Raw genomic sequence first — 138,156 nt, forward strand, 5'->3', positions numbered from 1 at the left:
GAGCAGTCTTATTATTTTACTAGCAGTGATGAAGATATCTCCAATGAGTGCATCTCTCATGATGATGAACAATTTGAGATGTGTGAAATGGAGGTCTCAATTACAAAAAAGACAACACCTACGACTAAAGGAAGAATGAATCGAAAAAACCATGTCAAAACAGGTAATATGAGAGATTATTGATAATGCTAATAATTGGAGCTATTTAATATAATCCGATTAAATCAAATGGTTCATGTTTGCAGAATATTTAGATCATGGTGACCCAGACTATACGTGTCAGTATTGTGGTGCATTCTTGTGGTATGATGAGAGGCTTAACAAGAGGAGTAATACCAATAATCCTATATTCTCCCTCTGTTGTCTACAAGGAACTGTAAAACTCCCCATTTTCAAAAAATCTCCAGATATTATTAATAAACTTCTTATTGGTACATATAGAATAAGCAGGCATTTCCAAAACAATAGTAGGGGTTATGCATTGGTTTTTGCAATGACTTCTCTAGGAGGAAAAGTAGATAGAACTGTACATCAAGGAAAGGGACCAAACATGTTCCAGCTTCAAGGAGCGAATTACCATCTTATTGGTAGTATGAAGCCAAAAGAAAATGATTATGCAAAGTTCTCTCAGCTTTTTGAAAAAAATAATCGACTGTTTATTCAATCGTTTGTAACATTTTCATCCTTCCATGCAGCAAATCAAAGAACAACAGTACAACAGGTGGCAAAAAAAACTTGAGAAAGGATATAATTGAGCCATTAATCAAGATGTTGGATGCAGTTAATCCTTACGTAGCACATTTTAGGGCAGCTAGAGATAGATTTGCAAGTGATGCCGACCAAACATTTCATATGAGGATAGTCAGTGATCGTGTTGGGTTGGATGGCCAGAATTACACTAATCCAACAGTTTCAGAGATAGCTGCGCTTATACCAGGAGATTTTGTTAAGGAAATGCCAGAGCGTGATATTATTCTTCAGGAAAAAAGCACAGGGCTGTTACAGAGAATCAGCAAAATTCATCCTTCCTATTTGGCGTTGCAGTATCCTTTTATTCATATTTATGGGGAAGATGGTTTCAGACCGGGAATACAAAAGGGATGCACAGACAAAACCAAGACTAAGAAGATAAAATGTATTAGTATACGACAATGGTTTGCATACCGGATTCAAGATAGAGCTTCTAAGTCTCATACACTACTATTATTTAGGAGATTGTTCCAACAGTATGTAGTTGATGAGTACTCAGCAATAGAGTCAAACAGATTGAAATATATTAAGGTCAATCAGTCTAAGCTAAGATGTCAGAATTACACCGCTGTAAAAAAAGCAGCTGATTCAGAGGTGAAAAACATGGGTGAGCAAGGGAATCCAATTTCAATTCCTACTTCTTTCACTGGGGGTCCTAGATATATGGTTCAAAGCTACTATGATGCTATGGCTATATGCAAACATTATGGGTTTCCTGACCTCTTTATTACATTTACATGTAATCCAAAGTGGCCAGAGATTACAAGGTATGTAAAAGCCCGTGGCCTCACAGCGAATGATAGACCTGATATAATATGCCGAATATTCAAGATCAAGCTTGATTCTCTGATGTTTGATTTGACACAAAAAGGCTACTTGGGAAAACTGTTGCAGGTAATTTCAATTTATTAATAGCATCTTACATGGTTCAAGCTTATGTTAATTGTTTGACATCTAACTAATTTTTCGATTTGGGACAGCTATGTATACGGTGGAGTTTCAGAAAAGAGGGTTGCCACATGTTCATATACTTTTGTTTATGGACAAAAAAAGTAAACTACCTACGGCAGATGATATCAATAAGATTATTTGTGCAGAAATTCCAGATAAGGATTCAAAGCCTGAGCTCTATGAAATCATAAAAGATTCCATGATTCATGGACCTTGTGGAGCCGCAAACACGAATTCACCATGTATGGTCGATGGTAAATGTTCAAAAATGTATCCAAAAGCACATGCGGAGATTACAAAAGTTGGGAAAGATGGTTATCCAATATATAGGAGACGTCGTGGAACAAATTTTGTTGAAAAGGGTCGTTTCAAGTGTGATAACAGATATGTAGTTCCCTATAATGAGAAGTTGTGTCTAAGATACAATGCTCACATCAATGTTGAATGGTGCAACCAGACAGGCTCTATCAAATATTTGTTCAAGTACATTAGCAAGGGATCAGATCGTGTAGCTGTGGTGGTGGAACCAGTTAATAAAAGAGCATCATCCTCTACAGGGAATGTTGCTAAATCCACTCAGACTCAGAAGAAGAAAAATGAAGTTAAAGACTACTTTGACTGCAGGTATTCGAAGAATTGAAAATTTAATTTGCATTTTTTTGAAAGATCTTTTTAAAAAATATGGTTTCTTAATAACATAAATATTTTGATAGGTATGTGTCAGCATCTGAAGCTATTTGGTGAATCTTCAAGTTTCCAATCCAGTACAGGACAACTCCAGTTCAAAGACTTTCATTCCACGTAGAAGGGAAAAAACCATGTTATTTTAAGGTGAACGCTGACATAGACGAAGTATTGGAAAAGTCGGTTAATGAGGATTCACAATTGACAGCTTGGTTCTACTTGAATACTGTCAATCCTTCTGCAAATCAGTATCTTTATGCAGAGATACCAGCTCACTTTACTTGGCAGGGTAAGAAGAAGCAATGGAATGATAGGAAGAGAGGTTTCTCACTTGGTAGGATTGACTATGTTCCCAGAAAGATGGAACCTGAGTATTTCATGAGAATCCTCCTAAATATAGTACGTGGTCCTAAATCGTTTGAAGATTTAAAAACATACAAAGGTGTGGTTTATAAAACGTACAAAGAAGCATGTTTTGCTCGTGGTATTCTAGATGATGATCATATCTTCATAGATAGTATTGTAGATGCAGCGCAATGGTGTTTTGGTCCTCAACTACGAAATCTTTTTGCAAACATGATATTGTCAGAATGTCTATCACAACCAGAACATGTTTGGGAACAGACATGGATACATCTTTCTGAAGACATTGAAATGATGAAAAGAGAAGAATATAACAATCCAGGTTTGTTTTTATTTTTTCTTATAGGGTTAATTTCCAGAACTAAAATTTGAGAAAACTGACTATTAATTTTGTGGATTAGTAATTCTAACTATTAATAAATTTTCCACTGTGCATATTTAAACTTAACAGATGCAGATAAAAGGAACTATACTTTGATTGAAATAGAGAAGCTAATGTTGATGAAAATGGTGGGTCACTATCTACTATTGAAAAGATGCCGCAGCCGTCAAGAGAAACTATTGACAATTCCAATCATTTGATTGTGGAAGAAATGAAATACAACCGAGAGGATGAGAAAAGAAAACATGATGAATGGGTCCGGATGTTAACTTTGGAGCAAAAAGGAATTTGCGATGAGATTCTGAATGCGGTGTTGAATGATAAAGGTGGAGTGTTTTTCGTGTATGGATCTGGTGGTACATGTAAAACATTCATCTGGAAGACTTTATCTTCAGCTGTTAGGTCTAGGGGAATGATTGTGATTAATACAGCATCAAGTGGGATTGCCTCGCTTTTACTTCATGGTGGTAAGACTGCACATTCCAGGTTTCGGATGAAGATTACTCCTGATGATAGTACATCATGTAACATGTCTCCAAATGATGAGGTTGCAAATCTAATGGATGCCGCTTCCCTTATTATATGGGATGAAGCTCCAATGATGAGCAAGTATTGTTTTGAGAATTTGGACAGGAGTCTGAATGATGTTATTGGTAAATGGCTGAAGAAACCGTTTGGTGGTAAAGTTGTCGTTTTTGGAGGAGATTTCAGACAAATACTGCTTGTTATTAATGGTGCAGGACGAGCTGAAATAGTTATGTCATCCCTGAATGCATCTTATCTATGGGAACATTCCAAGGTGTTAAAACTAACGAAGAACATGCATCTTCTAAGCAACAATCTAACTGCTGATGAAGCAAAGGATATTGAGGAGTTTTCAAACTGGATCTTGGATATGGGTGACGGGAAAGTTGGAGAAGTCAATGATGGAGAGGCTCTAATTTATATCCCGGCAGAATTTTTAATTACAGATGTTGATGATCCTATAGAAGCAATCAGCAGAGCTGTATATGGGGATCTTGATTTGTTGCAAACGAAGAAGGATCCAAAGTTATTTCAGGAGAGAGCTATTTTAGCACCCAGAAATGATGACGTAAATACCATAAATCAAATCATGCTTGAGAAGTTACCAGGTTTTATTTTACGACCCTTTCAATTTTCATAGCACAGAAAGTAATTAGATCAACTAAAGCAAACTTAAACTTAAGGAAATTTGAAACAACTAATTATTACTTTCGTTTACTGTTTCAGGTGAAGAAAAAAGCTATATGAGTTGTGATAGTATTGATCCAACTGATTTAGACTCAGCAGACAATCCAATATTCACTCCTGACTTCTTAAACAATATTAAGATTTCAGGACTACCACATCATAATTTGCGTTTAAAGGTCGGGGCTCCAATTATGTTGCTGAGAAATCTAGACCCTAAAGGTGGATTATGTAATGGAACAAGATTTCAGATAACACAAATGGCTGATCATGTTATAGAGGCGATGGTTATCACAGGAGACAGAAGTGGTGATTTAGTCTTGATTTCGCAGACATTTATCGAGCCATTTGATACCAAGCTACCATTCAAGATGCGGCGTAGGCAATTCCCTATAGCTCTTGCTTTTGCTATGACAATCAATAAAATTCAGGGACAATCATTGAACGAAGTTGGTTTATTTCTGCCAAGATCTGTTTTCTCACATGGGCAGTTGTATGTGGCACTATCTAGGGTGACTTCTAAGAAAGGTTTGAAAGTTCAAATTGTTGACAAGGAATGTGAGATTCAGAGGCAGACAATGAACGTCGTCTTCAAGGAGGTTTTCCAGAATTTATAAAATTTATGATATTGTTTACTGTGTTTGACATTTAATTTTCTTTCGTTTTTGGTTTTCAATCAAACAATCAATTTTGCAACGATGGTATTGCTTAATATACAAATATTACACAAAAGAAAACAAATTTTGTTTATAAACATACAAACTTTAGTAGAACAAAAGAAACAAGTTTACTTTTCAAAATTTTATGTTTTAAACGTCCAATATTTAAAACAATCTCAAAACAAGTTTACGAAAAAAAATTATGTTATTAAATTTTCATAAAATGGTTACTTTCTCTCGAATAATTTAAATTTGTACAGTCTAATAATATTACACGTTGAAAACTATTTTTAAAAGGTTAACATTATAATATGTACGTACTATAAGTATAATATTTAACCAAATCAGTTTTCCAAAAAACAAGAAAAAAGTATTGATTTTGAAGATTTACCAGTTCCCATGAATGACCTATATTAGTTATTTGAGAATATTATGGACTAAGATATATGAAAGATAATAAATAAGTATAATATTTAACCAAATCACTTTTCCAAAAAAAAAGAAAAAAGCATTGATTTTGAAGATATTACCAGTTCCCATGAATGACCTATATTAGTTATTTGAGAATATTCTGGACTACGATATAGGAAAGATAACAAATCAGATCACATAAGAAACGATAACAATCTCAAAAACCCTAAATTTCACCACCTATATATTTAGCTTACTTCATAGTTAACTCATTGAGCACAAACGTCGTATTTACAAAAAAAATATCAAATTACCAATTCTCTCTCAATATGACTACGCCGGAAACGGGAAAAAATTTGGAAGATCCTATACTAAAGGCTTGGTTTGATCAAAACCTTAATTGTGAAGTTGCAAGACAATTTACTTTCGAGGAGCTACCTGCATTTTACATTTGGGATCCTAGAGGAGAATGCTTCCAAAGGAGGAAGAGAATAGTGACCAGTCAAAGAACTACTTCTATTTCAAGTAAGTTTAATGGAAATTTATCCCTTAAACTTCGTTTCCGTTTTCTGAAAGGACCAAAAAGTGATGAAGATTTAAGGACTTATGGAGTTTTATATCCATCATACAAGGAAGCATGTTTGGCAAGAGGATTAATACAAGATTGAAGTATTGGTGTTTTAGTTTTTTAATATTTTCTGTTCGTTTCAATTTATTTCTCTATTCCTTTGTTTCCTTATCATGTTCAAGTTATAATAAATTAGAAAAAAAAACTTTTATTTATTGTTCATATAATTAGTTTTTAGCTACCTATACAAATAATGAGTAGTCATCACAGAGCATAAGTTTCAGTATATGTTTTCTAATCTATGATTATCAAGCAACGAAAGGAAGAATATTAAGTGAAAAAGTAAGATTAATTCAAATTATTAGGACATACCTTCATGTATGAAAACAGCTAGATAACTGTATCTCTCTGATTACTAAGTGATCCTCCAATATACGTTAAACCCTGTCCTGGTATTGAACTGATAAAAAAACAAAATCTGCTCAGTATATTTCAAATTGTTCCAACTTTACGTATTCTAACACTGAAGCTTACAAACTAACCTTCCAGTTTCTCCCTTCGAAACATATACTCTATTGTAATAAACTGGTGTACAATCAAATGACATCTCATTGGATATCCTGCAGTTCAATGAGATGCAAAATTAAACAAGAACGTTTATATTCTTCAAAATAAAAGAATCTAATATGTTTTATGTAAATCACAACTTATCTGACTGATAATATGATGTCTTGATATATATGCTTCGGTTGCGCTATTAGATTTTTTGCACTACGTCTCATTACATATCCTGCAGTTCATTTGAAACCAAATTAAATACTAACGTTTACATTCCTCAAAATAAAAGAAACTCACATATTTTTTGGTAAACCACAACTTATCTCACTGAAACTATGATGTCTTGATATATATGCTTCGGTCTCATTCTAATTTCTGGCACATGTACTGCATAAAATGTAAAGGACAACAAATTAATCATAAACGAAATACTGGAAATATATAGAGTGGGTGGCTGTGCTCAAACATGGACTGAAACTTTCCAAATCTGAATGGGGTACATATATAACAGTAGAGAAAGAGTATAGATCTATGAAATCGAAACTATATAATCAGAAGCAACCCGGATTAAAAATCAACTTACCCACGCAATTCAATTGATTAATTGAACAATGAAAACCGATTGGGCGAAACTGAATCAATCCGATTGAAACATTAGACAACCCCATAAACCCAAAGAATTGCTTCGACTAATTGGTTGTGTAAACATTTAGGATTTGACAGATTTAGGAAAAGGATTTGAGAAATTGAATAAGTAGCGATTTTTTCGAAACCCTGTAACTTAGGTATCTAAGGTTGATGAAATGGAGATGAAGGGGTGAAGTTGAAGTCGTGTATTTTGTTTGTTGGATCGAAGATTTTTATTAAAAACGGCAAATTGACCAGCTAACGAGATTTGATATTAAAAATTACAAAATTTTACAAAAAGGCCAAAGAAGCCCAAATCTAGAAATATCTTGAAAATTAGACCCAAACCCAATTTTAAAGAGTTTAGAGAACAATTGATTACCCAAATTATGATACTTAAAATTTAAAAGACATTTTCAATAACGGATGATTATAAGTCATATACATATATATTACACTATTTTTTTTTGTTTGAACGAAGTATATATTACACTATTAAAAACCAATATTGTACTTAAAATTATGGGTATACAATATGGTAAGCACATTCATGGTATACAACTACGTATTCTTAAATTTATTAATTCATTACTATTTTTTTTTTTGTCAAAACAACCCCATATATTAAGTTACCGGAAGAGATTCTCTTCGTGAGAGAGCCAAGAAGGTACCGATGTGCTTATATGGGAAAAACAGAAATCTCGTGCTCTTGCACATTTCGCAAGTTTATCAGCAGGGATATTGTCCTCTCTAGGAATATATCTAATGCTAAAATTGACAAATCGCTCTCTGAAGTGAATAAAATTCTTCAATTCTGATGAAAAATTCGGTCAATCTTCTATATTGGATGTCATTGTTAGTAGGTCCAAGCAATCCGTCGCAAATAGTGCTCTATAAAAATCCAAGGTCAACAGACACTCCATAGCCCAAATGAGAGTATCTAACTCTGCATGTAAAGGGGAGAGACTTCTCTTCGATCCTTCTAACCCCAAATTCATTGTCTTATCCCCAATGGATGCAATCCAGCCATGTCCGCTCCAATCCATGTTTGAGTGCCAAGATCCATCAATAAAGCAAACAAGGGCGTCCTGTGGGAGTGGAGGCGGAGATATCTTTGCTTCCTCTAGCCCAGGCAAAGGTCTTTAGTGTTGGCTTTTCTCCATGCACTTTCTTCTTTGATAGCTTTTTCCAGTGTGTCTTGCGGAGGCTCAGAAATATTTTCAAACACTTTCTTGTTTCGTGCCTTCCATATGTACCACATCATCCAAGAAAATGGCCTCAAGTGTTCTTCGAGATTACCAAAATCTTTATCTCTCCCATATAGAAAGTCAAGGTTACTATATAGGGAAGGTGAAGGGAACACCAAAGGATGGGAGGGGATGGTCGATAAGGCCCACACTTGGCATGCTGGAGGGCATTCGAATAACATATGATTGATGGTTTCCTCCTCTGCTCCACATCTAGGGCAACCCTTATCTCTGCCAATATGACGATAATGTAAGCGTTGGCATACAGCCAAGCATCCAGACACACATTGCCACACGAAGTGCTTCAGATTTCGTGATATTTTTAACTTCCATGCTTGCGCCTTAAGTGTTGTAACACTAGGACCCTGAACAGGGAGGTCGCCAGTAGGGCGAGAGATAGCTCTCGCGGCTTCATATCCAGACTTAACGGTATAATTCCCTGACTTTGTCAAGGTCCAGGAATATCCGTCTCTCGAGGCTTTTAAACTCGGTTTGATCCCCAAGATAAGGGTAATTTCTTTAGGGGGGAAGAGTTCCCGAAGACGCTCCAATTTCCACGTTTTTGTGTTAAAATCAATCAAAGTGTTAACACAAATCAAGGGGTTTCTCTCATTTGTAAGCCCTTCTGGTGGTCGAGCCGGTGAATCTGGGATCCATGGCTCAGTCCAAATGCACGTGTTGAATCCCGAACTAATAGTCTTCCGAATGCCATACGATAGAACCTGTTTTGCCGCCAACATACTCCTCCAACCGTAAGATGGTCTATTTGAAACTTGTATCTCTAATGGTCTACAATAGCGGTAGTATCTCCCTTTGAGGACTCGACTAAGGAGGGAATCTGGGTAATGTAGTAGCCTCCATAGCTGCTTTGCCAACAAGGCAAGATTGAACTCTTCTAGTGTTCGGAATCCTAGCCCGCCTTCCGAAGTATCATTACACATCTGTTCCCATGATATCCAATGTAATCCTTTAGTTTCAGCTTTGTTGCTCCACCAGAAATTGGCAATCGCACTACTTAATTTTGAGCATATAGCTTTTGGTAAGAGAAAACATGACATCACATATGTCGGAATTGCTTGTGCCACTGATTTTATCAGTCCTTGCCCTCCTTAGATAGGGATTTTGAGGTCCATAAGTTTACCTTCTTATGGAGTCTATCCCTCACAAAAGAGAAGACTTGTGCCTTCGACCCATGGATCTTCTCCGGGAGGCCCAAATAAGTTCCCATGCCTCCTTCTTGGGATATCCCTACAATAGATTTGATCTCTTGTCGTATGAGAGGTGGAACCTCGGTTCCAAACATAATCGAGGATTTGGAGAAATTGATTTCCTGTCCTGATGCCTCGCCATAAAAGCGGATTATGTCAATAATTGCCTTACATTGATCAGGTTCAACTTTGCAGAAGAATAAACTATCATTGGCAAAAAGTAGATGGGAAACCCGAGGACTTGCATTTGAGATGCGTAATCCTTGGATCTTTCCCTCTTGTTCTGCATTCCTAATATGTGCTATTAGGGCCTTTGTACAAAGAATGAACAGGTACGGAGAGATTGGGTCCCCTTGACGTATCCCACAAGTTGGCCTGATCCATCCTTTCGGGTCCCCATTGATCAAAATTCTGTAGGATACAGAGGTGATGCATTGCATTATCCATCCCACCCACATTTGATCAAATCCCATTTTTTCCATAGTGCTCTCAGAAAGTTCCATTCCACCCTATCATAAGCTTTGCTCATGTCTGTCTTAATTGCCAGAAACTTTTTGCGGTTGGCCTCGTTGGAACGAAGGGCGTGGAAATTTTCTTGAGCGATAAGGATTTTATCTGTGATTAACCCTCCTGCCACAAAGGCAGATTGAGTCTCGGATATAAGGTCCGGTAAAAACCTCTTTAGACGTAAGCTCAGAATTTTTGAAATCACCTTATAGCTTACTTTACAGAGGCTAATAGGGCGAAATTTTGACATTTCGCGAGGTCGTTCTCCTTTCGGGATCAAACATATATTTATTTCATTTAATTTGCCATCAAATATACCAGAGCTAAAGAAATTCTTCACCATATTGATGAGATCACCCTTTATAGTTTCCCAGAATTTTTGAAAGAATAAGGCTGTCATCCCATCCAGACCTGGAGCTTTTCCGGGTTCAGGGAGAACAAGGCTCTTCTGACTTCCTCTTCTGAAACTTCTCTCGTCAAATACTCATTCATTGTGGGTGTGACTAGTGTCGGTACATCCTTGATGGCCAAAGTAGGGTCACTCGCATTCGAGGAAGAGAAGAGATGCTGAAATACTCCACCGCTACTTTTTCTATTCCCTCTTCTGTATCAATCCAAACTCCCAATTGATTAAGGATGCATGTGATCTTGTTCCTTGCTCTCCTTTGTTTTGTGGAGGCATGGAAAAATTTTGTATTTCTATCTCCTTCAGCAAGCCAAAGTTCTCTGCTTTTTTGGTGCCAGAATGCTTCCTCCTCCCTATAAGCCTCATAGAGTTGCCATTTAAGGTTCAGGAGTGTTTCCGACAATGCTTGATCATCTTCGAAGGTCTTATCAATCTTATCTTGGAGATCCTTGATCAGTTTTTCTGAGTTAGTTTGATTATTTTTCTTCCACAAGGAGATAGCCCTTTTGCAATTTTGGATTTTTTCCTGATGGTTCGCTCCCTCGAGGCATCATCGTCTCCCCATCCATCTAGCACCGCTTCTTTAAAGCCAGGCTTATCAATCCATCTCTTATCGAACATGAATTTTTTCACAAACTTTTTTGGACGTGATTGAATTGACGCAAGGAGGGGACGATGATCCGAACCCCACATCTTCATATACTCCACATTAGTGTGGGAAAAATATTGTGCCATTCCTCGTTTCCCATGGCTCTGTCCAAGCGACATCGAATCTTACCATTTGACAGTTGGCCAATCCATGAAAATTGATTTCCTTGATAAGGAAAATCTATGAAACCACATGAAATCGATCATAGCACGGAAAGGTAGAAAGGAGGACTCCGATCTTTTTTTACCCCCTCGTTTTTCATGATTCCCTGTTATTTCGTTAAAATCTACAATGATGAACCAAGGTTCGGATCTAGAAACTCCGATACGCATTAGTCTTTCCCACACATATCCACGGTTTGCAGGGACAAGGTCATCATAGATAAAAGTCATAAAAACTCGGTTTCCATTAATGATTGTTTCGATGTCGATCAATCGATCATCTAACAACAAGAACCTAACCGGATAGTCTTTCGAATAGAAAAGGGCTAACCCTCCACTTGTACCTTCAGGCTCAACAGTTGGAGGTTGTCAAAACCTAAATCAACTTGCAAAGATTGCAGAAACGTCTTATCGTTCTTGGTCTCAGATAAAAACATGAAACCTGGTGAGTACATACGATACATCTCTCCCAGTCGACGAGAAGTCTCTTTAGCTCTCGCTCCTTGACAATTCCATGCTATTGTTCTCATAAGTTGGTTCCGGAGGGAGAAAAAAACCCCACCGTACTAAAATTGCAACTAAGAAATGTAGCCTTTACTGCTAGATACACTTCACTAAGAAGAAAATATGAAGACCTTTTCAATAGGTCCATTAGCAAAGAAACACCACACTGTCCCAATAACGTGGAAGACAAAATTTGGCCTATATTCACCGTGATCAAATACTGGTCCATCTTCCAAAAATCATTTGTTAGGCCCAATAACCTAAACAATACTCTCTGGCCCACTTCGAATAGGGTTTCATTTGTTAAACGACTCGGCTTCTTGACACCGGAGCAAAGGTGACAGTTAACCGGAGGGACAAGCGGAAGCGCGGAGTAGTTTCCCGGGATGTTGGAGTCAATCTCACCCTCGACTGGTAGGGGACTCGTTTGATTATTTTCTGGGTCCATGGCAACAGATCTGGGAGGAATATTTCACAGGCACCAGAACTAGGAGATATTGGTCTGTACCAAATAATAAGATCTAGTGAGTGAAATATATAATAAAACAATTGAAAGGACCTAGTGAGATTAATTCATTATTTTTATATGTTGTTTTATTATATATTTCACTCACTAGGTCCTTTCAATTGTATACAACCGGTTTCAAACAATTATGTACCAAATAATAAGATCTCACAATGTAAAGTGAGTTTGCTCTATTTTATTGTGATTTTGGCATCAGTAGTAAATAGAATGAACCTAAATTATAATAGTAAAGAGATACCATAACATCTTACATATTATTATCCGCTAAAACATAACCAAATATTCCCCCGCGCTGTACCGTGGATGAGTCCCTGGTACTCTATTATAGAGTAACTTTTGCTTCAATGGTACTCTATTTTCATCTTTATAATAGAGATTGCTATTTTTCTCTATTTTTAGAGGAACTTTATTTTTTCCTCTATAAATAAAGATGAACTGGGGAAGTGTCTTTAGTCAAGTGATTACAGCACCTCCTCTGCGACCGATTCCACTGGAGTTCGACTCCACTAAGTCGCGTTATCCCGCGTAGTAGGGCTTGGCTATGAATCGGGCCTTGTCAATTAAATGATGACAAAAAAAAAAATAATAAAGACGAACTATTTTATTTACGAAGTAGTCCTCTTAATCTTTAACTTCTTTTATTTATGACTAAAATAAATAAAATATGTATTTTTAAGAACTAATAATATAAATTTAAATATAAATATTTATTCTAAAATATTGAGACTACGATTTGTAAAAGATAATTTTATAAAAGTGTTACAAAATTTAAAGTAAGATTGATTAGTTTGTAATTTTTATAAATAAAAGGTGTTAATTGTAAAATAAAAATAATATATATTTAGAGTATTCTTTTATAGAAGATTAAATAGAGAAAACTATTGGGGTAAAACTCATCTTTATTATAGTGATTCTCTATTATAAAAGAAAAAATAGGGAAACTCATTGGAAATGGTGTAAAAGACGAGTTAATTTAAGGGAAATTACCTAGAATATTACGTATAAGTAGGTTTATTACTAGACTAACATGTTTAGATTTTTGACTTACTCAAACAACACATAAAAGTTTTCAAATCACACATGAACCAGGGTTGTGTGTTTTATTACGGTGTATGCCATTTTCTTTTCAAACCAAGATCTTAAAAGGGGAAAATAAATAGAGAATTCCACTAAAAGCAGGAATCGATCCCTTGAATCTTTGTGTTGTTTGTCTTACGGAATTTGGGTTGAGATCGGCTATTTTTTGAAACTATTTGGAAAGCGTGCGGCGTGGACAGAATCTGTGTGGAGTACGTTTGGCTGGTGGACCACGGGCGGACGCCGAGTTAACGGCGAGGTGGTTTGAAGTTGAGGAGGAGGGAAATATAGCGATCTGCTGTGAAGTAAATTTCTATATCGTGGTTTAGTCTCGATTGTTTACTGTTTAGAAAGAGTTTGAGTATTTCATAGTAGGCGTTGTATTTTGTGAAAGGTTACTTATGACGATATTCATGTTCGTTTTCTGTATTCTTTTGAACTCTCTTTTCTGAAAGATTTTTGTGAGACTTCATGTTGTTTTGTTTCTAATCTAAGCAACAGATGTTTTGTGATATTTGAATTAATAACCAAACTAATGATTTTGTATTCTCTCGTAGTTATGGTGTCAAGCAATGATGCGAAGAGATATCCAAGAAGGCTGTATCCGGATGGTAATTTTCCTCTGGCGATGAGAAGCATGCACCACGATTGTAGTTTGTCTAATCTAGCTGGTTTGAAAGGCTTCGTTGGTGATGAGGTGTACGACAAAATAAGAAAGAATTCACAGGTGGGAGTGTTATTGGATCTAGCGGAATCCAACTACCTTGTGGGAAGACCATTCATTATCTATTGTCCAATCAATTGGCAACAGACATTCCATCGGAGATATGGTTTTTGGTTGGAGGAAAGCCGCTAAGGTTCTCTCTATGTTAATATGAAGAAATTAGTGGTTTGAATTGTGAGAAGATTGATGAAACAGAGTGTGAAGTCGATCATACACCTTTATGGGCGGCTTTAAAGGTGAAAGCTTTTAATGGACCCAACTGGCAGGAGCTAGTTGACGGTTTGAGAAGCTGCCGTGGGTGGTCTGATAAAATGAAGACGCAGATTGTTCGGTTGTATCTTGTGCATGTTGGAGTGCTTGGTTTATCAAGGAACAGTAGGATACCTCTAGAATACGCAAAAAGGGCGTTGAATGAAAAAGCATTTGATAGTTTTCAATGGGGTAGGGTTGGATTCAAGAGTTTAGTTGATTCCATCAAAGTCCTTGGGTTACGTAACAATGCTTATACCCTACATGGATGTGTCCATGTATTGCTGATATGGACATTTGAGAGCGTGAAGGTGTTGGGGGCTAGCTATGGGCATGTAAGAGAAGGTGTAGTTTTGCCTCTATTAAGGTGGAGAGGAGGGAGGCCAATGAAGGATTTGAAGCCTTCATATCCGGGAGCAAACTCCTTAATAATGGGGAGGTATGCCTTCAATTTACGTATACATTATTTGTCTGCATTTTTCCTTTTAGATAGCATATTAAAAGTTATGGTATCTGAAATGCAGTTTCAGGTGAAGCATTTAGTACCTAAACCTTTGGAGTTCATATATCCAGATTGGCCAGGACAGTATTCTGTGTATGGTGTAGGGGAAGGTTTGAAGAAAAAACTGGATAATCTGCTGTTAGACGTGATCAATGGCGAAGTGGACGAAAGAGAATGGGATTGTGTAAAAAAAAGGAAGGGGGAACATACGAAGAAGAGGGAGAGGAGGTAACCTGTTGCAGGGGTAAGTGACGATGATTTCGTTGAAACAGCCCCAACCAGCATCAGTAATGTCCCCAAAAATGCGAAGGAGCAGAAAGAAAGTGTTGGGGACAAATGTTCAGCAGAGAAGGCGTCTGGAGATAAGCAGTCAGGTGTGTAGGGTGAAGATGGTAGTGGAAGGTTATTTACTATGGTTGAAACACTAGGGGCGAAAATGGATAATATTCAGATACCGTTTTCTAGAGCAATAGCGGAAGTTGTGTACAAACTTCAAGGTATAAAGAGTAGGATGGGTAACTTTGAGAGTGACGTTCAACTATTGAAGAAAGTTGTTATCAACTCAACGGATGGAGGAGCGCATACGCAAGGACCTCGTACAATAAGAAATGACGAACCAAAAATAGAGGAGGTATGATCTGCGTACCGTATTGATGAAATTGTTACTATATATCAATTTTCAGTATGAAGTCTTTGTATTTATCTATTCGAGGAAACAATATTAATTTCAGTATTGTGAAGTTGTATAATTCTGTAATTATTTTAATATATGATTTTTTCCGTACACACAAATTTTGTATACTTTGTCTCTAGTTTTAACAGCGTCATATTATATATCAAATGTCTTGTATATAACGTCAAATACATGTCTTTTTTTTCAAGTCACGGCTATATCAGATAAAGCATTCGGACCAGGATGGTTATAAAGTTGCTAGTTGTGTTAGGAATCCGTTAGCCATTAAGGATAAGGTCATGTGGTCTGGGAGTATTAAAATCGAACCAGAGGACAACACAGCCGCGAGTGTAGAGCGAATTCCAAAGCAGATGGTAAACAGTTTACAGCGTGGCAAAAGAGTTCAGAGTTGGGAGACAGAGGAAGGTGATAAAAGAGCAAAGTATAATGACAAAGTAGATGGAGCAGGTGCTCAACCCGTTCCTATTAAATGTTATCCATTCGGTAAGTGGTGGTAATCCTGTATGGTCGGATCGAAAGTGCGAATCTGTTGTGGATTTAACCGAGGGGACCAGTACTCCTGCATCATCTCATACACTGAAAGATAAGGAGAAAGCCAGGTATTTTGCACATTTGTTACAAAAGGTGTTTCCTCCCTCAAGAGAGCTTGATCTTCTATTAGTAGATCCTGTGGGCACTAACATAGGGTTAAGCCCTAATGACGAATCAATGGGAGCTGCATTAATTCCCCGACGTGAAAGCCACACTGTAGTCCTATCTCCCGCAGTGTACGATCCTTTTATTAAGGCAAGACCTGAGAAAATTGCAAAGCTGATGTCCTTCCTAACTGATGATTTGTATGTGTTCATTTAGAGTTGTATATAATTAGTGTTTATATTCGGATATCATCTACGATTTATAACTGATTTGTTAATTTTGGTATTCAGGGCTAAAGTACCTTGCACTGGAAATGCCGAATTTTATTTTCGCCTCCTGACCCCTAAACAATTGTGGCCAACTACAACATTCGGCTGGTTATGGGATGCGGTAAGCTTCGTTGTTTTGTTCCATAATATCTGACGCAATTAACTATGGTATACTAATGCCTGATAGATGTCACTAATGTTGCAGCACATGGTTACATGTATGCATATGTTCCGTATTAGGGGGACGCAAACGCCATCCCCATATAAAACAGATCGTATTGCTTTCCTCGATCCGTTGTTTGTTAGTATGTGGGCATTTGAATTCCCTCAAATGGAAGCCTCTAATAAATGGGTTTTTGGAGAAGGTTGTGTTGAGACATACGTGGAGAGGCTGCCAAAATACGGAATGACACACAAGGTGTGGGTTGACGATGTAGACACCCTGCTCTTCCCATACAACCTCGATAACAACCATTGGGTAGCCATCGAAGTTGACTTAGTCCAGCGAAGGCTACGAGTTTACGATAGCATAAACAGCGGTAGAACCGACGAGAGTCTACAAAAGAAGTGTAAGCCGTTCGCAAAAATGATCTCACGCTTGATACAAGCATATCACCGGAGGTACAAAGATGAGAATATCGGGGCGGCGACATTTAGTTACTACCGGGTGAAAACACTCCCACAGAACTATCAACAAGGTGACTGTGGTGTGTACACGTAGAAGTGCTTAGAGTGTATAGCTCTTGGACTAAATTACACAGGCCTATGTGATGCGGCCATGCCTGTGTAATTTACGCGTGTTGCTAATAGAAGATGCGTGTTTGGTCATTTTTTTGGTAACATGTGGGATTTGAGGATGTCGTTCTTATATTATCTGACGTCTGGTCACTCACATAGCTCCCATCGGTTTAAACACTCTTTAGGTGTAGTGTATTTTTTAAATTGCAGGGTCTAGATATATATCATTATGACGTCTTTCTAGCCAGTATTAGTATATGTTGGGCCTTTATCAGATGTGTACGTATCATCAACTAAGTAACGGCCTTATTATGGTCTGTGTACACATGTACGTATATTCATCTGTGTACATACAATCGATTCTCTAACGTTGTAGACGTTATTTTTAGGTGCATGGATGGTGCTTAGTTTCTCTCCATTTTGAGCACACGAAATTGTCCCTACTGGCAATCCTACGTACATTGGCAACATGTAGGTAGAGGTATGATATGATTAGCGAGGCAATTAAATTGTATTCCAAGTCATCGAACTAGAATCATCCTAACAAACGGTTACGGATCAGATGGACCACCTGCATGAATGTAATAAGTACAACCAGGAAGAATGTTTATTCGCTAGTTAATATATCGGGCCGATACCAGCTTCGTAGACGTCCATTGCGAACTTCTTTCGGATATTGTCAATATTGTTGTCGGTGATCTCCAAGCAATCAGCCATCGGTTTTCCCATGCTCAACAGTTCTAAAAACTTCATAGCAAAAGGTCCACAATCTCCCGTCCTAAAATTTTGTCCTACAGGGCTGACCCTTTCAGCGGTAAATGGGTCGACAGGGTAATTGACATCGATAACCCTCTGAAGTAGGTACGGTATCATCTTAATCACCGGCTCGATCCGGGACTTCACAAGAGGTTCTCTGGCGGAGGTCATCAAAGGATCGTAAATGGAAACATTTCTCGTTTTAAGATTTATGCCCACTCCTACCTAAAGCTTAGATCTCCAGTTCATTCGACGGTTGTTTACATACCAGGTGGCACTTCAAAACACATTCATAGATAAATGTGTCTATCCATCTACTCACCTGATCCCTAACCCGGACTGTACTGCCATATGTTGTATCCAATCCGGTTTCTTCTCTCTAAACTTTCGAGATTACGACAACTTGTGTACTAATTGCAGACTTTGGTGGTTGGCGAAATCTATATGTGAAATCCTTTAGTTCTATAATCTACTCTGTGTCTTTAAAGTTTTTAGTTTTTTGTTGTAATGTACGGTTGTATACGTCTGGTACGTACATGTGAACTTATATTAGCGGTGGTACGTACATTGATAATTTGTAGGGTATGTTATTATGAAGTATGTATAAGTAATACGAACGACGGAGAAGGTCATGGTTATCTCATATTATGGTTGTCATTAATTTGATTCTCGTTCGATAACAGATAATTTATATTAATTTGACATCGTCAGCACGAACCGTCGCACAATCTTTCCGACTATGCAGCATGTATGGTAATTAAATAAAACAAAACGATATGTACGGGACTAGTCCATGTGTACGTACACATCCCACACAATACAACTAGTTTGGCACCGTGTACAACTATGTATTTATGTACGATGCCCTGTTTCGGTGTACATACATAAATACATAGTTGTGGGAAGGTGGTTGATGCCATACGTCTATATACGATGGCGGATAACACTAAACAGAATACATTCGTTGATTATAAAATAAACTCCAGCATACACCGGATAACACTTTGAGGTTCCAAAAAGAAAAAAACAACCATCAGGTACATAATATTTCAACATTAACCTAGTTGGGGACGGGAGTCACTAAGGTTAAGCCGCAAAAAACATGACTAGAGGATCTTAAAAGAACGAGCACAACTCCTGTGCATACAAGTAGAAAAAATAGGACTTACACCCGGTAAGGTAGCTACTGCAAGTACACCTACGGTGGTGGAGGACAGAAGCCGACGATCTCACTTCAAAAAGGGGACCACGAAGATGGAGGTTCGCAACATGGAACATAACCAGGCCAGCGACTTCAACGGCGGTGTTCATGTGAGGGAACATGCACCAGAAAATATTGCCAAACGCCTCGGCCTCCATCACTTGGCCGGTACACGTTGCGAACAGCACATAAGCAAAGTTCGCATACGGATCAGTTGGTGCAAAAAAACGTAGCAACGCCATACCTTCAGCAACGGTCGGGGAGTTTGAAGCTAGCCTGACGTCCTCAAGATAGTTCACTACGATGTGGCCCCTCTGGAGGAGAAGCTCAAAGTAGGACCTGAACTTATACTCCATAGTGATGAACTGTGGCCATGACACAAACGGACGAAGTTGAACAGTTTGGATGTCGACAGTGTTTAGTGCTTCGACCAAGGCGGGGATTGGGTTGACAGATACGGGGATGAAATTGACAAGGAGGCTTGTAGGGTTTGGCAGCTTGATGGCCAGGAATATCTCGTTTGAAGGGGTGTTCATGATTTTCTTTTTGGAGACGATATGGGCTGTGGATGGTATTTGCTATGTGTAGGGAAGAAAACATCTTCTTACGTACACACCTCTATATATAGAGAGAATAGTGGTAAATTTTTTTTACTATAACAGGTAATTAATTCGATGGTATTCAACAGTAAAATATAATGATTGTATAGGAGTATATTTATATAAAATGTAATGATTTAAGTCTGTTTAGCCACGCTAACAGTATTCAACAAGCTCTGTTGGTTCTTTGGTACTCGTGTACGTATATAAGTAAAATTCCATAACTGATATTTGACATCTACAACCCTGCAAGTCATAACGATTTAAATTGACTTACATGGATGTCAAATCAGCTGGCCATTGCATTAAATTGGCAACATGTCATTGCATTAAATACGACTACTAATAGATACAAACCCATGGAATTTCCCTATATTATATATTAAATATAGTGGTTTCAATTTTAAGTATAAAAGGGTACAATTCCATACAAGCTACAAGGCATGTCACTGTTGATGTAGGTCTTAGCCATTTGTCCTCACTAGATTGGTAAGGGTACAGTTAAATATGAATCGTACAGAGTAAGATATTTGGAAATATTAGTTTGCATCAGACTAAACATTTTACTATGTTCAGCTTGTGGGGAATCGTAGAGCAACCTTAAGTAACACTAAAAATCTAGCTTATTGCTTCACTCCTTTGCTTTGCATGTGTTGTCATGAGACGTTAAATATATTTGTGCTTCAAAATTAAATCAATTATCCAGTTCTCATGTCTGACAAAGTTCGTGGTTAGCTTTATTATCTTGTCTTACTCGGCAAAGGTGCATCGCTGACAAAATACTTCGTTTAATATGAAGATTATAAAGGAAAGGATAGGAAATACAAATAAACATAGCTACGGTAACTACCAAAGCATTTGACTAATTTGGCGAGCGCACCACTAGAGTGTGCATTTCTTGCAACGATGCTTGTAAGGGGGCTCCATAGTGTCCACGTCTTCCTCCGTCATTGAGAGCACGCATTTTATTGCGCACGAAGGAGTTGTTATTTCCCCATCATCGGGGTAGTCAAAAAACACACCATAAGTTGTATTGTGTGATGTTCCATAGTGAATAAGCTCGGTGATGAGTTCTTCACACATCTCTCCAACCTCTTGAGAGTCAAGTGGGTAGTGTTTTATAGAAAACAGCCGAAGCAAATGACCCGCCTGGACTCCGGACCCTTTACAGATGCACAACATGGCAGACGCAAGAGTAGTGTCGACATATGTTGGTACGTGACGCTGGAGTAACTTTAGAGCCCCTTCAATGTCCCCAACTTTTGTTGCAAGACGAAGGCCTTCATAATATATGGCCGTTGGATTTTCCGCATCAAGGCACCTTTCAAAAAACTTCCTGTGTCGTCCACCATCAATGATATCCTCGACGTCACTGCGCATGTTGAAGATGTTTGCCTCTTTCAAGACGTCGGGACGGTAAACTATAGTTTTGCCTCTATTTCCGGCACGTAGGAGTGATTGCATGTACCACTCGTGTTTGGCTGCCATAAGTTTAGCTATTCGCGCCAACAGATCGTCAGGAAGATCTGGGTTGGTCATCTTTGTAACGAACGTATTATGTGCACATAGGAAGGCAAACTTAAATAATACGAACTTGTTCATATGGTTGGGGAATTATTTGGTTTGATATAAATGATACTTGATATAACTGCGTGACAAGATGGCGAGGTGACATCAAACCACTAAAATTATTATATTTTACGACATCCACTAACATAGAGATGGAGTGTCGTTTTGAGGATCTTAATGGGCCGTTAATATTTTAGGCCTTTTTACATCATAAACCGTTGCTAGGTTTACATCTTAAACGACGTATACGCGGCCATTATGTTGATGCAACGTGCCAAGAACAGTAAAACTTTCAGAAGTTAGTCGATTTACTCCAGCTTCGATAAATACTTTCACCTAGGTAATTTTACTTGGGGAAGATCTGGTGGAGGAATGAAAACAGAGTTCTTTAAGAAAGTTGACATACTATACGTCTAGATGAAGTGGATAAATCCTCCATTTCCTATTAGTATACACGTGTCATAACCATATTACGGATTTGAACTCTTTTATAATCTACTATGTCAATCTCAATTATTCAATACCCGCTCAACTTAACGTAGTGGCAGACATGACACCAGTTGGTAACTGCGATGTGACAACTGACACCCGCAAAAGTCGTACAAACGAAGACGTATAAGAGTTGTTTATTTTTAAGTAGAGGGATGTGACTTATATGCCATAGTTGTGTCTTGCTGAGTAAGTTTAATATGATGTGTTTGTAATCATTAATAAGCTACAAATCTGGTCACAATTGTACTAAACGACCACAGTGTGAACTAAATAAGTTTCTGGTTAGCATTCTATATATATAATAATTAAAAAACCTGTAACTCCCACCTACAACTCTCCCTTTATTTTTGTATGTAGGTGTTGAACACCCTCCACAAGTTGCAACACATACAAAATATTGTTTTAGAAAAATCAAGTGAAAATGCCGCATGCAACTCGAAATATGCCTGATATACCCGATGAAATATTGATTAAAATCCTTGGCTTTCTCGCAGTTGATGGTTTGGAGTACCTCGCTCCAATCTTGAAGGCAGGTCATCGAGGTGTAGAAACGGCGCTCTCCCCTGAAGTTTTAAAGGATGCTAACATCTTCAACTTATGCTGGCATCCGCCGATGTTCAAACACCACGGAACCCAAATGGTAGAGTCCAAAATGAAGGGATCCATAGGCGTATCTTCGAAAAATGCCTAGATGCTGGCAACAAAATGGCAATTTTTTTCGAAGGTTTATGGGTTGTTGCCGAGGTGGAAGACATTAAGCAAGGTATCGCACTTCTAACTCGTAACGTTCCCGCGGAACCTATATCGACACTAGCTTGTGGGTTTTTTTCTATGTTAGTTGGGAACTACAAGATGGCTACTCATTTTCTTGAACTGTTTGATTCACATCACTACCCACTTAAATCGGAACGAGCAAGGTTTCTGGCCAAGGGGTTGTTCCGGTTGCTGGGTAGATATCAGACGGCGCGAGTAAACACATACAGGGACACATTCGTCAATCCTATTGCTCCCTTGATCCCTTCTCCGGAATGTGCTCGATTGTGTTTATTGGAACATGGTTTCTACTCTCTCAACTATCAAGATTATGACATTGTCTGCACAAATTGCGGCCTCTGGTGGTTAGCGAAAGCTATATCCGAGATCCTGTAGTTATATTTTCTCATAAGATGTTTCGCCCTAAACGTACTATCTAACGAATATCTTGTTATCAACGCAGTTCTTATATCTTCTAGAATCCATGTAAGTACTATAAATCTGGCCTTTAGTTTAGAATGTCTCCTGGTGTACTAAACTTGGTTCATGTAACACCTAATGTTGTATCCTTTATAAGAACGCGGTATCTATCGCTACTTATTATGTTGTTTAAGAATGGTAAGTGGTTGGGTGCCTAAACGTGACCAAGGCATCGGAGATGAATTATGAATATAAAACTATATAACTCGTTCTTCCCATTGCAAGACCACTTAAATATAATACTAAGACGTACACAACCTGAAAGATGTTAGTGTGATAACAAATTTTATAATTTCAGTGTACGTTCAAGAGTATGTACGTTTAGTGTACGTACAATAGTTTATAATTTAACACATTGTACGTATTAGAGTTTGTAAATTGAGTGTAAGTACAATGTTAAGAAAGAGTTCGGTCATTATCTCCCTTTATGCAAATTAAATATAAATAAGTTCTTACGCAGATTCTTCTATTTCGTATTAGTATATATGTGGCGCCACCATAATAACGGATGTCAAATGCATTATACACTACTTAGACAATTATTTCTCTTAAATTCCGCTAGGCTCTAGGTAGGGTAGACATGACAGCAGTAGGTTGGACAAAGTGACAACTCCTATCCCCAAAAGTCGTGTTAAAATAAACATGATGTGATTTATATCTCAGCGAGTTTTAATTAAATAGTAGTAAGTGACGTATGTCTCGTCACATTTGTCCAATAAACGGGTAGATGGGCTGGCTAAATAAGTATCTCGTTAGCGTTCTATAAATTATATGTACCAGTCCCACTGAGTACAACCTGAACTTTGAGTTCTTCAAACACCCTTCTGTACAAGTAGCAGTTCCTACTAATAAATCACAGCAAGTTGGCGTCTGCGTCACAAAAATACCTCATCTACCAGATGAGATGTTGGTTATCATCTTCGGTTTTCTCGCAGTTGATGGTTTGAAGTTCCTTGCTCCAATAGTCAAGGCAGGACCTCGAGGAGTGAAAACGGCGTTTACGCCTCAAGTTCTCAAAGATGCTAACATCTCCAACATTACTTGTCATCCTTCTTGGTTTCAAAAATTACATCACCGAAATCGTAGAATAAAAGAGGAAGGGATGCACCAGCATATCTTCGAAAGATGCCTTGGCACTGGGAACAAAAAGGCAATCTATTACAAAGGTCTCCAGGTTGTTGCCGAGGAAAGCGACATTGAGGGAGGTATTGCACTTCTAACTCGTAACGTTCCCGCAGAAGATGATGCCACACTAGCATGTGGGTTTTTTCTATGTTACATGGGAACCTCGACATGGCAGGTCATTATCTTTACCTATTTTTTGCATACCACTACCAACTAAATACAGCTCAAACAAGGATTTTGTCCAGGGAGTTGTTCATGTTGCTGGGTAGATATCATACGGCGCGACAAAACACGTACAGGGATTCATTCGTCTATCCTATTGCCCCTTTGATCCCTTCTCCGGAATGTGCTAAATTGTGTTTATTGGAGCATGGTTTGTACTCTCTCAACTATCTAGACTATGACATGGTGTGCACAAATTGCGGCCTTTGGTGGTTGGCGAAATCTATATCCGAGATCCTTTAGTTATATTATCTCTTTAGATGTTTTGCCCTAAACGTTCCATCTAAAGGTCTTCTGTTATAAACGCCGTACTAATATCTTCGTCATAGGGTGTACGCGCACTGAATGCGGCCTTTTGTTTCCATGGTTTTCTCTTCTAGTTCTTTTGAATCATGTACCACATAATGTTGTATCCTTTCTTTTTTTGCTGTTCTATCTTGCAAAACAACTATACACAATTGATAAATCTGCATATTGTGTATGTACAACAAAATGTGTTTGGGTACATGGGTGCTTACGTTTGGTACGAGTAATGTATTGTTTTGTTACAACTGTGCATACGGTTGTCAAACTCGTTTGTGATTGGGTTGTTTCAACCAAATTGTGACTAAGATAAGTCCATTTTCAACCATTGAATGAATTTTGTCGAAGTGGTTGGGCGCGATAACGTAATTAAGAAAGTAGAAGGGGGAAAAAGCATACATCAACAAGATAATAAAATAATACCACGTACACAACGTAAATTAGTTGTATGTACGTACATTACGAATTAAAGTATGACTGAACGTACACAAGATTGTAACTTGTCAGTGTACGTGTACCTATACAGTATACAGTACATAACGATTAACTGGCGTCCAACACAAGATTGCATTTACGATATAATAACGTATCCAATACCATGTTACATGTAAGTACATAACGTTATTGATATAATATAACATACGTAACCTGATCGATCGACCCGTAATTAAGAAAATTTTAAATATACACCCGAAGATAAACAAAGAAATCGAAGAGTCGCACTTATTAGAGAAGGAGAGACGGGGAGTCGGTAGAAAGACGCAACTACCAGTGGCGACGCTTTGTTTTATTTAAATAGCATCTCCCTATCTCCTTTCCAAACCCAGCATAGAAACGAGTAACAGGAAATTATCAGAAAAAACCATGGAATTTAGAGTTGATGCCATCGCTGATCTTAGACCAGGAAGAACGAATTGGATTATCCAAGCGAAGGTCTTGAATTCGTGGTATGTTACTGAGTTCTTTCAAAAGCGGGTTCTGCTCCTTGCTGATACACGGGTTAGTCCACTTTACTTTGTAAAATATTTGCACGAAGTTGTTAACCAACGCAGTGGTCTTATACACGATTGATATGCAATTTATAGGGTGACACAATCGAGGTGGCGTTTTTACCAGCGACCTACAAGAAAATGAGGAAGTATATCTATGATGGTGATTGGTATGAAATTAGGACTTTCAAGGTCATCCAGCCAATGCTTAAGGAGATAAATACACATCATCCTTTCCAAATCAAATTTACTGATGATTCGACGATGGGTCTGCTCGAACCGGTGAATCAAAAACTCTACTTCTGTTTCGAGGATTTGGGTGATATATCTCGAGGGAGAATTACCCATCCCATATCATTCGGTACGTTTATCTTCAATTTTCAATTACACAAATCGTTTGGAACAACGTTAAAAAATGTTTGCTTTAACTATATGATATATTTGTGCACATTACTAGTTTTTAGGCCTGATATTAAATAAGAAGGTTAGTAGACAATTTCATATCAAAATACATAGGTCGTAACGTTTAAAGTATGTGTCTACCCCGAATCAGATGTCTGTGGGTGTGTAGTTGGAGTGGAAGATAGAAGATTGCTCGAGGGGGCAAATGCGGCCAATGAAGTTGTCCTCACCCTACTGAATGGGAGGTAAAGGAGATTTGTGCTAATACATTTTAATATAAAGTTTTTTCCTATTCCCGTTCTATATTAAAATGAGAAAATTGTAGGAATGAAACCCTCAAGGGTCATGCCCTAGATGACTATGCTGCTCACTTCATAAATGCTTGGGAAGCACTCGAGTGTCATCTTACTTTTACATCCGAACCCGTCTTTTGTATTTTGCGGTTCTGGAGGTTGGAAGCTACGAAGGTACGTTCGATTTGATAGATCAGATAAGGAAACTAGCCTTGTGAAATCATATGCATCTAATTTTGTAAATGTTCTGTAGGTGCTCCATGTCTCGTCAACACAGCTGCCTCTTCGCAAATCTATATAAAACCAGATTTCGAGGGAATGGAACATCACAAGGCGATGTAAGCTGTTTGTTTTCCTATTAAAAACCATAATTTTGTATATGTTGCTACTGTCAAATACGTTATACACCTCCAATATTACCGCAGATCTGAATTCACTGGACGTTACTATATAGAACATATAATGGAGCACGTTGGGGAGAATGCAGGACCTTAAGAAAAAAAGGAACTAGATTGGCGAAAGGGAGAGTTCAGAGAGTTACTTATATTGAAAGAACCATCTACAGAACTATGCAATTTATAAACTATTTTTTTTTGTTTTTTTTCCTGGTGTGTGTGTTTGTACTTTTGAATAAACCGAATGTTACGCTGATTCTGGATAATTTATGGTTGTATTTTGTCAACAAAATCTAAAATTTGCTACTTCGTAATATATGTACGTACACAACCGTTCATAAAAAAAAAACGGATGAAGGAACCATACTTCTTTGGTCCGTTGACATGGGTACAGTGAATGTGGTTAACACATTTGCAACACTATCCTTCCATCGCATTATGTCCTCTCTAATGAACCACATAAAATACACAAACAGATATATTTCGCTTTTGTAAGTATCTTATTCAAACAGTAAACCGTTTGCTTGACATTTCTAAAAGGCCCACACGAGTATGAGGCCCAACTAGGGCAGTCGGAACAAATTTCGACAACAATTATAGTTAAACAAAAGGTGGGCTTACAAATTAAAAAGGTCCATCATAAACATGTTACGAAAAGCTATGGTGGCACTTAGGAAAAAAAGAGTATTATCCTCCATGAAAAAATAACACGTCTATTGTCGCCCCTGCACTACGTATTAGCTGGACATGTTTTACGGTTGTGGCCAACCTGTTGACACTGAGAACAAGCATGCTGTTTGCAGGGCCGCTTCGTCTCCAATGCAACCTCGACAAAAGACTTCATCCTCGACATCTTTGGCCTTCCTGGAGGATTCCTAACAAAAGGCGGTTTACATTTGGACGGTGTAATATCAGTAGGGACGATACAGGATGTATCTATCGGCATTATCGCCTCCGCATACCCACTGTTGTACGCATGGCATCCTCTCTAGATCAAAACGCCTACATGAACACCTCTTATACCTCAGATTGACAACATGCGTTGAGGTACCACCACTTACTTGAAATCGATCTTCATCAATTTCTTGAACCTTTAGACGCCTTGAATGTTCAATACGTGCCTATGAGTAAATGAATGCGTAAGTTCATATAACCAAAGCAACACAACATATCCACTAACATTTTCCAGGCCTTTCGTTAACATATATATATTGATGGATATGTTAATGAATCTCATACCTGTAACAGGTTCTCCACTCCTTTGGTGAGTAAAGTTGGCATTGCGGCAGCTTGTTTTTTCCTTGTAGCAAACCAACGTGTCAACATATTCCGAACAGCTTCTAATAACTCTACAATGGGATAGGCTCTCGCAGGATTCAGTACTTTGTTTAGCGATTCTGCAATGTTGCTCGTGGCGAAGTTGTACCTATCACCAGGAAAGTGCACCCTGATCCACTTGGATACATCTGCACGCACCAAGTAAGCCTGCAGTTGCGGATTCGCTTCTTGAATTTGCTGGAAGATTTCTTCGAAATCAACTACACGGTACGCTGCAGCTGCTTTTTTTACCAGCCGGAATGTTTCGCTCCCACTAAATCTCAGGATAATATACTTGTGAAGATGATACGTGCAGATTCCTCAACTTGCCAGGGGGTACACTTTAGCGATAGCTTTACCAATAAATTTATGCCGGTCAGATATCAGTGCAAGCTCTTCATCATCAGGAATTACACTACTTAATTGCGTAAAGAACCATTCCCACGACACGTCGTTCTCTGTATCAACAACCGCATACGCCAGAGGGAAAATATTAAAATTTTCATCTTGTGTTGACGCTATCAGAAGAGTCACCTTTCAAAAAGGTTCCATCTACAACTACAAATTTCCGCATATACCTGAAACCCTTAATGCATCCAGCAAGCGCAATGAAAACATACTTGAATCTGTTTTCTGCATCAACGACCAGTCTAGTAAGGGTCCCCGGATTAGAGGACCTCGGCCTGTATAAATATGCAGGTAATTCAGCGTATCCACTTTCAGGTGTATCCCTAACATACTCCCGCGCCTTTATAAGTGTACGATGTGCCTTCCAGTAGCCAAGCTATTATATGAAAATGGTCAGTAAAAGACATCAGCACTCAACAATATCAACTAGGTCGAATTATATATATGTGCAGTGCAGGCCATAGAATCAACTAATTTCTGAGAAAACCAACAAACTAAAGCTACGATCTGTTTGTTATTGTTTCCACTACGTCTTCACGTACAAAAAGCCCCCTAGCAACATAAGAAATTTCTCCGTTTACACCCTATATACCATCACATACACAAAGCCAACCAAAAAACAAACATGTTAAAAAGACTGGATTTAGAGTATTTCAGTAGCCCACCTGTACACCATATCGTAGGTTGAGCCCTTCCCCAACAAGATTTGGCACAACAGAACCTCCCACACCACCAACATAATCCTTGTATAATTGAGCTAGGATTGGTGGTTTAGCATTACGGCTACGGCCAAATCGTTCCGTAATAGAGCAAGTATGTTCACGACAATATATGCGAATATGAAACACCGGCGAATCATCCATGGTTGAAGCCCGTATTCCCCACTTACAACGATTTACCCAACACTCAACGATTAACAAACTGGGCGTTGAATATCGAACATTGTAATCATATTTATCTAATACACTCAGCACCCTCAACCTTGCCACCAAGGTTTCTTTGCTATCAAACTTATCCCCCACAGCAATATCACCACCTCCGTTTTCTATTTTGCGAACCTCCTTCTCAAGTGCTTCAGCTGCAGAGTTAGTCTTGCGGGTACGGATATTTGACTCTTTGTTACACACGTTTTCCTCTATACAAGACCCACCCCCAGGTCCGTCGTCCAATGATTCCTCTGGTCCATCCGGGGCGAAGTTGGAGTAAAGGAAATAGTCTTCATCCCCTGAACTTGCACCATCGCTGTCGTCACAGTAATCAAATCTACCGTTCTCCTCATCATCTGCTTCATCTTCATCTGCTTCATCTTCATCTACATCCTTTCCTACATTATCTTCACCGTCTACCTTCCGACTCTCGTACTCTTCACCGTCTACAACGACTTCAGGGGTCTTGGGTGTTGGTTCTGGTGTTTTCGGCTTAACTTCCTCGAACAAGGTTTCACCAGATTTATCTTCAATCTCAACGCATAGCCGGATGAGTTCACCCCTGCACTGTTTGAGAAAGTTTTGAAACTGCCGACCATTCGAAACAATCACTGGTGGCATAGAACATCCGCTTTTTTATATCTATCTAACATATAGCTCAACTTTATGCCGGAAGTTCCTTCACAGAAACCAAAGTCATCGAACACCATAGCAGTAAAGTCTTCAAACTTCGTTTTTTTATCGGCAACTATAATCCTGCACCCTTTGCTGGTATCAACATCAAACAACCATCGCTTTTTGTCTACCCTCCACCTCCCACATGCCAAAACGATATCTTGCTCTTCCATGGATGCACCCAGAGGAAAGATTTAGGGAAGAACAGCAAACCTGTTTAGATCTTCCTCCAATAAGTCTATCGCAACGCTAGACTGTCTTTGCCAGCTCAAACAAATTCGTGTTATTCTGGTAAGACTTTACAGCTGTCAATCTTGCTTACTAAATCTACCACGGACAAGAAGCCTACCACAACACTACGAAAACTATTTCTAAAAACTAACAAAGTATACCAAAAATATCTGTAACGAGAGAAGGCTGTCGCATAAATCTGTCGCAACAGACCATTAGTCTACCATAAATATCTTCCCACCCTTTTACGTTTGCCGCTACACGCGCTAAAAACATAAGTCTATCATCAAAGGGAAATTCCTCTATCAACTTAATCTAACGAATCGATTTCATATACGTGGACCGATAAGTGTACCAACACTACAACTAAGTGTATCATCTACGTCGAGGGATAAGTGTACCAGCACTACAACTAAGTGTACCAAAAATATCTGACGTACACTTTTAATCAGTCCACCTGTATAAATCTACCATCAAAGGATCGGTAGACTTAGTCCCAGTTTCCAATATTTTTTTTTTTTACTAATGTCATTAGCCATAATTACGTTTTTTCCCAATTCAGGAGTAGTATAAGTACAGAGTTTATTCTAGTAATTACAAACAATTGTGTGTTACTTTTGTAATAAGGAAGCTTTTATGTAATATTCTAGTAACTCTCCCTTGATTTAATGTTAAAGAGTGATTATGTTGCTGTAGGGAAACAGCTTCAATCGAAATTTCAAGCTCCTGGCGGTGGTGGCCGCGGCTCGCGTCCCTCTTCTCAGTCGCAGATCCGAAGCAGTGGTGGTGGTGGTCGTTCGCTTCTCTACATAGACGCCGTCTGTTCCGCTTCCTCCAGTTCAATTAGCGGCGGTGAATGGGTCATTGTCTACATCGACACCGCCTATTCTAGTTAAGTTGTGTTCGTTTTTTTTTTTGTCTCGGATTCATGGACAGTGGTTAGAGGATTTTCACCTATAAAGAGCTAATTGGATTGTTTAAATTCTTCAGTTATCAAGGATTAAGGTGAGTTTAAGGTAGAGATTGAATTCATGGACGGTGGTTTAAATCATTATCCATGTTGTTGTTAAGTAGCTTAAGGTGAGTTTAAGGTAGAGATTGAATTCATTAGCCGTGTTCACCACCACCATTTTGTTGCTCTGGTTGGCTACTATATTTCAGATTCATACACACATTATTTTTTCTTACATGGGTTCTGGTTTCTTATAGGGAAGAGACCAAAGATTAATATCAGCCTTAGTAATTGTACTCTCATGTGCCTCGATTCATTGAGAAAGCAGAGAGGAGCTGAAGTCAAAGGGTGTTGAAGAGTCATTTGCTTTAGCGATGGAAGTCTTTTAATTGGGTTTTTGAAGGATGTTTCGTGATGATGAACCTTGCTGTGGAGATGAAGTTAATGATGACACCTTCTAGTTATAGACCAACAACAACACGCAAGAGAGGTCGAAACGCTTGTGGTGATGCAATTGTTGAAGCAATGCTAGAAATTGCAGCAGCTTCCAGAATGAGGGAGATGGGTGTATCGAAGGAGCAAGTCGAAGCTTCCTTGACTTCAAAACTCAATCCTGTTTATCTGGTAAGTCAATTTTATCCCCTTACCTGCAATCTTTTTTCTGTTCTTGGCTACTGAATCGGTCCAAAGTAAGACAAAACTTAGAATTTTGATTGAAGAAAGATAAAGTTGCAGATCAATGACAGTTTGAAATCTTTTGCGTCTCTTGTTGAAATATAGAACTTTACCAAACTGTATCGTACTCATGCTATAAGTATAAGTGGAATCTTGTGATTATTTTATTCTAAGTCTCAAAATCATACACTCACTTACGTAGGTTCGTGTGTACGTGATTATTGAAGCAACAAGTTTGCTTTGTGATCTTGCTCTGTATACATCACTAATTTGGCTTCATTTATATGTAAAACTAGGATGTCATCGACACATCTGGAGGGTAAAATCTTATGATCACTAAACCATCATCACTTTTGATATATAAAGTTATAAACTCCGGTTCTCTAATTATCGAATCTGCATCGCTTGAGCCCAAATTTGTCAACAAAATCGTTGCTGGTGGAGAAGATATGTGGGTTAGACTATGTAATTTCCACACCAGAGAGGAGATTGGTGAGTGACTGGAAACTAAAAACACTTGCATAACCTTAGTTTTAAGCAGATTGATTGTGTCTTATGGTATAGCTTCTTATCTGAACTTTAAGGATGCAACAAGGGACATCATGGTCCTAATCCTATACTGCAGGTGAGTTTGGTATTCGTTTTGTTTGGTATGGTGGAGAATCTGTCTCCCCATTGTGATCAATCATATACCACAACCAAAGCTCTGCATCGTTCTGTTCTTGGTTTTGGTTTCTAGATTAGTTAGTGATTGGAGTAACTTCATTGGGGATTAGGAGCACAATGAGCAGCTGAAAAGACTGAATTCACTACAAGTGAGAAAGACTTGACTTAGTATCTGAAGAACACAAGGAGAACCACAAGTTGGTTGTTTTCAGGTAAACTAAAAACCTTGTTATAAGACTCAACTTGTATATTCTACTTCTCTATGTTGGGTCTAATTTTCCTCTAATTAAAATTGATTAATATAACACAAGAGATGTCCCCTGATGCTACTTCTGGATTTTTATTTCTTTTGAGTTTCCAATATGAGTTATGGTTACGGCACCATCAAAACGTGTGAGTGACTTCTCACTTCTTTTTTTTTTACTTAGTTTTGATAATTGAATAAAAACGGTTTACTTAAACGGTTTCATGCGTATATTTGTTGAAGCAATGTGGACAGAGTTATTTTCCTTGGAGTAATTGGATATCTTCTGCAAACCATACTAAACTTCTATTTTTTACTCTGTTTGCAGTCTGTTTGCAGAAGCTAACAAAAAGTCTTGAAGAACTAAGGCATTCAACCTCAAACAAAGATGATGAAGTGATCGTTGAGCAAGAACCTAAAAGAGAGCGCTGAAGAGAATAGAGAAAAGTAGTTGATGTTTTTGTATACATTGGAAAATAAATTTTTTATTTAAATTATAAAGATTTTTGTTTATAGTTTTTTGTCACTTTTTAATAACAATTAGCTACAGCACTATACACACTAAATTAGACATATTTTTCTAATTTGTAACAAGTTTATGACAACTAACTGTATAGCTAACTGTCACAAATTAATGATGGTTTTTTGAAGATAATTGTTACGCATGTGTCTGACGCATTGTGTAACAAATAGCTACAACAAAAATATATCAAGTTGCTTTGATTTCTGGTTTGGTTCAGCCTTAGTTCAGCCTTTGGTTTCCATCTGGTTTGCTCCAGTTGCTTTGATTTGTCTGAAGTTGATGCTAGTTTCAAAGTTTACAGATCTTCATATTCGGGGTGGAGATTGCAGTGAATGGTAGCTGGCTCGTTTTGATGGTGTTTTTGTTTGCAAGAAGGGTTATTTCGGGTGGTTAGGTTTGGCTCATTGTCTTTGCTTTGTAGATCGGATAGAAATCTGAAAATGTTTTGTAGAGTTCTATCTAGGCATAAATGGGTGGCGCATGGGTCGTTATCGTCGTCGTATCCGGGAGTGGTTGAGGTTCCTCTAAAGTCTCACTTGCAGGGTTATGAAGGTCTTGGTTCGGTTTGGAGAGGTCGGCTCTCATCTTGATAGGAGGAATCGGTTGTTATCTTTGGATTGCCGAGGACATCAAAGATAAATCTCATTCTTAGAATTTTCAGAAGAAGAAGTTGATTTGGTGAACTTTGAGCTAGCGTCTCTGAAGATTGAAGTCCTGTTTGTTTTTTGTTTTAAAACTTTAGTTGCAATTTCTTTTGAGTTGAGGCTTATAATTCCTGCTTTGTATGTTTAATGGTTCTTGCTTTCAGTTTTAGTTTCGGGGGACTTTTCTTTCGTCCGTCAGTTTAGCTTCCCTTGTTTGGGTTTTAGACTCCGAGGATATTTATGTTTTCCGCCGGCTTAAGTTTGTATTTTATGTATCCTTCAAGTTTATTATCAATAACAACATCAGATGACAAAAAAAAAATTATCAAATAGTAGCAATTTGTTACTTTTCAATTAGTATCTAAATTGTAGCAAATTGCGACAATTAGCTATGAAGGAAAAATTTGCTATAACCAAATAGTTATTAATTAATTTTGTAAAAAATCTGTAACAAAAAATTTTTGGCTAAAAAAAACATGTTATACCTACAACCCCAATTTGACCAAACGAGGTGAGTGCGGCTCCGTTCACAAATTGTTACTAATTATGGTTTACACCACAACCAATATCACTAAAACACCTACTACAGTATCCAACTTAACATCAATCGTCCGATATAATTTGGAGAATTCTCGTAAACACTATGCTAATAACGATTTAATAATCATTGGTTATTAGCATTTTTTTCGTTTATGTTTGTTTTTTAGTAATCTTAAATCTCATTCTTATGAAAAGATTACTATGCTCAAGAAATAAAAAAAAAGCAATTATCAACTATATTATGCCTTGTATGAATCAGAGCCTCTGTTTGACTCTGTCTCCGGGCAATCTCCAACCTATAAACTACCAAACTGTAAAATTACAATCCATATGCCTCTGGCAACTTATTCATGTCTAGTTTCTCCACCATAGTATTCTCTGACCGGAGCTCCGCGTCAACTCTAGCTCCCACCTCAGCCGCCTTCTGCCGTATCAACGTCGCAGATATGTCTCCTCCAACGCCTTCACCGCCGTTTCTGTCCTGAAAGACATGTTCGGGGAAATTGAGTCTTGCAGAAGGACCACGTAAGTAAAACACGGCAGTGTCGTAAGCGCGTGCGGCAGCAACCGCGGTTTTGTAGGAACCAAGCCAGATCCGTGATCGTTTGTTAGGCTCCCTTATCTCAGCCACCCACTTCCCCCACTTCCTCATCCTTATCCCTTTATATCGCTTCTCCTTGGGGCTCATTGGATTCCTCTTCGGCTTCTCGTTCATGACGAGTCCTTCTTTCACCATAGGAAAGTCTTGTTTTCGTTTGTATTCAATCTCAATCATACCCTCAATTTAACCAAACGTGACATGTCTACGTGTGTAATATATAAAGAGAGAAGATTACAATTACATAGGCGGCTAAAGATATATATATGCCTTATGTGGCAGCGCCGCCACTCTTTTTCTTCCTCAAATATTTAAGTAAGCCGACATGAACCATAACCCTCTTTTATTAACTTAACGAAAGAATTATTGTTTGACTTTTAGTGTTTGGTTAAAAGGATTATGCATTGAATGTTTGAATTGGAGTTTTATTAAGCGGCTGAGAAACGGCTGTGTGGCGGAAATAAGGTATTTCCATGAAGCAGCTTGTCGACATTTGGCCCACCAACGTGGCAGCCTACGCTTACGACACTATGCGACACAATTTCTTTCTATCATCACTTTTGTTTTGTCTTTGCTTTCTTTTTCTTCTCATTATTTTTTAGTGCGTCAAACATATTCGCTCCTCGGTCTAGTGTAATTTTTATTGAAAAACCTAGATGAACTACGTTGTTAGGTCTACCAAGGTTAAGGTAACACACCTATAGGGTGTGATTGGTGACAAAAATAAAGTGGTATAAATAGTACCATTTTGAATTTTTATCAATCATAAAAGTTTTACTAAAAACTTTATTAAAAATTTTACTCTCAGTTTTTTACAGTTTTTATGTACAGTTCTTTCTTACAGCTTTGCACTATTCCGTAAAAACTTACAGCTCTAACTTACAGTTTTTCTGTATAACTTTAGATACGTTACCAATCAGACTTATAGTCTCCTAATGTTTCTCTGCATAACTCATTTTCTTTTTTTCTTTTCTCTGCATAACTCTTTCTGCAGAATTATTTAAAGATCGTCTTCGGACTTCGGCAAAGGTCTTCGAGAAAGATCTATAACAAATAGAGTTAATTTTTGAAGTAATATAGCCAACTCATATTGGATCTTTAACAACTTTTTCTATCTCTATCCCTTTATCTCCATATCTCCTATATATTAAAAGAGAAACATTTCGGAGAAAAAGCTGATGTGTCGTCGCTAAAGAGCTATATATCCAATTTATTATTCACCCTTAGTATTCCATAAAATTACATAAATCTGCCACTACTATATATACATTGTTTTGTCAACTGCCAATGATATTCAATTTATTTATATACACAATATATTTGCTCCTATAAATTCTAAAATTGGTAAATATTATTCAAAAATTGATAAATATTATCCCCTACATATTTTTGAAATTAAATTAATTTCACTATGTATTTGTAATATGTTATATGAGATGTAAAAAATATATATTTAAAATCATATCTTCAAAAATGTAAATAATGTTACCTTTCTAATAATTTTCTAAAGCTCTAATGGTAAATAATCAAAGATCATTCAATATATAGGGAATTTACATTAAATTGTCATTAGTAGAACTAGGGAATATTTCATTCAATAATTGAAGGAAATCTATACTATTAATTGGGGAATACACTTAAGGGTTAAAAAAATCATATCAAATATCGATGTTGTCAAACTGACACAATTTACATATTAAGAAGAAAACTAAACAACAGATTTATTATATTTTAGGAATCGTTCAAATTAGTTCCATAAAAATCAGGTTATGAAAATTTTGTGTGGGTATAATCATGTATGACAAAATACGGGACGAGAATTTTGGGAACAAGAATTCAAGCAGAACATATGCGAACATACTATTTACTCATGTAAATTACGAGGAATGAGGTTTTTTTGGGTCAAAACAATATAAATGTTGCAATCAGACATATTAGATGGGTTTGATCGCAGACATATTAGACAGGTTTGATCGCTTGACAGTTATATTTAGGTCATCTGGAAATTCTATGATATGCAACAGGATTGGTATCGATAAGTAGGCATGAATACGGGTATGGTTACAGTTTATTAACTATCAGTTATGGTTATATACGGTTGTGGTTATATAACTAAATTAAATACGTGAAATGAATGAAACTGAAACCGAATCCAAATTTGATTTAACACCCCTAAACAAACAGTTGGAAATGTTTGGATTAGTTTAGAATAATATACACATAATATCTCTTATCTATATTATATCTTAATTTTTTCTTATATACATCACTCAAGCAGGTCTGAGTAGAGGGTTACATGAAAATTTTCTATTTTTTTTTTAAAATATGCAAAAGTAACTCCGCACGTATGTGCAGGTTCGAACTTAGTGTATTGTATACGCGGTTTAGTTGCTACCAATATTAAGGTAACACATAATCCCTTTTACTATTTTTAGTGCAGTCTCTAAAATCATGTTTTGTTGTAGCATTTAATTATCATTAATTATATCATCCATGATTTTGTCCAATACAACATTTTTCAAGAGAGAGATGGTATCATGATATTCTAAGTTTCTCGTGAATATAGAGAATTCCAATTTATCATCCATGATTGTATTTGAGTTTCTCTATGTATATAGAGAAATGTTACTATTCTGTGAGATTTCACAAAAAAAAAAAAAGCTCCTTTTCTCTCTCGGGCACGGGTCTTGATGCTTCTCCGAAACAGAAAGAACTTTTCAAAAAACCAAATCTCGCCAACTACTTTTTAGCAGTTAAAAGTATTATCCTCTGGTTTCTTTGGGACACAAGGAAAACATGCTGGTCCACGCAATGTCTCCGATGAAATTAGGCTGTGTTCTCCCCTTCTCCGGCGACCTCCACCACCAAAGCTACCATCGGAACCACTCAACTTTCTGGTACATATCCTGCTGTTAACTGGTTATAACCCTTTTCACCCTTGATAACCCTTGTAAACTGTATAACCCTGCAACATTCACCTTTTCCCGAAAGTTTCATTTACCTCAGTCCCTATAAACCCTTCAACCTCCATCACATAAGATATCATGGAGAACAAAATCCCGCATTACCTAAAAGGAAAGGAGATCGCTCCAAGCTTTTTTCCCCCACCTCGAAAGAGAATCAAAGCCCCGGATCTCGATACCTCTGCTCTGATAGAGGAAAACTCTCTCACTCTGATGGGACGGCTAACAAATCCTGCTGCTCAAAGGCTATGGTCTCTTTTTCCTTTTCTCGCTAATAGATGGAACCTGAAAGGTAAAGCTACTGGGTCAGATCTAGGCCGTGGCTACTTCCAGTTCAGATTCGACTTTGAAGAAGATATGCAACAGGTATTGGACAACCGACCTTACCATTATGGCCAATGGATGGTAATCTTTCAAAAATGGGAACCAGTGATTTCTGAAACTTTCCCCTCCAAGATCCCTTTCTGGATCGAACTACAAGGTTTACCAAAACACTACTGGCAGACAGAAATGTTGGAAACGATAGGTAAAAAGTTAGGTGAACTCGAAGAAGTGGAGATTCCCTGTGACTCTGCCAAGATCCGAGTCCCTATCGATGGCTTGCAACCTTTGACAAAAGAAACCATTGTCGATTTCCCGGATGGTAAGGAAGCCATAGTAACCCTAGACTACAAAAACTTGAAGAACCACTCTCTCACTGTTTCAGACTCACACATGAGACAAGGTTCTGCCCTGGACTTACAAAAGAAAAACGTGTCCCTACCCCAAGTGCTCCAACCCCAAGTTCCACTAACCAGGAATCCAGAGGAACTACTATACTCCAGAGAATAATTCAGAGCCCCTAGCACTCTCTCAGGCCAGTCAGACCCAAAGAACTATGTCTCTGCAACGGCTAAGTACACAAATCGGGCAACTCCATCGGTGGATAGCAGAAGCGACTACAGGTCAAGAAGCCAAAATCAAGAACGTAATGCATACACGGCTAGAAGGCATTTCGAGAGAGAAAGATCCCACCCTTACCAAAGGAGAGAGTACAGCAGGGATTCTTATTAACCCCCTACCTCTCAAGGGATCATAGGCGAGATCCTTACCAAAATCTCCAATGGAAAGAAAAAATGGCCCTGGAAATACAGAGACGGGTGAGAGATCAGATTCATCGAGACCAAGACGCCCTCCCCTGGAAAGGAACATGGAAGAACTTCGCCACAACTCACCCCCATGATTGTACCCCCTAACTCCTCACCACGGGGTCCCTGTGTACCGGATCAATCTTCCCCTCCTATGGTAATCCCTACGAAAGAACAGGTCATGGATGAGCGTAGAGATGTTACTATCCAATATTTGGCGGTTCCAGACCCAACAGAGAAAGCGGCTAGAAAACAGAGAGTAATCCTGGGAAAAGCAAAAAAACTAATGGCCAAAACAGCGGACAAAATTGTTCAGGCTGCATCTGCCTCTGTCCTGTCTGGTTCTCTAATTCCTCAAACTGAAGGATCTCTTTCTGAAGCCAGACCAACAACTAGTGTTCGGAACTCTCCCACCATGGAGATATCAGGCCCTGTTTCAAAGCAAGGACGGGGTCGACCACCCTTAGCAAAAGCCTCCCCGAGACAAATTCTAAAACTAGCATGAGCAAAAAGTCAAAAAGGAACTTAGCAAATGGATCCCCAAAGAAATCACTAATGTAGAAAAGTGGCTTACAGAAGAGTACCTCCGTACCTAGTTCCAGCCGTAAACCAATGCGAAAGGACGAACTGCTCCACAAACTGGCAACCCTTCAGTTCCTATATGTTCAATAGTCCCAGCTATAACGAAGAAAAATGTGGATTTTCACAATCCCCCGCCTCCTCTTCCTTAAAGATATTGAGCTGGAACTGTTGTGGTTTGGGGAATCCCACAACAGGCCGACGACTCCGTGAGACAAACTCCACTATCTCACCTGATGTAATATTCCTCATAGAAACAAAGAACACTGATGAGAATGTCATCTCTTCCCTCAACTAGATGCATTACCCGAATCACTACCTTGTATCACCCCATACTCCTGGGGGAGGAGGCCTTGTTCTCTTATGGAAACAACACATGGATATTGAGATCATGTCTGCCTGCAAAGATTACATTGATACTAGCATTACTGCGGAAGGGAAATCTTTCTTCGCCACCTTTGTGTATGGCGAACCTGATAGAACAAAAAGAAAGGTAGTGTGTAATGAACTTACCGTGCTTGGTATTACTAGAGATAATTCTTGGTTCCTGACTGGTGATTTTAATGACATCATCGACTCATCAGAGAAACAGGGGGGACCAGATAGGCATGAAGGCACTTTTGTTGACATTCGATCCTTCATGTCGGACTGTGATCTCTTTGACCTACGGCACTCGGGCAATTTCCTCTCATGGAGAGGTAAGAGACATGATCACATCATCCACTGTCGGTTGGATAGAGCAATGTCCAATGGGATATGGGCAGAGGAGTTCCCACATAGCCGCAGCGAATACCTTCGTTTTGAAGGCTCTAATCACATACCACTTCTCACTTGCCTAGACCTATCAAAAAAGAAAAAGAAAGGCATGTTTAGATATGACAGGCGTCTAAAAGGGAACCTTGAAGTAAAAGAATTGGTACTTAAGGCTTGGAATTATGATACTTATGAAACAGTGCAAAATAAACTGGCTCGGTGTAGAAGAGAAATCATAACCTGGTCTCGACTGAAACACCAGGATAGTCAGAAGGAGATTGAGTTACTTCGACAACAATTAGAGGAAGCCATGTCCAGCCTAACTCCGACCACTGAGGTAATCTCTACTATTAACCTAAGTCTGCTAAAGGCATATAAAGCGGAGAAAGAATTCTGGAAGAAGACAGCTATGGTTAACTTTGGGAGATAAAAACTCCGGATATTTTCATGCTATAACCAAAGGCAGACATGCTATTAACAAATTTTCAGTGATTGAAGATGAAAATGGGGTTGCAATGCATAAAGAAGAACAAATACTTACGGTTATCACTGAGTATTTCCAAACTGTCTTCACTTCGGAGAGTGGTGATCGTGCAACTATTATCCGGGAGGCAATCGATCCTTGTGTCACACCTAAAACAAACCAAACACTCATCACTATTCCATCTTCAGAAGAAATAAAAATCGCTTGTTTCTCGATCCACACTGATAAAGCCCCTGGCCTTGATGGTTTCTCTGCCAGCTTCTTTCAGTCAAACTGGGACATAGTGGGAGTTAACGTAGTCCTAGAAGTTCAGAGTTTCTTCTTATCCAACAGACTACCTGTGCATAGTAATGAAACTCATATTAGGCTCATACCTAAGATACAAAGTCCCCAGAAAATGGCAGATTATCGACCTATCGTCCTCTGCTCTGTTTTCTACAATTATCAAAGATTATAACAAAGTGACTCCAACCTGTCCTCCAAATGGTGGTTTCGGAAAACCAGTCAGCCTTCATGCCTAAAAGAGCGATAATAGATAATGTGCTAATAACACATGAGAATCTCCACTACCTCAAGACTTCTGGAGCAAAGGTGCGTTGCTACATGGCGGTCAAGACTGACATGAGTAAGGCTTACGACCGACTCGAGTGGGACTGTATCCGCTTGTTTTTGAAAGAATGGGATTCCACCAAACCTGGATTTAGTGGATAATGACTTGTATAACATCGGTCTCCTACTCCTACCTCTTAAATGGATTTGCACAAGGGAAAGTTGAACCATAAAGAGGAATTAGACAGGGAGACCCATTATCACCCTATATTTCATTCTTTGCAGTGAGATCCTATCTGGTTTATGCAACAAGGCTCAACAAGATAAATGCTTACCTGGCATCAGAGCGTCAAAACATAGCCCGTAAGTTAACCATCTCTTGTTTGCAGTTGACACCATGTTTTTCTGCAAATCAGATAAACAGAGTTGCAGAGAGTTAATGACCATTCTCCAGAAGTATGAACGAGCCTCGGGACAAAAGATAAATAAGATTAAATCTGCTGTTACCTTCTCTACAAAGACGTGTGACCAAACTCGAGAGATGGCTATGCAAGTTCTAGGAGTGAGACAAGTTAGTGGCCTTGGGAAATATCTGGGGCTCCCGGAGCTGTTTGGCAGGAAGAAGCGCGATATGTTTAACACCATAGTGGATAAGATAAAGCAACGTTCACGAAGCTGGTCTAATAGGTCACTCTCCACTGCGGGGAAGACTACCATGTTGAAATATGTTCTTGCTTCAATGCCTACTTACGCTATATCCTGCTTTAAGTTACCAGGGTCCCTGTGTAAGCGTATCCAATCGGCCCTTACTCGGTTCTGGTGGGATGAATCTGAAGAGAAAAGGAAAATGTGTTGGTTAGCCTGGTCAAAGATGACAACTCATAAGAAGAATGGAGGGCTAGGATTTCGAGATATATCAGATTTCAACGATGCACTTCTAGCAAAGGTGAGCTGGAGAATATTAACCCAACCGAAGAGTCTTATGGCAAGAATACTGCTTGACAAATACTGTGGTGATGTTTCTTTCCTAGAATGTGAAGTCCCTTCATCAGCCTTCCATGGCTAGAAAGGCATCTGCATTGGCAGAGACTTGATCAAATCCCAGTTAGGGAAAGCAATAGGTTCCGGGACCTCAACCAGTATCTGGTATGATCCATGGATATCATTATCCTCCCCTGTATGCCCAATGGGACCTCCCCCTGAGAACACTTAGTTCCAAACTATGGTAGAGCTCATTTGCACATCCACCAACATTTGGGACCCATAGAGACTAGAATCAATGATCTCGGAGTATAAAGAAGAGATTTTGGCCATCAGACCCAGCAAGCATGGAGCAGAAGATCGATTCGTTTGGCTACCCACAAAATCTGGTGAATATACAGCGAAATCAGGTTACTAGACCTTATCTTTGAAACAGGAGCAACAATCACAGCATGAGGATTCATATCATGATTTTAATTGGGAAAAAGAGATCTGGAGCTTTGTAAAAACCTGTCCTGCGGACCCCACTAGCCCACCGCTAGCTGCCCCAACGGATCTGCAGGTCAATTGGTGGCAACTTGTCCTGTGGGAAGGTTGTTAAAGGGTGGGGACCAGGGTTCGAGGAACGCCTGGCGCACCAATAACCTACTGGTGGATGTGGATTTCCACAGTGATGGGTTAGGATCGATGCCCTGCAGGGCCAGCTTGGAGTCCGTTGGACGGCTAGCGGTGGGCTAGTGGGGTCCACAGACAGTCCGTTGGGGCAGCTAGTGGTGGGCTAGTGGGGTCCACGGGACAGGTTGTCACAAGCTTACCTTGCTTACCAAAAATCAGGTTTTTCCTCTGGAAGATAATGCGAAATGCGATCCCAACTGGTGAAAACTTAGGCAATCGTGGAATTAATCGAACCTCCAAGTGCCCTTTCTGTGGTCAGGAGGAGACGCGACTCCACTTGTTTTTTCATTGTACTTTTGCCATTAACGTCTGGTTGCAGACCCCAACAAAAACCACTTTCGACCCATCGGAGATCAAAAGCTTGGAGTTGGGTCTTAAAGTAACCCGATCACTAACCTGTCTTCCACCTACTGGGCTTGCGAATGGAGCAGTGGGGGCTTGGATCCTGTGGAACATTTGGACATGCCACAATAAGCTTATTTTTGAACAGATTCCCCCGGTAGAAGCTATGACTCAAGCCATTTCACAAACCCGGGAATGGTACCTAAATCAAACCTCAGAGACCTTATTGAAACATACCTGTGCATAGAAACAGCATGCTGAGGATAACCTCGATCTGATTTGATGCTTTACGGATGCGGCCTGGAGGGAGGAATCCCAGGATGCGGGTTTCGGCTGGATCTTCACAGGCCCTCACCAAATTCTGAAAAACCGGCAGTGCCAACTCTCACCATGTCAGATCCCCGCTGATGGCGGAAGCGACAGCAGTGTATTTGGCCTTGCAACATGCCTCCGATCTTGGCTATCGAAAACTTTTGTACGCTTCGGATTTACAACAGCTGATCAAAGCGATTAACTTGGAACTCCAATTGAAGGAGATTTACAAGATTCTACACGATATCCTCCTGTTAGGATCGAGTTTTGAAGAAATCACTTTCACCTTCGTTCCTCGTGAGAGGAACCGACGAGCATATGAGATTGCGAAAAACTCTCTATCTACCCTTGTTTCATTTAATGCTTTAGTCTTAATATCCTTGTACCATCTGGTGTATTTCTCCCGGTTCAACCGGTTTTATCTGTACCAAACATTGAGTAGTTTCGAATTTAATGCAACTTGATTGAAAAAAAAAAATAAAGAAATGTTACTAGGGATGCGTTCCCTAAACCATTTCAACTCGTCGTTTTTAAAAAATGAAATTCTTGGAAAAAATGTGGAAACTCAACATAGTCACGAATATTAGAGTTCTCCATATCATATCCCCATCGTTTTCAACACCATTTTCCACCTTTTTATCAACACCATATTTCACATCTTCGATAACAATATTTTCTAGCGGCTCCAAAGACTCTTGAGGTTGTTCTGCTGATTTCTAGCATGTGTAAAGAGTAACAACACCAACATTTATTCTACCATTAATTCTATCACTTGAAATCAGCTCACCAAATTCACATCAAGTGAACTTTCTTTCTCTACCCTTGAAAGTTAATCCTGTAACGAAAATATTTACTAATCAAAAGATAACTTCTATAGGTAACACACTTCTATGTTGCTCTTCATCCATAGATTGTTAGATAAATTTAAACATTTTCATCATAAAAATATATGATTGTGTCTAAAGTTTCTGTACCAATGAAACATAACTCAATTTCAACATTGTTGTAGATTCATCTATCCTAATCTTTTCGCCTATTTTATTAGCTAACATTGAATATGTTATCTTCTCGTTTGATGATGTCTTAAATGATCTGCAGTACAAGCTAGTCTCTCTTTGAAACCATTGATCCTTGTTTATGGTCTTTAAATATCCCTTATATATTAATAAAGACGGATTTTGTGAAAAAGCTGAGATGTCGTCGTTAAAGAGTTCGAAACCCATTTTTGCGATTTGATCTCATTAGTTAATATTATTTACAACTAGAATTTATACTGGCGCACGTGTGAGATTTTAATTTATTTTTTTATCAATATAAATTGTTGAGCTCAAATATAATCATTTCAACTTTTGAATATAAATCTATATAAACATTAAACTTACTTTACTAAGTGATATACAACGTACATATTGTGAAGATAATATTTTTTATTATATGAATACTTAGGGATGAATGGAGAAGTTCACCCCTAGGGGTGAACCCAAGTATTGTTCATCTATTTGCGTGGGATTTTATTTAAAATTTTTATCAATAAGAATCATTAAATATAAATTTAATTATTTGAAGATTAAAAGATAAATCTATATAGTCGCCGTACATATTTTACTAATCTATATATAACATATATGGTCTAGTGTCGCAATAATGTTTTTCTGGTAAATCAACAATATATTATGTGATAACAAAAAGGACTTAAGAACCTCACTAGAAGAGTAAACAATATTATCGACAATCTTCTGACCTTTTATCCTTAGAAGAGTTCATTCTATATTCATATCCTATGAAAACATCTTTTCAAAAGTTCTAACGTCGAATGTCGGTTGTTGACCTAATTATATAGACTATTTAAACTTATCGATATCCCACATTAAATGCAAATTGATCTAGGGTCAATTAATAACCCAAAGCACACTCAACCACGATCTAGTGGTGTCGTCGTAGCACTTTAGGATCGAATCCACAGAGACCAAGCGATGCACTATGAAACTATATAGATCAAGTATAGCTAAAGCAATAAGAAAGATTGTTTTTCAAGTAACCGATCAAAGACATAAATTAAATAAAAGTTTGTAAAATCAAGAGAAAGTATTGGGCGCAGGGAATCAATTAGGAGCTATGATCACTTATTCAGATGATAAATTGGGAAAGCATTAGAAACCGTTCTTGAACTCAAATCTCGAATGTAAAACTAACCTACTGTCGCAGCATTAGTTATCTATGCAAGGAATTGATAAAACTCTAATCCGTCATTTGAATCTAAACAATCCTAGCAAGCAATAAGTTCAAGTTTGATTATGTTCACAAGGTGCCTCAACTTCAACTGTCGTTGGCTAAGGATCACCTTGCTCACCTATGTTCTTTTCAAGCAATTCAACAACACTTTTGATGCCTAGATGATTTTAACCTAAGATCATAAACTAGGTAGCTAATCTAGTTTAAGCAATAAGAACAACAATAGATGTAGAACTCAATAGATCAATCCCAAATCTAACAACCTAAGTTAAAGAATCATAAAACCCCTTTTTGAAACCCGAAACCCAACAGAGAGACTACTCAGACATCGAACAACAACAATCACAAATCAAATATAAAGAAAACATGTTTGAATTGCAAAGAGAAAATAAAAGGGTTCAGAATTCTTCTCCAAAGGTTATGAAAGGATAAGAGATCTTCTCCCAAAGCTTACAAGTGCTCAAAGGCTGCGTAGAATAAAACTTGTCGTTCTAGAGGTCGAGCCTCGTGCTTAAATAATAAAATAAAACCCTAAAAGTCGGTTTAAAACATAAAAGGAAAAGTTGCTTCGGGGACGGGATTGGTCGATCTCGAGCGAGGATCAGTCGATCTGGAACGTTTTTCTGTTCTCACTCCATCTGCTTACTAGCTCGATCAGTCTTCAACCAATTTAGCTTCAGATACGTATTTTCACCCCCAAAACGCTCAGATTCCTTCCAAAGTCACCTAGAACCTGTAAAGACTCACAAAAGACTAAAAGGACTCCAAAAGCACACTTGGGCCTAATAAAAGACTCAAAACAAACCTTAAAACTATAGTTAAAACCCTATAAAATACAGACACATCAATTCCCCCGGACTTGAATCTTTGCTTGTCCTCAAGCAAGAACAAACAAAAACTCAAGAACAGAGAAAATGTTTGAAAGTGGAAACTCACATATTCTTGGGAACCTCTTTTTTTGCACTCTTCATCAAATCAAATTAAGAACTACTTTTTGTACTCTTCCCATGATTAGGATCAACACTCCCTACTCTGACCTCCACAGCCTCAGAGAACCTTCGGTCTCCCCATCGTTGTCTCTCTACATCAGATTAGTAAAAGGTTGCAGTCTTACCATGGGAGTATCGATCATTGAACTTAATTGACTCCTTCAACCTTTTAATGCCCAAGACCTCCTCATATGTTCCCTTTCCTCTCTCTTTTCTCACTTCCAAAGGATTGATTTCTCCCTAATTTTCTAGGGTATCATTTTATTTTTTTAATCAATCCTTTGTTCTTTTCTTGTGGATAAGTTTCCATGACTTCCGAAAGATGCACAGGTTTACGCACAAGCCTCGGTTCACTTCTTTTATTACCTATATCCTCTTCTTCTTTAACATAAGTCTCTCTTTTTTTTTTTTACTGAGTACTGAAGGGAAGAGAGAGGGGAAGCATACTTTGTGAGGAGATGCATGTCTTGTGAGGCTTGAGAGGAGGAGTCTTGTCTGATGTATACCAAGCCCCAAGGTAAGAAATTAAATCCGGTTAAGTCTTGTCAAAGCTAGAGACAACTTCTGGTTCAACTTAGTGTTCTCCTTGGCGAGTGTCTTTTGGGGAGTGTTGAGACTGCTCATGTTCATTCCAAGCTTCATTCCAAATCAAAGGTACAAAAGTAATCATAAGAGTGTTAGTTCAAAGCAGGATTCCTAAAATTGATCATAGTTTCCCATTTTTTTCTGTTTTTTTTTTAGACTCGGCAAAATGATAAAATGACTCAAAACCAAAAGAAAACAACCAAAGAAAACAACATTAGTAACGTGGAGACATCCCTCCCCCGGACTTACTTCACACCGTCCCGGTGTGAAAGCAAAGCTAAGGAAAAGAATCCTCGGACAATGAAAAGGAAAAATAGAAAAAGTCCTAGAAAAGGAAAAAGAGAAACCTGTGAGGAAGCAGCAATTGGTCAGAACTGACGAGAAGGCGAGGAGGTCGCGGAATGGTCAAAACCGAGAGGCTCAGTGGCTGTGTCCTCGTCATCACTGGCAGCGGTGGGAGCTGATGGTGGTGGTGCAAAACAGGACGGGGCAAGACCCTGAAGCCAAGTAGCCAGACGAGTGAGCAACAGGTTATTCTTCTTCTGGGTGTCGTATATCCATCTCTCAAACTCAGAGTGAGGGGGCTCCTTAGGTGTTGTAGCAAGAAACTGGTTCACATCGAAAGGAGGAAATGGTGGAAGGGAATGAGATGGATGTGAAGATGTAGAGGCAACCGCAGGGAGTGTGCTGCTACGGGATCTGATGGTTGCAGGTTTGCGTTCCCCTGGGAAAAGGACATCATCGATTTTGCAAAGGGCGTCAGCTGGAGGATCAAAGTCGATGTTCTGTACCTTGCGAATCGAAGTGCAGAAAGGCCAAGGGAATCAGCATATAGCGAAGGTGACCAGCGTTGTCTTGAAAGCGGTAGCAGAAATTGTGACGCACCAAAATCTAACTTGTAAACATATACTTGAGGTCAAGCAACTTCCTCTTCGAAGCCTTAGTATGCGGGGGCAAAACGATGCCACAATACTCGATAATAGGAGTTACCAAACTGCCGATGAGAACACTCTTGTTTTTAGCATGAACCATGTTCCTCCGCACCTGCTCAAACTCCTTAGAAAGATAGATAGATAGGTGAATCCGGAGGGTGGAGGAACCTGCGAAGACCATGGAAAAACATCCACAACTCAAGTAGCTGCAATGTGCTAGTCTCAGCCCTAGCATAGATGGTGTTACTCAGGAACTTTGCAGTGACACGAAGGACAGGGTTGCGGATGCGAGATTTTCTAGCTCCACGAGAGACATACTACCCAGCTCCAAACAGTTTCCACATTTCCATCCTACTGTCGAGCTTCTCCATCTTGCAAAGTTTGTTTCTTGGAAAACCAAAGATGTCGCAGAGATCGAACACGGAGATGACATAATGCTTTTTGAGCAAGAAGAAACTGATCGAACAATGCTCAGCCACCGTGTCAGCTCCCTCTGGTAAATCCACTTGTACAGTGGCGAGAAACTCTCGTGCGAGCCGCTCATACAAGTCCCATGCCTTCTCAGCAAAAGTACCAAAACCTATGTTCTTGACCAACTCATCAAAATCTGCTAATACACCCATCCGTTCAAAAAGGTCCCGATCAACAAAACGAGTTAGCTCCAGCTTGCACTGAGTAAGTAACTTCAAACATTTAGTATCCTCATCATTCCAAACTCTTGTTGGTGGTTCCTCGGAAGGAGTGATAGTCTCCTTACCACTTCGGCGTCGTTTAGGCATCCTCTGCAAAAGAGGAAGTAACCAAGATGTGAGAAAAAGCAAGGCAATCGAAAATTCCCTATGCTAATTAACCCATGTTACAAGCCTATGCTAAATTCAAGCCACAGCAGCCTAAATCTAGTTCCAAGAGTCATGTAGGACAGTTAATCTCACTAATTCGCTCATCAATTGGAAAGAAGAGGAGAAAATAGCACAAATATCAAAAAAAAAAAATTGAGAAGTTTAAACCTTGGAATCTCCGAAGATTGAACATAAATCAGGAGAGGAAGGACTTACCTTGTTCGAATGATTGATACAACAATTGGGTTGAACAAAGGATGAAAAATCAAGTGGTAGAAATCCAAAATTGAATCAAAGCAAAGTAGAATTCGAGAGAAGAAGGATATCAGAATTGGGGACGGCGAGGGAGAAAGGAGGAAGAGAAAAAAGAAATTAGGTTTTATGATTGGGAATTTGAACAAGAAACCGGACTTAACCCGGTTGAATTTAAGTCCAAAAACCCGAAATACCAATTCCCTTCCTTTCTCTCTCCTTGCCTCTCTTTTTTTTTTTTTACTACTTCTCTCGAATTTTACTTACCTGGAACGGGGATCAGCCAGTCCAAAATTGGACTGGCTGATCCTGACGACTACGGAACATTCCTTGAAAAGGGATTTGCATCTTCTGCGTTTCGAACCTGTTCCTGAAAATAAAGCTCACTACCAAATGTGATTCTCGAGTGTCTCTGTAAAGGATACAAAATAACAAATTTCCTAAGAAAAGAAAACAAAACCAAAAAGAGAAGGGTAAGCGAACGCAAACCCAGTGGGTTGCCTCCCATTAGCGCTTGTTTAGAGTCTCGAGCCTGACTGTTCTTGCTGCCTAAGCAGCTTGAGGTTCCTCCAGAGGGAAGGAGGTCTCAATCGGATCGTAATCCGCTAGGTACGGCTTAAGACGTTGACCATTGACAGTGAATTCTTTTTCCTCTTGGTCCCGAAGCACAACAGCGCCATATGGCATGACTTCCTTGATTCGAAAAGGTCCGGACCAACGAGAACGCAACTTCCCAGGAAAAATCTTCAGCCTTGAGTTGAAGAGAAGAACCAAATCATTTTTCGCAAAGTCCCTGGAGATAATCTTCTTGTCATGTAAGGCCTTGGTCCTCTCCTTGTATATCTTGGAGTTCTCATAAGCATCCATGCGAATTTCATCAAGCTCATTCAGCTGAATAAGGCGTCTCTCTGCTGTCGTTTTGACGTTGAAGTTCATCTGCTTAGTCGCCCATAAGGAATGATACTCAAACTCGACGGATAAGTGGCATGACTTCCCATAAACCAGCCGGAAAGGGGTAGTGCCGATGGGCGTTTTGTAAGCAGTCCGATACGCCCATAATGCTTCATCGAGCTTCAAGGACCAATCCTTTCTGGTTAAGTTGACTGTCTTCTCTAGGATGCTTTTGATCTTACGATTAGAAATCTCGACCTGCCCACTAGTTTGCGAATGGTAAGGGGTAGCAACCTTGTGTTGCACGCCATGTTTTCTCAAAAGGTTTGCAAAGAGCTTGTTGATAAAGTGAGTTCCCCCATCGCTTATGACCACCCTAGGAACACCAAACCGTGGAAATATTATGTGCTTGAACATCTTGAGGACCACCTTCGAATCATTGGTAGGACTTGCTACAACCTCAACCCATTTGAAAATGTAATTCACTGCCACAAGTATGTAGAGATTCCCATAAGAAGGTGGGAAAGACCCCATGAAGTCGATTCTCCAACAGTCAAACACCTCGATCTCTAAAATAAAGTTTTGTGGCATCTCGTTCCGCTTGCTTATGTTCCCACGTCGCTGGCAAGAATCGCATCGGGAGACAAAATCGTGTGCATCTCAAAATAAGGTGGGCCACCAGAGGCCTGCTTGGAGCACTTTGTCGTGTTTTTGAAAGTAGCATAGTGTCCCGCATAGTTAGAACCGTGACAGTGAAAAAGTATGCCTTGCACTTCTGATTCTGGAACACATCTTCTGTACAGACCATCAGCACAATGCTTGCAAATAAAAGGTTCATCCCAGAAGTAGTGTCGCACATCTCGTAGGAACTTCTTCTTAGCATATCCAGTGAAATTCGGAGGCACTTCTGCAGCACACAAGTAGTTTGCGATATCGGCTTACCATGCTGAATCGTTACCTATCTGTTGAAGAACCTTGGCATCGGCCTTCTCTTTATAGCAATCCATGAAAGCTGCAACCACATATACATTCTCCTCAGGTAGTCTGTCATCTATGGGGATCTCTTCATCGACTCTCAGCCTAGAAAGATGGTCTGCCACGCCATTCTTGACCCCTTTCTTGTCCCGTATCTCTAGATCAAATTCTTGCAAAAGCAAAATCCACCGTAACAGCCTTGGTTTAGCATCCTTTTTCGTTAACAAGTATCGTAATGCAGCGTGATCTGTGTGCACAATGACCTTGGAACCGGCCAGGTACGATATGAATTTTTCAAACGCAAAGACTATGGCGAGTAGTTCTTTTTCTGTTGTGGCGTACTTGGTTTGTGTCCCATCGAGTGTCCTGCTAGCGTAGTAAACAACATGTAACTTACCATCCTTGCGTTTTCCCAGAACTGCTCCAACAGCAAAATCACTTGCATCGCACATAACTTCGAATGGCAGGTCCCAATCGGGTGGCTGAACTATTGGAGCCGATATCAGGGCTTACTTGATCGTTAGGAAAGCTTCCAAACAGTCTGCAGTAAATTCAAAGGAGATGTCCTTGCATAGCAAGTGGGTGAGTGGTCTAGCTATCTTGGAGAAATATTTTATAAATCTTCGATAAAATCCAGCATGACCAAGGAAACTGCGTATATCTTTCACAGTTTTTGGAGGTTGTAGACTGGACATCACCTCTATCTTGGCTTTTTCGACTTCTATCCCTTTCTCAGAAATTCAATGGCCAAGGACAATCCCATTGGTGACCATGAAATGGCATTTCTCCCAATTCAGAACAAGGTGTTTATCCACACAACGTTGAAGAACCTTGCACAAGTTAGACAGACAGGAAGAGAAGGATGAGCCATACACCGAAAAATCATCCATAAACACCTCCATAATATCCTCAATCAAGTCGGAGAACACCAACGTCATGCAGCGCTGCAAAGTGGCTGGGGCATTGCATAATCCAAAAGGCATATGTCGGTAAGCGAATGTGCCATAGGGACAAGTGAAGGTGGTCTTCTCCTGATCGTCCGGGTGAATCGGAATTTGAAAGAAGCCGGAATAAGCATCCAGGAAGCAGTAGTAAGGGTGGTTTGCTAAACGCTCAAGCATTTGGTCAATGAATGGAAGAGGGAAGTGGTCCTTCCTGGTTGCTGCATTGAGCTTGCGGTAGTCGATGCACATACGATGCCCTGTTACCGTCCTGGTGGGGATCAACTCATTCTTCTCATTTGCGACTACTGTCACTCCTCCTTTCTTTGGCACTACATGGACTGGGCTCACCCAAGTGCTGTCAGAGATTGGAAAAATAACTCCAGCTCCCAATAGTTTAAGGATCTCCTTCTTCACCACTTCCTTGAGGTTCGGATTTAGCCTCCTTTGGTGTTCGATGGACGAATTAGACGGGTCTTCAAGGTGAATCCGATGTGAGCATAACTCCGGTGATATACCTGAAATGTCATCTAAGGAATAGCCCAAAGCCTTCCAATATTTTCTTAACTCACAGAGCAAGAGTGCGGTCTCAACATTGTTCAGGTTAGAATTGATGATAACAGGATATGTGGAGCTAGGTCCAAGATAAGTGTACCTTAGCCCTTCAGGGAGTGGTTTTAGGTCCAAATTTTGAGCCTTGAGTTCGCTCCAGTCCTCCTGATTCGACTTGGTCCCAGAGCAGGTTTCGGGATTGGTTGATCTATCGCCTAGAATGGTCAATCCATCGCCCTTATCGGTTGTTTCCACAAGAGGAGTTGGATCAGTCAGTCCAGTTTCTGGATCAGTCAGTCCAGTTTGCAGATTGATGAATAGGACTTCGTGTTTTAGAACTGCTGCAGCATCGAGTGTTCTGGCCAAGTTCTCAGTCTCCTCAGACAGATATCCCAGCTCTGGTTCCTTCTTTGTCAATGCGACAGCCAGATGATCACTTGTACACACTTCATCATAGATCTCATCAGCTATCTCGCCTATTGTATCAACCCAGAAGGTTTGACCATCGATTGTAGGCTTTTTAGCTGCTTTCTCCAGGTTGAATCTCAAAACTAAATCATCCATGTGCAAATCAATCTTTCCTTCTCGGACGTTTATCATTGCACCAGCCATGGCCAAGAAGGGTCTTCCAAGTAAAATGGGTTCCTGGGATTCCTCATCAAGTTTCAAAACAATGAAGTCAATGGGTATGTAGCAGTTCCCAATCTGCACTGGTAGGTTCTTCAATACTCCCTCTGGACGTCGAGTGGAGCGATCAGCAAGGACGAGGGTGACTTGGGTCGGCTTGAAGGTGTAGAGACCAAGTCGCGTTGCAACGCTGAGTGGCATAAGGCTCACACTTGCTCCTAGATCGCAGAAACATTTGTTGAATTTGAGATCTCCTATCGTGCAAGGCAGAGTAAACGGTACTCGATCTCCACATTTTTCTGGCATTCGATTTTGGAGCATTGAACTGCATTCTTGAGTGAGATAAATCACTCCTTTCTCCAGACTGAGCTTGTCGGTGAGAATCTCTTTCATGTACTTTTTGAGAGATGGAACCATCCTCACTTCTTCGATGAAAGGGAGTCTAACCTGAAGCTCTCCTACCACTGATTTCAGCTTCTCATATTCTCGCTCCTGTATCTTGGTCTTGCGGCGAGTAGGAAAAGGCAGTCTGGGTGCATAAGGTTGTTGGGGTCCGCTGGGCTACTCTCCTTGAGGAGTAGTTGAACCAGGTATAACAACATCATCAGAAGTGTGTTTAAGAACTTCATCGGGGTTGTTTCCCTAATTTTGTGTTTTGGATTGGCCAGTCCTGCCATTGGATCGGTCATTCCCTTCTTTTTCTTGTGGTTCCATAAGCTCCCTGCCGCTTCGAAAGGTGATGACATTCACATATTCCTTTGGATTAGCCTTGTTTTTCCCTGAAAGTGTCCCTGGAGGTGCCTTGACTCTAGCTGCAGACTGTGCCACTTGGTTCTCCAACACTCTCATGTGAGAGTTTAACGATTCGATTCTCCCATTCAGCACAGAATACATGCTGTCGATCTTGACATTCACTCTCATGCGGTGCATTTGCTTGATAACCCTGTGAGAAGTTGCTGACTTGAGGTTTCTGCTGAAAATGCGATCCTCCAAAGCATGTTCCGTTGTTCTGGAAGCCCTGTGCAAAATTGCTCTGCTGAGGTTGCGGTGGATAGACTTGATCCTGGGGATTCTCGACATTGTTGCTCCTATAGGACAGATTAGGATGATTCCTAAAATTCTGGTTAAAACCTCGATTTTGAAAATTTTCTTGTCCTCCTATATAGTTCACCTCTTCCGCACCCTCTTGGTATGTCTCAGCTCCGAAGTCTGCATATCCCCCAGCCTGTTCCTCGCACAAGTTAACACTTTGGTGATCCCTTTTCAGTAGGAGATTTACCTTGGCTGTGAGATCCTTAATAGCATCAGTCTCAATAGTATTGACCCGAACCGTACGGTCATAGTATGTGTCGTGATTGCTATTGCTGGCTGCAAGGTTTTCTATCAGTGCATTGGCTTCGTTTGCGGTGTTGGAGGAGAAATCTCCTTTGCTGGCTGTGTCTAATGCCATCTGGTACTTATGTTCGATGCCCCCATAGAAGATGTCACCAGGTTTTCTTGGGTGTAACCATGGTGAGGACAGTCTCGAAGATACTCCTTGAACATTTCCCATGCTTCACAAAATGACTACATGCCTCCTTGTGAGAATGTAGTGAACTTGCTTCACAGTTTGGCTGAGCGTGACTTGGTGTAGAAGTGATTCAGGAAAGCTGCTCTACATTGTGCCCAAGTGGTGAGTGATCCAGCATCCAACAGGTTCAGCCATCTAAGTGCCTTATCCGCCAAAGAGAACTAGAACAGAGTCAGCATTAGATAGTCGTAGGGGGACACCATTGACCTCGTCGTACTGGTCAGCCTTTCAAAACCCTCAATGTGATCTAGAGGACTCTCCGATGGTAACCCGTGGAACACGCGGTTCTAAACCAGATTGATTAGACTATGCTTAGTCTCATAGTCTTGCCTTGCAGGAGCGACAGGTTGAATCGCAGATCGATTCGCAAACAGCCTATTGATATAGGGTCAATTAATAACCCAAAGCACACTCAACCACGATCTAGTGGTGTCGTCGTAGCACTTTAGGGTTGAATCCACAGAGACCAAGCGATGCGCTATGAAACTATATAGATCAAGTATAGCTAAAGCAATAAGAAAGATTGTTTTCAAGTAACCGATCAAAGACATAAATTAAATAAAAGTTTGTAAAATCAAGAGAAAGTATTGGGCGCAGGGAATCAATTAGGAGCTATGATCACTTATTCATATGATAAATTGGGAAAGCATTAGACACCGTTCTTGAACTCAAATCTCGAATGTAAAACTAACCTATTGTCGCAGCATTAGTTATCTATGCAAGGAATTGATAAAACTCTAAACCATCGTTTGAATCTAAACAATCCTAGCAAGCAATAAGTTCAAGTTTGATTATGTTCACAAGGTGCCTCAACTTCAACTGTCGCTGGCTAAGGATCACCTTGCTCACCTATGTTCTTTTCAAGCAATTCAACAACACTTTTGATGCCTAGATGAATTTAACCTAAGATCATAAACTAGGTAGCTAATCTAGTTTAAGCAATAAGAACAACAATAGATGAAGAACTCAATAGATCAATCCCAAATCTAACAACCTAAGTTAAAGAATCATATAACCCCTTTTTGAAACCCGAAACCCAACAGAGAGACTACTCAGACATCGAACAACAGCAATCAGAAATCAAATATGAAGAAAACATGTTTGAATTGCAAAGAGAAAATAAAAGGGTTCAGAATTCTTCTCCAAAGGTTTTGAAAGGATAAGAGATCTTCTCCCAAAGCTTACAAGTGCTCAAAGGCTGCGTAGAATAAAACTTGTCTTTCTAGAGGTCGAGCCTCGTGCTTAAATAATAAAATAAAACCCTAAAAGTCGGTTTAAAACATAAAAGGAAAAGTTGCGTCGGGGACGGGATTGGTTGATCTCGAGCGAGGATCAATCGATCTGGAACGTTTTTCTGTTCTCACTCCATCTGCTTACTAGCTCGATCAGTCTTCAACCAATTTAGCTTCAGATGCGTATTTTCACCCCCAAAACGCTCAGATTCCTTCCAAAGTCACCTAGAACCTGTAAAGACTCACAAAAGACTAAAAGGAATCCAAAAGCACACTTAGACCTAATAAAAGACTCAAAACAAACCTAAAAACTATAGTTATAACCCTATAAAATGCAGACACATCATAAATACACAAAGTTTCATGAACAGTTTTAGTGCTATGTCACTACAGTGGGGTTGTCCAAGTGCATCATATGCCATAATAGAATTTCCGATCAAGTCAAGGATGTCTAAATGGTGAAACTTTTAAACCCGATGACGAATATCCGTTTACTAATCCAAGTTACATATTTTTCTAAAATCTCATACGTTATTTTCGTATGTTAATTTTGTGATGCAACCTCAGCTTCATCGTCTCAAAAAAACATAGTGTACTTTTTATATGTTGCTTTGGCCATTATTTTGGGTTAAAATCATTTGAAAAAATTGATGAAGTCTCAAGTTTGTTTTAAAATCATTTTGTTTTTTTAGATAGGATTATTTTTTCAAAATTCTTTTTCATAGTTTTCCTAAAAAAGTGTGACTCTTACAATATCTTCGTTTTAGATTAAATTTTTTTAAGTTGAGTTAAGTAATTATTTTTTTATTTTTTATAAGTGAAATTTAATAATAAATCTTTGTAGTATATGTTTATTAGAAACTAATGTTTCACTTCAACTTTGTTTTTCTGTTTAAATTTTTATAAATACAATTACATAAATTGTTTTTTTACTCCACCATGCATTAAAATCTAATGTTTCGTTATTATTATTTTCCAGATTAAATAATACCCACCTCTTTTCTAACATACTTTATAAATATTTCAAAAGTAACATATAAAATCTAATGTCTAATCTAATCAGTCAAAATACCCATATCTTTACATGAAAATACCAAAATACATTCTTAAAATACAAAAACATAATTACATTTTGAATGTATATTATTATTTTTAGTATTGTATATATAACTATATCTTAGTGTTTTAGTATTGTATATTATGTAATATAAATTGCTGTGTAAAACATTTTAATAAAACAGGAGAAATTAAAAAATGAATTCAGTTATAATATATTGTTACGTCAGCATGATTTCATTTTTATATTGCATTTTTGTTGTTAATTGGGGATATTTATATATTGTTAAATACTTAAAAATTATTGAAATTTTCATTTTTGTAAACAATAATGTGAAACATAAAAAATATGAATTTGATTTCTAAAAACACAAAAATTCATATTGTCATAAATGGTCACAACAAAGATGCAATATAAAAATGAAAATCATGCTTCATCGAATATGGTCCATCGAATGCCCAATGTTGAGTCACTATTTTTGTAAGAAACCAAAAGCAGAAACACAATTAACATGGAAAAACTCATACCCAACCTCAATGAAAACATCTCTGGAACGAGACAAACCGCTAGATCTGGTTAGAACAAAATGGACTTGGACTTAGTCAACTAGATCTGATTCATCAAAAAACATATTTGGATCAAATGCATGACATGGCTGAAAAATGGTGTGGATGAAGAAACGGTCTATAGTAGGGTTGTTCTCCATTATATGTCATCGCCGGAAGAGACATGAGTGATATAAAAATTAAAAGATGAAAGGTTTGAGGATTTCAATGAAAACGTTAGAAAGAAAAATAGAGGAAAAAAATCCAAGTTCTGTCGCTGAAGTGAGAGAGAGAGAGAGATGAAAGAAAAAGATGAAAAGTAAATTTTAGGTTTTGTAAAAGAAATGATTAAATATTTGTTTTTTTTAATTGTTGTGTTAAAGAATTGCTGGAGGATATAATTGTCTTTAAGCATAGAAAGTGTGGCAGGCGGGAAAATGATTTAGAGAAAATGACATTTGTTAAAAACATTGGTATTGTACATGGCATAATTGATAAATTCTCTTTCAAATACAACACCGATAACATTCTATAGATCGGCTTTGTTCATTTTATGAACGATGCGTCAGCGATCAGCAATGAAAAATTAAACATTAACAATAACAGAAAAACCGGTTAAGGAATAGAGAAAGTGTCGCTGCGACTATTTTTAGAGGAGATGTTGGTGTTGTTGGTGTCGCTAGGAAAAATGGCGATCGTTTTTATAGTCGCTGCGACTACATTTAAAGGTGATGCCGGTGTCTTCTGTGTTACTCCCCACATATTTAACACTCAAATTAGTTATTATTTTGAATCGCTGATCGCTAATCCAACGATTACAAAACGGATGTTGAAACGACCGACCTTTTTTTTTAATAATAAATAATAAATATAATATAATAAAATAAACTACAGCTAGTGGTCCCATACCCACTAGCCACCTAACCACTAACACATTCAACAGCGGAATAACATAATCAATATCCAATAATAAACCAGTAATAACCAATAACAAACCAATATTATAGCAAAGGCAATATCCCAATACCAAACAACAAGAAACAAGGAACCAGCAACCTAGCAATGTTTCTAATGACCCAACTCTAGCAACCTAGCAATGCCAGACAACATCCAATCGAGTCCCTAGAACATCCTCCTCTTCATTGCCTTGATTCCACGATCACACTTTGCCTTTACCTGCACCACAAACACAAATTGAGATGCATGAGTATTTGATAAACACTCAGTGAGGCAATCCTCGCATCTACTGGGCTATACACACAAGCAATAAGATCTCTACATGCCACAAACAACAATCAATAAAACAAACCAGGCATTATACAAAGCACATAGCAATCCGTCGTAGCTGAAAGAAGGGTGTCGACCGACACCAGATGGTGTCGATCGACACTGACAATCTGGTGTCGACCGACACCCTGCCCGACACTCCCGAAAACCCTAGTTTGTGTCGACCGACACCTCCACATGGCATCAATCAACACTCGCCAAAGTCTCGAGCCGTCCTCGCATTGGTGTCGACCGACACCCCAACTGGTGTCGACCGACACCGTTGCCAAGCAGCGATTTCCTTCGATCAAAAACTCTGAATCTCGCCTCCAATCTTCTCCAATCCGCTCCTTGCACTCCCAGAGGCCAAACCCAACCAAAACAGCGACGAAATACCATAGAGAACTCAAAGAAACAACCACATAAGCACCAAATCACATAAAATCTAGAGATCTTAGCTTAGATAAGCCATGGTAATGCACTCACCTCTTTCAAGAAGATTCTGACCAACAAGAACGAATTCCCTCACTCCTAGCAAGCTTCTAACACCTTCCCAGCCTTAGATCTCCCAAGAACAGCAAGGAATCTCTCAATCTCTTCCCAAAAGCTCAAGAACACTTTTCTCTCTTTCTTTTTCTCTAAAAGCGGCCAAATAACACAAAAACACGACCCTAGGTCGTTTCCCCCTTTTACAACCCGATTTAGGGATTCCCTAAACCAACCACGCAAACCGGACAATTAAAATTGAACCGACCAAACCGGTCACAGCTGGTGTCGATCGATGCCTCACTAGAAGGTGTCGATGGACACCCTTACCAAATTACCAAAAATTGGTTTGCGGGTGTTACAATTCTCCCCCACCAAACTAGATTCGTCCTCGAATCTCGAACACCCATCAGCCAAGGACTCCCGTGCAACCGTCTCCACGGCCCGCACTCCTCTGACCGATCTACAGAAGGCCACCTCTAGGCGATAGACTCACGCTCCAGGCGTCATTTGCTCTTGACGTTTTGGACTTTCCTTTACTCATAGGCCTAAACCTTGAGTTTTTATTGGCTCCTCATCAGACCTAAGTCTGCATGCCAAATGTTGGCTCCTCATCAGGCCGAAGCCCGCATGCCATAATATATAAGGAAAAGTCCAAACTCGTCTCTCGGGTTGCCACCCTACAGCGCGCCCCCGGATCGTCATCCGAAGTCGATATACCAACCATACTCCCGAGCCACAAAGTCTCTGAATATGGCAGTACTAGGAGAACCTAAGTCCCCCAAGAGTCGCGAGCAAACGATTCTGAACACGTCTGAGTCCTATCCCTATCCAGGTTTCCTTCCCGTGGTTCGCGTAGAAACATCTCAATGTCCTACCAACCACATATTCCCTCACTGGAATACCTCATGACCACACAAGGATCATATACACACCACAAGGGCCACCACAAAGGCCAAAAAAATGTCCTAAAGAGGACCGCCACCAAGGCCAAACAAATGTCCTAAAGAGGACCGCCACTAAGGCCAATTAAATGTCCAAAAGAGGACCGCCACCAAGGCACTCTGGCTAAACAGCCCGCCACAAAGGCCATCTGTCCCGAAGGACCGTCACAAAGACCATATGTCCCGAAGGACCGTCACAAAGACACTCTGGCTAAACAGCCCACCACAAAGGCCATCTGTCCCGAAGGACCGTCACAAAGACACTCTGGCTAAACAGCCCGCCACAAAGGCCAAACAAATGTCCTAAAAAGGACCGCCACCAAGGCCACACAAATGTCCTAAAGAGGACCGTCACAAAGACACTCTGGCTAAAAAGTCCGTCACAAAGACCACACTTTGTCTAAAAAGACCGCCACACACGGGCACACTGACTCAAAAGTCCTCCACTAAGGCCACACACAAGCCCCCTTTAAGGCTCTCCACCACTAAAATGGACAAATTCTAACGCCCATAAAACTTTCCATATTTAGCACTTTCCATTTTTGGAAACTTTCCACATTTGGAAACTTCTCCTCCAGGAAACTTTCCTACGCACTCCGCCTCACGGAAACTTTGTACCCCAACACCACCTCATCTTGTTGCTGAGTCGCACAACCAACCACCCCAAGCGACCGAGTAACAAGAGAGATGGGCTGGAATACTCCATTCCCGCTCCAGCCACGGATTACAGATGGGACCAAGCTAAACAAGCTCAAGTCGCGGCTTGCTTCTCATACCACTTCTTGAACCTTGCCTTCATCTTTGCCTCAGGCTCCCAAGTCTGCTCCTCAACACCATCACAGTCCCACAGGACTCTCATCAAAGGAATCTTCTTCTTCCGAAGTTCCTTGATCCTCCTCTCGAGAACCCTCACTGGTCTCGCCTCCACTGTCATGTTAGGCTGAAGATCCTCAGGAATCTTAGCCAACACCTGCTCACCCTCACGGAGACACGGATGATGATACTAACATGGTTTTTTTTTTTTGGTGATTGGTCGATTATATTTTTATTTTATTCATCAATATAATTAAAATCGGTTTGATGAATTGGTTTGGATCAGTTTGGTAAGAACAAACTTGGGTAACTGGACTTTAGAATGAAAAAAAAAAAGAATAGGGTTTAGACTGGTTTTCTAAGAATGAGAGTATTACAAAACTAAAATTGGTTTGAGTGGGAGACCGGAATAAATTAAACTGTGGTTGATCCAATGTTAAAGGTTTGGTTGGATACTGTTTTATTGTTTTCTAAATTTTTTTAACAATAAGGAAATTAGATCTGTATACATTATTATAAAATTAAAAACTTAAACATCTCTTTTATAAACTCAAACTGATATCTAATTTTATTCTAATTGTAAAATCTAAACCAAGCCATCTCATTTGTAAACTCAAACGACATATAATTTTATTCTAATTGTAAAATTTAAATCCTAACCATCTTATTTGTAAACCCAAACCGACATATAATTTCATTTTAATTGTAAAATCTAAATCCTAACCATTTCATTTGTAAACCCAAACCGATATCTAATTTTGTTCAAATTGTAAAATCTAAACCTTAACCACTTTATTTGTAAACCTAAACCGATATATAATTTTGTTTTAATTGTAAAATCTAAACTACCCAAACCGATATATAAAATCTAAACCAAGCCAATATTTAATTTTACTTTAAGTAAAAGTATACCGAATTTGTTTGTTTAATCTACAGTAAAACCTCTATAAATTAATAATGTTGGGACCAAGACATTTTATTAATTTATAGTGATATTAATTTATCTATAAATTAATAATTATTAATTTGTAGATATATTTTTATTTTTTTTTAATTATGAATTAAGACAATTTTAGCAAAATAAGATTAAACATTTGGATGTTGTAAATTTTATGGTTTATGAATTGAACTTGTAATATTTAGAAAACATTATTAACAATTAATTACAAATATTATAGACAAATTGACTTATACACATGACATATATAAATTCAAATTTATGAATAATAATATCAATTCTCCTATTTTAATAATATGTCAAATTATCAAATTGTAAATGATGCATATCTAAAAAATTGAAAACTTTAAAATTTAACTATTTTTATGATATGTTATAAAATATTTTAGAGATATCATTATAGTTTAAAAATACTAAATTACAATTGTTCTATAGAAATGAGCTTTAGGAGAAACATATATTATTATATCAGAATATATATATATATATATATATATGTAAATTTACATGATTATTAATTTATGATATTATTGGGACCATATTTTACATGGAGATTTCAAAAATATTATTATCTTATTGTCTTAACGAATTTTGTTAGTTTTTACACTGGACTTGGGACCAGCAAAATTTATTAATTTACTAGATAAGGGCCCGCACGATGTGCGGGATTAAAAATTGTTTGAAAAAATAAATTCTAAATCTAAAACAATTTTTCAAAAATATATAAAGAAATTTTTGTTTTCTAAAGTAAATGTATAAATAATTTAAGTTAGAGAATATTTGTATTTACCTTCATACATTTATTTACATTTCTATATTTTTAATATATTATAACAATTATTATAATAATTTAAAGCTAAATTATATCCCACTAAAACTTTTGCCAAATATTCATCATTACAAATATTACTATTGTCAAATTTCAAAAACGTTTCACAACTTATTCACAAAATATTTTACATGCAAGAAATTCATCAAAGCAACATCTAATAATTAACCACATACTATTTTACTCTATGTTTTACCATTAAAAATATGTTCTTAAACCCAAAATTATTTTAGGGGAAGGTATTGGTTTAGGATTTAGAAAGAGTTTTAATGACTTTGTGTTTTTAAAAATCTTGCTGATTTTTAAAATCATAGAAATTTAGAAAGTAAACATGAAGGATTCTATAAGAGATTGTTTAGGAAGTTATTTTAAATCTTGCTGATTTGTGTTTCCCCATCTATTTTTTATTTGGAAGTTTAATACCTCGTCTTTTTTGGTTGGAAGAAAAATACCTCATTTAATTAAAACGTGTGATTTAATACTCAAACTAATAAATTTTGTTAGTTTCATACTTACGATTTTTTGACAAAAATAAAATTCCATTTTTACCCTTACTATATCAATTAATAATTAATTTTAAATGACTTAGTATTAATTTATGGACAATTCTTGGATTCATCCCCACTTAATTGGGGAAACAAATTATTAATTAAAGAAACAAAATCTGTATATCATTCAATTTTAAAGTTATTAATTCTAAACATTATATTATAGTTTTTAATTATAATATGTAAATCTAAATTACTTTTTTATAAATCCAAACCGACATATAATTTTGTTTAATTATGTAATTTAAACCCTAATCATTTTTTATAAACCCAAATTAAAATACAATTTTGTTTAATTGTAAAATCTAAAACCTAACAACCACTCTTTTATAAACCCAAACCGACATATATTTTTTTTTTAATTTTAAAATCTAAACCCTAACCACTCTTTTATAAACCCAAACCGACATATAAATTTGTTTGATTGTAAAATCTAAACCCTACCACTATTTGTATACCCAAACCGACATATAATTTTGTTTAATTATAAAATCTAAACCCTAACCACTATTTTGTAAACCCAAACCGATATATAATTTCGTTTAATTGTAAAATCTAAACCATAATCACTCTTTTGTAAACCCAAGAATTTTTCTTAATTTATAGGTTTATTTGAATTAAAATTAAGTTTATTTAATATTTCTTTTATTAATTTTTATTCAAATAAAATTATAAATTAATACCAAATCATTTAAAATTAATTATTAATTGATATAGTAAGGGTAAAAACGGAATTTTATTTTTGTCAAAAAATTGTAAGTATGAAACTAACAAAATTTATTAGTTTGAGTATTAAATCACACGTTTTAATTAAATGAGGTATTTTTCTTCCAACCAAAAAAGACGAGGTATTAAACTTCCAGATAAAAAATAGATGAGGTATTTTTAAGCTTTTTTCCCTTTCCTAATCTTGTAAAATCTTTCATAAAATCTTTCAAAATCTTTCTATTTGATGAAAGAGTTTTCATGACTTTTGTTATGAAGGAAATGATATAAAATCATAAACCAATAACACAAAATTTAAATTCATTAACAATCCAAGATTCTTTAGTTTTAATTGAATAACATAAAACTTTTAATGACTTTATAAGACTCTTAATCCAATAACACTAGATTTATCAAGATTTTAGATAACTTTTTACAAATCCACAACCAATAACACCAAATTTTTAAAGAGTTTTAAAAAGTCTTGATTGAATAACAACATATTTTACATAACTTTTAAAGTCACTAAAATTCTTTCTAAATCCTAAACCAATAACCCCCCTTTATTGTTAAAGTATGCTCTTTATCACCACCTATAAAATGTCTTCTAAACAAATTAAACAAATTAAACAAATTTTATGTTGCTTTACTTTCATTTTGGCATAATTATAGTTCTTATAATTACTAAAATTGTTTTGCTCCAAATATATTGGATGAACAACAGGTAAAAATTATTTACTCAATCACTATGATTTTATGACTAACCCAATAAAAATTGAGAAATTAAAAGAAATTTAATATAATATAATAAAAATAAAAATTTGAAAATTATAATCATGATAGTATATATAAGTCTTAGATAATTCAGATATACAAAATAGAAACTTTATACTATATACAATCCAAAACATGACATATGTCATAATCATGTTAAGGATCAACGACCTATTTACTCTTCAGAAGTATTCAATTGTACCAAAACAACTTAAAGTTATGACTTCGTCTCAAATATTCTCGAATCATAAATTCTCAACTTATTTTTACCCGAATCAAAAGTAGGGCGACGATATCCTGGAGAGGGGGATAATTTATTAATTATTCTCAACTTATTCTTTTGACATAATTTATTAATAATAATATACATGTTTAGTGAATTACTTTTTTGTTTATACATGTCAAAATCTTATTGACAAAACACGTATAACATAAGTAGCTTACAATGGAAAATATATTAGTTTTGTTAAGTTTCTTTTTTGATTAAGAATTTTTTTTTAGATAAACATGTAAATTTTATTTAGATTTAATGTTATTTTTTTAATTAGCTGTTTTGAAAAATAATAATTTTTGACACTTGTCAACATTTCATCAGTATATTTGACATGTGGTTAATTTGAAAACCCAACTTTATATAATAAGATTTTTAATATAATAAAAAGAGATTAGTTCAAGCTTTTTTCTTAAGAATGCCAATCGGTTCTCCATGATTTTCGTTTTCTTCGCATGTGCCTTCACAAATCTTGAAAACTGTGATTTTTTATCGTTAAAATTGACATATGTCACGATCTGATGAGTTACTAACTTTGATATCTAATTGTTAAAATTGATACGTGTCATAATCTGATGAGTATTTAACTTTGATCTCTGATCGTTAAAATTAACACGTGTTACGATCTGATGAGTTACTAACTTTTTAAAATTGACATGTGTCACGATCTGATGAGTTACTAACTTTGATCTCTGATCTTTAAAATTGACACATGTCTGGTGAGTTTTTAACTTTGATCTCTGATCGTTAAAATTAACACGTGTGACGATCTGGTGAGTTACTAACTTTCAGAACCAAGGTTTAGTGTTTATTAATTTATAGAGTATTAATGTATAGAAGTTTTACTATATCTTGTTTTTAATTTAATTTTGATTTTTTTTAAAATAAAATATTAAATAGAACATTTTGATTGGTTGAAAGGGGAGACATGAATACAAAGGTGAACTTAAATATTTTTCATTTTTTTTTAGAGATTTATAACAGGAGGAAATTAGAATACACACACATTCGCTTTGGTAGGTTTATAGATTTTGATCCGCCGCCCGATCCGCCTTAATACCAGCGCCTATAAGCAAATCTCGTCGGGCATCTTCCGTCTAGTAAGATCCAAGCCGCTCAAAGAGGAAGAAGAAAACAATGGATTATCTCGGAATCGACATGAGCTGCGCGATCGGATCTCTCCGTAACGGTGAGTTCCCGGAGAAAGATTGTCTTCTTCCTCTAATTTCAAAGCTTCTCGGTTACTGCCTCGTCGCTGCTTCCATCACCGTCAAGCTCCCTCAGGTATATTATTCACAATTTAACTTCGTTTTTTTCAATTTCTAAACCCTAATTTCCAAACATTGTGACTCTTTTTTGTGTTCCTTTGTGCTTCTTATTTGGTTTCTTAGATAATGAAAATCGTGCAACATAAGAGTGTACGAGGCTTAAGTGTTGTGGCATTTGAGCTTGAGGTCGTTGGCTATACAATTTCACTTGCTTATTGTTTGCATAAAAGCCTTCCCTTTTCCGCTTTCGGCGAAATGGCTTTTCTTTTGATACAAGGTTTAAGAATTATATGATCACACTTAATTTTTTTTTTTTTTATGGAATGGTTACATATCAAGAACCCTAATCTTGAATCTTGAATATACTATGATTTGTCAAATAGGAAAATTTTGGTTATATATGTTCATTTGTTTGATATCCTCTTATTTATCTCTGCAGCTTTGATTTTGGTTGCTTGTATCTATTACTATTCTCAACCAGTCCCTGTAACAACTTGGCTCAGACCACTCCTGTATCCTCTCAGTTTTAACAATTTCTTACCTTTGTTTGATTTAAGACTCTTTGTATTAGTTTTTTTCTTTAATTCTAAGCTGGTACAGATATTGTGCTGTCGCTCCGACTGTGATTGCTGGACAGATTAATCCTACGCTCTTCGAAGCTCTTTATGTGAGGAAAAACTCCTTATTTTTATTAACTTAAGGCTTTGTGTGTATGTGTGGCTATATATATTGAGAGTACATCTGTGTTGTAGGCTTCACAGCATGCAATATTTCTCTTTGCAAGACTCCCTCAGATATGGAAGAACTTCAAAGTGAGTCTATACTCAATTTTTCCTATTTTTTTTCTTGGTGAATCTTCTTGTTCAACTAAGTATGAACGGTGTTTCAAGCTTCAGTCACATATCCAATGGGTGCACTAATGTTACATTTACGCCTTTATGTTCCATTGATTGATTTATGAGTAACTGTCATATTATAGTTTACCTTACAATCCATTGCTGGATAACTTCCCCTTCTCCAAACCAAAAATGATTTTTGTTTGGGTCTTGAATTGGGAAGGGCAAAGATGCCTTTGACACATTATGTTTCAAACTTTTGATACATGTATGCTTGTTTTAATCAACAAGTGTTTCTATAGATTTTACAGAAGTATACTTTCAGAACTGTATGTGTATGCATACATTTTGTGTGAAGTCCTCCGGACACTGTGTTTGATTCACATTACTCTCTCTCTCTACAGAACAAAAGCACTGGAGAACTTAGTTTCTTAACTTTCTTCATGAACTTTGCCGGGTCCATAGGTAAAAGGGCTTCTTCTATCTTCCATTGGATATGTAATAGTTTCTTGTCTCGTAATACTTGTTTGCTTTGCTCGCAGTGAGAGTTTTCACTAGCCTCCAGGAAAAGGCTCCACTTAGCAGTATCCTTCTCAGCTATTATTTTATTTTTCTTATGCATGCTGTAATCATACAAACACGATTTATCATACATGCTTTTTAGAAATCTGTCGTTTTCCTCAACCTTTCCATAGTTCTTACGGGTTTTGCTCTAGGAGTTATCACCAACGGAAGCATCCTGACTCAGATTCTCTTGTATTCAAAGCCTGCACCAGCAAAGGAGAAGAAAGGCAATTGATAGGTAGAAAGATGTCCAAAATCATACTGGTGTTGAGGCCCCAAAAAGAGATTAGTCAATGTTGCAATTACGGTCTTGTTTTCTCTTAATATCCCTGTGCAAGGATGTTCAGACTTACCTAGCTACTGCATGATGTTATAGGTTGACTTGATCGAAATAGCAAAGTGGCTGTTTTAGGGGTCTGATAGATTTTTTTTTTTTTTTGGTTTTTTTTGTTATGGTAATAGCTAAAATCTGAAATTACACGAAGTTGCATTGATGTCGCTGATCTGATGACCATCTGTTTTTGTGTGATAGACTTATGTTTTTGTGTTTCAAACCATCTGGGTCATTAAGATATGAATCAGATTTATTCTGGCGACATGATCTTAAGACACTTTCTTTGACTAAATCTATATACACATTTTTAAGTACATTTTGGTTCTACTTTTAAGTTATAATAATTTACAAAGTTAATCTTTAGTAAATTGCAAAAAACAACAAGTTAAATATGGAAATAAAAATCGAAACCAATTATCATAGTATATTATGGCATTGAAGTTTTTCAGTTTAAGAGAAATAGTATATTTTCAGCAGTAAATGTAATCTTTTATTACGTAATACAAATCTTATTTAATAGCCTAAAATCTGTTATATTCCCTTTGATTACCATAATTTATATAAAATAATAAAAACCTGTGAAATGATCTTAGTGCAGGTAAGTCTATTTTGTAAAAAACACCATCACACCAGGGATTGAATCCCGCTTCTTACGGATGTATGAATTTGGCTAATGGACCACCTAGTTGTGACCCACTGGTTGACAAAAAAAAAAAAAATCTATTCAATTTAAGGAATATTCATTACCTTCATGCTATAGTTTGCGTGTTCATAGAAATAATAACGACTAGGGAGTTTCCCGCACACTTGTGCGAGCAAAAACTTTTTTTAAATAATTGTTATCTAAATTTTTTTTTGTGGTAAACTACATTACTAATTAAATTCTTTTATACTTTTTTGTGGGTAAATATATTTTCACAAAATAGTTCAACTAATTTAACAAACCAAAAAGTAAATTAATTACAAGACTAAAAAGAATTCCAACAAAAATGTAAATGGAAAAAATTGACCAAAAGAGACGCTATGATTTAATTTTCAATAATAAGAAACGGAAATAAATTTTCTAATATAAACATAAAGTAATATTGTTAGAGGAGTTACCCGCGAGCATTCGCGACCAAAAGTAATTAACAAAAATAACTTAAAATATTTGTAGGTTATTATCAGATAACTTACCATTTGTGGACAAAATATTAGGGTATGACTGCAATAAAAATAGGTTTAAATTCATGCTAAAATCAGTTTAAAAAATATTAATATTTTAAAATTATAATTATAGTTAGAAATTCAATTCATGAAAACAGTAAAGCATATCAATACCATCTCACTATAGATAAACAATCAAAATCACATAATAGTAAATTCGATTCATTAGAATCGAATGTTGTGACTGAGCGCCTCTATATTGATAACAATTTTAAAAATAGAAATTTTCTCGAAACAAATATTTATAATAGATTATAGTATTTATTTTTTTCATTTTTTTAAATGGTAAAAGGGATATGAATATTTGATTTCCAATTTTTTCTAATTTTTGTTTAAAAAAAAATAATTCGTGTTTATTTTCAATAGTTTTTTTTTCTAATTTGTTTTCTTTGATCCTCCTCCTAATTATAATCGTTAGGATCTTCTATCTTATTTAGAGTCTTTTCTCATTCATTTAGTGATGGAGTATCTAGCCTAAAAAACATTGTTTTTACCGGAGATTTGTAGCAACCTTATGAGATTTTTTCGAGATTATAGAAAATTGTGCCATATCTTCAACTTAAATAGATATTTGTAGTATATCTTCTTGAGTTTTTTTAGTTCCTTCTATCGAAGTCAAACTTTCATAATTATTTATAGGAGTTTAATATTTTCAAAAATAGAAATTTTTCTCGAAACAAATATTTACAATATATTCTAATATTTATTTTCTATTTTTAAAAATTTTAAATGGGATATGAATATTTCGGCTTCTTGAGTTAATATGAAATTTGGCAACCAAAGGCCTCGATAGTTCTACTATTCTGATCTGCTTTCTTCCCAACTGGAAATGTAGATTGTATACATTCGATAAGCCTCCACACATTTGTTAATAGAGACATTTGAAAATTTCCTTGGGATGTAATCATCACTTTCCACTTTGGAAATGTAGAAAAATATATAATGTGTTAGGGTTGAAATCGTGCAATCAACGTTCTCCGATCAATTATATAAAGCTTGATCGGCTGATAGTTCCATATTTTAGTTTGGTTACGTATGTTACTTATTACTGATTTATTTGAAATATTTTCAAAACATGGGTATGAAGATGATATGCTATACGGTCAACTTAATTATAAGTCAACCGAGTAAATTATTTTTGATCGGAAAAGAAAAACGTCAAGTCTGGTTTAGGGGGAAACTTATAATTTTAGTGAAGAACATGCAAATTAACATTTCGTTCTAGACAAAGACGACTTCTTAAAACCAATCCAAAGGGGTGACACAGAACCATGTTATAATTTTGAGAGAAGAGAATAACAAAACAGAGTAAGAGACGTTTGTCTCTTTTAGAAGATAAGAACAAAATTTAAACTTCGATCAACTGAAACTTGTTACATACATCAACAACAAATCTGTTTTATATAGAAGACAAACAGACACTACATCATAATGAGTTGTGTCTCTTAGAACTTGTGACTCTTGGATAAAACGTCACAAACCAAAACGTCACGACTTAAACGTTGCAACTCTGAAACTCAATTATCAACCAACACTCCCCCTTAATTAAGTTTCCCGCTAACTCCAATCTTGCTTTAACGTTCTTCAAACCTTGTTGTGCTTAATGAACTTCTCTGTTTCCAGGTAATTAATGACATCACTTCTCCATGACTCCATCTGGTTAGAGCTGACTCTTTTTCTTTCAAACAGGCTTTTGCACCGTGTGAATTTCTTTCTCAAAAACATCACACCTTTTTTGCTAAGAAGCCTTCTTCTGTTTCGTACAAATAGACGACTTCTCACGTTGGAACCCATGGTTTTTTTTCACTTTTTTTTTTGTTAACTGCAAACCTTCTCCAAGTATCCTTCAAACTTACACCATGTGAGTTACGTCCCGTGTTTTCCGTGATCTTCATCAGCTGATCTTGCAACCTTCTTCCACTCCTTATTCTCTAAGTGAAATCTTTTCTTATTGTCTTTTGCAATTGGCTGCTTCTCCCTTTTCTCTCTTACGTAAGCAGATCCTTTCTTGCTTGATGACTTCCTTTGATCACCATCACATTCACATCTCTGTGACGTCTCGTGCGTGAAACGTTTTCATATCTTCTTCGGTTATCTTATCAACCGGTTTATGCTCCATTTTTCTTTGAGGTAAGCATCCTCATTTTGTACTTGTGATTGGTGTCTTCCATTGATCACCATAAAATGCTCCATTTTTCTCTGAGGTAAGCATCCTCCTTTAGTGCTTGGTGTCTCCTTTTGATCAGCATAAAGTGCTCCATTTTCTTTTCTGAGGTAAGCATCCTCCTTTGCTCCATTTTTTCTATGAGGTAAGCATCCTCCTTTATTGTTTGGTATCACTCTTTGAACACCATCACGTCTCCTTTCTTGAGTGGTCTTGCTCTTTTCATCCAACAGGCAGCTTCTCTGTGTTGACGTCTTTCTTTCAAACTCAACACCACTTTTTGCTAATTTGTCATACTCTGTTTCTTCAAACAATGGCTTCTCCGTCTGGTTCCGTTGAAGAAAATCTTCTGATTCTCAACTTCATCGAGTGATGTCTTCTTTGCATCCTTGTGATATATACCAAGACATTGTTGAACAAAGTTTCAGAACTCTCCATTCACAATTTCATCTCCACATCTATGGTCTCCATTGCCTTTTTGAGAAGATTTTCTATCTCTTTCATCCCTTTGGAGCTTCACATACTACTTGTGAAAATAATGGTGCTGTTTGTGAACGTTTGTGAAGGTTGATAGTACTCTCTCTTGTCACCACCATCTTTTCCTATTTCGATCTTCTTTTCTTCTTCTTCTCACCCTTGGTTTGTTGTCTCCATCTTTCTCTTCTTCTTGCAGCGGAATTTTTCTTATTTTTGTTTTGCTTGAAAGGCTCCAAGACCAACATAAGCTCTGATACCATGTTCTAATTTTGAGAGAAGAGAATAACAAAACAGAGTAAGAGACCTTTGTCTCTTTTTGAAGATAAGAACAAACATAAACTTCGATCAACTAAAACTTGTTACATACATCAACAACAGAACAGATTTATATAGAAAACAAACAGACACTACATCATAATGAGTTGTGTCTCTTAGAACTTGTGACTCTTGGATGAAACATCACAAACCAAAACGTCACGACTTAAACGTTGCAACTCTGAAACTCAATTATCAACCAACAAACCAAATCTAAACCAAACACAGAGCAGCACCAAACCACACTATCTTCAATTACCAGCCACTGCCACCGTCATCGCTTCCTCCGTAGCCACCATCACCTCCTCCGTAACTGCTATCGCCTTCACGGTGACCACCGTATCCACCTCGGCCACCGCCACCTCCACCAGATCCGTAACCACCGCTACGTCTCTCGTAACCACCACCGCTATGGTAACCACCACTGCCGCCACCACGGCCTCCTCCACCACCGCCGCTTCCTCAAGACTGAGCCTCATTCACTATGATGGTACGGCCATCAAGCTCTTTCCGTTCATTTCTTCAATAGCATCATCCCTCATGGACTTCTCGTCCTTGAAGGTGACAAATCCGAATCCCGTTGACCTTCCAGTCTCACGATCGTTAATGATCTGTAAACAAAAATCAAAGAGAATCACACAAATCAGCAAAAAACCAATCGAAGACAACTTTGTAAAAAACCCTAAACCCAAAACCCTAAACCCAGAATCAAACCAAGCCAAAAGGGTGACACAAAACCAAATCTGAACCAAACACAGAGCAGCACCAAACCACACTATCTTCAATTACCAGCCACTGCCACCGTCACCGCTTCCTCCGTAGCCACCATCACCTCCTCCATAACCGCTACCGCCTTGACGACGACCACCGTATCCACATCGGCCACCATCACCTCCTCCGTAACCACTGTTGAAGTTCTGCCCTTGTATTACACCAGAAGCCATTGCTTCAAATACAGAGCATGGTAGAGAAAAAACAGAGAATGAAAAAGTGAAAAACTTCTCAATTATTCTCGACAACTTTTAAAATAAGAAAACATCCACCTTATGTAGTTTTCCTAAAGACACAAAGCAACCGTTGCAACTTCTTACACTAACAACGCTTCGTAACATGTCACGGTTTACACATAACATTTGACTTTACAACTGTCCCTCTTAATTGAGTTTTGCTCTTCACTACGTTTCTTTTTTAATTCATCACAACTTTGGTCTTCAAAAGCGTAGAGTGGCATCTTGCCTCCCTCTTGATCGAATGCTTCCCACACTTCAATTCTTCTACTCATTCATTCCATTTTTGTTTCAAATTTTCTGTGACCTCTTTCACGTTGTGTTTGAATTCTCCATGACCTCTTTCATCACGTCTGTCCCGTGATCTTCCATCATGTCTTTGTTGCTGTTCTTGCAACCTTCTTCCGCTCACTTTTCTTTAGATGAGCTTTCTTCTTCTCCCTTTTTTGTAACTGGCTGCTTCTCCCTTTTCTCTCTTAGGTAAGCTTTTTCCTTTCTTGCTTGGTGTCTTCCTTTGATCACCATCACATTCATGTATGTGTGACGTCTCTTGCGTGAATCTTTTTCACGTCTTCTTCGGTTATCTTCTCAACCGGTTTATGCTCCATTTTTCTTCGAGGTAAGCATCCACTTTTTGTGCTTGTGCTTGGTGTCTTCCATTGATCACCATAACGTCTCCATGACGTCATACACGTGAATCTTCTCCACGTCATCATCAGTTACTTCTTTAAAACCGACGACTTTTGCTCCATTTTTCTCCGAGGTAAGCATCCTCTTGTGCTCCATTTTTCTTCAGCAATCTATCTCATTGTGGCTGTTAATTTTGCACATGCCACACCATTTCTTGGTCTTCCTAAGGCGTTTATTGTTTTGCTTGTTTCCTTTTCTCGAACCCAGCTTTTCTCCATAAAACGCACCCTCATTGATACGTTCTGCTCGGGACTTAAGAGATTCACATGCGCTTTCAAGGTACCTAACATCTCTGTAATAGAGAGTCGATACATTCTCTGTTTGTTCAAAGATAGCAACGATGCCATCAAACGTTTGCTGCAAGAAGATAAGAGCCTTTTGAACCAATTGCTAATCGGTGTGTCTTCACCATGAACTCTTATTTTTGTTGAGTAGCTTTGCCTTGTTTTCCAAACAGGTGACTACCTCCGTGTTGTAGTCTTCCTCACAAACTCAACCACCACTTTTTGCCACTGAGCCTTGCTCTGTTTTATTCAACAGGAAGCTTCTCCGTGTGAACGTCTTTCTCACAGACTCCACACCACTTTCTACTAATAAGCTTTGTTTTGCTTTCAACAGCGGCGGCTACACCACATTTTACCATATTCTGGTTTAAAGCCAAAATCCTCTCTTTTGGGGCCGAGCAATGAACACACCATCATATGTAACTTAATTCCATGAAAAGACACGATTGCCATGTGCTTGACAGAGTCGTAAACGCCTCCGTTGACGCTTCCTCTGTTTTTTTTCAATTGCGCACCCCTTCGCATGACGCGTAGGATTGCGTCGATTTGTTCGGAACATCGTCTTCACCAATGACCACAATTATCTCTTGACTAAGATGGCCTTCCACTTAATCCACACCCGATTTCATCGTTTCTCCATCAAACATAAGAATCTTTTGCTGAATGATGATGCCGTGATCTTTGTTTTTGGTTGAACTTTTTTGCAGGTTTTGTTATGCTTCTCTTTGTGCTTCCCACTGGCCCTTGAATCAATAAAGCTCTGATACCATGTTGAAGATCTGCTCTTGTATTACACCAGAAGCCATTGCTTCAAATACAAAGTATAGTAGAGAAAAAACAGAGAATGAAAAAGTGAAAAACTTCTCAATTATTCTCAACAACTTTTACAATAAGAAAACATCCACTTTATGTAGTTTTCCTAAAGACACAAAGCAACCATTGCAACTTCCTACACTAACAACGCTTCGTAACACGTCACGGTTTACACATAACATTTGACATTACAACACACTTAATAATATACTTATATAAAATAACATAAGCCTAAACTCAATTATTATCAACAACCGCTACCGCCTTCACAACGACCACCGTGTCCACATCGGCCACCGCCGCCTCCACCAGATAGGTAACCACCGCTACGTCTCTCATAACCACCGCCGATACGGTAACCACCATGGCCTCCTCCACCGCCGCCGCTTCCTCTTGACTGAGCCTCATTCACAGTGATGGTGCGGCCAACAAGCTCTTTCCCGTTCATCTCTTCAATAGCATCCCTCATGGATTTCTCGTCCTTGAAGGTGACGAATCCGAATTCCTTTGACCTTCCAGTCTCACGATCGTTAATGATCTGTAAAGAAAAATCAAACAGATCCACACAAATCAGCAAAAAAGCCAATCGAAGAAGACTTTGTTAGAAAACACGATGAAAAAAGCAAAATCGATCGATTTCAAAGCTCATAAAAGCAAGAACATGAACGTATGATGGGACAAAATTATTCAAGAGGAGTAAATAATATATTAGACACAAAGATTATACTATTTTCCAAAACAAACAGAATTATAATTAGAATTTCTTATTCTTTCTATTAATTTAAGAGAAAACAAATTATTAGACATACATATTATATTATTATTCAAAAAAATAAACAAAATTATAATTTAAATCTATTTGTAAAAATATGTAAATCCAAATTTTTAGAAATTACCATAAATTTTTCATGAAACCCACCATAGTTTTTCTGCAAGTATAACTATTAGAAAAAAAAACATTAGCATCAATATTATTTTTAAAAATTAAGGATTCAGGTTAATAAAGACTAATACCTGAATTTCATTATATTCAATTTTGTAGATCCACAATTATGAGTAATGATCATCCAAGAATTCAACTGAAACAAAAAAAATATGTATTAGGTTACATATAAGAGTTTATTTCAAATTACTAAACTACAAAACAAAATATAGAAAATAATACAACATAAATGTTTTAAAAGATGGAAAAACTATAGACAAAGTCTATGATTGCTTGATCTTGACTTTCAAACAACCACTAAAAACAAAAATACAAAAATTAGAATATGATGAACCATATAAAGGACCAAGATATATTACCAAAAGTTGTCTTTGCTCCTTTGTTTGTAGAAAAAACATGTTTAACCAAGAAAATAAAATTAAATAACAATCACCACAAAAAAAACAAATAACAAATAAATATAATTACTAATAATACTTTACCGCTTTGATTTTTTTGCTTGCTTCATCAACTCATTCGTCCAATCTTGTTTTGGATATACAAAAAAAAACACCCATGGTCCATGACAGGTAGACCTAAAACACAAACAAACAGTACAAAATGAGTAAAACTTTCGATATGATTCAACATAATAATTAAAATTTATAGCAGCATGAAATTTAATTCATGCAAAGCACCAAAGCATATCAATAGTACATCAAGATAAATAATAAAAAATCAAAATCATACAATAGTAAAGTTGATTCATTAGAACCAAAATAATACAAAAAATTTATACTCTCAAAACTATATGTTTAGCTTAATGAATCTGATTTCTACTGTTTTGGTTGAGCCTCTATATATATATAGCTTAGAAGAAAAACCGTCATAATTATCTTTACCATTTTAATATTTTTAAAAACAAAAAATTTCTCTAAACGAATATTCGTAATATATTTTAATATTTATCTTCCATTTTTCTAAAGAGAGATATTGCATATAGATATATTAGATTTCCAATTTTGTAAAACAACTTTCGTTTTTTATTTATTTTTAAAAAATTAAAACTTAGAAAAAGGGTAAAAAGTTCCAGATTTGAATTTCATTAATGGCAAATTAGTAATCTTAAGTCTGAGGATGAATGTGATACTTTTCAGCAACCTAAATAGAGAAGAAAAGTTTGTCCGAAATTTTTTTAACAGTAAACGACGTTAATTTTTATGAGATTGGCTGTGAACTTTTTCAACTTTTCCTTTAATATATTAGATTTATTGTGCTTGCAATCAAATAACCCAAAGTCGGTCAGATTTCTACTGATTATGATAGCAAATATTTGTGTTTAATGCTAACATTGAATAATAAAAATCTAAATTTTTAAAGATTAATTTGAATAAAATCAATGGGACTATTTATTCTTTATAAATATTTCGGTGATAACTAAATCAATGGGCACATCACCGATGCAATTCCTCTATGCATCTGGTTTGAACAAATTAAGCCTATTTCCTATCATTTTCTCAGTTGAATGAATCGCTTTCACTTTTCTATGGCTTTACCTAAGTTTGATTGTACGTTGGATTTTGCAGCTTCTCTAGTGAATTCGGAAACGGTTCCTTCCTTCTATGTCACCTTAATCTACAGGTTTTGGCTTTGGGGAATGGTTATGGTTTTGATTTTTTACTATGGTGGTTCATGTTTCATGTTTGGGTGTGGATATATTTGCAGGGTTTTGTTTGGTCTCATATTTCTGATGAGATCACCATCGATGTAAGGTAAATGTTTGAAAGACTGATCAAGAGAATGTAACCATAATCCATTGTAGCTTAACTTATATCTTTGGTGCAACACTAATGGTTGTTTTTTTTGGGTGAGTAAACAGTTATTTAAATTTATTATCGATACACATATGATTGGAGGATTAGAGGATGGATTGGTTTTTTTTTCTGAGATTTTGAAGCTGCAAATTTGACATAAAATTTTATTTGTTTATTTTTTTGATTAGTACTGATTTTGAAATTTTTCTTTGGTTTGTTTTTTCATTTGCAGGTGACAACTGTAAGTAAAGAAGACTGTATGCTAACTTCTTCAGTCAAAGTAAAATATTTGTATGGATGCTATAGACGTGTAATTACATTGAACTACCACATAAAATAGCATGTTTTGGAATGCATTATCTAACTCTAGACTTATCCGAAGTGGCTTTAGAACTTATAAGAAGAAGAAGAAGATTTTCAGATTGAACTTTCAGTATGTACATAGCAACGTAAGTACCTCACGTTCTTTCTAGATTTTTCTACTAGGTGTTTCAGTTCAATTGATTTACCATTGGAGAAGTGAATCGGCGATTGTTCAATTTCCATTCTTATATAATTTTTTACTGCAACCTAAGGAAAATGGACAAATTGTGTGAACAGGAAACGATCTGGAAGTTTGCCAAAATAAATTAATAAAAAAAAAGAAACGATCAAAATTAACAAATAAATATAATTTAAAATCTTAATCTTAGTTTTTATTAACCATCAAAATACAACTATAAAATCTTAAATAGTGAATAAAACAAATAAACAAATAATCTTTTAATTAAAAAAATTATCCTGATTAAAACCTAGTAATTACTGAATCAAGATGACAACAACAAACAGCGGCTACACAAACCATTGTATAATTAAAAAACCATTGTATTTATAGTGAGATTAGATATATTTAGGTTATCATTTAGAAGATAATATTTGATATATCAAATCTCAGCAAAATTTAAAAAAACCAATTTAATTTATAGTTTGATAAAATACCTGTTTTGCGGTTTAACTCAAACTTTTTTTATATTTTAAAATTTTTAAGAGTAAAAATATTAATATTACTTAAATATTTTATAGACTTAAATATATTGTAATATTTTAAACTTTCGACGAAGTTCAAATATTTATAATAATTTAAACATTCTATAAAAATTTAAATATTTATAATCTCTTAAACTTTTTTAAAAAAACGTAAATACATTATAATATGTTTACTTTTTAAAAGTTTAAATATGCTCAAATATAGAACCAAATTAAATTGTTAAATTTGGATACTTGATAAATCATGCTTCCTGCTCATTTGTACTCAAAACATATTAGTCATATATTTATAGTGATTATGAACCATATTCCAAAATATTTAGTCAATGCGGGATATACAGTACACATTTTCTGTAAATTAGTTTACAACTGAATATATATATAATTTCTGCGTTTTTATTCTTTCCATTTATCCTAATCATAATTAATTACTATAATTTCGTTAAGGAAATATTGAAAAATCTAAACTAAATGATGATTTTTTTATTTATTTAATTGTATTAAGTTTGATTTGTTGTTTCCGTAAATATCTCACAATATAAAAGCAAATCAAATAAGTTTACATTTATATACAATTTCGTATTTAATCTATATACTTATTTAAGCAACCTTTTAAACAAATAACCCTACTCCTTGTAAAATATTACACAAAATGACACTGTATTTTAATACAAAATATAATAACAGAATTTTAATATTATTTTGTTGTAACCTGAAAATGATTATCCAAAAAAATACTAATTATTAATTTACTAGATTACAAAAAATTATTAATAAAATAATTTCGAAATTATTTAATAAAATAATAATAAAATTATTTCGAAATTACGTAATAAAATAATTAAACATATTCTATTTATTATTTCAAAAATCTTAGGAAACAATAACAAACTCTTTAGAAAATTATAAAACTTAAATTTATTTATAAAACTAAGATTAAATATTTACATATCTAAATTATTTAATAATAACAAATATATATTAAAATTAGGATACAACATTGTTTATATTTTTAAAATATATCTATATACTTATTTAAGCTATGTTGTTAAAAATTTAACCAGTTCTAATGTGACATATTACAAAATGCTATTATATTTTAATTATTCTAATAACTAACAAAAGAAAAGTTTAGATTTGTTTACAAAATAATAAAACTCTATTTATTGTTTCATAAATCTTAGGAAATAATAACAAAATATTTAATTGGCTAAAACTTAATTGTTTATACACAATATTCACTATATAAACAATACTAAGTGTATAATATTGATAATATACATAACCTAATTATAATTTTCACCTATAAAGTTAATATACAACATGTTATACCAATAACTTCAATTTGTAAATTTGGTATATTAAGATCTCTAAACACGATCACATCAATTTGTAATACCAAATCACGGGTCAATACATGTTTTGTTGGATTTTTTTGGCTTTACCAAATATATAATTAACGAATTTGATATTGCACCAAACCAAAATAGTAGTACCAACTATGGGTCGAAATCAGAGTATGACCATAAGTAAATTAAATATATGATTTTATAAAATGTATAGAATTAATAAATTTTCTACTATTATTTTGTAACAAACAAATCCAAATTTACATAAATATTTCCTCACGCTAGTAACATTATTCTACAAAATATTAACGTGTATTTATGAGTCGGGTAATAAAACGGGTAATGAGACGGGTAACGAGACGCTCAAAAATTAAATTAATATCCGATACTCAATCATTATTCATGGATAATATAATTATTATACCCTTCACTCGACCCTAAAGCTGCGGGTACCTTTTTTCGGGACGGATACAAACCGAAAAACTGGTCCAATAAGGGTATCGGTAGTAGTTTCGAGGCCTATATATTAGTAGTTTAATATGAATAAGAATTCACCATATAGTACTATATTATATAACATGTAAATGAATAATACAACATAAACATAATATTAACAAATAACAAAATAAAAAAAATTCTCCGCGCTACCAGCGCGGGTTATTATCTAGTCTATTAATTATTTTGGAAGCAACAAAGTCACAATCCATAAGTATTAAAGATTTCTCATTATTATTAATATTTGTAATAATTATAGGGATTAAGTATGATAGTAGTTAATATTTGATATTACTGAAGCTATTAAATACTCGGATACCAGTTTCCTTATTTATAGGGATTATACCTCTGTTTGACGACAGAAATAATTATCCCTATATTAGTAAAAGAGAAGTACAACTTACACTTTAAACGAAAATGCCCCTCACGCCAACAACCAGAACAACTACATAAAAGGTTAAATGTGACTTTAGTATTTGTTGAGTCGGGTTTAATTTCAAAACATACCCGAAATTAGATAGTCGGATATATCTTGACAAATTGTGGGTTTTTATTGGGTTTTTAATGGGTTCCATTCTGTTTGATGGGCTACAACCATCTAAAAAAGACATTGGCCGAGATATGGTTATTTTCCTAATACTTATTTACTGCACTATCACGTAAAATAAGCCAATCATTACGCTAATCAATCTCATCAATATACTAAAAAGATTCCAAATACTAATTTACCTCCCTATCACGAAAACTAAGCCCATAATTAAGATAGCAATCTCTTTAGCAAATTTGGAAAACAACCAAAATCGCTTTCTTAGATTTCTTAATTCGAATTATACTGAAAATCGACCATTAAGTACATCTATAAACAATATCATTATTGTCATTAATTGGATATCTGAAGAATATACCCTAAAATATACAAATAAAATTTTACCTAATTCTTGATACGTAAACTCTACCTATAAATAGGATTGTACTATTCAAAGGTTCAATCACCATCCCTTTTTTTAGCTTCATCCCTTTTCCTATTAGAAAACCTTCTCCAATGACTGCCGCAATCACTCCTATCAAAGATTTATGTCCATCAAACCATTCAAAACAGGGTGAACTTTTCCTATATCGGTGACTCCTCTGTCCTAATTGTTACATGATACATGTCGTAACTATAAGCTTTGTATAAACGTTGCTACAATGTTTTGATTTTTGTTTTTTGTGTAACTCATAAGCTTTGTATAAACGTTGCTACAATGTTTTGATTTTTGATTTTTGTGTAACTCATAAGCTTTGTATAAACGTTTCTACTTGGTTTCGACTTTTGTGTAACTCATAAGCTTCGTATAAACAATTACTTATTTCATTTGTATGCCAACATATACTGTATTCCAGCTCAATTTATTGTATCTACTACATATATACAGCATAAATATATATATATATATATATATATATATATATATATATATATATATATATATTTATCTAACTATAATAAAACTTGTGCAACATCGTATATTTCTTTAACAAGGGCAATGGTTGCTCTGTTAGTGTTTTTATATCAACGTAACCGAGTTTCTTGAATTCAGTTTTCACTTGAAGTCTCACATTTTACGCTAGAAGTCACAAATTAAAATTATATTAGAATTTTTATAATTTTATCTTTGCCGATAATTCGATAACACCAGCGAGAATCTAGAAAAAACTGCTTAATTGCTTATTTCCTCACCTGTATAATTTGCTTATTTCGTACTTAGCATCATAGAGCACAAACTGCATCTTAGCCAAGAAAAACTTTTCCATTACCAATATAACTAAGATGGAAAATAAATAAATAAAGATATTAAAGATCCACTACTTAAGGTTTGGTTCCAAATCAATTCGGAATTCAAAAGCAAAAGGAAAAGCAATTCAGAATTCAGGATTGGTAATGAGTATGGACCTATAAAATTAAAACAATATAAACAAAAGCAATTCAAAATCAAAATCAACTTACCAACTTAACTGAATTGATTAACCGGTTCGAAAAACTAGTGGGTCAAAACTGAATCATACGGTTGACAATTTTTTTAACCCCATAAACACACTGAATTGCTTCGACTAATTGCTGCTTCTCCCCTTTTCAGATTTAACAGTTTTCTCAAAAAGATTTTGTGGAAAGAAGAAGTAATGAATTGAATTATACCCTGTAATTCGAGAGTCAAAACTCACGAAGTATCTAAGGGTTCTAAGGTTGATCGGTTCGAATACGAAGATAAAACGTTAGGTGTTTTCTTGGGTAGAATAAATGAAGAAAGAAAAACAATTCATTTTTCAGATATCAAGACAAAGTTTTAAAAAAAAATCTTACAAAAAAGGCCAACAAATTAAAGCCCACATCGAAATTCTCCAAAAAGTTAAACCGAGACCCAATTGTTTTTAAGTGTAGCAATTAAAAATATAGCCTAATTTCTGTTACTCAAAAATTATAACACATTTTGCAAAACCACAATTAAAAGTCATAAACTACAAATTAATTATATATACTATGATCAGCACATTGGGGGAATACATTCCCTATGTATATGATGAATAGAAAAACAAATACATATTATTATTTACATATTAGTATTAATAAACACAAGCTTTTAAATAATTTTCGACTACTTATGTTTTGACAACCCGTCTTAAGTAAATTATTATTTTATTCTATTTATATCCTGTTTGATTATATATTTTTTTCACATTTGTTCATTTTAATAAAATCAAATATTTTCAAAAAAATAGTGTACAAAATCTAAAATATTGACAAAGAAAAAATTGCTCTATTTTAATCGGCTTTTAACAACAGTAGCAAATAGGACAAACAGAAACAGTATAATAAACAGATACTATAACATCTTATTTATTTATCAGCTTTAACAACACAAAAATATTTCCCCGCACTGTAGCGCGGGTCCGGTCCTAGTTCTTGAATCAAACCAAATACACGATCCGAATAGTATCAATCTGGAGTACAAACAGATCGGCGGATTTTTTTTCTTCTATTACCGGGTTAAAGAGTATCCGCGTCCCGACCCGGTGGTAATTAAGTGGGCGAGCAAGGGGTATTTTCGTCATTTAGTGAAATCGAAACTATAGGGTAATTTAATTAAATTAAGTGATTCTCTAATTATTTTTAATAAAAAACGTACCAAAACAAAGTCATAGTCCAATTTGAGTCTAGTGAGTACTTCAGCTTTAATAGTATAGATGTTTTTTTGACATTTTCTCAAATGAAATTAGATAACACTTGAAAATAAAATCAAAATCAGTTATTTTGATATTTTTCCCACGTTCTTTCAAATATTTTGTTTTTTATTCCTATTTTGAATGAGGTTAATTGTAAACTTAAATTTTTTATCTTTTATAAATTTTTAACCAATTGATTTATTTTTATTTTTATATGACTTAAAGCTATTTTCTTACCACTGAAATTTTGAAATTATGTGTTCACTGTCTTTTGGATGATAACTATTTCCTGAAAATTGAAAAAATAACAATATAAATTACTTAATAATCTTAAGAAATTAAAAAAAAAAATCACAATTACTTGATCAAGAACAATTCGTACATGCTTGATCAAAAATTAATATATGCATGCTTGATCAAAAAAAAATTGTTTCAACAGTTTTCACCTTAGTTACTATTTAAATAATAAAATTATACACATGTAAATCAAAATTTGTAACTATATATTTTATAATTAGTTTTCTAATTTTGTATATATACATCTATGAAGCGTGTGAGTATGTGTTTCATTTCATCACATGTAGCTACATCCGTACACGCGCATCAAATAAATGTTTAGATACAAACTCTAGAATCGTAATTTAGAAAAAATAGTTATGGCTTTTTCGTAGTGTAAACAAATAAATTATGAATCTGCTACTACATTAACTTTAATCTGTCACTATTTTTTTTTTGTCATCATGGAATAAAATCTCTATTACGCAGAGTAACGCTAAACTATATAAAATGTTAACAGTTTCAACTTATGTTCGAACAGTATTAAATCAGAGTTATCGATGTTGAGTCAGACGATCTATGACATCCACATGACAATGGGAATTACCAAAACTAAGTTGTTTTGATCATTTTTAGGTATGTTGTGGTAAAAAACAAAGCGTTTGACAAAAAAATCAAGTATTGGAGTCTGTTTTCGGGTGTGTTGTGAAACTTCATTTTTGATCATTTTTTACTACAACACACTCAAAAATGACCAAAACGACGTAGTTTTGGTAATTCCCACTGCTACGTCGATGTCACGGACCGTCTGACTCAACAGTGTTCGAACAGAGGTTGAAATTGACAACATTTTATATAGTTTAGATAACAAAGTTAAATTTTAAAACAGTTCAGATTGTTGTTATTTGCAGGGTATTGAAGTTTAAGTATAAAAAAAGACAAATAATTAAAGTTGATTTTAACCGTTTTCTAGATGAACCTTTCAAAAGGTTAAACAGTGTTTGATCGATTTTGCAATGTAAAAATTCAGACCCAAACTGGGTGTCAAAAGAAAACAACTAATGTTGAAACAAAATTCATTTCCTGAGGCGACATTACACAACATATTGGATTCATCAATAGTTAAAAAGACAAAAGGGAAAAAAGAAAGAAAAGTAGAACAGTTTGTTTCTTCAAACTCCACATCTCTATCGGCCTTTCTACTTGGTGTATCCTCAAACCAGACAAACAAAAAATTGGTCATTGGCCATCTTCTTCAGACAAACAAATCCCTTAGTCTTCTAAGTTCCAAAAATATGTCTGTCCACTGGTTGAGTATCCAAACTCTTGACGACATCCATCCACGGTTTCTCTATCACCAGGATCGAATTTTTAGAAAGGTGACCCACGAATAAAACTGGATGCTTTGAGGGTAATATTTCAAAGTTCTTCTTCTCGTTACTCTTACCCTCCAACTGATACTCTTCTAACCTACGTTTTCGGTTTGTACCCTTCCCCTTTTTCAAGCCCATGTTGACAAGTTTACCTTCTAGCGTTTTAGACAGATTGCCATTTGGTAACCCATTCTCTTCATCTTCTTCCACAGGCTTTCCAAAGTCGATCAAACACTTCGCCCTGCTATGCAAATAAAAATATGAAGTTTTACGATTATAGATGTTTATGTGTGTTTTATATAAGTGTAGATTGCAGTTTGACTAGGCTATATAGTGCAACCAGTACCTGGAACTGTAAACTATCACAGACGATGAATTTGGCGACGGGGAGAATGAGAGTCCAATTACCTCGCCAGGAAATTCTTGATACCTCTTTGGCAGAACATATGTGTTTAGCATCGACCACTTGCCTAACTGTCTAGCCTCAACATCAAAAGCAAAGACCTGATTCGAGGAGGTTGAGATCACAAGCACATTGTTATTCCAAGGATGAAAACCAGCAGCTGCAACAGATGCACCATCAAGCCTTGATATGAACCAGTGCTGCCTGTCAATCAAAGCCAACATCAGAATAAAAACGTCAATACAAAAGTACAATCAGCTGGAGTTAAGCAAGCAAGGCTTCGCCAAGTTCCAACCTTTGTGTTTCCAGGTTGAATACATAGATGTCCCCAAAGCAATTGATAGCAGCTAGCCACTGACCATCTGAGCTGGTATATAATTTTGTCATCGGAGGCTCCTTTGGTGGAGCTTCGTCATCATGCTCCTCTCGAGATGGTGTAAATGTATATACTAGCTCCAAACTACTAATGTCAATAGTCTGCCAAGAAAATCATGATACAGAAGTTAGGGTAAATTCAAACAATACACATAATTCAAACATGAGAACTACTGATTAATAGCACAAATCCAGCAACATACATATATCCTTCTATCATGCCCTGCTATTATTAGGTGAGAGCAGTCTGAACTGAAAACCATGGAATGCGCAAATGGAAGTTCAGGAAGTCGCCTTCTACTGACACTCCATGGACTCTTTACAAATTCATTTTTCTTCAACTCAAACAGACTGGGGCCGATTTGGTCGGAGTAGGCAAAAAGTGATCCAGTGTTAGAAATTGCACTGCATATGATCTTCCTGGAGTCTCTACTCTTAACACGAACCAATGACTTTGTTGAGGCACGTCCACTAGAATCACTGCTTACGTTAAGTCGAAGAATATCTAAAGTACTAATACCCTGAGCCAGGAGAAGAGAAGTCTTATCGAACACCGAATTATGTACCATTTGCATGGGTACTCTCTGAGGCGCAGGGCATATATCATGTGGAGAGAACTTGGTAAATTCCTGAATTGAATATGCAAAAAGTTTTGCATCATCACCAGCAGAAATAAGCATCGGGACACCCAAATGAGCCCATTTATGATAAGTAAAGTCAACTGGCTTTCCCTTTTTGCGATGTTTACGACTTATTTTATCTGGCAATATATCATCCGGAAAAGGATCTGCAAAATAATGGGACTTAGTAGTGATTCAATAACTAAAGACCCACCAGCTTTTAGATATATGTGGGTGGGTGTGTCTATTGGCTAAAGTATGCATCCGAAAAGAAATTTGATTGCAGAGCATATATAACAGGACATCCTAAAAATTTTGAATAATATAATCTCAATGTGACTCTTACCTTCTCGACTAATTGGTACAGAAACTGTAAGAGCTCTGATGTCATGGGTATGAGCCTTTACATAACCAATATAATCCCATTTCTGAGAAGGTTTCAATTCTTGAGAACTGTTAGTACTACCGGAGAGCTTATAAAGAATAACCTACAGATAAGAGATCAGAGAAGTAGAATGTTGAAAACCATTGCAATAAAAAAACATAAGAAACATTTGAGAAAAGCACTCTTCTGATACATATTTCTAATTTCTACAATTGGTCAAAGTATTTGTTCCTAGTAAAAGTAATAATTCCAATCAACAAAAAAATAGATTTAACCTTGATAATCTGATACATAATCAACTACATTCTAAAAATCATCGGTTAAATCTATTCTATAACAATTACTGCATTCGAGTAATTTCATTTACCTGTCCATCCGCACCAGCAGAAAAGACTCGATTATGGCTGGGGGCTGCTGCAAGGGTATTGACATCACCTTTGTGATTAGAGTGTGATTCCAAAAGGGTACCAAACTGACTATCCCAAAATTGTACAGTTCCGGTACTGTCTCCACTCACAAGAACTGAACACCTAGAGTAAGAATATATATCCTCAGTACAAGAAATATAAAAGCAAACAATGTTAAAAGTCAAACATTATCATCATATGTACCTCAAAGAAAGTAGTGACCAAACACAGATCTCAGAACTACTTCCCAGTCCTCCAAGACCAACTGTAATTCTGTATACCTCTTGACAGGAGTTTGCGTCCCAGCATCTTATCAGCCTACAAATGATTGTTGCCACAGAAGAAAGTTACTCAGAATAACTTATTAACACCTACCTATCCATATAAACATAGATCTTTAATGAAATCTATCAAACTCACCCATCACTGCCACCGGAAAATATCCTCTTTGCATCTGGACTCCATGTTACACTTAAAGCACGTCCTGCAGAGATACATTTCCATAAAGCTAAGTAAACAAAAAAGATAGAGAATGGAAATTATTAATAATAGTGAAAGGGGGTGGTGAAGATGTCTCACCACTAACCCTAGGCAATGATCTATAGTAAGTTAACTTGTCAAAGTCAGAGATACGGTACAGTCTCACACAGCCATCATCACAAGCAGCAGCAAGGAGCCTATCTGTATCCTCTGATACTAGCTCATGAAACTCATCAGAGTCAGAATCATCATCTTCTTCACTTCCACCACTCTCTTCCTCATCATTCGATTTCTCACTCGAGTATCCATTCTCAATCTCTTTAGCTTTACCTTCTACATCAACTGAGGGTAGATTAACCGGAGCCAACGCCATTTGCCAGATTGAGATTCCAATTGACTCCAGCACAATCTGCATTTAAACAAAAATCTAAATACGACAAAAAAAAACACTGTAAATAAGAGAACCTGAAGTATGAGACATTGAGAGATGTTAAAACCTTCTGCTTCAAATCGAAAAGATCCCATTCAGAAATGGAGCCATCGATGCTAGAAGAAAACAGACGACCAGAAGGCAGCCCATTAGAACCAGCACGGCACCACGCAAGAGACGAGATTCTCGAATTTGGATTGCCATGGATAGTCTAACCCCGGAAATTAAAATAAAAAACCAAAAAAAAAAACACAAATCAACTCGACATACTTCACGAATCCAATTCGATTTTTGCTAAAAGAATAGCTTAAATCGGAAGAGAAGAACTAGGGTTTTTCCAAAGAGGAAACCGTAGAGTACGTACGAGTTGACAGTGCCATCCAACGGCGCCGGGGGAGACGAGCCAGATTTCAAGAGAACCGTCCTCGCGAGCCGCGGCGACTTGAGAGTCGTCGGCGCTGTTAACTAGGGCTACCACCGGAGATGGTTTCCAGTCAACGGAGCTGCAACGGTACTCAAGCATGACGGTTGAAGGGGAAGTGAACACTCTCCCTGAGACGGAGATGAGAGATGAAGATGAAGAAGAAGAAGAAGAGGAGGAGGCGAAGAAGAAAGAAGCATTAGGTTTTTGAGGGTTTTTTACCTAAGGACCTTATGGGGGCGGCAATTAAAAACGGATCCGGGTCGCCCGCACTTGATCCGACCCGACCGGAACCCTTCCATTTTTTATATTCCTAAACAGGACCATCTTTAGGCCATTTTTTAAATGGTCTGAATTTAATTTATTAAAAACAGGACCATCTTTAGGCCATCTTTATCGGTATATTTTTAGGGGTGTTCTTAGGTTTTTTTTATTTGAAAAAAATTAAAAAGTATGCTAAGATCGTAAAACATGTTCTTATTTCAGAACTGTTGTTGGGTTGTTCTTGTGTGACGTGTTGTTTTCTGATTGGAAACAATTTTTTTGCAACTGAGAAATTTTTTCATTTCTCTTCCTCTTCCAAATCGCATATAGGTTTTGCGATGAAAAGAGAGAAAACGGCGAAGCTTCGACTTCTACATCTTCGCCAACTAAGGTTAGTATTCCGGCCAAAAGTGTCTCTGCTTTGCTCTCACTCTGTTATGCTGAGTTTGGAGTTGAGATTCCTGTCGCTGGAAGCTCTTTCTCTTATCTTAGGGTTGAATTAGGGGATTTTATAACCTTTATTGCTGCTGGGAATATATTGCTTGAGGCTATCGTTGGTGCTGCTGGATTAGGGAGGTCATGGTCTTCGTATCTAGGTAGTTTGGTCAAGAATGATTCTAATTATTTTCGGATTAAAGTCGATTCCTTTGCTAAAGGGTTTGATCTTCTTGCTCCGGTTTCTATTGCTGTGCTTTTAGTTGCTAATGGTATTGCCATGAGTGGAACAAAGAGGACTTCTTGGTTGAATTTTATTACTTCCATTGTCACTGTTTGTGTTATTGTGTTTATCGTCGTTGTGGGGTTTACTCATTCTAAAAGCTGTGGTTTATTGGTTTGGTTGGCTCGATGTCTATGATCATTGTGTTTTATTGTTTGATGGTTTTGGCTTTGACTATGATGGTGAAATACACTGAAATCGATGTGAATGCAGCTTATTCTGTTGCTTTTACTCAAATTGGGATGAAATTTCAGTGTATTTCTCTTTGTCTTCGATATTGTGTCATCAGATCTATTAACTTCTGGGTTTTTGGTATTCGTATTGTTTGGATTTCTTATAAAATCAAATCTGGTTCTTCTCTCTCTTTCTCGATAGTTCTAGGGTTTAGCTGTGTTCGATTTAGTTTACCTTAGTGGAGACAATCAGATTCCGATGCTGGTAGGTAATTGAATGGATCTTATAAGTAGATGATTCGAACTGAATAGTTAGTAAATTACTGAACTTTGTCTCTGTGATTCACATCTTACTGAACTAAGCTTCGTAATTCAGCTCTTGTGTTGCTTTATTTTTGCCTCGTTTTAGCTTTGTATGTGTTAGATCTCTAGGCTTGTCTTGATCATATATACAGAGGACAGTGATACTCTGATTATATTGTTATTGTATCAATACCTTTTGTTCGTTTTTTTTGTAATGATGTGAATCTACATAGTAGGAATAAGTCTGATCAGATAAATATTTTAACATATCTATGGCGCTTAATGTTGCAGGGATTTGAGTTTGCACAAAAACCACCACAATGGTTACATATCCTGCTACCACAGAGACGATTTCTCTGGCTCAAGAAGCCAACAGCTCTGAGGCTATTTCCATACTGTACCAAGTTTTAGAGGACCTTGAAGCTTTGGCGCTGTTGAGTACTTTGGTTAAAGAGGTTAGGAGATTAGATGATAAGCTCCTTCTGGTCGACATTGACTTGCTGGAGAGCAAACTTCACTTCTCATTGATGATGTTGCAGGAATAATCTCCTCAAAGGCTGGACTCCAGTACGTTGGCCCTGACCTGGATGCCATGAAAGCAGTCGCTGATGCTCACTCAAAGAGGTCCTTGAAATTGTTTGAGAATGCTCTCCGTGACTACAAAGCATAGCTACAAAGCACAGTTTTAAATGTTCTTTTATAATTTATAAGTTTGTAAGTTTAAGAATATAATTAAGAATATTATATAATTGTAATAAGTTTAATTCTAATATTATATACCAAATTTATTAGATTTTATAATTGTAATATGTTTAATAATATTATATTATTAAATTTTAAGATCTTATACATGTTCTCCCTATAACTAATTTTTTAGCAAAAGATCTTAACTACTGATCTTAGATTATTTTTCTAATATATTTAATCTAAGAACACCAAAAACTGTTTTGCCTATAAAGATGCCCTTATAGGGAGAACATGAGGGGTGTTCTTAGCCCAAAAAAAATAGAAAAATAATGAATAGTGGTTTTAAACACTTTTTTTAGTTCTTGATGTAGAACTGATTTTGGCTCAGTTCTAAGCTGATGTGGCAAGCTGTGAATGGATACAATTTTTTGCAAACAATTTTTCACAAATTAAAAGAGGATCTGATTAAGAATATATGAAATAAATTTGGACATTAAACTATATATTAATTAAATAAAATGTTTGTGTGCTTTAATTAAGTAATATGTTTTTTTTTTATCTTTAATGTTTTTGTTGTTTCATAAAAATTTGGTATTGTATTTTGAATTTTAGCAAAAGTTTTATAAGTTTGCAATTTAATGTTATTTTATAAGTTTTTATAATTGTAATATGTTTAAGAATATTATATTATTAAATCTTATGATCTTAAACATGTTCTCCCAATAACTAACTTTTTAACAAAAGATCTTAACTACTGATCTTACATTATTTTCATAATATTTTTACTCTAAGAACACCTAAAATAGTTCCCCCTATAAAGATGCTCTTATTATTTTGAAATTCATACTCCTCATTTTTTGTTTTGTATAAGATGATGATTTATTTGTTTTAAGGTTATCAAGATACCCAAAAAAAAGTTGTAGTTAAGAATTTTTTTTCTTAATAATAGAAACAATATAGAAATTAGGTTTATTCCGTGTCAAGCACGGATTAATTTATTTAAAATGACGTTGTAAAATTTAATTAGGAAATTAATCATAAATAAAAGTGATATAGTATTAATTATATAGAACCAAAAGACATACTTGGTTCACCTAGAGATGTCAAACGGGTCTAAAGTCTGCGGGCCATGCCCGATATGTCATTTAGCAGGGCGGACTTGGACCTTTAAATTGATGCCTAAAAAAGAGCGGGTTTCGCGGACTCGACCCGTTTGGTTTGCGGGTCAGGCGGTTTTGTCCGTTTGCGACCACGGGTTTGCGGGTGGTCTAAAGAATCTTTTGTCTTCTCCGGTTCTTCCAACCTGTGTCAATTCATCTTGAATTCTCCATGAATTGGGAGATTTTTCTTATGAAGTTGAGTGAAGAACGGTACGAAATGAACCAATGATCAAGAGATGGCATATCAATTGACGTGAATTGCTACCATGAGTCTAAGCCGTTGCAAGCCAAAAAATTGCCGCCATGAGTGTAAGAAGAGCTATCTTGTAGCCACGACAGGTACTTTTGTCTGTTTTTTTTTTTGTTGTAATTTAGCCGAGATTCAGGTTTTGATGATTCATTAGTTCATTAATTTAGATTTGTTGTAAGTTACTTGATTGGGTTGGTTTTTTGAAATTTTGTGGTCTTCAACTCTTTGTTCTGTTAATTATTTTATATGGATTATTCCTTTGTGGTAGGTTCAAATGGTGTTTCGAGGTCGTTGGGATGCTTCAAGAGAGAAAGAAGATGGAGCTAGACCCATGAGAAATGTATAATTGATCTCTGTTCTTTTTTTTTTTTGTTGGTGTGATCATTCTTGTGGATTGGGTTTAAGAACAGTGATAGCATTGTAGACGTTTATCTGCAGATAAAGCATAACGAGGTAATGCAATTAGGAGATAAAATTTGGTTGCCTGTGTCAATCGCTGAGATGAGGATTTCTAAGAGATATGACACTATACCAAGTGGAACCTTGTATCCAAACGCAGATGAAATCGCATATCTTCAAAGACTTGTCAGGTTCAAGGTAACTTCCGTTTGAGAAACTCTTCTGGATTTGCTAATGTTTTACACTGGTCTCTTTTGGTTGATCTTATATACAAGTTTTGACCTTACTTTTCTATCTACTGCAGGACTCTGCTATTATAGTTCTTAATAAGCCGCCTAAGCTTCCAGTCAAGGTAATGGAGTTTTCTATTTGCTCCTGCATAACGACTTCATGGGAGGAAGCTGTTACATTTCTCTTGTTGATTAAGCACCCGCTGCATACTCAGTTATCTTTGTTTGTTTTAGGGAAATGTTCATATACATAACAGCATGGATGCACTTGCAGCTGCAGCAGAGGTTTATGACAACCAACGTTTTCATAAAACGGTTGAGACTGAGAGACATGTTCCATGAATCATCTTTTTTCCTCGATGTGAGGCAAAGACATATAAGTTGCTATTTGCTAAGTAGGAAGACAATAAGCATCCATGGCTGATGGTGTTTCATGGGGCATGGGGGAAGATGCTATTGAAGAAGAAGAGGTAATACTGACTATCTGTTAGTGGTTGTGGACTTAGTATCTTTCTGACTGGCCTTGTTTCTTAACTGTATGTATTGAATCTTTCTGGTGAGGTTGCGGCAAAGCTTATGTTTGAAGCAAACTATATTGCATTCTAAAATCTTATACGAGTGATTGGGTTTGAATTTGTCATGTTTTTATAATCTCTAATATCGATTTGTTTATAAAATGGTTTTTTATGTAGGTGATGACGATGCATCTAGTGAGCCAAACTGGGGTATTGACTGTTCTACTGTTGTTACAGTTAAAGAATTGCATATTAGTTCTCCTATCTTGGCTGCTAAAGGCCCTTTTTCTATAAGGTATTATTAACCTGTCATTTTCTTCTTCTATATCCAATTGTTTTGCTCTTTTGTTTTTCTTGCTCGTAATGCTATCCTTTTGCTTCTTGTTTTCTTTACCCTATTGTTGTAGCTGTTTTCTAATGGAATGAGGGAATCCTTTTGCTTCTTGTTTTCTTGCTCGTAACGATCGTACGGAGCTGGGTGGAGGAGAAGAAGAAGATGCCCGCAGGCATGCCCGTTAGTCCGCAAAGATAAGCGGAGCGGGCATGGGCACTGATAGGTCGCCCGCTGCCCGCAGCGGACCTGTCCGCGGTGGATCACTGAAAAGACGGGACCATCGCGGTCAGCCTGTTTGGGCGCGGGCATGCCCGTTTGACATTTCTAGGTTTCATTCATCCCTTTATAAAATAAAGAAATAAAATCTGTATACATTATTATAAAATTAGAAACTTAAACCGCTGTTTTATAAACTCTAACCGATATATAATTTTGTTCTAATTGTAAAATCTAAACCCTAACCATCTCATTTGTAAACCTAAACCGACATATAATTTTGTTCTAATTGTAAAATCTTAACCCTAACCATCTCATTTGTAAACCCAAACCGTCATATAATTTTGTTCTAATTGTAAAATCTAAACCTTAACCATCTCATTTGTAAACCCAAACCAACATATAATTTCGTTCTAATTGTAAAATATAAACCCTAACCATCTCATTTGTAAACCCAAACCGACATATAATTTTATTCTAATTATGAAATCTAAACCCTAACCATCTTATTTATTAACCCAAACCGACATATAATTTCGTTTTAATTATAAAGTCTAAACCCTAATTCTTATTTATAAACCCAAATCGATATATGAACTTGTTTAATTGTAAAATCTAAACCAAGCCAATATTTAACTTTCTTTAAATAAAAGTATACAGAATATGTTTCCTTAATTTGTTTTGTTTTTCAATTTTATTTTGATTTATTTTTAAATAAAATATTAGATAGAACATTTTGATTGGTTGAGAGGGGAGGGAGTGAATACAAAGGTTCAACCTAAGTATTTTTCTAGAAACAATATAGACATAAGGTTTTATTCTGTGTCATGCACAGATTAATTTTATTTGAAACAACGTTGTAAAATTTGATTAAGAAATTAATCAAGTCCATGTTTCTTAATATAATATCATACTCTATGCTTAGGTCCAACAAACAATTTTCCACAAATAAATAGTTTCTCACCTATGTGGCCCATATAAGTGGCATGTGTTGTTGTATTTTCGAGATGTTGGGCTTGGACAGTTTCCTGTTGGACTGTATCCCACCCACATCTCGAGAATGCCTATTAGAATCCCATATCGGTTGGGATTTATTCCTTGGGGTAATATATAAGGATCATAGACCACTCCATTTATTACCTATTGGTTTTGGGTTGGATGCACATGTTTCCTAATAAGTATAAAAGTGATCTAGGGAATTTTATTGAAGTTAGTCAATTAGACTTGAAAAATTTAGTTATTACCTAGACATTATAAAAAAAAAATATTGTGATTCATTTTGTTATTTATAAGTATTTTTAAAAAATCAAGCATCCAAAAATAGTATGGGTTATTTATCAATGATTTCAGGCTTGAAGAGACTTGGAAAATGGGTGAATTGAAAGGTAGAGGTGGAATCTGGCTTGGGTGTGATGAGACCAAGACAAATGAGGCTGGGCATGGCTTTCGTAGGGGTATTCCACACAACAGAAAGACATGGCTCAATCGATTCTTAAATAAAGGGACGCGCACAATACTTAACGAAATCGACAAAGCCAGTAACCAAAACTCTAAGGAAATTGCTTGAAAGAAAACTCAAAGTTTATTGATAAAAAAAAGTGTGAGAAACAAGGAAGAAGGAGAGGAGCCTATGTCTAGGAGAAAATGGAAACTTATGGGCTGCTAGAGGACACCTTGGAGTTCTTTCTTTTCATAATAAAGCCACGTGCATTTAGTGTTTTACAATGTTAGTACGGCTTGGCCTAGTTTGAACGTGGTTAAAAAAGTCTTGGTTCATGTGGGTTTTCTTGGTGTGAACACTCCCTAAAGAATTTGAGCTGACTTTTCTATTTTTTTGGAAGTCTTATGTTATCCTATGAAGTCCGAGAGTTCACAGAAGCAATTAGATCAAGGTTGAACTCACAGGTATATAACATTGGGGACGGTCTAAATGGAAGGTCTCGATCGAGCATCTTCTAAATGAGCTTGATCCAAGTGCATTTTTCTATGATCAAAAGTAGGCTTGGGAATCCAAACCAAACCAAATTTTCCGAACCGAATCGAACCGAGATTCGGACAATTCGGTTCGGTTATATTTGTTTTTTGATTCCGATCGGAATGGTTTTCAAAGAATTTCAGTTCGGAGAGACAAAACCGACGAAAACCCGAAATTTAACCCTAGGTATATAAGCTAATACACCGGTTTATTTTATTAGTTCTAACCCTAAACCTAATCTATCTAAACTCTTCCTCTTAGCGGCGACAGAGAAAGAGATTCTCGAGTTTCTGATCCGATCATGTGTTGTCCCGATCAACCTTGTGTTTAATCTTCAGTGTAAGTTCTTTTGTCTTAATCCTTTTGTTCTAAAGCATCGTGTAAGAGAATTTTATTGTTGTCCGTCTTTGATTCGTTGTATAGCTCTAGGATTTGTTGTTCTTGGTTTCATTCTTTGCTTTTGATGTCTGATAGTTATAGTTAGAAGTAGAACTAAGTATGTGTTGTTACTTGTTAGAACTAAGTATGTGTTGGGTTTGGTTTCATTCTTTGCTTTTGATGTCCGATAGTTATAGAAACATTAGCTCTTGTTCTTGTTTTGATGTCTAATGTTTTGATGTCTTGGGTTTGGTTTGTGTCTAAGTATGTGTTGGGTTTGGTTTCATTCTTTGCTTTTGATGTCCGATAGTTATAGAAAAATTAGCTCTTGTTCTTGTTTTGATGTCTAATGTTTTGATGTCTTGGGTTTGGTTTGTGTCTAAGTATGTGTTGGGTTTGGTTTCATTCTTTGCTTTTGATGTCCGATAGTTATAGAAACATTAGCTCTTGTTCTTGTTTTGATGTCTTGGGTTTGGTTTGATGTCTAAGTATGTGTTGGGTTTGGTTTCATTCTTTGCTTTTGATGTCCGATAGTTATAGTTAGAACTAAGTATGTGTTGGGTTTGGTTTCATTCTTTGCTTTGGACTGATCTTTGCTTTTGTTTATACTGTTAGTGTTAGTCCTTAGACTTGGATTGATCTTTTTCACTTGTTGTTTTTAACAGATGTCTCATGATTCTGGGGAAGAGAACATTGACCCGGTTCTACAAGAAGAGATTGATGATGGTCCGACAGCTTCTCCAGTTGGTGGGAAGAGAAGACAAACTCAGGCTACAACTTCTACTGTACCGTCTCAACCGAGGAAAAAGCCAGCTCATAGATCTCCGGTTTGGGAGCATTTTATTCAGCAAGCACATGATCAGGCCCTCACCAACTGTCGGTATTGTGGTCAACCTCTAGGATGTGACACAGTGATTCATGGAACAAGTGCAATGAAGAATCACATTAGTAGGTGTAAGTTGTACAAGATGCATCTAGAGAGTGGTACTCAGAGTGTGTTGGCTGGTGATAGCAGTGGTGTAATGACTGCAATCAAGTATGATCAAGCTTTGTTCAGAAGGTATGTGAATGAGATGATCGTTCTTAATGAGCTGCCGTTTGCATTTTTGGAGTCTGAGGGTTTTAGGAGATTTTGCAGCAACATGCTTCCCATGTATACGGTCCATTGCAGGAAGACATCCACATTAGATATATACAGTATGTTTCTGAGAGAGAAAGGATCTTTGAAGGAGCTGTTTGGTAAGGAGAAGCAGAGTGTCTATGACAACCGATATATGGGTAGCTCCCACGACTTCTTGTAGCTACATGGTGGTAACAGCTCACTGGATTGACAGAGATTGGAAGTTGCAGAAGAGGATCATCAGTTTCAAGCCAGTGACAGATCACAAAGGTGATACAATTGCTGAGCACTTGGTAGCCTGTCTTGAAGAATGGGGAATTGAGAAGGTCTTCACAGTAACAAGGCTCTAAGGGTATTCACTGATGCTTTGATCATGAGAGGACCTGATGCTTTAGTTAGTAATGGTGATTATCTTCATATGCGGTGCTGTGCGCATGTCCTCAACTTGATAGTGAGGGATGGTTTATCCAAAGCAAAAAGGAGTATAGTGTCCATCAGAAATGCGATTAAGTATGTGAGATCATCAGGTGATCGGTTGAAATCATTTCTGTTGAGGGTCGACACAGGAAACGTAGGTAGAGGTAGTTTGTGTCTCGATGTTGCTACTAGGTGGAATTCAACCTATCTAATGCTGACAGCCGCAAACAAGTTCCGGGTTGCATTTGAGAAGATGTTGACTGAAGACAAGTTGTATAACGACTACTTCATGGAGACTGAAGAGAATAGTGAGGAGAATGGTGATGAAGCTGAATTCCCAGGGCAGAAGCGTGTTGGTCCTCCTACTTTTGCTGATTGAGATCAAGTGCAGAGGTTAGTTAAGTTCTTGAAGATCTTTTTCAACTGCACTTTTTCTTTCTCAGCCAGCAAATCAGTGACCTCTACTATTTGTTATAATGAGATTGTGACCATTGAGAGGAATCTTATCAATCTAAGCACCAATGGTGATGTGCTGCTAAAGACAGAGGCGACGATGATGAGGAGTAAGTTTGAAAAATATTGGGATGGTCTCCTAAACATGAATCCGCTTGTCATCATCGCAAGTGTGTTTGATCCCAGAAACAAGATGCAGTTTGCTGGTCTTTGCTTCGACAAGCTTTATGGAAAAGACAGTGTCGAAAGTACTCATCTAAGATCATCAATTAAGGGTGTGATGAAGAAGATGTATGCAGAGTATGTGATGAAGTTGAGCGTAAGTGAACAAGTTGTACCAACTACTGGTGGAGTCGTAGTTGATGTTGGAGTACCAGCAAGTGATCTGTATGATTTGTCGGATGAGGATGGTTATGAGAGGATGGATACGCTGTACTCTGAGATGGTGGCTGAATGCACAAATGAAGAATGTAGCAGTGAGCTAGATATTTACTTGTTGGAGAAACCAGTGCCAAGGACTCCAACTGCTTTGGGATTGGACTTTGATGTTCTATCTTGGTGGGGGCGAAATAGTTCTAAATTCCTAGTTTTATCTGAGCGAGCTAGAGATATCCTTGCTGTTCAAGTGTCTTCGGTTGCTTCTGAATCCGCATTTAGCACAAGTGGTCGGATCTTGGACCCGTATCGCAGTTCTATGTCACCTTTTATGGTCGAGTCGTTGGTTTGCACCCAACAGTGGCTGAGGAATACCATTCAAGCAGAGAAATTAGCAAGCTTAGTTCAGATGTTTGAAGAATTGCAGTTTCATGAGTCCTTAGGTAACCCATTTCTCTTAATTCTAACCTTTTTCATTACTTTTTTGTGGATTAATGACTAATTTTGCAACATTTTCCTTGTGCAGCTACACAGAATGCGACTCATCCGATTGCGGATCCGTGATCTAGAGAAGAACAATGGAGACTAGAACCAAATAATGATAGTAAAAGGTTGTCTCTCTTTCTCTACGTCTTTTGCATAAAAAAACTCATAACAGTTAACTATTTTTTGGAATGAAGTAAGTAGAGAATGATAATATACCAAATGCCTAGAGGTAAGAGGAAAGGATCATTGGTATATTGTCAATTCTCATTCTCTCTATTAACTTTTGGCAATTGACTTAACTTTTGGCAATTGTCTCCTAATATCTTTGTGACCTTCATGGAGACTTTTGTAAGTGTGGTTTTTTTGTAAATTGTCTCCCATAGTCTCTTTATGTATAAGAGAAGTAGGATTGACTGATGAACACTTGAACTTGTTGTTTTTTGTAAACATGACTTGTATGCTATCTTAAGAAGTTAAATGTCATGAATCATATTCTATTTAGTTGTTGTTGTGTTTGTTCGATATTGTTGGTTTATTGACAAGGCTAACTAAAAACCGAAATAACCGAATCTCCAAACCGAAATAACCGTGTCCGAACTGAACCAAACCGATCGATTAGTCAGTTAGATTCGTTAGAGTTTTCAGATTCCAAATAATCCAATAACCGAATAAACCGACCCGAATTAACCGAATAAATCGAATTCGCAGGCCTAATCAAAAGTCTCAGTGTGAGTGCACTCGGATTCAAAATTGACTTCGGATCAACAATTTAAACTCGAATCTACTCTAATCACAATACAGTTAATGTGAATTTACAATTTTAAATCGAAATTAAATGGACTAATAAAATTTGTTTAATTGGAAAGAATTTTTTAAACTGAAAGGAATTAAGTAATTTCTTGATAATAAATAATGAATTGGATAAAGGCTAAAAGTGCATGGTATTACGGTTGAGCTCCTATAGTACACAAGAGGTGGATTATTATTACATGCAGCTCTTAGATAACATTTATTGTTAATTAGAATATCTACGGCATAAGAATAACTTGATACAAATGTTGTTGAGCTTTTAAGCTATTACTGATTAATGACATGTGCACATGGGAGACCTGATTATATGGGATGTAACGTACTTCCTTAACATAAAAAAAATGCACCATCTACAACAATAACCAAAACATCTTTCAATGTTTTTCGTCACACTTATTGACACTGTATAATATGCCTTGCGGGGTTAGATAGACACATCAATTCACACATTTGTCTTCCCAATATTGGCATTATGTAAAATGTAGAATATCAACTTGCAAATATCACACCAAACTAAAACCATAAGTTTCTTTTCCTGTTTTTGTATATCTTTTTTGGTTCCATTACACCAGTGTCCCCAAAACTTTTGAACTTTGTTGTGTGAGTTCTTCACTATATATAATATACATGGCCTTTCTCTCCACACTTTACAGAAGCAAGGGAAGTTGTCTGTACATTGTAAATGTAACACTACAAGAAATTGAGGTATTGATAGCACTAAAATATAGCGTTTGATGGTGTTTTGCTATGGTTGACATGCGGTTGCAGGAGATTGCGGAAGCGGGCGATTGCGGTTTCAAGCGTTATTAAGCGTTTTGAACGACTGGTTTAGCGGTTTAAAATTGGTGCGTTTGCGGGAGGTTTACGACTGGTTGACCAGCGGTTGGAACATAATAAATGTGATATAATATATAAATGTTTAAAACACCAAATTTTTATTAAACTTGATTTATAATTAAAATTTATTAAAACATACTAAAATAATTACTCAAAAAACAAATAAATTTCATATTGAAATACTTATTCCTTTATGCATTTGGCTTTACACCAAAAATTTAATCAAGTAATTTGATAAATGACAAAATATATGCTTTAGATCGTAGATCTTTTCTCTTTTATCTTAGATCGTGGGTCAGTAGTTGCATCGGTAGGAATGGTCAAGTGAGAGCTGAGAAGAGTCACTGGTGATTTGTTTTAATAATTTTCACAAATAATCTTATTTTCTTAAATTTCTGATGAAATATTATATTTATTTAGATTTTTTTGAACTTATGTACGATGTGCCATTAAATTTACATCAAGTTTTCTAGATTATTGTTAATTGGAATATTATTATTATTATTTTTTTTGACAGCAGAAATATTATTTCTTCTAATTGTTTATTTTATAATCTCTGCAATCGTATCCGTATTTCATTTTCTCCCATCTTTAATGAGTAAAATGGTTAGATAGAAGATATAACAAAAAAAAAATTTATTATCATTGATTTCTTTTAAGGTTTTTACGAAAAAAAAAAATTCCAACCGCAATCGCCCGCAAACGCAAACGCTTGCGGGAAGCAGCTTTTGGAATTCAGTGGTTTGAAGCGATTGGGAGCGATTAGGAGCGATTGAGAGCGTTTTATGTGATTGGTTCCAATCGTTAGCAACCGCTACCAGCAGCAAACGCTGCATTTGCGGGAGGTAGCGGGAGAACCAGTCAACACCATACTCATCAGTTTTTTATAGCGTTTGTCAAAAATGAGACTCTATCTTTGATTGATGCGAAAAACCTAATTAATTTGTCCGCTTATAACTTAGTGAAAAAAGGACGCGGCTACCAAAATTGAAAATTTCATTCTCCCTCTCACTTTCGTTTTCTCTCCCTCCATTGTTTCACTTATCAAGCTTTTTTAATTTCTACTACTTCTGTCCATCTATGGATACTCATCAAAACCCTTCCCAGATTCATAACTAGATGAATAATCTTCCTCTCTACTCCATCGAACCTAACTGAGTCATCTTCCTCTTCTCCACCAAAAATCATGAACCCCTAGATCTCGTCGCCGGTCAATCTCTACCGCCGGAGTATTCAAATAAGATGTGACCAGAGATGTTTTGTTGATTCTATGAAGTTTTCAAGGGATCTACTTCGTCCTCGTTGGCGTCGCCACCATCCCGTCTCCCAGATCTGTCGCCGCTTCCACATGTTAGCATTTGAGTCTGTTGAGACTTTCTTTTAGGGTTCATCAATTTATGCTTTTCATTCAAAAATCTTATGATTTTGAGATTTTTAGTGTTGGGTTTTTTTTGTTGTTTGATTTAATTGAGCTACGATGATGCTAAAGATGTCTTTGTGTTTTGATCTTTGAAGGAATTGATGTTCTCATAGATTGATAATTGGGAACGAAAAATAAGAGCTTTTTCGTTGGAGCATTGGATCTGAGACTTCTCGACGGTGGAAAGGGAGGAATCTATGACGACAACTGATGAACGAAAAACGATATGGTGAGGATTGAGACAACGTATCGGGAAGAAAGTGACAAATCTAGTTGAGGTGAAGTCATATAATAGGTTAGGGTTTAATCTTTATACTAGTTTGGCCTTGGATTCTTTATGAAATTAAGTTGTTTTTTTCATTGATGTTTTTCCGTTTGTTCAGGTTTTAGCTTCAAATTTGTGTTTCATTTTAGCTTAAATTGAACTATTCTTTGAACTTTGATTTAAAATTGATTCAGATCTTAAAGTTTATTCCAATTTATCTCAATTCAAGCTTTAATCTATTAGAACTTCTTCTCTATTCTCATTTTGTTTTCTTGGAGATCTTGACTGTTTCAGATATGAAAATCAAGGTATGAGATGGGTTGTGGGGTTGAAGATGCCAACAACAAGACTGGGTGAGATAGTTGAATGCAAAGAAAAAAAATAAAGATGGAGACGATGGAGAAGAAAATAGAAGACGATGACAACTTAGTGGTTTTCTGTTTCAATTTTAAGTTTTAATTTTTTTTGTTCGACATTGAGTAAATAATATTTAGATAAAAATGGTAAATTACTATAATTAATTTTATTGATTAATTTTAACTTTATAAATTAAATTACAAATTTTATAATCTAACAAAATTTAAATTTTAAATTCAGATCTCTATATCTATGAATAATTGAATATACAATAGCACATAAAAATTGCTATTATATAATGTTTAATTACAGACAAATAAACGCTATTGTATACAGATCTACGACGGACGCAAATACAGCGTTAGTCAAAACGCTATGGTATAGTTAGATAGCGTTATTCTGATGCTATCAAAAGCCAATATTCTTGTGGTGTAAAATGTTTAGTCTTTAATTTTCCCGAGTTACATTAAGGTAACATGAGTCTCTTTAGAGCTAAAATAATGTGCTTTCTCAGTTGAACAAGACTTTCTTACAAAAGAATTGTCCCCATAAAACGAAAGAATAAACAACTGTGGCCAAACCCAAAAGAGAGAAAAGTTAAAACCTTACATATTACCAACAGAGTTAATCCAATCCATGTCCTTCCTTTTGTGAAACCAATCTATGTTCAGTGATGTATTGTATTCTTTTGGGTCCAGACCCTTTCCTTAGTCTTTTTCTTTTTTTTTTCTTCTCCATGTCCTGTCTTCTACAACGTTCTCTCTACAAGCACTACTTCGGTCTCTTTGAGTGTCATTCAACTTGTTCTCCAATTAGATCTAGACCCACCAGTAAGAAAGATATTCCTTGAAACAATAGGAAGTAAAAATGGATTCCTTGTGCCGATAAAAGACTCCGAGTTGCTGCCGTAAGTAACAGAAACGCTAGTGACAGCTCTTTCATATATATCCTATTGTGCTTCTTCTTCTTCTTCTTTGTCTTTTCAGCATTTTTCTCAGCTTCTGTTTCGGGTGCAGACACACCTCTCTGATGCTTCGTTTTCTTTCCATCTTTTTCAACCAAAGCAGCTAGATCTCCTTCAGATGATCGTCCTGATTTTTTTGTAACAACCCATTCATATGCACTTCCTAGCTGAAAAAGACCCGAGACCATTGCGTTGAACTTGGTGACAGACATTGTGTTCTCAAAGAGAAGGTACGGGACGATAAATGGAAATGATTTTGGAGCGGGAAGAATGTTGAGGAACGACATTGTGGCAGGTATGTAGCAAACAACCCAAGCGGGAAGCTCAGCTTCGGGCACAAACATAGTCATTGGCAGGATTATACAAAAGAGGGTGAATGAGTAGAAGGGCAAGATTAGCTTCCTCAGGAGGAAGAAGAGGAATATCAAATTGAACTTCTTGCCTATGCTTATCTGCAACACACACACAAACACAAAGGCATCAGAAACCACACAAGTATTACAACATAAAATACCGAAACAAGTCCGTTTGGCATACCTTTGATTTAATGACAGCGGGCAAACAAAGACGAAATAGTTGCATAGGTCCTGAATGCCATCTGTGTTGCTGTTTTCTGTAAGCTTCATAGGATTCAGGTAATTCACATTGGCACTGAGAAAGAGACACACAGTTTTATGACATCAGCCAAGAATCAAACAAACAGTTTAGTAATAACAACTAACATGGTTCTTGCTAGTTGCTACAATACCTCAACATCGTTTAGGAAAATGAATTTCCATCCATGAAGGTGAGCACGAACAGCAATGTCCATATCCTCAACAGTGGTTCTCTCGAGCCAACCACCAGAGTCTTCCAAAGCCTTGATCCTCCACACACCAGCAGTGCCATTGAATCCAAAGAAATTCAAAAACACACTGTTCACTTGCTGTTCAACCTCAAAGTGGAAAGCCAAGTTAATGTTCTGTAATCTTGTCAACAAGTTCTCTTCTTTATTCACAAACGACCATCTTGCCTGAACCAATCCTAGTTCCTCATTGTCCTGTTATAAAATCAAAACACACGTTCTTTTTAGTACATAACCTCTTTTTTTTTTTTTTTAATCAAAATTTCACCTCCCAAATTTTAGAACTTTACCTTGAAATGAGGAATTGTCTTTTTGAGGAAATCAGGTAGAGGTTGAAAATCAGCGTCGAAAATGGCAACGAATTCGTAGTCTTTGACATAACTACAGTTCATAGCAGACTTGAGATTACCAGCTTTGTAACCTTCTCTGTTAACACGGTGACGGTACACAATGCGTGCACCTCGCTCCTGCCATTTATGAACCTCTTCTTTGATCAAACTCTGCGTTGTTGGATCATCGGAATCATCCAAAATCTGAATCAAAATCTTCGTTTTTGGCCAGTCTAGATTACACACAGCCGCAATTGATTGCTGATAAACCTGTAAAAACCAAAACTTGGGTTAAAAAAAAATCCACAGAGGAAACAAAAACCAAGTTAGTACTGATATAAATTACCTCTTTCTCGTTACACATAGGGATTTGAACAAGAACCATAGGGAGAAAACAAGCATTATCACCAGATTCAAGATCAGAGATAGCATCCGGTTTAAGAACCGGTTTAATCTTCTTGAAACGGATCCAGAAACAACCAAGACAAAGAATGAGTCTATCAAGACTCTGAATAAGGAAGAGGACGATGCAGCCATTAGCAAGAAACTGAAGCGGAGGAGCAAGATACTCAACACGAAGCAAAACCCATCTCGTGTAAACCCAATCAAAGAAGCCTTTCACACCAAAAGGTGTAGTGAAGATAAACTGAAGCTGAAGCTTAGAAGTTCCAAAGTGCCAACCTTTGAAATAAGCAGCAATCTCGAAACCCAGAAGGATTAACGAAAGCCATAGAAACACTTTCAAGCAAGAGTAGAAAAGTTTCGATTTTTTCGCAGGGTTTTTTTTCTGTGAAGAAGAGACTTCGGAATCTGTACGGCCGGCGGCGATACGGCGGCGTACGGCTGTGCCTAGAGCGATTAATGCTGACCCGAGTGAAGTGAGACAACCTGCGGCACGGTGAGCTTTCAGAAGGAGGACCCAAGTGAGCTGTCTCGCGTTCTTGTTTCTCGATTTCTCACGGCTTCTTACTAGGAAATCTTCATCGGAAGGTGATTCAAGTTCCACCATTGACCAGTTGTTAGGGTTCTCCATTTTGACGACCACTGGTGTACCTTTACGGTTGTTGTTTCCTTTAGCCCACCATTCAAACTTTGGAGCCATTTTTAGGATTCTTTAGATCAACCAAAACCAGTAAAGAGAGAATAGAGCTATAAATTGGATCTCATTGCCAGCAAAGAAGATTGAAGGAGACGCGTGTTACTGTAATAATAACGAAAGGGCAATGAAGATGTAAGGAGAAGAAGAGAGAACAAAAAAAAAAAAAAAAAAACTCTGTTCCCGAGATATATTGAGAGAAAAGAAAATGTTGGTTGTAGTGAGAAAAATGAGAAACTCTGAAGAAAAATTTAAAAGAAAAGAGACAAGGAGATAAATTTTAAAAAATAAATAAAAAGTGGTAACAGCTCAACATGTTTTTTTTTTTTTTTTTTTTTTTTTTTTTTTTTTCTTTTTTTAGAAGAGTTTGAAGAATATACAAAAACCCAGAAGAATAAATTGAGAGGAACAACACCAAATGGTCAAATTTGTTTTTTTTTTTGTTTCTTTTCTTTTATTCTCTTTTGTTCATAAGAGAATATAAAACAGAAAAGGTGACGTTGAGGAAATTTGTAGATTGTCAGATCAATTAGAGGTGTTAGAAAATAAGGAAAGGGATCAAATCAGATTAATTCGAAAGACTTGCTTTGGATTTGTGGACAAAAACAACAAAATATTGCAAAAGCTGTTTTACCAAACTTTCTTGGCCTTGTTCTTGTTCTTCTTCCAAAAATACTTGCACTTTAATCCTCAGTGTTGTTTGGTACAATGTACACAATTCGGATTTTTGATATTCCGCGTGTGATATTAACTGGAAAGATAATAGAAGTTAATGATCACACACGAAACAGGAAAAAAAATATAGTAATCCAAAAAGAAAATATCGTAATTTTTGAACAATATCCGCAAAAAAGAACAAAACCTAAGGAAGAAGAAAATAAAAGTAGAAATATAGATTTTCAGGATATGGATTTTTGTTTTGCTGTTTTTTACTGTGGTTAAAATTCTAATGAGTGGACGAGAAAGAAAGAAAAGACCAAGTCTTTTGCCACACCGTTCATTTAGACATTTGCCTCCTAATATGGCGCTTTTTTGTTTTTTTTTTCAGTTTTGTAAATTAATCCTTAATGATTTGTACACATATCATTACTACTATTCTCTTAGTCTTGTCTTTATCCTTTTAAATCGATAATGTCTCCCTGACTTCTCTGTTGATTTCTAAATGTAAGATATTGTCTAGGTGTTTACAATCGTTGAGGATAATATGATTTTTGTCCACTCTAACAAAATGTTTCAACTCATGAGCTCCTAAACATATGGTTAAAAAGAAAAGGAAATGAAATAAAGAAAAATGTTTTAATATAGAAATTTTGAAAAGTTAAGATAAAAGAAATATTTGCCCCCAAAAAAAAATCTTAGAGACAAAAAATAAGATAAACTATTAGAGTTTTATGTTAATCATAACTTAAATGTATTATAGAATTAATTAAAAAATTAAATAAATAGTATTAAATAAAATAAAATGATAAGTATTAATTTAAATATATACTTCTTATTCTTAGTTAAAGATCTATTTCACATATTTAATATATGTATATATCACACTAAACTATTTACTTATTAACATTACTAGCAATACAAAAAGTGTTTTTGTAAACTATAATTGAGACAATGAGATTACTGTTATTGAGATTTAGAAATGTGCGTGTTTAATTAGGCTTCTTTGTTTTTACTGGCTTTTTTTAAAGTGGGTGAGATGATAATATATCTCCCAAAGAAATATTTCAGAATATATAAAATAAATCTTTAGGAAGCATATGAGGGAAAACAATTATTGAAATACTATTTAAATCTATTTAAGGCGAGAAAATACTAAAAATATTAATGCCTCTTCAATTCAAAGAAGGGCAAAAATTTTGGTAATTTGAGCTCATCTAATAAATTTTTAAAATATTTTGCCTGATTACTCATATTTTTAGATCATTTAATTACCTACTCCACATATTTATTGTTCTATGAATATTTGATATAATTGGTATAATTCAAGTTCAAGTATTATTAATGTGGAGTACAATTTGGTATTCTCAAAAAAAAAGAACGTTTGAATTAGGTACCGAAGAGTCACTCCTACACAGAGACAAAAAAAAAACTCTTTGAAGCCACCCTTTTGATTAATTCTTTGTTTTAACCAGAGTTTTAGTCGATATTATATTCCTTCATCTATAAGGAGACATGTATCATGCATGTAGGATTTGATTCATGAATACAAATGATCATATTTCCAATAATATAAACTCTTACACTACAAAAAAAAAAGGTTGTCTTACATCAATTAAATAGCATCACCAATATAAATGATACTGGTTTAAAATAATTTTTAGTAAATGACACAAAATAAATAATTTAACATCAAATGTAATAAAATGATGTATTAATTAACTTGTTTAGCGTCAGTTCAATCAAATTGATACAAATTTGTATTAATTTGCATCACTTAGAAAAACTGATACAAAATATGTGTTTACATCAATTAAAATAACCGATGTATTCACTTAATATTATTGACATCGCTTTTAAAAACGATGGTACAAAATTTACATCAATTTAATATGATACTAACTTTAAGTATTTTAATTATCTAAAAGATTAATGGAATTTCTTGTAGCTAACGCTAGATTTTTATTAGTATTACCATAAATAAATAATCATATTTGATTTATCATTTATTATTAATTCCGATTTTTACTCAAAATCAATTAATTAGTTTTTTTCCCTTACTCACAATCCTTTTTCTACGCCACTATTTTATCTTCAAATCTATCTTAACATTTTTGAAGTACATTTTTGTGTCATCCTCTTTTATCTTTGTATCCAAACAAGTCCCAATTAAATTCTCTACAATCCTTACAACCAAACACAATCATTTCCTTATTTGATAATATTAATTTCCTAAAATCTATCTACCTAATTTAAAGCAATATGTTATATTAAAATAGAATTCTCCTTTCACTCTCATAAATCTGCTATGATCATTTGGTATTGTGTGTTTTCCTACACAGTTTGGAGAAACATAAAATAAAGGTACTCTTTCACTTTATGTTGAATATACTTGCAAATGGCTATTCTGATTATGACCAAAACATTCTATAAATTTCTAAACAATTAATCTCTTTTTTATTTTAAACTAAACTTTTGAGGATGATTCAAGGGATCTCAAGTCATAATCAAAGTAAGATCTTTATTCCAGAAATGGCAGAGAGATGACATGGAAGAAGAATTGAAGTTGTGAAGAAGAACAAAAAAAATTAATGAAGCAAGAAGCATGGAACAGAAAGAAGAAACTGAAACCCAGTTGTGATTCTTTTTTTTTTTGGTTGTAAACGAAGGTTTATTGTTCATGTGATGAATTTTGTAAAATTTTGATAAAATTTTACTAGATATTACAACCAGTGATTTTGGGAGAAATATCTTGCTATATATTTAAAATAATAACAAACAAAATAATAATTCGAGAATATATTTAAACAATTATTTATTAATTTAAAATTATTAATTTATTAAATAATTATATTAATTACAACATCAGTTATAAATAATTTACATCATTATTTTAATCGAGATAATAATAATATCACTTAAATAAATTGATGCATTAACATCATTTTTTTAAATGACACATAGTCATATCAGTTACAATAATCGATGTAAAAGTTTTGTATATTGACATCGGTTATCAACTAATTGATGTAAATTATTTGCATTAATACATTAAAAATCATTTATCTAAGTAATGCAAAAGTTTTTTACATCATTTATAAGTAATACATATATTAAAAATAATTGATGTAAAACACTCTTATTTTTGTCCCTATTTTTGTAGTGTTAACACCTTAGCAAAAAGTGAATCTGGATTTTTTATTAGCCGCCATAACTGTTTCACCAATAGTGTAGTTTTAATGTTCTCTAAGTTTCGAAACCTTGACCCCTCCCTCTGTCTGTTTTACTTATGCATAAGTTATGTTACTTTTTTTTCTTTTCAAAGTTATGTTACTTTAACTAGTGTAGACTTCTATGTCATTTATTTGAATTCCACCATAGTTTTCAGACCGCACTAATAAGTTCCGTGACTGCATTTACTAAATTTTGTGGTTATGATTAGGTAGTCTAATTAAAAACAAGACTAAACGTAAGTTACTAAATATGCCGCCACCAAAGTAATTAATCAGTATCTCTCGAACTAAAATTATTTAGTACTATACCTAATTTAGTAATTAAAAGAGTAGCTAAATTTTAATTAAGGTTCTCTAAAATAGTGGTATGAGACATATATATCATACAATATACAAACAATTAAGATTAATCAATGATTAGTATTATTTCTTTATAGACCAGAATAAAAGTTCTTAGTTTATAAATACTAAGATTAACATTAGAATTAATAATAGATATTCAGAACTAACATATGATTTTATTACCTCATCATTATTGAAATACTATTTGACAATTTAAATGAAAAATTAGGATAGTAAAACGAGTAACAGAAAATCGAAAACGAAAATGAACCAAATGAAGATATAAAAGAATAGAAATACGGAAACACGACATGAAATTTTGTTTTAAAAGTTCTAATTATGAAAACTTCATTACTCTCTCGTGGCATCTTGTGAAAGGATTATCGTTGTTTTGAGTTTGTAGAATAGCCCCTAACTATTGTCGGTGAGTGTTCGTGGTTGGCCACGTTTGGACTTGTATATGGCCGTCTTTTACATTAGTTTAGGAGAGAAGGAACTTTGATATGCCATATCGTACATTAAAATAATTCAAATATTTATAGTTTAAATTATGTATATGGCATATATACATTGGATATTTGTGGAAGAGTTAATACCTACGTAAATGTCAACAAGTTTTTTAAAATTTGAGAAATACTTGAGGATGACGGTGCGATTGACCAACAATTTTGCTACCTAAAAAACGTGCAAACATTACTAGATATATTATGCTTCCCATGTTAGTATCTCTTCATTTATTTATTATTTGACTTTAATTATACTTTATCAAGATTTAATATCAACTGAAATAGATTTCGTATTTTTATTTATTTTATAATGAGACAATGATTTGAGTTTTTAACAGTCGACTAATTTTGTTAAAATGACTATATATATATATATATATATAGTCGAATAGCTTACTCACTGATTTTTTTAAAATGTATATATTTGTTCCAGAAAATATTGACATTAGTTTGAACCAATTGCAACATTTTCGTTTTGCCTTTGTTGTGGTTGTCGATGCTAATTTAGGTTTTGTCTGAGTTTTTTCTTATTTTGTTTGATCGGTTTGAACGTCTAGATCGACATTCAGTGCATGGGTAATGGCTTCAAAAAATTTATTCTAAACATATGTCTTCAGTTGACCATGCAAAATGTTCCCTTATATATTTTCCTTAACAAAACTTAAATATGCTTTAATGCCTCAAACAAATTGGGTCTCATTTAGTGCATCGTTATGGATTCTATTGATCACTATAAATTTTATATATCATGATCTTTTTACTGGACTTTCGTGAGGAAACAAGATAAAATGACAAAACTTGGGTTTTAATATTAGCTCAGATAAATTTTTACAAATGAGGTTACTGGAGTTTATATACAACAATGGAACAGTCTAGAACTAAACAGCTGTATACGCTTACTCATCACAAAAAGATGAGAGAGAATCAAATCAGTTTTGAACAAGAAGCCGATGTGTAGTTAACCTCTCTTCTTTTGCAGGTATAACTTTTGCCTTCTACCTCAACTCTGTAGTGGATTTCTCAACTGAGCCTGACTTCTTCAATTGGGTTCGATGTTGTAATGGACTTGTATTGCTCACACCCTCCCGCAAAATTAGAGTGGGTGGCTCAGCTACTCCGAATTTGAGTCAGAGATGTTCGAAGTCTCGCCGTGGCAAGGACTTCATGAAGATATCTGCCAGTTGAAGATACGTCGGAACATGTATAGTTTCGATGAGACCCAAAGCCACTTGTTCATGAATGTAGTGATAATCTGTGTCAAAGTGTTTGGATCGATTATGAAGAGCTGGATTGGAACTGAGATAAATTGTAGAGAGATTGTCACATCTTATTAGTGTCGACTTTGGTTGCCAAGACCACAACGCAAGAAGGAAAGCCACTGTATTTCATGAGCCAATGCTGTTAGTGCTCTGTATTCTGCTTATGTGGAAGAATTAGTTACTGCAGACTGTCTCTTAGCAGACCAAGAGATGATATTTGGTCCAATGAAGGTACAAAACCCTATTGTAAAACGCTGAATATTTTTGCAGCCACCATAGTCACTATCTCTGTAAGCTGTCAGTGACATATCAAAAAATTCTTCCGCATATGAGAGAAAATGGGGGGGGGGGGGAGTGCATTCGTTGACATATAAAATTGACTGCTTATTGTATATCCGGTCTAGTGATTGTAAGGTGTTGAATCTTACCAGCTAGACTTCTGAAGTAGGTGGGTTCTCGGAATGGGTCCATATTTAGTTTGTCAAGACATTCTGGTAGTAGAGTAGGCATTGAGTTGCAGTCTGGCATAGATGCTTGATGCATATTGTCTTTGGCATAGGCAGTTTGATAAAGGAACACACCACCCAAGTAAAACTGTATTTCAACTCCAAGGAAGTAGCGAGGTGGTCCAAGGTCTTTCATAAAGAAATACTTATTGAAATTGTCAATGAGAGCTTGAATGAGTGTTTCTGAACTCCTAGTGAGAAGGATATCATCAACGTAAAGAAAGAGAACAAGTGACTACCTATTTTGCTGATAAGTGAATAGAGATGGATCTGATTTGCCATGTTGCATGGTCTGAACATGTCACTTTCAGAGACTAAGTTGAGTCTGAGGTACATGAGTCTGTTCTTGGTGGTTGAGCGGGTGGGATTGGTTGCATATATGCTGGAGTTACCTGAGGTTATGTGTGTGTTTCACAAGGTTTTCCATGTGTCGATGCTGAAGAAGTGTTTTTACATGGATGATGTGTTGTTGGTTAAGACTCCTGTAGATCTTCAGCCTAATTTGACTTTGGAGGCGAGACCAGTGAGGATTCTCGAGAGGAGGGTCAAAGGAACATCGGTGGAAGAAGGTTTCTTTGATGAGATTCATGTGGGAGTCAGAGGCGAGGATGAAGACAAGGTTCAAGAAGTAGTTCGAGAAGCAGGTTGAGGCGTGAGTTTGTCTATCCTTCGTTCTGGTTTGTCATTTTAGTATCTCATACTCTTATCTAATTTTTTATTATGTATTTTTGTAACTATTATGACAATTAATGATTAATAAGATGATTATTTTATTGGATTTGAATTGTGTTGGCATCAAAAATGAAATACTGTTGAGACTTCTTAAAATGGAAAGTTTCTAAAATGAAAAGTTTCTAAAAATAGAAAGTTTTAAGGGAGATCTAGTCAGCAGATGTGCTCGATGGCATCAGACTTGTTTGCTCTAGAAAAGTGTGGCCCCAACTCATGTGATATAGATAACTCGATGGACGTTGTCGCTGGAGAGTGGGACTGGTATGTTAGCTTCGGGTGACGATCCTAGAGCGTTCTTTAGGGTGACGACCCAGGAGCTGCTTTTTTGAGACTCCCTGAATACTGCAGTTATGGGCTGCATCCCGGGCTCCCGGTGGTGCGCCCGTATGTCTCAAAGGTTACGACTTGAGAGTGTGGGGGGGGGGGGAGTGTATGTGTGTGACTTGCTGGATGTTGTAGCTAAAGGTCGATAACCTAACAGCGAGCCGAGATGTTTCGTGCGTTGCGACCGCAAACGGGAGAAGCGATGAGTTGAGAACATATAACATCAAGGGTGTCAGTATATTGACTAGAGGGAGACTTCAAGAGTTTCATTCGGATGGTGTGTGGACAGTTACGACAGTTGCACTAGCTGACGGTGTCCGGTTTGGTCGGAGGACATGCGGACCGTGGTGATGGTTGCATGAAGGTCCTTAGAGGATGGACGATGTCACAAGATTTGAGGACTGATATATTATGGTTTTTAGGTGTTTTTAGCCATGATATAAGTCTTATCTATAGAATCTTTTTAGTGTTTTTAGAGTATTTTTGAGTCTTTATAGGATTTAGCATGGATGGGAGCATAATGGAACTAAATAGGAGAATTTGGAGCACATTCAAGCATTGAGGCTAAGCTGTGAAGTTGGAAGACGAATTCAGAGGATGCATCGACTGATGCAACTGATGGCATTGATCGACACAGAGTTCAAAAGCCAAATTGGAAGTTTTCCCACAAGTTTTGAAGATTTACAAAGCTACCCCAAAGTTTTCTATATTTGCATCATTAGTCCCTGGACGTGTTTAGGAATATAAATAGGTTTTCTAGGTCATTGTTTAAACCTAAGCTTTATTTTTCCCTGCAACTTTTGAGAGAAAACCCTGAGAGATTTTTAGAGAGCTTTTGGAGAGAAGAATCAAGACTCCTTCAGAGATGATTGAGAACTCCTTTTCTTCTTCTTCTTTTAATCTCTTAGTGCTATCCATTTTATTCATGATATGTGTTCTTACACTTATGTCTGAGTAGATCTGTTAGTTAGGTGTAGGGTTTCTCATTTGGGATTTCATGGATTGTTAGATTGATTAATTGTTTGGATTCATTATCTTTCTTGTTCTTCACCATAGGTTGTTCTTAATGCTAGATCTTTGATTAGTCATCTGGATTTAGATATTAGGATTATTAATTGATATGAGAAAATAATTGATTTTCTTGACAAAAACCTTTGGTGAGCAAAATTACTTTTTGCAAAGAGATTTGAATTAGTGATTTTGTGAACTTATCTAAACTTGATTTTATTGCTGATTTTTAACCTAGAATTTTACAAAGAGATTTAGATTTTCTGGTTTTAAATTTAGATAATATTTGCAGTGAGAACTGATTTATTTTACAATTGTGTTTAGAGTTCAAGAACGGTGTTTAATTATTGAATCCTGCTTGCTTAATTAATTGATCTGATTTTCCATGATTTCCTGAGAATTTTCCAAGGCCTAGCGTTTTTAATTCCTGAATTTACAACACTTTTTAATTCTGTTTCTGCATTGCATTTAATTTAATATTTTGATTTAGCATTTAAATGATTATTAAGTCTATTGTGTGAATCTAGAGTTCTTGTGGATTCGATCCCTAAATACTACATCGATCTCTTAATTTGAGAGAGTATCTCTAGGGTAAATTTGAGCATATCAAGGACGAATCTGTAACGCCCGCGTTCCACGATCTTAAAGGGGGGGGGGAATTTGTTTTTAAAAAAATGATAGCTAGATGAGCTTAAGTAGCTAAGCTACTAGCTCAACCAGCTGGAATATGAGCTGAACGAGCTCTTATATAGCTCATAGTCTTTTCCACACTTCGGTTCTAAGGTCAAGCTTAGTCAAGAGTCATTAGAGTGTTAGCCAAAGAACAGAAACTGTTAGTTAAAGATCATAGTTCCCGAAAAGAAAAATTTGACTCAATAAAAACAAAAATACGGTTTTAATTGACATAAGTGAAACAAAAACTTAGTGAGTAGTTAGTAGACACCTCCCCCAGATTTAAACAACACTGTCCCCAGTGTTATCTAGCAAGGCAAAGGAAAAGAAACAAAAATGGATTGAAAATTGTAAAGAAAAGATGAATTGATTCTCGGGTTACCCATCGGTGTCGACCGACACAATTGCAGTGTCGATCGACACACGCGGCGAATGGTGAATTGTGGCCAAAACTCCTTGTTAGTTGCAGTTAGTTGTGTTGATGTTTTGCTGGATCAATCCTTGGATGATAATTCTGTTAAGAAGCACTGAAACACAAGTTAAAAGCAACATGATAGATAGATAGTTCATAATTTCATACAAGTGCTCCCCTGCACCATCAATAAACCTTTAGAGCAAACCCTGTTTCAGCCAATGTGCACTCTTCAAATACTTCTCATCCATGAGAACCCTCTTAGTGACAACACTGTAACCATCAGTAGAGATGTTCATGAACTGAAGAATGGCGGTAATAAGGCTCCCCACACTCTCAATCTTAGTGCTAGTAGCCAGAAATGGCTTGGTCTACAAATCAACCAAGTGGTTTGCAAAAACAGCCCAATAGTTTATGCATAGAGGGTCACGATGCTCAGAAAGAGAAGGAATCAGGCGACCAACTCCAAGGCCTAACAAATAAATCTCTGCTGCTCTCATCTTTTCTGGTTCCATCTTACACAGAAAAGTGTGGCCAAGGGCTCGAAGTATATACCTGCTCGTGGGATGGCGGACATCTGACTGAAGAGATTTTTTTGAGTCATACCCTCCATTTCCTATGTAGGACCAAAGCGTAGAGACATCCGAATACTGCTTGGGAAAAGCAACTCGCTGATACCAACGTATCCAACCAAACACATCACAAATCTCAGCAAAAGTCATACTGTAAGGCATTCCTCTGATGAAGAAATGCATTTCATCCTCATGAGCCTCTGGTGCCTGCTCATTTAGATAAATGACCCTAACAGAAGCCATAAACTAACCCACTAAATCCTGATAAAGATCATACTGCTTGGTGCATATGGTTCCTAAATCCATTCTATCTATCACACCTAAAACCTAATCATAAATTCCCATTCGACGAATAATAGCAGGATCAACAAACCTGGTAGGTTGGACATCAACTTCCAACCAAGAATTGTACAGCATTGTCTCATATTCTTCCTAAACACGCAGTGACCTGTTCATGAATTCAGGCTTCCCAAGCTGAACAAGCGGTTCATTTGCCCATTCTTTCTCAGTTGGAATTGGCTGATTCTCTTCTTTTGGCCATGGGAACCTAGAATGGATGGGAGATGGTAGAGAGAGATCAGGAAGGGTGGTGGAAGCTCTCGCCGGAGGTCGCAGCGGCGGATGGCGGTCGGACTGGCGAGAAGAGGAGGCTTCACCGTCGGCGGTTCTGGGCTTCTTCTTCGGTGCCATTGATTCCAAACGCGATACTGACTCTGGATCCGGAAAGATGAGAGAAAATTGAGTGGAATGGGGCTTTGAATCACTCAAAACGGATCGAAATCAAAGAAGTTATGGAGAATCTAGGGTTTATATCGAGGTTGGTTCGAATGAAGCAGGAAGAAGACGAGTCGGGACATTAATCGGGTGTTTTTTGGTTTTAACGGTGTCGACTGACACCACTAATGAGTGTCTGCAATTCTCTTCAGTTCAGACCCGGCCCACTTCAAATTTTAATGCCCAATAAACAAAAAACCCGAGAATTTTAAGCCCAAGGGCCCTCTTTCTCGTCTGCGATCCGATATTGGGTGTCAGTTGATGCTCTTTCTGATCAATGATGTCCGAAACTTTTTTTTTCAACAATTTTTTTTTTAAATTTTCTGAAACAATTAAAACTCAAAACCAAAAGTTAATATGTTAGTAATCCTAAAAACATTGAAAATAATTAGTTCCTACCAGTGGGTTACCTCCCACTCATCGCTTGTTGGATTAGGCTGAGGGTGCATCATCCAAACACACAATGTGTCTGTCTGGTATTTCAGCTTTTGCCAAATAGTGTTTCATCCTTTGACCATTAACAGTGAATTTCTCCCCTTTGGAATTTCACAGCACAATGGCTACATATAGTCTAATTTCTTGGACAGTAAAAGGACCAGACCAACGGGAACGCAGCTTACCTGGAAAGAGCTTCAACTGAGAGTTATAAAGGAATACCTGATCATTAGGCTCAAAATGTCTGGAGATGATCTTCTTATCATGATAATCCTTGGTTCTCTCCTTGTACAGCTTTGAATTCTCAAATGCATGAAATCGCAACTCATCCAACTCATTCAACTGTACTAACCACTTCTCTGAAGCTGTCTTGGCATCAAAATTCATCAATTTAACTGTCCAGGCTGCTTTGTGCTCTAACTCTACTGGTAGATGACATGCTTTCCCATAAAGCAAATGGAAAGGAGTAGTGCCAAGTGATGTTTTATAAGCATTCCTATAAGCCCAAAGTGCATTAACATCATTATTTTTCTCATTTTAGCTATAGTTTTAGTATGCATTTAGGAAAATTTTGATATGATTTCAAGACTTTAAGGTCTATTATCAAGTATTTTAGGTGTCAAGAAGATTGTACAGGTTTTATAGCAAAAAGGACTAAAATACAAGGAAAATACGTTTCATGACAGATTCAGAGCTTTACAGTACGGGCCACGTTTGAGGAACTTCCATAACTCACATTTTCACGAACTTGGTGTCTATGTAAATTTGGAAGAGTCATCTTTCTTCTCGAAGTGGAATCAAATTATTTCGTTAAACCGTTTGGAAGATATGCCCATTTTACTGAGACGTGTTATAAACCGATGTGAAGATAAGTTTGAAACCAAGTGAACTTTAATGACGGGCCGATTAGCAACCATCACGGCGGCCTGGCCCGGAGGAGTCACGACGGTCCAGAACCTTCTTCAGCCGCCTCTTGTCCTGCACTCAACAAGAAAATATGTTTTTACCATTACAAAACCCTAAGCCTTCAAAACCCTATAAATACTCATCTAAACCTAAGGTTTAGAGTGCACAAATTGGAGCAGCCAAGAGATCACGAACGGAGGAGCAGCCGACAACCAGAAGTTCTCTCTCGTCCCTCTCTCGAAGCTTTGAAGTTCACCAACTCTTTCTCTTTCTTTGTTCCATCGTTTGTTCTTTGTTTCTAAGGCCATCTTTATAGGCATAACACCAAGGGTGTTCTTAGTCCAAAAAAATTAGAAAAATAATGAATAGTGGCATAAGAACACCAAGATCAGTTCTTAATGTAGAACTGTTCTTGGCTCAGTTCTAAGCTGATGTGGCAAGCTGTGAATGGATATTATTTTTTGTAAACAATTTTTCACAAATTAAAAGAGGATTTGATTGAGAATATATAGAATAAATTTGGACATTAAACTATATATTAATTAAATAAAATGTTTGTGTGCTTTAATTAAGTAATATGTTTGTTTTTTTTTCTTTTTTTAATGTTTTTTTGTTTCATAAAATTTTGGTATTGTATTCTGAATTTTAGTAAAAGTTTTATAAGTTTGCAATTTAAATGTTATTTTATAAGTTTTTATAATTGTAATATGTTTAACATTATTATATTATTAAATCTTATGATCTTAAACATGTTCCCCCAATAACTAACTTTTTAACAAAAGATCTTAACTACTGATCTTACATTATTTTCATAATATATTTACTCTAAGAACACCCAAAATAGTCCCCCCTATAAAGATGCCCTAAACGAAGAAGATCCTACACTTTGTTTACAATCATTGAAGTAATATCTAAAACTCTTTTCTCTATTTATTCTTTTATGTTTATGAATTATTTAAACCTTGCTTTGACGATTCCCTTAAACATGCTAGAGTAGTTTTCTAGTTGGGTTTAAAGGGATAATCAAATGGGGGAGATGATCTTAGTTTAGGTGGTAATTTTTAGGGTTTGTTAGATTTATATTCTGTTTATTCGATGCTTTAATTCTAAGTCTTTGCTTAATGCTTTAAGTTAGCCTCATGAACTAACTATGATCTAAAGTGTGTGTGTGTGTGTTGCTAAAAACTTGCATTTGTGCTTGACCTAGCTTAGATGTGTGTTGTGTCATAGGAAGCACATACCACTTACCTATGGAACTTCATGGATTAGAATCAAACATGTTTCAAATGCTTTGATCTATGCGTTGTTGCCTGCGACAATTGAGTAACGGAGTATAGGGATCTTAGACGGTTAGCTTGTGATCTATAAGTTAATGGTTCATTCGTGTTTCGTAGTCCGAGTCTTAGATAAACAAACTAATCCTAAACTTTCCTAGATAGATAGATCATCGATCCCCTGCGATTCCCCTTGATGCCCAACGCTTGTTTTATTTATTTTACTTGCTTTTTATTTACGTTTATTGCTTACTACGACCGTGACAACCAAAACTCCATATTTATTGAGTCCTAGCCTTACATCTCTTCCGACGGATTCTCTAAACAACAACTCTGTCTCTGTGGGATCGATCCTTAAAATACTCCAACTGATTAACTGTGCAGTTGCAGTAGTCGTGTGATCTTTTGAGGTAAAAGATTGAAGTGACAAATACCACGCACATCATGCATCATCTAAATTCATAGCCCAATCCTTCCTTATAACACCCATTATTTTCTCAAAAATCTCCTTGATCTGTCTGTTGGAATTCCTCAACCTGTCCACTAGTCTGAGGATGATAGGACTAGCTACTCTATGTTGAACCCCATACTTTTTCAGCAGCTTTTCAAACACTTTGTTAATAAAGTGCTTACCTCCATCACTGATGAAAATCCAAGGCACTCCAAACCGAGGAAAGATGATGGTCTTAAACAGCTTAAGAATCACATCAGAATCGTTCTTCGGACTTGCAATTGCTTCAACCCACTTGGAAACATAATCAACAGCCACCAGGATGTAGTTTTTATCGTAAGAGGAAGGAAATGGTCCCATAAAGTAAATACCCCAACAATCAAATACTTCAACCTCAAGGATGAAATTTTGTGGCATCTCATGTCTCTTACTAATCTGAACTCTTCTCTGACATGCATCACAGCGGGTGATAAACTCATGAGCATCTTTGAACATTGTTGGCAACCAGAACCCTGCTTGTAAAACCTTAGACACCGTTTTGAAAGTAGCAAAATGCCCAGCATAATCTGATCCATGGCAATGAAACAAAACATCAGGAACCTCAGTCTATGTTCTTATGGTAGCCTGTAAATTTGTCTAGTTCTACTTCTGCAGCAAGATAATTGGCTATATCAGCATACCATGGTTGATTAAAGCTAGCCACAGCCATCAATTGGCCATTGTGTCTCGGTTAAAGATGGGTGTCGACCGATAATTATAGTGTTGTCGGTCGATGCCCCTTCAGCCGAAACAATGTACCTGTCCAAAACCCAGTTTCAACAAAATACACATGCTCCTCTGGTAAAGAATCTTGGATTGGAACATCATCATCAATCCTAATCCTTGACAAGTGATCAGCAACACCATTCTCTACTCCTTTCTTATCCCTCACCTCTATGTCAAACTCTTGTAAAAGAAGAATACATCTCAAAAGTCTAGGCTTAACATCATTTTTCTGCATCAAATATTTTAATGAAGCATGATCAGTATGAACAATGACTTTTGAACCAACTAGATAAGAACAAAACTTCTCAAAAGCAAACACTACTGCCAACAATTCCTTCTCTATTGTTGCATAGTTTCTTTGTGCATCATCAAGTATCCTGCTAGGATAGTAGATTGCATGAAGTTTCTTATCTTTTCTCTGTCCCAACACTGCTCCTACTGCAAAATCACTAGCATCTCACATTACTTCAAACGGTAGATCCCAATCTGGTGGCTAAACAATATGAGCATTCACAATCTCCTTCTTAATCCTCTCAATGGCTATGCGGCATTCATCAGTAAATTCAAACTTGACATCCTTACACAGCAAAGCAGAAAGTGGTCAGCTATCTTGCTGAAATCCTTGATAAAACGCCTATAGAACCCTGCATGTCCAATAAAGCTCCTTACTGCTTTAACATTCTCTGGTAGTTGAAGCCTGTCATCACCTCTATCTTAGCGCGGTCAACCTCTATTCCAGCTTCTGAAACCCTGTGGCCAAGCACTATGCCATCGCTAACCATAAAATGGCATTTCTCCCAGTTAAGCAACATATGCTTCTCTTCACACCTTGCTAGTACCTTACCACTACAAAAAGGTTGTCTTACATCAATTAAATAGCATCACCAATATAAATTACTAGCTAGTTATCCGCGCTACGCGCGGAAGTTTTATTATCTATTTATTTTATTTGTTATTTTTTTTTTTAAGTTGAGTAATTTTGTAATATTAATTATAATATAATTGAAAATTTTGAAATAGCTATTGCATATGTATTCAATGTCATTGATGCTGCACATGATGGTTAATCGAACAACCGCCAAAGTAGCGTAATAGAGTTGTAGTTTTGTTACCCTGACTCCATGTAATGATTGTTTATCTTTTTATAGCATTGATCGGTTTTTGCTTTGCTTTGTTTCCAGCCCAGCTGATCTAATTAGAGTTTTCCTTCCACAATATTACCTCTGCATACCATTACAATTTTGTAAAAGTAAATACTACTGCTGTTCGTAAATATTCCAATCCTGAATCTGTGTTGTTTTTGTGATAATATTCTTGAATTCGTTTTATGTAGTGTGCCTCCACATTTTGACTTCTGAGGTATTTCTCCATGAGGTCTTTGTCTCTATTTATTGTTGATAATGGATTCATATCTTGCAGTCTTAAGTTGGTATTCTTGTATACTCGATTGTCTTGGGCTGCCTTTGCAAGTTGTGGTGATGCTTCCAATATATGTCTTACGTTTTTGCGGGAAACGCGAGCAACTCGTGCCATTATATCTCTGAGGATGTCATTTGGGAGTTCTTCTAGAGTGTATGGTTTTACTTGGTACATTTTTTTCTATGCTTCTTCTGAATTTTTTTGGTCATAACTTTTCATGTACTTTATAGTGTGGACGTGCGTTGGAGTTATGTTTTGGTATTATGGCTTAATTGTTGGTTTGTCTTTATTGTTGGTTAATTGTGTGTTTTATATTGAGGTTTTATGTAATATTGCCGTTACCTCTTCTGAGTATTTGTGTTTAGTGGCGTTTTTGTTTATTATCGATTGTGTGAATAATTTTGTTGTGTGGTTTGATCTCAAAAAAATTTAAATTCTATTTTAAATTTATTATGAACTTGTTGGTTTATACTTTTAAAATTTAAGACATATACTGTATTGAAGTTGTTGATGGTCTCCGAATTAACCTTTTGCTCTTTTTTTTGTCCTAAATACTATTAATTATTATAATGTATTAAAATGAAGTAGTTTTCAGAGAAAAATATATTTTTAGGTAACGTTTTTTTAGTGTTTTAATGAAACCACCTTTAATTTGTATAACAGATTACAATAACCTAAATGTTTTTGGTTAGCAATTTTTTTTTGTCTATATTAATGGATCTAGATGTTGTTGTTAATGGAATTTTTTTAGCTAACGCTATATTTTTATTAGTATTACCATAAATAAATAATCATATTTGATTTATCATTTATTATTAATTCCGATTTTTACTCAAAATAAATTAATTAGTTTTTTTCCCTTACCCACAATCCTTTTTCTAATCCATCGCTCAGTTTTTTTTTCCTTCTAGCTATTCTCATAAATCTTCCATGATCATTTGGTATTGTGTGTTTTCCTACACAGTTTGGAGAAACATAAAATAAAGGTACTCTTTCACTTTATGTTGAATATACTTGCAAATGGCTATTCTGATTATGACCAAAACATTCTATAAATTTCTAAACAATTAATCTCTTTTTTATTTTAAACTAAAATTTTGAGGATGACTCAAGGGATCTCAAGTCATAACCAAAGTAAGATCTTTATTCCAGAAATGGCAGAGAGATGACATGGAAGAAGAATTGAAGTTGTGAAGAAGAACAAAAAGAATAATAAAGCAAGAAGCATGGAACAGAAAGAAGAAACTGAAACCCAGTTGTGATTTTGTTTTTTTTTGGTTGTAAACGAAGATTTATTGTTCATGTGATGAATTTTGTAAAATTTTGATAAGATTTTACTAGATAGTACAACAAGTGATTTTGGGAGAAATATCTTGCTATATATTTAAAATAATAACAAACAAAATAATAATTCGAGAATATATTAAAACAATTATTTATTAATTTAAAATTATTAATTTATTAAATAATTATACTAATTACAGCATCAGTTATTTATAACTGATATAAATAATTTACATTAATTATTTTAATCGACATAATAATAATATCACTTAAATAAATTGATGCAACAGTTAACATCATTTTTTTTTTAAACGACACATTCATATCAGTTACAATAATCGATGTAAAAATTTTGTATATTGACATCGGTTATTAACTAATTGATGTAAATTATTCGCATCAACACATTAAAAATCATTTATCTAAGTGATGCAAAAGTGTTTTACATCATTTATAAGTAATACAAATATTAGAAATAATTGATGTAAAACACTCTTTTTTGTAGTGTACAAAGATTATCTAAACAACTTTTGAATGAAGATCCATAAACTGAAAATCATCCATGAATACCTCCATATAATCTTCAATCATATTAGTGAAGATAGACATCATTCATCTCTGAAATATCGCAGGAGCATTACAGAGACCAAAGGGCATTCTGAGGTAAGCAAAGGTAATATAGGGATAAGTGAAGGTGGTATTCTCTTGATCATCGGGATGAATCAGAATCTGGAAGAACCCTGGATAACCATTCAAAAAGCAGTAGTATGGATGATTGACTATCCTCTCAAGCATTTGATCAATGAAAGGAAGCTGAAAGTGATATTTCCGGGTTGCAACATTCATTTTCCTGTAGTCTATGCACATCCGATGGCCAGTAATTGTCCTATTCGGGATTAGCTCATTCTTGTCATTCTTCACTACTGTGACTCCACCCTTCTTAGGAACAACATGCACTGGACTAACCCAATTGCTATCAGAAATCGGATAGATGATCCCAATATTTAGCAATTTCATGATCTCTTTCTTGACAACATCTTGCAAATTTGTATTCAGCCTCCTCTGATGCTCAATAGACGTCTTAGCTACTTCCTCAAGATGAATCTTATACATACACTAGTCTGGAGAAAGTCCTGCAATATCATCAAGAGATAAGCCAAGAGCTTTGCGAAACTTGCGCAGCTTGCTTAGCAGTAAAGTGAGCTCAGAATTGTTTAAGGAAGCATTAACAATAACAAGATAAGAAGAATTTTCACCCAAGAATGCATACCTTAAACCTGTAGGAAGTGGCTTGAGATCAAGTTTTGGAGCTTTCTCAAAACTCCAATCTGAAAATTTTTCAGCTTGTGAAGAAGTACTAACCAATTCCTCTTGTTCAACCAACGTCTAGCATCAAGTAGCTTGACATAACCAGCAGCAATGTCATTTAGATGCTAAACTTCTTCAGCAGAAGCAACCAATTCTCTCTCTAGAGGATCCTCAGGATGCAGCTCTTTAAAAATCTCTTTCAGCAAGATTAGACAATGTGTCCATATAGAATGTCTGAACATCAATGGTTGGCCTCTTAACCAGCTTATCCATGTCAAAGAGCATTTGTAGATCACCAACATTAAAACCAATCTGCCCCTTCTTGACATCAATTATAGCTCCAATAGTAGCTAAGAATGATCTTCTTAGGATAATAGGGTCCTTAGCTTCTTCTTCATACTTCAATACAACAAAATCAGTAGGTATCAAGCATTCCCCAATCTTAATTGGAACATCTTCAAGAACACCATCAGGAATAAAAACTGATTGGTCAGCAAGGATAAAAGTGATCTTTGTAGGCTTGAAGTCTGTCATTCCCAGGCTGAGTGCTACTGATCTTGGCATTAAGTTGACACTAGAACCAAGATAACGCAAAGATCTAGCAAATCTGTTAGTGAAGATAGTACAATCAAGGACAAAGCTACATGGATCAGGAAGCTTCTCTGGGACCTTGTTCTGGATTATAGCACTGGCTTGAGATGGTTAATCATGAACCCTGCTCAGCATTCAAATCCTTGGTTACCATCCTCTTGACATATCTCCTAAGCATTGAAGAAGTCCTAACAGCATCAATCAAAGGTAGCTCAACAATAAGCTTATCCATCATGGCCTTGCATTTAGCATCATCTAGCTCTTGTTTAGACTTAGGATTCTTGGGGAATGGAACCTTAGGTGTGTAGACTCTTTCAGCAACTGGAGTAGAAGACTTGGTGATTTCAGCTTCGGTTCGAGAGGGGTGTGGATCTCCACCAAAGTGGTGTCGATCGACACCATTGAATGGTGTTTTTTCCAAAACATCAGGTGAATTGGGTGTCGATCGATGCTCTTTAGTGTCGGTCGACACTGGCTCAGCCGAGACTTCATCTTCTTCATCCTCACCTATCAGCTCCTGCAGTTTATCTGATTGAAGCTTCTGTGGTACTCAATGTAACTGTTTACCGCTTCTCAAAATCACTATATTGCAAGAGTTTTTAGGATTTGACCCATCCCTTTGTGACTTAGCCATACAACCAACCAACTGATCCCATAGGCTTAGCACACATTAGAGATGGGGACTTATAGTCCCTTCGGTGTACGGTGATCGGTTGCGCTATCGGCTTCCCGAACCACTTGTGTGCCCAAGCTTGGCACCGGACATATCGTTGGTTGACCCATCGGTCATACCATTGAACTCCATTGACTTATCGGTCTTCGTATCAGAGCCAAGTCCGATCGAACGATCCGACCCCATAATCGAATTGCCGATAAAACACTGACCAGGCCGATACTTCCGAACGACTTGTCGACCACTCGACTGATCAATCCAACCTACGGCTCGTATCGTCGATTATTTGATCACCCGATCTGACTAGCAATTGAATCGCCGATCAATCCTCGATTGATCCGTCCATTGGCGCGGATCGTCGATGACCTTTCATCGGTCCGACTCTATGATCAAAAATCCGATCATCCTGTGATCAGTTCGACTCTCTGATCGAACCATCACTTATCATGTGATCAGTTCGACCCGATTGCCAAACCGTCGCTTGTCTCATCGTTTCTTCGATAGAGAGGTAGCTTGCACATCAGTTCAGACGAGTATCGAAGTACTCATCGAGCCGCACCCCCTTTTCTTCTTAGGCATAGATGGACGATGGATGTATGATGGTGTGTTGAAAGGCTGGGCGTCAATTCCTTATATAGGACGCCAATGGGTGTGTTACGTGAAAGGACACGCCCATTCCTCACCCCTTTTCGATGGGTCGCGTCTCTTCGAAGAGTCGCACCCTTCCAATGGTGACAGCCCAGGCTACCGAGCTACAACACTCCCCCAACTCGAGTGTTAGCTGACCAGACCACCCAGCTGGGTCAGCACCGGATCAGGTTACCGAGGTAAGTTGAGCTGTCGGCCAGCTCGTCCAACTGAGTTACCTAGTGTACCAGCTGGTGTACCTCAGCTCAGCTGAGTTAGCTAGTTCATCAAGCTTGTTGAGCTTGTTCAACTCATATTCCAGCTGGTTGAGCTAGTAGCTTAGCTACTTAAGCTCATCTAGATATCATTTTCCTTAAAATAAATTGCCCTCCTTTAGGATTGCGGGACGCGGGCGTTACAAAATCTTTGTTGGTGGGAGAGAATTGTAACATCCGTGAACCATAAGGATGGTTAGAGGACCGACACCACTTATTTCTGATTGGCCGGTTTATTATTAAATTACTGATTTGACTCGGTTTGGTGGAGGAAAACCTAGAGTTATATTTTTAAGCATCAAAACTCGATGCCACTTAGGTTTTTAGTCACCTTTTTTCGTTTCCAAGAGTAAGAAAGGGAGAAAAAGTTCCCAATGAGTTACTGAGAGTTTCTGTGAAGTTTGGTGCTTGTACTGAGAGATCCTTGCTTGGGAGTGGGGATCTGAGGTCTATGATGTGTGGGGAGCTTGTTGTGGTGTTGTTTTCGTGCTTCTAGAGTCAGAATTTTCTTGCTAAAAGGTGAGTGCATGACCATGACTTATCTAAGTATAAGATCTCTGAGTTTATGTGGTTTGTGTGACTTGGTAGATTGATTTCTTGCTTGTTGTGTTTTTTTTTTTGTGGGGTTCTTATAGCCTTGTGTGGTTATTGTGGTGTCCTTGGGCGAGTTGGCGGCGTTGGAGGCTAAGTTTCTGTTGATGGAGACAACTAGAATCAATGCTAGGGCATAGGTGTCGATGGACCCTAGGAAGGTGTCGGTCGACACCAATCGGGATGTTTGCCAGTGATCGATGAGAATGTTGGTCGATACTAGAGGTATCTGTCGGTCGATACTGGCGGCGGGTGTTGGTCGACACTAGTTCTCAGAAGACTGCTGACATGTTTCCTTTGTGTGTATGGTTTGAGTGTGCTTTTCGTTTTATACTTTGAGATCTTATTGCTTGTGTGTATAACCCAACATATGAGAGTATTACCTCACTAAGTATTTCTGGAAATACTTATGCATCTCTTTTGTGTTGCGGTGTTGGTAAAGGCAAAGTGTGATCGTGGAATAAAGACTACGAATAGGAGGATGTTCTAGTAACTCGATTGAGTGATGTCTGACACCTGTTAGATTGCTAGATGTGGACTCGTTAGAACGGATATTAGGTTGCCGATTTCATGCTTCTTGACATTGTTAGAGTTTTGTTGGTATTATTCGATAATTGTTTTGGATTTTGTTGTTTCTACTGGTTTAATCGCTAGAATTGCTTCGTAATTATGGGATTATTAATTTATTGATTAAAAAACGGATTTCGGGTTGTTTCAGTTTATTACTTGAAAACGAAAAAGTAAAGCTGAAAACCAATGTAAGTACTTCAGCTACATGGTTTATATTGTATTTAATTGTGGATTACAAACTACTTCATCTGTTTGTAGTAATAGCACTTCTTGCATCGCGTATCCATGTCGTTAATTTTGCATAGCTTATTTTGTTTGTTGTCCCCTATTTAGTCAAAGTAGCATGTTTTCTTGATGATTGAGATGCCTTTGAGAGATTTTTTGTTATTGCTGCAACAACGATGGGCTCTTGTTTTGATTTTTTTCCCATCCTAGCTTATCCCATATAGATATACGATTTCTTTGTATGAACCTTCAGCAGATGCTTGGAGATGATGTAGGCCGGTGTTTGTGTTGTTGTTGTAGAAGTACTCTTTTATGTCTTGGATGTAGTGTGCTTGGGATTCCCACTTTTTAGATATTTCTTGATGAGTGGTTTGTAGTTGTTTACTGTTGCTAATGGATTCATGGCTATTGGTTTGAGGTTGAGATTCTTGGAAATTCTGTCATCTTTAGTTGATGATTCTACTTGTATGAAATGACGAACAGCTTGCAGTAAGATTCAACTACTCTAGATAGTATATCGTCTAGAATATCTTGTGGTAGGTTTTCTAAAGATAATACCTTGTGTTTAGAAGCCATTTTATCTTATTCTGTGGTTTTATATATGTGTTATGTGGTTGTTGAGTTAATTTCTTATATATTTGTCAAATTTTTTTTTGCATTGGATTTAGTTAATTGATAGTGAATTGCTAAAAAATGATTTAGTTGTGATTGTGGCCATTGATTATTGTCATTTTAGTGTTGGTTGTGGCCTGATGGATAGTGAAGCTTTAACAATTGAAATTATTATTATTATTTTTTTAACTTTTAACGACTCTAGTTTTTTCGATTTTGTTTTGTTTTTATTTGTATGGTTTTATTATTATGATTTTTACTTTATATTATATTTATTGTAATTGAGTTTTTATTATATTTTAATGAATTATTATAGAAGTGGTGGGAAGAGAAAAGAGAAAATTTAATTATATCTTATTATTTAAAGCTTGATGTCAAGGTTATTCATTAACAAGATCGTGATACTTGTCAATTGTATCATTCAGATGTTGACACATCTCAATTCAAAATTTATTAAAATTTTAAAAATAAAAATGTAAAAATTCAAAACTTACCATAAAAAAGTTTTATATAAAAGTAAAATAGAGAAAAAACCTAATTTTATTTAAAATATTTTAAAGAAAAAAAACCTTTGTAAACTTCCAAATGTAAAACAGAAATTTTGTTTTTAATAGTTTTAAAAATATTAAAAGGAATTATAAGAAAATTATAAAATTTAAACAGCTTTAAAATTTAGAAATGATAATTTAAAGAAATTCGAAATTATATATAGTTTATTTATTTTAATTTTAAGTTGCTAATTTTACAAGAAAAATGATTACTATTATAAAAGATAAAAAAATGATTGTGAAAATTATACAATTAATTACTGTTTCTATAAAAATATAAATACTCACCTTTACATAAAGAAAAAGATTGTTGAAGTAAAGAAAAATAGATCGCCTCATATTTTTTTTACCAATCAAATAATTTATTCAAAAAACTGCTATTGTAATATATAAGCTATAAGGATGTAAGATTAACATAGGCGTTTTTGTAACTATAAAAATGTTTAAGTGAATAGACATATAATAAATTATTTAATATGTTCATAAAGACAATTTGTTGTTAGCAGTAAAGCCTAAAGAGTATATTTTAACAGTAAAATATATTTGTGTGTACAAATACACTTTTAGTACAAATACACATTATAGCAAAAAAAAAACAACTATTCTCTATAACAAAAAGTTTATCTCTTACAAAAAGAATGAAATATATATTCTTTGTTAATTGTAATTTTATTTTAATAACTTTGAACTCATCTACAACATTTTTTTTTAATTAAAAGTGTATCTATTTACTTTTTTACCAAACAATAAATTAAAAGGAAATTCCTTGATTAGTTGCCTAAGCCGGAAAGAAGGTGATGTGAGCACGGGACCGGACATGCGGCTAGGAATGCTCGTACCGGACCAGGATGCCCAGGACGCTACCGAGACACTTGCATTACCCGCGGGACAACATCAAGCCAATGCACCAAGGATCACTCCGGGAGCTACTACACGATCAAAGAGCTCATCTAAGGCCGCAAGACAGAAGATCAACCGGTTCGTGCAAGCCTTTGTTCGAGAAGATCAAGAGAACAACCCGGCCAAGGCGATCCAAGTGGAAACCGTTCGCACGGCCTTCATCCTTACCCAAGGATGAAGACAACCAAGTCGTTAGGATCATGACCCGTACTCTTTTTCCTTACTCCAGGTTTGTCCCACGAGGTTTACTGGAGAAGGTTTTAATGAGGCGACGAGTCCTAACGCAAACCTCCGCGTTTTGAAGCCGAAGACGTGGTTCCCGCGTCAAAGCCTAAGGACATGTTATCTTTTTGTTTAAGCGTTGCGTTTTGAACATTGTCTAGAACTTTCTTTTGTAACGTTAGAATAGTGTGACGTGTGTGGTCCTGTTTAAACCACTTAGAGGATGACGTGTTCTCCATCCAAGGAAATACGTCAAGGGCAAACGTGTGCGGACCATAGCGTGTCCGCGTGTCCCTCGTTCCCTTTAAACTCTCACACTATTTAAACCCTCTTTTCCCTTAGCAAACTCTTCAGACTTGAATGAAATTATTTTCCCAAAGAGTGAATCTTTGTATCTTGTCTCACTTCTCTCTTTAGCCATAGTCCGGGACTAGCTCTTGATAAACCCTAGTAGATTCACGAACCGGGTTCATAATCTTCTAGTCCGGCCGTATCACGAGTAGAGCATCACTCGTGTGTCGTCACTCGATCCACCCTCGCTTCCATTTCTTCTAGCAAAACCATCACTTGGTTTGCTAGCCGCTTCCCATCCCCGACGGCCGTTCCGTACCGCTACCGCATGGGACCGTCTGTACGCCCGAAGTCATGACCATCGTTCTATCTCGCGTTCCACTCGTTTGTTCATCACCAAAACTCGTATCCATCGTTCGTTTTCCCTCCACTACCATTCACCATTGTTTGGCCCGAGGAAAGTTGGCTCTAACCTGACCGTTCCGAATAATTGACTTTCTGTCCGTACCGTGAGCCGACCAGTGCTCACATCAGCTGGTATTAGAGCTAAAAGGTTCTACCCAAAGGTTGTATCTTTCTGAAACCCAAAACTTGTTTTTTTTATTTGTTTAAAGCTTTAATCTTTGAGTGTTTCTAGTAGTCTTCGTTCTTCTCCTCTTGTTTCGTTAGGGCGTTTAGTTTTTCTTATGCGTAGTATTGTTGTTAGATCGATTAAGTTATCTTTTGTTCATCGTGTTCTTATTGCTGTTCATCCTTGTTCTTGCTTAGAAACCGATAGATCCATAAAGTGGTGTGTTTGCTTTTGCGTTTGTGTTGTGGTCCCAAAAGTTTGTTTTGTTGTGCGTGTGTTTGCTTTTAGGCGCGTGTAAGTTGCTTTTTGATTAGTCATAGGTTGTCATCTTTCTTTGCTGTCTTCAATCATTGACTGGCCAAAGAAATATCTTATCCATTACCCTTTGAACGTAATATACTCACGAATATTCGTTTTGTGTCAACGAGGTTTGGAATCGACCGGACAACGCAACATGTACGGACCGAGCTACGTCACCATTGACCGTCCGTACAAGCATCATGGCCGAAAACACCCACCGGAGATCCCTTTACCTCCACCAGAGATTGGCGCCACCTTGACGGCCCTTCGCAACGGCATAGAACCTCTGGCCGAACGAATGATGCGTCTCGAACACACTAACCCTCCAAGGGAAGATCCACTGCCCATGCGACGTCAACGACAAGACCCTAAACCAAGCGACCAAACTGACGAAGATTATGAACCACGTCTGAGGCAACGGAACCGACGCGATGACCGATATGAGGACGCACCATGGCCAAACGAACCAGGACACAAAATGGCGGCCCCAAATTTTGCCAGCAAATCTGACCCGAGGCCTACCTCGACAGGGAAAGCCAGATGAACATCCGGAGATCCGTAAGATGTCTTACGCCGTGGCCAAGTTTACCGACTACGCACTTACATGGTGGGATCGCTTGGTAGCGAACAACGCCGCAACCATGATCGACCGATTGCTACTTGGGAAGTCATGAAAACCGTCATGAGACGACGATACGTTCCACCGTTCTATAATCGAGAGCTCCAAAAGAAATTTAGCAGACTCACTCAAGGTTCGCGGTCCATTGAAGAGTACCAAGTAGAAGACACCGAGTAGTCCCTCATGGCGCAGTTCCTCGACGGTTTACAAGGCTGGATCGCACGGAAGGTCGAGCGATAACCCTACCAAGGGTTCGAAGAATTATTGCACCTAGTGGTGCAAATTGAATCCCAAATCAAGAAGAAGGTCGCCTCTACAAGCCGAACCAGAGCTCAAGGAGTGCCTAACTGGTCACCTAACGCCTCACCCTCCAACTGGCCACAAGAGAAGCCGAAAGCGGCCATTGTTGACTCGAGATTCAAATCCAAGGAACCGGCCAGTGAGAATCACCAAGAACCACGAAGGACGACCAACGATGTTCGAAGCCGGGATATTATTTGTTACAAGTGCCAAGGCCGAGGACATTATGCCCGAGAGTGCCCAAACGCCCGGAACATGATCAGTACCGAGTCCGGAGAGCTCTAGTCCGAAAGAGAGATGGCCGAAGAGAACAATCAGGCCGAAGCGGACTTGGAGGAGGCCGTAGCCGAACCGGAGGTCGGAGAACTCTTGATGATCTGACGTATTCTCAGCGCCAGCCTGGAGACGGATGACTCGAACCAGCGTGACAACATTTTTCACACGCGATGCACGGTAAGCGGGAAGGTGTGTGGCTTGATCATTGATGGGGGTTCCTGCACGAATGTTGCAAGCTCTTACATGGTGAAGAAACTTTCTTTGCCCACCCCATGCCACCCCAGACCCTATAAACTCAATTGGTTTGACGATAAGACCGTGATAAAAGTAAAGGACCAAGTCCTTGTTCCATTCAGTGTCGGACCGTACAAGGACCAAGTCCTATGTGATGTAGTACTGATGCAAGCTAGCCACCTTTAATTAGGAAGGCCATGGCAGTTTGATAAGGGAACCTTGCATTGCGGTCGCATGAACCATTATACGTTTGTACACAATAACAAACGTATCAGTTTAAAGCCTTTGACGCCAACACAAGTTCGTGAAATGCAATCTAAACTGTCTAAGGATTCGGACCCTAAAATGAACTTTCTAATTCAGTCTAGTGATTTTAGAAAGTCCCTTAAGGACTCCAACCCAGTTTTATTGATGGTCTTTAGAGATTTGTTGGTTGAAGGGATTGAAAGCTTGATAGACGCACTACTGGACGTTATCCGAGACGTTCTTCTACATTTTACGGACGTGTTCCCGGACTCCCGAAGGACTACCACCAATCCGAGGAATCGAACATCAGATCGATCTGGTTCCTGGAGCTCAATTGCCAAACCGTCCTGCATACCGAGTCAATCCAGAGGAAGCCAAGGAGTTAGAGCGACAAGTGGCCGAACTCATGTCCCAAGGCTATGTCCGAGAAAGCCTCAGTCCGTGTGCTGTTCCTGTCCTACTCGTACCGAAGAAAGATGGAACTTGGCGTATGTGCGTCGATTGTCGGGCCGTGAACAACATCACGATCAAATACCGGCACCCGATACCGAGACTAGACGACATGCTGGACCAGTTGATTGGTTCGAGCATTCAAAACCAAGCAAGGTTTGTACGAATGGTTGGTAATGCCATTCGGTTTATCAAACGCACCATCTACTTTCATGCGATTGATCAACCATGTCTTGAGAGCTTATATCAACAAGTTTGTTGTGGTTTACTTTGATGATATCCTTGTTTATAGCTATTGCCTGTCTGATCATGTCGAGCACCTAGAACATGTTTTAAACACTCTCCGCGAAGAGCAATTGTACGCCAAAAAAGTGCGTCTTTGCTGCTAATGAACTAGTCTTCCTAGGTTTTGTTGTTAGTGAACAGGGACTCAAGGTGGACGGTGAGAAGATCTGAGCCATCGAGGAATGGCCCATGCCTACTAGTGTCTCCCACGTCCGATCCTTTCATGGACTCGCAAGTTTCGACCGCCGGTTCATGAAAGATTTTAGTACGATCATGGCGTCTCTTACCGCGGTGATCAAGAAGAACCAGGAGTTCAAGTGGGAGGAGGATCAAGAACGAGCCTTCAAAGAGCTTAAAAGGCGCCTCACTTAAGCTCCCCTACTCGTTCTACCCGACTTCAACAAAACCTTCGAGGTGGAGTGTGACACGTCTGGTGTAGGCATTGGAGCAGTTCTCACACAAGGCAGCAAACCGATGGCCTATTTCAGTGAGAAACTCAGCGGCGCCACACTCAACTACCCTACCTATGATAAGGAGCTATACACATTGGTCCATGCCATGGAAACCTGGCAGCACTACCTTTTGGCCTTGAAGCATTTGCGAGGTCAGACCAATCTCAAAAGAAGGAGATTGTTTCAAGAACGCTGAGTTTGGAGATTGTTTCAAGAACCACCGCAAAGGCACGTTCACCGAGTTCTGCATGTATGATGGATATCTGTTCCGGGGCCGACGACTATGCTTCCCAACCGGTTTGATCCGTTGATCCGAGAAGCGCATAGCGGGGGACTGACCGGACATTTTAGTATAACAAAGACTTTGGCCGTGCTCCAAGAACACTTCTTTTGGCCAAAGATGCGAAGTATGGTCGAGAAACATTGTGGACAATGCGTGGTGTGTCGGGCGTCAAAGTCAACTACCCACCCGCACGGCCTATACACACCACTACCGGTTTTGACAGGACCTTGGATCGACCTGTCTATGGATTTTGTCCTCGGGTTGCCCCTTATAAATCGGAAGAATAGTTTGATGGTTTTGGTCGATCGGTTCTCAAAGATGGCGCATTTCATTTCATTTCATAAGAGCCACGATGCGGTGCATTTGGCCGACCTATTCTTTAGTTAAGTGGTCCGACTTCATGGTTTACCGCGGACCAATATTTCTGATCGTGATCCGAAGTTCCTTGGATATTTCTGGCGGATTCTATGGAAGAAACTCGGAACCAAACTGTTGTACTCCACCACCGCACACCCGCAAACCGACAGCCAGACCGAGGTTGTGAACCGATCCATTGGAGCCTTACTTCGAACGACGATCGCAAGCAACAAAGAGACCTGGATAGAATGCGTCCCACTCATCAAGTTCGCATACAATCAAACTATTCACTCGGCCACCAAGAAGTTACCATTCGATAAGATCCCCTTACTCCGATAAATCTAATACCGTTACCGCTTGGACGAGGTCGAGATTCCAGACGGAGCCGCAAGAGCCGAATTGGTCAAGAAGATTCATGAGGAAGTTTGAGCAAACATCGAGAGAAGGGCCGAACAATATGCACGTTTCCTCAACCGCGGACGCAAACCTATGCTTTTCAATCCGAAAGAGTGGGTTTGGCTGCACCTATATCCTGAGAGGTTCGCACATAAGAGGAAGGACAAGCTTAGCCCGCGTGGTGATAACACTCTAATTTACATGTTTTTAGCATCTCTTTTTGTCCATATTTTGCATTGTTCATACCTCTAACTTAGCATTTTTAGACCATTTATTGTTGGAATCAAGTTTTAGAGCATTTAGGGTGTTGCATTTCTGCATTTGCATATATTGGATGAAAACAGGTGCTAAAGAGCCAAAAATGAGGAAAAACAAGGATAACTCGAGCATGTACCCAAAGGAGCCATCGAGCTACAAGAAAAAGTCCGAACCCCAACACGATCGAAGAGGATCCAAGAGCGCGAAGAGCAACCCGAAGATCCACCCGAGGAGTTACCCGACTCAAGCCTCGTGTACCCCATCGAGTAGACCATCGGGCAGGTCTGGGAAGCTAGGTCAAATGGGTTTCCATATATAAACCCCCTCTTTCCCTAGCTTGAAAACGAGCACGCCGCAGACCCTCAAACCAGAGAGCGAGAGCTTTTGTGAGAGAACTGAGCGACTCAACATTTTCTTCTTGTTTTTGTACTTTTAATTTGTAGTTTTTCTTAGATCTTTTATCCCTACTCTTTTCTACTCTACTCTTATCTTTTTAATAATGTCGTTTTCGTTTATTTCTATGGTTTTATCATTCGTTTCTATGTCCGAGTAGTGTAGCAAAGTTTCAAGGGATGGGATAGATGATTAGGTGTTCTTGATCGGTTAGGATGCTTTAGTTGATTGATATGATAGATAAATTTCCTTCTAGGTTGATGTTCTTAATGCGGTCAACAGACCGATAGGTTGAGACTAGATCTAGGGCGTTTACAATGCTACAGGCCGAAAGGAGTAGATAAAATGCTTGATTAGGTCAATGCTAGAGGTATATTTAACTTTGAGTGACAAAATCAGATAAGTTTAAGTGTACTGACAAAAATGAATTGTTCTTAATGCCTGCTTGTTCATATTGCTAGTGCGACAGTGTGGTAGTATGTTCAAGGTTGATTGTTACTAGTGCGACAGTGTGGTGACAAGGTTTTAGAGGTTCATTGTCTAGGAAATAATTGCTTGAGGCATGTAAGGCATCCGTATTGGTCTAGAACACTTAGGTTTCGATTACCCCCATCCTTAGGAACTTTCGTATTTCATTCTTTGCATTT

The 138,156-nt window shown here is 36.7% G+C and overlaps 15 protein-coding genes, 4 long non-coding RNA genes, 1 other non-coding gene and 2 pseudogenes across 30 annotated transcripts in view; 12 read left to right on the top strand and 10 right to left on the bottom strand.

Moving 5' to 3' along the window:
* LOC104722295 (uncharacterized) overlaps window positions 1-7,372 on the bottom strand; it is a 15,334-nt gene extending 7,962 nt beyond the window's left edge. For 3 of the 5 annotated variants that reach the window (XR_757179.3, XR_757175.3, XR_015577798.1), the window contains exons 1-2: window positions 6,520-6,660; window positions 6,350-6,437 (exon numbers count right to left, since the gene is read on the bottom strand). This is a non-coding gene — a long non-coding RNA (uncharacterized LOC104722295). Of the gene's footprint in view, window positions 1-6,349; window positions 6,438-6,519; window positions 6,661-6,684; window positions 6,768-6,854; window positions 6,923-7,118 lie in introns of those variants that run through there. The other 2 variants (XR_015577813.1, XR_015577815.1) reach the window with 2 other exon arrangements.
* LOC147948339 (uncharacterized) lies at window positions 3,285-4,956 on the top strand. Its single transcript, XM_087477764.1, has 2 exons — window positions 3,285-4,263; window positions 4,382-4,956. The coding sequence occupies exons 1-2, from the start codon at window positions 3,285-3,287 to the stop codon at window positions 4,954-4,956; spliced, it is 1,554 nt and encodes a 517-aa protein (XP_087333890.1).
* Window positions 7,373-7,791: 419 nt separating the features above from the next.
* On the bottom strand, window positions 7,792-11,870 carry LOC147948340 (uncharacterized; annotated as a pseudogene).
* Window positions 11,871-14,006: 2,136 nt separating this feature from the next.
* LOC147948341 (uncharacterized) lies at window positions 14,007-17,242 on the top strand. The gene is made up of 9 exons (XM_087466410.1): window positions 14,007-14,174; window positions 14,354-14,755; window positions 14,945-15,106; window positions 15,195-15,296; window positions 15,374-15,553; window positions 15,805-16,050; window positions 16,136-16,452; window positions 16,543-16,642; window positions 16,727-17,242. The coding sequence occupies exons 1-9, from the start codon at window positions 14,007-14,009 to the stop codon at window positions 17,240-17,242; spliced, it is 2,193 nt and encodes a 730-aa protein (XP_087322536.1).
* Window positions 17,243-25,623: 8,381 nt separating this feature from the next.
* On the top strand, window positions 25,624-26,938 carry LOC147948342 (uncharacterized). The gene is made up of 6 exons (XM_087466415.1): window positions 25,624-25,758; window positions 25,845-26,109; window positions 26,302-26,395; window positions 26,476-26,582; window positions 26,697-26,781; window positions 26,869-26,938. Exons 1-6 carry the CDS (start codon window positions 25,624-25,626, stop codon window positions 26,936-26,938), a joined length of 756 nt encoding a protein of 251 aa, XP_087322541.1.
* Window positions 26,939-31,057: 4,119 nt separating this feature from the next.
* Window positions 31,058-33,445, top strand: LOC104722285 (uncharacterized). 3 transcript variants are annotated; one of them, XR_757172.2, is made up of 7 exons: window positions 31,063-31,286; window positions 31,386-31,475; window positions 31,605-31,971; window positions 32,319-32,514; window positions 32,607-32,647; window positions 32,762-32,900; window positions 33,261-33,445. It is a non-coding gene; the product is annotated as an uncharacterized LOC104722285 (long non-coding RNA). The 3 variants fall into 3 exon arrangements; XR_015577818.1 differs by lacking the exon at window positions 31,386-31,475 and having other exon boundaries at window positions 31,058-31,286; XR_015577819.1 differs by lacking the exon at window positions 32,607-32,647 and having other exon boundaries at window positions 31,088-31,286; window positions 32,648-32,900.
* Window positions 33,446-34,852: 1,407 nt separating this feature from the next.
* Window positions 34,853-35,606, bottom strand: LOC104722275 (ethylene-responsive transcription factor RAP2-9). The gene has a single exon (XM_010440420.3). It carries the CDS (start codon window positions 35,412-35,414, stop codon window positions 34,959-34,961), a length of 456 nt encoding a protein of 151 aa, XP_010438722.2. The 5' UTR covers window positions 35,415-35,606; the 3' UTR covers window positions 34,853-34,958.
* A 2,675-nt stretch (window positions 35,607-38,281) lies between these two features.
* LOC147948343 (uncharacterized) lies at window positions 38,282-39,031 on the top strand. The gene has a single exon (XM_087466424.1). It carries the CDS (start codon window positions 38,282-38,284, stop codon window positions 39,029-39,031), a length of 750 nt encoding a protein of 249 aa, XP_087322550.1.
* A 1,173-nt stretch (window positions 39,032-40,204) lies between these two features.
* LOC147948344 (uncharacterized) lies at window positions 40,205-41,600 on the top strand. Its single transcript, XM_087466428.1, has 2 exons — window positions 40,205-40,996; window positions 41,040-41,600. The coding sequence occupies exons 1-2, from the start codon at window positions 40,205-40,207 to the stop codon at window positions 41,598-41,600; spliced, it is 1,353 nt and encodes a 450-aa protein (XP_087322554.1).
* Window positions 41,601-42,971: 1,371 nt separating this feature from the next.
* On the top strand, window positions 42,972-44,444 carry LOC147948345 (uncharacterized). Its single transcript, XM_087466441.1, has 4 exons — window positions 42,972-43,083; window positions 43,456-43,888; window positions 44,067-44,255; window positions 44,372-44,444. Exons 1-4 carry the CDS (start codon window positions 42,972-42,974, stop codon window positions 44,442-44,444), a joined length of 807 nt encoding a protein of 268 aa, XP_087322567.1.
* A 10,877-nt stretch (window positions 44,445-55,321) lies between these two features.
* Window positions 55,322-55,428, top strand: LOC147948346 (small nucleolar RNA R71). The gene has a single exon (XR_015586238.1). It is a non-coding gene; the product is annotated as a small nucleolar RNA R71 (small nucleolar RNA).
* An 11,308-nt stretch (window positions 55,429-66,736) lies between these two features.
* On the top strand, window positions 66,737-69,131 carry LOC104722266 (mannose-P-dolichol utilization defect 1 protein homolog 2). Its single transcript, XM_010440411.3, has 8 exons — window positions 66,737-67,099; window positions 67,207-67,360; window positions 67,523-67,595; window positions 67,684-67,750; window positions 67,836-67,895; window positions 68,324-68,384; window positions 68,462-68,503; window positions 68,615-69,131. The coding sequence occupies exons 1-8, from the start codon at window positions 66,953-66,955 to the stop codon at window positions 68,716-68,718; spliced, it is 708 nt and encodes a 235-aa protein (XP_010438713.1). The 5' UTR covers window positions 66,737-66,952; the 3' UTR covers window positions 68,719-69,131.
* Window positions 69,132-73,234: 4,103 nt separating this feature from the next.
* On the bottom strand, window positions 73,235-73,590 carry LOC104750767 (uncharacterized; annotated as a pseudogene).
* Window positions 73,591-75,805: 2,215 nt separating this feature from the next.
* On the bottom strand, window positions 75,806-76,970 carry LOC104722256 (glycine-rich RNA-binding protein 10-like). 2 transcript variants are annotated; one of them, XM_019234765.2, is made up of 3 exons: window positions 76,788-76,914; window positions 76,670-76,714; window positions 75,806-76,311 (listed from the first exon to the last, which is right to left on the bottom strand). In XM_019234765.2, exons 2-3 carry the CDS (start codon window positions 76,670-76,672, stop codon window positions 76,021-76,023), a joined length of 294 nt encoding a protein of 97 aa, XP_019090310.2. In that variant the 5' UTR covers window positions 76,673-76,714; window positions 76,788-76,914; the 3' UTR covers window positions 75,806-76,020. The 2 variants fall into 2 exon arrangements, 1 of the variants encoding a protein (XP_019090310.2); XR_002034828.2 differs by lacking the exon at window positions 76,670-76,714 and having other exon boundaries at window positions 76,788-76,970.
* Window positions 76,971-81,778: 4,808 nt separating this feature from the next.
* Window positions 81,779-83,678, bottom strand: LOC147948347 (uncharacterized). Of its 2 annotated transcripts, XR_015577827.1 has the most exons (3): window positions 83,367-83,678; window positions 82,373-82,440; window positions 81,779-81,824 (listed from the first exon to the last, which is right to left on the bottom strand). It is a non-coding gene; the product is annotated as an uncharacterized LOC147948347 (long non-coding RNA). The 2 variants fall into 2 exon arrangements; XR_015577830.1 differs by lacking the exons at window positions 81,779-81,824; window positions 82,373-82,440 and adding an exon at window positions 82,992-83,143 and having other exon boundaries at window positions 83,367-83,626.
* Window positions 83,679-85,918: 2,240 nt separating this feature from the next.
* LOC104707147 (WD repeat-containing protein PCN) lies at window positions 85,919-90,196 on the bottom strand. 2 transcript variants are annotated; one of them, XM_087481022.1, is made up of 11 exons: window positions 89,694-90,196; window positions 89,397-89,540; window positions 88,999-89,308; window positions 88,840-88,903; window positions 88,624-88,737; window positions 88,380-88,542; window positions 87,974-88,115; window positions 87,211-87,794; window positions 86,928-87,109; window positions 86,576-86,836; window positions 85,919-86,470 (listed from the first exon to the last, which is right to left on the bottom strand). In XM_087481022.1, exons 1-11 carry the CDS (start codon window positions 89,850-89,852, stop codon window positions 86,137-86,139), a joined length of 2,457 nt encoding a protein of 818 aa, XP_087337148.1. In that variant the 5' UTR covers window positions 89,853-90,196; the 3' UTR covers window positions 85,919-86,136. The 2 variants fall into 2 exon arrangements, with proteins under 2 accessions (XP_087337148.1, XP_087337144.1); XM_087481018.1 differs by having other exon boundaries at window positions 85,919-86,473; window positions 89,694-90,030.
* LOC147948348 (uncharacterized) lies at window positions 90,132-92,042 on the top strand. The gene is made up of 3 exons (XR_015577837.1): window positions 90,132-90,405; window positions 91,500-91,663; window positions 91,748-92,042. It is a non-coding gene; the product is annotated as an uncharacterized LOC147948348 (long non-coding RNA).
* A 934-nt stretch (window positions 92,043-92,976) lies between these two features.
* On the top strand, window positions 92,977-95,232 carry LOC104722229 (RNA pseudouridine synthase 3, mitochondrial-like). Of its 2 annotated transcripts, none has more exons than XM_087481031.1 (7): window positions 92,977-93,394; window positions 93,574-93,645; window positions 93,744-93,902; window positions 94,009-94,056; window positions 94,169-94,404; window positions 94,627-94,744; window positions 94,857-95,232. In XM_087481031.1, the coding sequence occupies exons 2-5, from the start codon at window positions 93,580-93,582 to the stop codon at window positions 94,274-94,276; spliced, it is 381 nt and encodes a 126-aa protein (XP_087337157.1). In that variant the 5' UTR covers window positions 92,977-93,394; window positions 93,574-93,579; the 3' UTR covers window positions 94,277-94,404; window positions 94,627-94,744; window positions 94,857-95,232. The 2 variants fall into 2 exon arrangements, with proteins under 2 accessions (XP_087337157.1, XP_087337160.1); XM_087481034.1 differs by having other exon boundaries at window positions 93,096-93,394; window positions 93,730-93,902.
* Window positions 95,233-98,017: 2,785 nt separating this feature from the next.
* LOC147948349 (zinc finger BED domain-containing protein RICESLEEPER 1-like) lies at window positions 98,018-100,479 on the top strand. The gene is made up of 2 exons (XM_087476790.1): window positions 98,018-100,160; window positions 100,244-100,479. The coding sequence occupies exons 1-2, from the start codon at window positions 99,443-99,445 to the stop codon at window positions 100,279-100,281; spliced, it is 756 nt and encodes a 251-aa protein (XP_087332916.1). The 5' UTR covers window positions 98,018-99,442; the 3' UTR covers window positions 100,282-100,479.
* A 3,837-nt stretch (window positions 100,480-104,316) lies between these two features.
* On the bottom strand, window positions 104,317-108,031 carry LOC104722220 (putative xyloglucan glycosyltransferase 12). Its single transcript, XM_010440361.3, has 5 exons — window positions 106,376-108,031; window positions 105,991-106,299; window positions 105,605-105,895; window positions 105,394-105,507; window positions 104,317-105,308 (listed from the first exon to the last, which is right to left on the bottom strand). The coding sequence occupies exons 1-5, from the start codon at window positions 107,129-107,131 to the stop codon at window positions 104,685-104,687; spliced, it is 2,094 nt and encodes a 697-aa protein (XP_010438663.1). The 5' UTR covers window positions 107,132-108,031; the 3' UTR covers window positions 104,317-104,684.
* A 10,523-nt stretch (window positions 108,032-118,554) lies between these two features.
* LOC147948350 (uncharacterized) lies at window positions 118,555-118,944 on the bottom strand. The gene is made up of 2 exons (XM_087466458.1): window positions 118,743-118,944; window positions 118,555-118,658 (listed from the first exon to the last, which is right to left on the bottom strand). The coding sequence occupies exons 1-2, from the start codon at window positions 118,942-118,944 to the stop codon at window positions 118,555-118,557; spliced, it is 306 nt and encodes a 101-aa protein (XP_087322584.1).
* Window positions 118,945-126,150: 7,206 nt separating this feature from the next.
* Window positions 126,151-126,528, bottom strand: LOC147948351 (uncharacterized). The gene has a single exon (XM_087466468.1). It carries the CDS (start codon window positions 126,526-126,528, stop codon window positions 126,151-126,153), a length of 378 nt encoding a protein of 125 aa, XP_087322594.1.
* Window positions 126,529-138,156: the final 11,628 nt, after the last annotated feature.

This window comes from Camelina sativa, chromosome 2 (genome assembly GCF_030686135.1).
Source record: "Camelina sativa cultivar CO46 ecotype springtype chromosome 2, ASM3068613v1".
NCBI classification, from domain to species: Eukaryota; Viridiplantae; Streptophyta; class Magnoliopsida; order Brassicales; family Brassicaceae; genus Camelina; species Camelina sativa.

Bases quoted from the DNA above. Each gene is read 5' to 3' on its own strand.
- LOC104722220 (XM_010440361.3), bottom strand. From the start codon at position 107,131: ATGGCTCCAAAGTTTGAATGGTGGGCTAAAGGAAACAACAACCGTAAA. The intron at 106,300-106,375 runs GTAATTTATATC...TGGTTTTTACAG, and splicing joins CTATGTGTAACGAGAAAGAG to GTTTATCAGCAATCAATTGC. The intron at 105,508-105,604 runs GTATTGTAGCAA...TCTCTTTCTCAG, and splicing joins TTTTCCTAAACGATGTTGAG to TGCCAATGTGAATTACCTGA.
- LOC104722275 (XM_010440420.3), bottom strand. From the start codon at position 35,414: ATGATTGAGATTGAATACAAACGAAAACAAGACTTTCCTATGGTGAAA.
- LOC147948345 (XM_087466441.1), top strand. From the start codon at position 42,972: ATGATCTCGGAGTATAAAGAAGAGATTTTGGCCATCAGACCCAGCAAG. The intron at 43,084-43,455 runs GTTACTAGACCT...GTGGTGGGCTAG, and splicing joins TGAATATACAGCGAAATCAG to TGGGGTCCACGGGACAGGTT. The intron at 44,256-44,371 runs GTTAGGATCGAG...TTAATGCTTTAG, and splicing joins ATTCTACACGATATCCTCCT to TCTTAATATCCTTGTACCAT.
- LOC147948350 (XM_087466458.1), bottom strand. From the start codon at position 118,944: ATGAATTTTGATGCCAAGACAGCTTCAGAGAAGTGGTTAGTACAGTTG. The intron at 118,659-118,742 runs GTAAGCTGCGTT...GAAATTCCAAAG, and splicing joins TCAGTTGAAGCTCTTTCCAG to GGGAGAAATTCACTGTTAAT.
- LOC104707147 (XM_087481018.1), bottom strand. From the start codon at position 89,852: ATGCTTGAGTACCGTTGCAGCTCCGTTGACTGGAAACCATCTCCGGTG. The intron at 89,309-89,396 runs GTTTTAACATCT...GTTTAAATGCAG, and splicing joins TTTTCGATTTGAAGCAGAAG to ATTGTGCTGGAGTCAATTGG. The intron at 87,110-87,210 runs GTATGTTGCTGG...TTTTCTTGGCAG, and splicing joins GGCATGATAGAAGGATATAT to ACTATTGACATTAGTAGTTT.
- LOC147948351 (XM_087466468.1), bottom strand. From the start codon at position 126,528: ATGCCAAGATCAGTAGCACTCAGCCTGGGAATGACAGACTTCAAGCCT.
- LOC104722229 (XM_087481031.1), top strand. From the start codon at position 93,580: ATGGTGTTTCGAGGTCGTTGGGATGCTTCAAGAGAGAAAGAAGATGGA. The intron at 93,903-94,008 runs GTAACTTCCGTT...TATCTACTGCAG, and splicing joins AAAGACTTGTCAGGTTCAAG to GACTCTGCTATTATAGTTCT. The intron at 94,057-94,168 runs GTAATGGAGTTT...TGTTTGTTTTAG, and splicing joins CGCCTAAGCTTCCAGTCAAG to GGAAATGTTCATATACATAA.
- LOC147948344 (XM_087466428.1), top strand. From the start codon at position 40,205: ATGCATTACCCGAATCACTACCTTGTATCACCCCATACTCCTGGGGGA. The intron at 40,997-41,039 runs GTAATCTCTACT...AGGCATATAAAG, and splicing joins GCCTAACTCCGACCACTGAG to CGGAGAAAGAATTCTGGAAG.
- LOC147948349 (XM_087476790.1), top strand. From the start codon at position 99,443: ATGATGAGGAGTAAGTTTGAAAAATATTGGGATGGTCTCCTAAACATG. The intron at 100,161-100,243 runs GTAACCCATTTC...TTCCTTGTGCAG, and splicing joins GCAGTTTCATGAGTCCTTAG to CTACACAGAATGCGACTCAT.
- LOC147948342 (XM_087466415.1), top strand. From the start codon at position 25,624: ATGGAATTTAGAGTTGATGCCATCGCTGATCTTAGACCAGGAAGAACG. The intron at 25,759-25,844 runs GTTAGTCCACTT...TGCAATTTATAG, and splicing joins TGCTCCTTGCTGATACACGG to GGTGACACAATCGAGGTGGC. The intron at 26,110-26,301 runs GTACGTTTATCT...ACCCCGAATCAG, and splicing joins TACCCATCCCATATCATTCG to ATGTCTGTGGGTGTGTAGTT.
- LOC104722266 (XM_010440411.3), top strand. From the start codon at position 66,953: ATGGATTATCTCGGAATCGACATGAGCTGCGCGATCGGATCTCTCCGT. The intron at 67,361-67,522 runs GTTTAAGAATTA...TTATCTCTGCAG, and splicing joins GGCTTTTCTTTTGATACAAG to CTTTGATTTTGGTTGCTTGT. The intron at 68,504-68,614 runs GTATCCTTCTCA...ACCTTTCCATAG, and splicing joins GGAAAAGGCTCCACTTAGCA to TTCTTACGGGTTTTGCTCTA.
- LOC147948341 (XM_087466410.1), top strand. From the start codon at position 14,007: ATGGTGTCAAGCAATGATGCGAAGAGATATCCAAGAAGGCTGTATCCG. The intron at 15,107-15,194 runs GTAAAAAAAAGG...TCGTTGAAACAG, and splicing joins ACGAAAGAGAATGGGATTGT to CCCCAACCAGCATCAGTAAT. The intron at 15,554-15,804 runs GTATGATCTGCG...TTTTTTTTCAAG, and splicing joins ACGAACCAAAAATAGAGGAG to TCACGGCTATATCAGATAAA.
- LOC147948339 (XM_087477764.1), top strand. From the start codon at position 3,285: ATGCCGCAGCCGTCAAGAGAAACTATTGACAATTCCAATCATTTGATT. The intron at 4,264-4,381 runs GTTTTATTTTAC...TTACTGTTTCAG, and splicing joins CATGCTTGAGAAGTTACCAG to GTGAAGAAAAAAGCTATATG.
- LOC147948343 (XM_087466424.1), top strand. From the start codon at position 38,282: ATGGAGAACAAAATCCCGCATTACCTAAAAGGAAAGGAGATCGCTCCA.